Genomic DNA, 144,179 nt, shown 5'->3' with positions numbered 1-144,179 from the left:
ATAAAGACAAAAAAGGGTTTTGCGGAGGAAAATTTTGTACCTGCTCGCTCTCTAACTTTTTGTGCATTAGGGGATAGTGCGAAGGGATGAAAAAGACGAGGTGGTCATCTGTGAAAATTTATAATCATTTATTACGCGGCAGGCGGCGAGGCGAAGTAAGTAAAAGCGTGAAGGCGGACATCCATAAAAAGGGACGTGAAGCCCCTAAATGAAAAGCAAAGTGAGTTTCTGTATCTTGTCGTAGGTAATGAGGAGCAAGGGCCTTTCTTCTCGGAGGAGTACAGTGCGTTCAGCGTGGCACACACATTTGAGAGGGATTTATCGTTGTTTGACACAGGATGGTGCAGCCATGAGTGACCTCAACAAAAATATTTCACTTCCTTTTTAGGGGGGAAATGCATTTTTGTGTTGTGTTGTAGACTCCATCTCTATCTTCCTAACACTATTCTTTGCTCAAAGTCAAGTGTGCTAAAATAATTTAAAAAAGAGGAAGATGTTTGCTTGTTTGCTTGCTATATATTATATATTACCCAATATTTATTTAAACTAATATTTAAATGTATAAAAATGTAAGTATTATTATTATTGTTATTATTATTAGTAATACTATTAAATATGTATTAGCATAAATATGATTCGATATTTGTATAAATAAATGTCTTTGACTACTTTACAGTCAGAAATAATAGTAATGGTATTAATAATGGTTATTACAATTTTTTTTCAACAAATGTAGTTATTATAAAATGTGTAAGCAGATATTTATTTGAATTTATACAAATGTAAATGTATTATTACTGCTATTATTATTATAAAATATGTATTAGCATGAATATCAATAAATATTTGTTTAATTAAATACATATATTTCCTTGACTACTTTACCGTATAATAATAATAATAATAATATTAATAATAATAGTTATTATAATTGTTTTATTTAGTTATTTATAAAAAATATTTAGTTTATTCTTATTATTATTAAATATGTACTAGCATAAATATTAATATATATTTTTTTAAATAAATACATGTAAAATTGTTTTAATAAAAATTTTCCTCGACTACAGGAATAATAATAATAATGTTATTATTATTATTATTAGTAGTAGTAGTAGTGGTAGTAGTAGTTGTTGTTGTATTAAATATTAATAATAAATATTTGTTGAAAAATGTAATAAATTAAATACATGAATTCCAGCTCTAGAACTTTATTTTTATTTGCCATTTTGATTTCTATAGATAACAATATTTCTGTATCTGCAGAAGACTTCATGCATTAAGGAAGTGTTAGAACGAGCATGTCCTGATTGTTGGAATGAAATCACACTTGCGAATGCATCTTGATCTCTGGGGTGCCGCGTGTTTTTAGAACACAACACTTGCTGGTTCCGAATGCATTCTGTTTTTAAACAACAGAATTGTTTCCTAATTAGTTTCGTTAGCAGATAATTTATGCTTTTTGTTTGATGTAAAGCAGTACAATCCCTTTGCATACATTTTCACCATTTTAAAGCTGAGTTCAAAAGAAATGTTTTATTTTTTTCCCCCGAAACCCAAAAAACACAATGCATTTAAATGTGCTCCATTTTTCCGTGTTTGTTTTTAGCTCGTCATTAATGAATTAACTTTTTAAACAACTCATCATTATTGTTTTGGTGCCATTTTATTTTTAACTCAATTATATTCTAATTGATCATTTTTCATAATATGTGAGGGATGTTTTTCCCACTTTGTTCAGAACACAATGAAAGCTTATAACACAATAAGGCCCATGATCAAAAACATGATAATTCATTTGCAATACTAAATAGGAAATTGACAGTTTAATGCAAAACAATAAGATGCATACTGCATTGTCTTTTACCCCCCTCTATCACTGGGTATTGCTTCCTTAGAAGAGTCCTGGCTACTGTAGCACAGCGTCAAATTCATTTAAAACAGGATTTCTGTTCACATTTCACAAAATATAATTGACCAGTTCCACATTTTTGTATGTATATGTTTATTTACAACAACAATTATATGTTTATTATGGGATATTCCACCCCAAAATGAAAATGTAGTCATTAATCTCTTACCCCCATGTCGTTCCAAACCTGTAAAAGCTTAATTCATCTATGGAACATAATTTAAGGTATTTTGGATGAAAACCTGGAGGCTTGTGACTGTCCCATAGACCGCCAAATAAAACACACTGTCAAAGTTCAGAAAAGTATGAAAAGCATCATCAGAATAGTCCATCTGCCATCAGTGGTTCAACCGTAACGTTATGAAGCTATGCGTATGCTCTTCTGTGTCAGCTGCACAACAAGGATGTGCTGTTTTCTTTCTTTTAAATCGAAGCTGAATACACGTAGAAACAGCGCATCCTTGTGGCGTGGCTGACACAGAAGAGCATACGCAGCATACGGATATGGAGAGACATAGAGGAGAAGTGATTAATGACAAAATGTTCATTTTAGGTTGGAGTATCCCTTTAAGTACTTACGTAAACATATGAATATTCATTTACCTAATATTAATAATAATAATATGGTTATAATACAATATTAAATAGCATTATTAATTATTTAAATAAATATTAATTTAAAGGGGAATATTTAATTATTTATTTTTAACTTATTATTATTATTCAAATATTTATGTAAATCACTGTTCATTTATTCATTTTAACATTTTATATATTCATTGGTAATGCTGATGATGATTATTGTTATTATATTATTATGTATTCATATTTTTATTTAAAAAATATTTGTCTGTTTATTCAAACATACAAATATAAATTTAAATAATAATAATAATACATATTCATTTCAAGAATATTTGTGTTTCTATTTAAACAATATTACAGATATTTAACAATAATAAAATAAATATTTAATTACTTATGTAAACACGAATATTTATTTAAATAATTATAATGTACTTTTATAATACAATTTTATATAACAATTATGAATTATTTAAACAAATATTTGTATCATGAACATTGTTTTATTAATTTGATTATTGAAACATTTTATTATTATTGGTTTTATTACTTAAATATTTATGTAAATCAATGTTAATTTATTAATTTTAACATTTGTTGGTGTTACTGTTATGAATATATTATTATGTATTAATATTTTCATTTAGACAAATATTTGTCTAAGCATACAAATATATATTTTAACAACAACAACAATAATAATAATACATGATAATTTAAACAAATACTTATCACTCTATTTAAACATGCAGATATAATAATAATAATAATAATAATAACAATAATAATAATAATAATAATAATAATAATAATAATGCCATTTTATACTTATTCATAATAATAATATTAATTTTTAATATTACATAACAATTCAGAATTATTAGAAAGAGTATTAATTTATTTCAATATTTATTTAAACAAATATTTCTTTAAGTGATTATCTGATTATCTGTACATTTGAAAAAAATAAAAATAACCTGTGAGGCAATTAAATATGTATGTTCAAGATCATACTGTCTGAAGATCACAGTTTTCAAAACAATAAATCAGATTTTTAATATGCCAGTGTTGGCTCTAGATATTTACCATTGTGGTTTTCATAGACTAGTATACAAAAAAGAATTCCTCTTTATTTTCTCTAATTTCATGATAGATGTCACTGCTACTTTGACAGTAGCTGATAGCGTAGCATGGCCTCATGGGAGATCTGCGGCTCCCCAGCGCTGATGAAATGAAGAGGGCTGGCATCACAGGCAACACAGTGGACATCTGGAGCACACCTCCAAATCACGCTGTCAATGATGATGCATTGTGATCCAGCTGTGGCAAATTGGACGCTCCAAACTCCCGCCTGATTGATGTTACTCTATCACAGCTGTCAGACAGCATTGAGTAAAATAAGCCAATAAAAAAAAGATGCAATCCCAAGATTTTGACGTAAAAATTCCAACAGAAGGAATGTAGACCTTGCATTCGTAAACTCATTAAACTCCACCAGTGCTAAAAAGTATCGACTTTCTGTGTGTACAGTCGAGAACATTTCAGAATTCTAAAATTAAAGAAGCTGAAAAGTGTTGACCTTAAGTTAGTACAACTTTTAATTTCCTTGAAAAGCCCTAAAGATGTGCAACTTTCTATTCAATGGAAATAAAGGGAAAAAATGGCACCTTTTATTTTCCCACCATATGTGTCCTCTTTCTTCACTCAAGGGCAGTTCATTCACACACTTTCAGACCTGGCTCTAGAGTTGAAATGCTTTTCCTTTCATCCTCCTTTGAAGAAAGATATTAAGTGCAAAGAGCAAAATGTGTATAGAAATACATACAGATATGTGGAAAATCTGGCTCGCTTTGTTGATTTAACATGTCTTTGCTAATAAGACTAACTCTAATTGAATAATTCGACAAAAACGCCTTCATTTACTCACCTTCGTTTCATTCCAAAACTTTTTGTGTTCCTTTGAAGGGATTTAAATCTCAAGGAAGAGTAAATGACGATCTTTTTAACTAATTCCTTACCATTTTGCACTTCTGTATCGCAAAACCCAACCATCGTTTCACATTTTTTGAGAATTCTTTAAATGTTGGACAAACTTTAATTTGACCCTCACCATTTTTTCCTCAACTCGTCGTCTTTTCTTTGGCTCTCCAGACCTGCAGATGCACACCTCTTCTCCTGAATAGCCACAACTGTGGAAATAATGAAAAACTGCCATTTTTTTTGATCACCACATGTGCTCTCATTCTGTACATCCAAGGGCAGCCCATTCAAGCTCCCTTTGGTTTTTCTCTCCCTTTATTTATTGTGCTTTAAGTCTATCTATGCCACTGATTGTTCTCCGTTAGCCTCTTTCTTGCTTACTTTCGAGGGAGGAATATACTTCAGAAACCTTGGGCCAAAGTTCAGCGTATAGTGTTACACATATCAGCTTCAGAAATGCTTTTCATACAGTTCTTATTCATTTCAGAATCTCAGAAAGATTCCTAACAACTTTCTTTCTTTCTTTCTTTCTTTCGCAGGGCCTCTTCATCTTCCTGATATATGGAGTGTACAACACTGAGGTAAGTCCGCAGTGCATCTCAAGGCTGACTGAGTGAGAGAAATGACATGATGTTTCTGATGGGACCCCCGCCCCGCCAAAGGAGGGCGGATTGAAAGCGAGCCTTTTTTTCCTCCACATGAGCGTCCCACTGCCCTTCATGCTTGGGCTAACTTATATGCATCCAGGCCCACCATTAAACACTGACACCCGGAGTAAAGAGCCAGTCATCCCTCAAGCACATTGGCCAATATTTCACTGCCTCTTTAAGTTTTTAAACTCATGGTCTTCCATTTAACATTCTGACATTAGAGCTCAGCTGCAGCTCAGAGAAACGGATATGTATGCGGGACGCCGTGGTGGAAATGTACCTGCACTACGCCTATTAACATTTAGATGCTCTTCCAAAGAGAGAGAAACTATGGGGATGAATTGGGAAAGAGGTGATTGGGTACCATAATGCCGCCTTGAAATTCAAATCCAAATGTGAACAAGTCCACATATAGTCATCCAACCTAAGATCAGTGTTTAAGCTTGTTTCTTCTTTGTCTGCACTTATGTGTACGTTGATTTTCTTTCTCCATAAATAAGTACATTAATAATTGATCAATAATAACAAAACATATCTGTCTATCTATCTGTCTGTCTGTCTGTCTGTCTGTCTGTCTATCTATCTATCTATCTATCTATCTATCTATCTATCTATCGTATTATTATTCATATTAATGCATTTATAAATATGTAAGTTAATAAGTATGTTTAAAATGAATAAATAGATAAGTTATAATATATTGCATTATATAAAATTATACTGTTATTCATTATTATATTAACTTCTAAAAATCTGTTTAAAGATACTAATTTGTATATAGATAAATATTTGCATATAGGTAAATAGATAAGTATTTATTGTTATAATAATAACAATAATAATACATTTACTGTCTTTAATAATAATACTATAATTACAATAACAATAACAAATGTTAATAGCAATAACATTTAAATGAAATAAATACATGCTAATTTAAATATTGTTTTCAGCAGTAATAGTATTAATAGTTTAAATAACTATATAAATATTCATTTAGATAAATATTTATTGTACTAATTATTTAAATAATAATAATAAAAGTAATAAAAACAACAACAACAACTAATAATAATAATGGTTTACATAAATATAATTTAGATACATATTTGTACAAATTATTTCTATAATAATAATAATAATAATAATATGATTAGCAATAACAACAATACTGCATGTTAAAATAAACAAATAATATTTGTTTAAATAAATATGTATTATAAATATTAGTTTTAATAATAATAATAATAAAACATTTAGCAGTTCACAATTTTTTGAATGCCATAATGTGTTCTATTCAACTTGTTTTGTGCTCTCAGCTCTGCTGTTGTCTGTTGTAGCAGGTGGGCTGCACTGATAAAGGTGGTACATCAAGCTTGAATTGTTCTGATTGTAGAACAGTTCCTTTAAGAATGATTAATTATTTATTTATTACTTAACAAATTAATTCATTAAATATTAAATAGACAATAATATTCATTTAATGAATTAACATGATCTTAAGAATGATCATTTTAAATGTCAGAGTAGACCTCCGCTTCTTCATTTTCTCCTCTCCCTTCTTCATCTCCACCCCTGAGTACAGACGGAGCTCCTCTACCTTTTTTCTAACTCTTTAGTGTCTACAAAAGAGGTGTAAGGAGATGGCCCTGAGACCGAGCCCTGTATTGACACAGCAGAGACTCGCCGGTGACCCTCTCCGCATTGTAAAATAAATCATCGCCGCATTCTTGTTTAACAGGCTTTTTTAGTACGCTGGAATCTATTTTCCAACCCCCGGCTCTCCTTGACCTAGAGGTCTTCACAATTTGTGAGAAGCTCATGTCTGCTTGACACTTTTTTTTTTTCAAAAGGGGTTTTGTTAAATATCGTATGTAATCATCGTTTTGTGTGTGTGTGTGTGTGTGTGTTTTGTGAATCTAATTTGTTCTTTTTGTGTCTTCAGATTTCACCGTCTGACACCACAAATTCTCATTTAATAGAATAATTGAGGAGAATGATCAAAGTGTTAGCATACAAAGACAAAACAAGTCACAGAATATTTAAATTCTACCGGGACTATAAAATCAGTTTCGCTCATCTGTACAGTTGATTATCTCAAAGGAAACATGCAAGTGAGAATATATAAAACCAACCATTTGATTGAGAGAGAGAGAGAGAGAGAGAGAGAGAGATATCAGATTCATATAACATGCCATTTATTCCCAATATGCACCAGCCATTGGTACATTTTGCAGTCAAATACTTTAGATACCATGTAAATCTGTTTGTTAGCTTTATCTGATGCAAAATTATGGTATAGTTATTTATTGAACATGAAAATGCTTTTAATATTGAAATATGAATAATGCCTATATTGCAATCTCCTGCTTAGAGTAACAGATAATTGCAATTCACTTAATGATGATTTCCCTTTTTATATTTTTCTTTTATATACAGTAGATCATTTCACACCAAGAACATATTAAAACTGATCATTAAAATTTGTTTTTATATATAATTTAGTCTGTTTTTAGTTATTAATGGTCATCCCTGTTTTTATGACTATTTTTTTTCCTTTGGCAAAAGTGTCCATTTGCATTGCTTTCATATGAAAGTAATATCTAATGTGTTTTTATATTGAACATTTAAGGCTACATCACTTTAAAACCTTGAGAGGAAAACCGCTAAACTGCTTTTAAGAGCAGCGACTTCAAACCAGTTCCTTTCGATGCTGGAAATGCTTTTTTTTCGAGTAGCTTTCTGTGATTTTATACCTGGAATAAATTGATTTGATTTTCCGTTTCCATTCATTAAAGGTACAGCGCACTCAAAGTGTGGGAGAGGGAGAAAACTGTGTCTGTTTGCAAATCTGACATATTACCGTTGACTCCGAGCTGTCAGAGCTCTTCTGTTCTCTTCATTAACTCTGTCGTCATGCTGATGGGGTTTGTTCAGGACATGTTGGTGTGTGTGTATCTGCATGGCAGCAATAATTTATGACAACAGCAGAGCCTAATGAAGTCATAAGAGCTAATGCATATTCACCAGTGAAGGGCTGGAGCTTGTGCCGCGCTCGGGCTGGGAAATGCAGGCAGTTTTTTTTGTGGTTGCTCACAGCCAGGCTGGAAAATAATATCTAGCAGTCCAGGAAACAGCTGGATTGGATTGTATGATGTGGGAAATACTGGCATACAGAAAATATAGATATAAACACACACACACACACACACACACATATATTATTCATAGTTGCAAAAAAATAAAATGAAGTGTAATGTATATTTTAAGGTTTTACATGTAACATTTTTGTTAAAATAAATGTGAATTTGAATATATAATATTTGAAAAATGTAATAGTTCTTAATGTAGAAATGTATAATGTAGAAAGTTTTGTTATATTTTTATTAATGTAAAAAATGCAAAGTGTATGAATAATGTTTATATATATATATATATAGATATATAGCATTTTTTTTATTTGTAAATTAATATAAGTTTTAATGAATTTTTCTTTCATATATATATATATTTTTTTTGTCATAAAAAAATACATTTCAGGCATAGCAAATTGGCATTTCTGTGACATAAAAAACATACTGCTAGAAAAAAAGGCTTTAAATTTGATGCATATTTACGAGTTATTGGCTCACGCCACTAAAATAAAGCAGCATGAGTTTATAGTACTGTGTATGTCATTCAGCATGCATCACCTAACACCCCGTTTTTCTCACACAGTCTAAATGTAATTTGTTCTGCAAGGGTGGTCGTTTCCTTTATCGCTTTATTCCCGTGGCCCCCTGTACGGTGTGACAGATGAGAGGTTAAGACGCTCTCCTTACTTTGCCGACTCTACGTGTCACTTTCAGGACCCATTACGTGTGACAAACTGGAACATTTTGCTTGCCGGCACTCATTGACTTTTATGCAATGCCGGCTGTTTGCTTTCTCTGTTCCCAGTCCGGATTGAATTTCACCTTCCTGGGGCCAATACTCATGCGAGCGCAAAGTGTTTTGTATGAAGTATTTAGTACTGAGTCATGACATTTTAACCATCCACCCCCTCCTTGTTATCCACAGGTTCGAAACACAGTCAACAGAATCAAAGAAAGAAGAAAAGCCTTAAATTTCTCCGTAAGTTCTTGCATGTTTGCATGTTTTCTCGACTACTGGAGGCCTATACTCTTTATATAGTGCAAATTTCATAGCGCAGTGCATGTTTTGCCCCTGGTCCCATTTCACACACCCACTCAGGCCACCTCAATCCAGCCAATGTCAAGCAGCAGCCCTGGGTTACATGTTTCTAATCCTGTGGAAGCTCGTCCCTTCACATTAAACTGTCAGGCCAGTATTTATACGTGAGGCCTCTGTTGACGGAGATCACTTAGCTTCACCAAAGCGGTTTAAAAGTAGTTAATAGACACCCCACCCCCCTTCAGCAAAGCACCTCACCTCCAGCGGTTCCTCTATGAATGGCCACATTAACTCTCCTTCGGGCTTGTCACGGTTTATGGCCTACGGCAGTTTGTCCCGCTCGGCCCTTGCCGCGCGACCAGGTCATTGAGAACGGAATGAGACAATTTCTAAAGGCGGATTGATTTTAGAATATGGCCCCCTCCCTCTTCCCTTTGACCCCCCTGACAGGCCCGACACCGTTAAGACTAGGACTTGTAAAAAACGTCTGCGGCCCCAAACGCGAGTGCCAGGTAGCAGCTGATAAATTGTGGCGGGTCGTATTAGCAGTGGGACCCTTTAGTGCTCTCTGGGCAATTTTCCAATTTTCGAAGTCCACACGATGAGATTCGCTGGCCGCGTGTGGCGGATGGTTTTTTAGCTAATGCCATTTTGCGCCATAAATCTAGAGGTGATATACTGTATTTTGTCGAATAGCTTCAGTGCTGGACGGGGTCCAGAATGGGATAGGAAAATGTACTCTTCTTTATTGGATGAGAGCAGTGGTCAGGGAATGTACTGACTTCCAATATAGGGTTGATAATGTACAGCACGTGCTTTAGATGGATGGGTTTTTTGCCTGAGGGAACCCTAACGATTTTCTAACTCATCGTAGTGTAAACTGATGTTTATTTTTGTAGCTGTCTACATCTCAGAGACTTCCATAGCAACCACTTAGAATGCTCTAGCAGCTGCCCAGAGCACATTATCACTGGCCTAGCAACAACCTAGTAACAGCCTAGTTACTACTCTGAACACTCTAGCAACACTGTAAACAGGCAACCACCTACTGAGTTTTTCTGACTGTTTGCTTGTCAGTTGTCCTGTCTAGTTCCCGTTCTGTCTGTCTGCATGCCTGTCTTGTTCTGTCAAGTTGTCATTCTGTTTGTCATTTTGCTTGTCTTTTGGTCTTTCTGTGTTTTGTCTGTCTGTCTGTCTTCTTCTCTGTTGATTTTTCTGTCTATCTGATTGTCTGTTGTTCTGTCTGTTTGCCGTTCTGTCTGCTTGTCTGTTGTTCTGTCTGTTTGCCATTGTCTGCTTGTCTGTTATTTTGTCTGTCTATCTGCTTGTCTGTTGTTCTGTCTGTCTGTGTGCTTGTCTTTTGTCCTGTCTGTTTGCCGTTCTGTCTGTCTGCTTGTCTGTTGTTCTGTTTGTCTGTATGCTTGTCTTTTGTCCTGTCTGTTTGCCGTTCTGTCTGTCTGCTTGTCTGTTGTTCTGTCTGTTTACCATTCTATCTGCTTGTCTGTTGTTCTGTCTGTTTGCCGTTCTGTCTGCTTGTCTGTTGTTCTCTCTTTTTGCCATTCAGTCTGTCTGTTTGTCTGTTGTTCTGTCTATGTCTGCTTGTCTGTTGTTTTGTCTGTCCTATATGCTTGTCTGTTGTTTTGTCTGTTTATCATTGTGTCTGCTTGTCTGTTGTTCTGTCTGTCTGCTTGTCTGTTGTTCTGTCTGTTTACCATTCTATCTGCTTGTCTGTTGTTCTGTCTGTTTGCCGTTCTGTCTGCTTGTCTGTTGTTCTCTCTGTTTGCCATTCAGTCTGTCTGTTTGTCTGTTGTTCTGTCTATGTCTGCTTGTCTGTTGTTTTGTCTGTCCTATATGCTTGTCTGTTGTTTTGTCTGTTTATCATTGTGTCTGCTTGTCTGTTGTTCTGTCTGTCTGCTTGTCTGTTGTTCTGTCTGTTTGCCATTCTGTCTGTCTGCTTGTCTGTTATTCTGTCTATGTCTGCTTGTCTGTTGTTTGTCTGTCCTATATGCTTGTCTGTTGTTCTGTCTTTTATCATTCTGCCTACTTGTCTGTTGTTTTGTCTGTCTGTCTGTCTGCTTGTCTGTTGTTCTGTCTATCCTATATGCTTGTCTGTTGTTCTGTCTATGTCTGCTTGTCTGTTGTTTGTCTGTCCTATATGCTTGTCTGTTGTTCTGTCTTTTATCATTCTGCCTACTTGTCTGTTGTTTTGTCTGTCTGTCTGTCTGCTTGTCTGTTGTTCTGTCTATCCTATATGCTTGTCTGTTGTTCTGTCTGTCTGCTTGTCTGTTGTTCTGTCTGTTTGCCATTCTGTCTGTCTGCTTGTCTGTTATTCTGTCTATGTCTGCTTGTCTGTTGTTTGTCTGTCCTATATGCTTGTCTGTTGTTCTGTCTTTTATCATTCTGCCTACTTGTCTGTTGTTTTGTCTGTCTGTCTGTCTGCTTGTCTGTTGTTCTGTCTATCCTATATGCTTGTCTGTTGTTCTGTCTATGTCTGCTTGTCTGTTGTTTGTCTGTCCTATATGCTTGTCTGTTGTTCTGTCTTTTATCATTCTGCCTGCTTGTCTGTTGTTTTGTCTGTCTGTCTGCCTGCTTGTCTGTTGTTTTCTCTGTCTGTCTGCTTGTCTGTTGTTCTGTCTGTTTGCCGTTCTGTCTGTCTGCTTGTCTGTTATTCTGTCTATGTCTGCTTGTCTGTTGTTTTTTCTGTCTGTCTGTCTGCTTGTCTGTTGTTCTGTCTGTGTCTGCTTGTCTGTTGCTCTGTCTTTGCCATTCTGTCTGCCTATCTCAATTAATCTATCTCATGTAATCTGTCTATTGTTCGGTTTCGTCTGTCTGCCTATCTCAATTAATCAGTTTTTCTGTCTCGTCTGTCTTTTCTGTCTTGTTTCTCTCTGAATTAGTGGTAAGGATATTACACTTTAGTTTTAAATCAGGCATCTACTTTCTCTTTTATTCAGTGAATTTAAATGATGATGCATTGAGTCTAGTAATTATACTGATGATTTCTCAAGGATTTTTACTACTGCAGTCTTCATGAATGTAGTTACTGTAAATGGGAGATAATTAATATACAGCGTGATATTAAAGTCCAATTTGCTGAACAAATTTAAGCCTTATTAAACATCTCTCTCCTTGTCTCTATAGTTTTTGTTCTTGCCATTCTTGCTTATTCATGAGCTAGACCAGTGCTCCCAGGGCGCTTCATACCAACTGTCGCCTGACCCGTGTGACCTCACACTTGTACATACTGTGGCAGATTGCTTGAGAAAAATAAAGCTGTCAGTTGCACCGGCCGAATGAAAAACGAACGTGCTGCTATTCTAGCAGGGTCTAGATCACTGACAGCCCTGAAATATAGATATAAATTGGAAGCAGATTAGTTTTTTGATCCTAATTCAAGTTTTGACAAGATATAAGACTGAAAAGAGAGAGATGTATAAAACATATAATGTACATTTCCTGTTGTAAAATGTGCACTTTTATGATTTTAAATGTTGATATAGTGCTAGATTATGCATTTACTTCTTTCTGAGAAGAAATAAACGTCTTCAGACAAAATCTTAACCAGCGCTGCATGTCAAAGCCCTTTATATGTCATTCTATGATACGAGGGGTAAGGTTGTGGGTTTTCACGTCCGAACTATTTTACATTCCTGTGAGACTTCTGTGGATATTTATTTTGCGGTACCTCCATACATGTCTGTGTACTTTTTGTTCATGTATCATGTAATGCATATCTACTTGGATCTCAAACTTGATGTTTTTGACATTTAACATTCGTTTTTTTTTTTTTTCGTATCCCTACCAAATCTAATGCACATAAATATGCATTTTCCTTTTTTTGACAGAACTGTGCCCGTTCCAGGCCCTCCAGTTCAGTGGGCAGTTCTCGGCCGGCCAGCTCTCCAGTACCAGGTGTTTTGGACAGGCAAACAGTCACCTACTCCAGCAGCACATTGACCCACAGCAACAACATCACCCAGAGTTACGACAAAACAAGTGAGTCGTTGGTTTATTTATCAATCAACCCCAAAAAACCGAAGCATTTTTGTAAAGGTCGATTGGCCAGCTTAGGTGATGTACTTGTATATTTGGGTGTGTGCATATACGTGTGTGTATTTTCAAATGCCAATGTGTTTATATAAAGCAGAGCTTTAAAAATCTGTGCTAAATTATGCGGAGAGCAAAAGTAGTGATTGGCAAAGATGGTGAACTCTTAAGATGACAGGCCTGTTCTGGGGTTGTAACGTTCTCCAGACACCGAAAAATGACAGGATCCGATCGCCTTCTCTGACCCCAGCATTTCAAGACTGAATCGTAAGTAATCTCAAAGGGAGTTCATGCAAGTGAGAGATTTCGCAAAGAGAGAAGGGAGGGGATGAAGGAAGTTATTTTGTGAAAAATAAAAAACATGACATGGCCAATCAAAGAGCAAAATCAGACACGTGCACTAATTCATTTTGATTGGCAGCTGGTATTATCCAGCCCGTTACTCAAGGTGAATTTGCTCTGAGAGGAATGAAATGGCAGTTTTAGCAGGCGTCACACGCACAGACCATATGCATATGAAGAAGGGGCTGTCCCGTGCATATGAGCGATGCAACTAATCATCTTGACGAGTCTCGCCAGGAGTCTCGCCGTAATCGGTTGCGATGATTGAATATTTGTTTTTAATGCCGAGCAATTTTTTAAACCAGTCAGCCAGCCACACGACTAAGTGCTAAGAGGAAACATTATGTATAATGTAACCAAAAGGAAGAGAGCCTCTCATATGCATATGAGCCCAACTGTGAAAGGCCTTGTGTTGTAACAAATAGGGCTGAGCCCACAACAAATGCTGCTGTATGTCTTGATTGTATGTAACTGATTGTTGTGTCTCTTCAACCCAAGGTCAAGAAATTCTCAAGTGTGAGAAAAAGCGTTTACGTTCACTTTTGATCAATTCATGTCTTCTCATCCTTTGAGGCAATGGTTTCAATCCGCCAATTACGAAAACAAGAACATGCTATAAGCAAAAAGGAAAGCAGGAAAGGACAAGTGCTTAGTTTTGTCGTTTTCCTCTTTCACTACTTCATCGCTTTCATTCTGTTACGGTGTATCGTTAATACATTCACCCATAAAGCTGAAGGTCAAGGGGAATAGGACTATTTTGTATGCTTTATTTCCTATTTTTTCCTCTTCTCGTCCGTCCGTGAATAGGTGACCTCAAAGGAGTTACAAGTCAATCAAATGGCTGCAATTCTCAAAGGTCAACTTGAAAAGGTTGATGAAAGCAGAAAGTTCATTTCCACACTCTTGTCTACTTCTAAAACATACTATAAGACATACTGAAGGAAGTTGCGAGGCATAAAGTGACAAAACTTGAGGTCAGGTAGTAGACAAATAGGATAAGTGTTGGGTGATTCATTGTCACTTTTGAATGAATCAGATGAATCGATTAAAAAGGTAATGTTACCATATTTAGATGACTTTGTTCCTGAAATGAAGCATTATTTCTAATTAAAATGTGCTGTTCTTATAAATGTTCATTGATATGCATGTTTTGCAGAATTCAAAATGCTCATCAATTTGATTTTACTGTTATTACATTAATATATAATAATTAGTGCCCTGAATAGATTAAAAAATATCGAATTTCGAATTGTATAAATATCGAATTGTTTCTGAAAATAATCACAAATAATCCCACGTAATAATGTAGTTTATAAAAAATACTTTTACATTGCAATAATTTCACATTCAATCTTCAAATTCTTGTACAAACAACATAAAGACAGTTTATTTTGAATATTTGTGTAATGGCACCATTTATTTTACTGTAGGCCAATATCACAGGCTACAGCGCACACTGGAGCATTTCCACGCTCGTTTGTCTCATGCCTGGCGCTGAGGCGAAGTTGGAGCGTGCGTCTGAAATGTCTCAGGTTAGTTGTGGTCATAAAGACATTCTGCGTTTAAATAAAATAACGGTTCTTGTCAAAAAAAATAAGACCGAAACAGTAGTTGTGAGTGGGGTGGCCAACCCTAGCTCCTCCCCTGCGTTAATATTTTTAACACGTTAAACTGAAAAAATGTATTGCCTGCATTACCGCTCTGATTTTGACAGCACTGATAATAATATGTAAATGAAAATAGAAAAAAAAAACTAAAATAGATAAAATTACATAAAACATTTAATAAAATAAAACATAATAAAGGCTTGCTGTTATAACAGCGTTTTGGAGAAATCTAAATATTTTTTGGTATGTATATATATATATATATATATATACATATATATATAAATTCAAATAAATAAATGTAATTAATAAATTAATTTTAATTTAATTTAATTTTTTATATATATATATATATATATATATATATATATATATTAAATTTACTTTTCTCATTAAAGCTTTGTGTTATTACAATGTATGGCAGAAATCAATACATGCACATCTATCTATCTATCTATCTATCTATCTATCTATCTATCTATAGATGTGAATAATATATAAATGACAATTTAAGGGACAAAATATAATTTTTAACTATTCTTATGGTTTGTGTGCACCAAAAGCAAATCTAATTATTTGTGCGAGTAGAGTACATACAAAATGAATGCAAAAACATACGTAGACACAAATTCGGGTGACAAATTGGGTAATGCATTTGCAACGGACACACAATGTATGCCTCAATTGCGTTTTCTGTGCAAGTTGAAAAATTTGTATGACACGTTATTACGCAAGCCAATCACCGAAGATGTCTAGTTTGACATGTCCAGTTTAATCAGAAAATGGAAGAGAGCATTGCGCAGTGATTTTATTTTATGCGTGAGTGATACGAAAAAACACCCTGCGAGTAATCTAGAGCAATAACGTGAAGAGAATATTCACTTCGTGTTTTAGAGTGCGCAAACCATTGCAATCAATTTGACCAATTCTTTTTTTCAGACTAAATGACATATGACATGTGATATTGCTTCAAATGAAACTTTTAGATGACTAAAGTGATTAGTCAGCATATGGTTGTGTCAGTAATTTGTTGTTGCATTTCTACATTTTCAGCATTGGAGATGTAAGTTGGTGTCACTACTAATTGTAACGATTCGTTTATGTTGGATGTCACAACAAATGATTGCATATCAACCTCTATGGAGACGCAATCATTTGTTATTGCATACCAACATGCAACGTTACGCAGCAGGGTTTAATTCGTCCAGTGTTACAAGTGGATCTTTAGCAAAGTTGAATCCATCTGTTGTCATCCCCACCTCCCTCACTGACAAACTCTCAAAAAGATTGACAACACCTGACCTTGAAAACTGAGTAGTTTCACATTTTATATAAGATGTTGTTTGTTGTCCCAAATGAAGACCATGTCATTTGATTGAACAAGCTGAATACACAACTACATATTGTTCGTATAAATACCTAAATAAACAGATTACAAAAAAATATGGTAGTAGTTAGATAGCTGTTTACATTCCTTTCTCTGAGGAAATAAAAAATCCTCTTCTCATTTCCCTCATTTTTAACTCTTTAACTCCACCGATAAAGCTACTTATGATTGTGCGTGATTGATAATAATGATTTACTTTAAATCTGCTTTAAATCTGTTCATAATTCAACCCGGTGTGTGAGGGTCTTTGTGTATCTGTGTGTGTGTTGGGTGATGGAAATCAGCGATAACAAATTGTAAGGAAAAGTTGAATTTGTATCTGCTGCCTTATACATATGGCTCCAGGTTTCGTGGTAATAGGATCTTTGATGGATGGCAGCCCTCTTCGGTCTCCCATTTTTTAGGAGATATTTATTTATTAATCTGTCTCTTTATTCAGTCAGATCATCCCCAGCGGGGTCACTGTCACACAACCACCAGCATCAGTTTTTTCCCGCTTTTTTCATCCTTTCTTTTATAGTTCATATCCAAAGTCACTTATGTGCATGTCGGTCAGCCGAATGTCACCCTTCTGCCCGCAGGTTAATGAAGGGTAAGTTGTCCGACTCATCTTGGAGCTCTTGTGGGCCAAGGCCTTCCTCCATCTCTCCACCCTTTTCTTAATTCTCGACACATGTCAGATGGACGCATGCCCTGTAGGCCTTTTCATGTGTATGGAGTTCTGACATCAATTGCCCCATATTTATATCGCTAGCCAAATGCTCCTGGACTTATAAGGAGACGTGTGTCTGTCTATTCATTTATGATTTTAAATACAGATTTATTCTATGTCCCATTCCCAGTTGCTCCAATTGAATAACTTTTCTCCTTTGTAGGCTAAATCTCTGTTACAGAATCCAGCTAGGCACAATCTGTGTTGGGTAGTAACTAGTTACATCAGGGTATATACAGGAATCATGGAGTTCAATTTAATACCTTTTAAGACCTTTTTAAGACTCGTTCCATATCTTTTAAGACCTCGTCGCCATTCCAAGTTTGAACTGGTTACATCGGTGACACTTTAACTTATATTTACTAGGCTACATATTGATTGTAAGACAGCACAATTAAACAGACTTAACTTTGTGATAACTCCTCATAAATACAACATAATTCAGAAGGGTGGGAATGAAGCACAAGATAATCAATTGAGTGGCTAACCAATACACCCAAGAAAGTGTCAGTAACACTGCACCTGATCGTGTCTGAATGACCATGGAAGGTAAAATAATGATCACAACTATATCATCATTTTAATTGTGCATCTCAAGCCAATGCCAGTAAAAAATAAAAATAAAAAATAAAACGTCCAAAGTTGCGCAATGATCATGTCCCAAATATAAAAATGTAATGTCCATCCCTAAAATACATATTCTACAGTCCCTGTTATGCACATATATCATAAACAGAACTCAAATGCTTCCTACTAGTGTGGCCCAAAACATTTAGCACAGTTTTATTACAGGTAGAATGCAAAATGTTTCAGTTCAAGCATTTCAACCAAATGTAATTTATTCAATATCTCAAACCTTTAACCCACTGGGGAAAATCAACCCATGGCAACAGTTTAAAAGCAGACTAATTTCGTGGACTTACAACAACAACCCTGCATCCAACACGAGCTGCAGAAGTCAGATTTGACTTATCCCGGGTCAAAAGTAAGGAGAGATGACTGACAAGATGTTGGAGGATTTACTCATCAACAGATCCCGTGCTCATTGACAGAATTTCTTTGTTTGTAAGATGTGCACCCTTGGCGGGAGCGAGCACGTAATCGTGAAAGTGAACTGCGACTGCGAGTGCGCATTCAAACAGTAACCCCTCACAGCAAAACACGAGGGATTTAAATACCCAACATAATGATAGCGGCACCCTGATGTGCTAATATTATATACAATTATTAGAGTGTTTCTCGGAAGCGGACACAAAAATTACGGGAGCGAATTCCATAAATAAACCAGACATAACCCCACTGTTCGGAAAAATATACATAATGAAAAGATGATGCAAAAAATTTAATACCTTGAAAAATGGCATTTAAGACTTTTAAGGGCCTTAATTTCCTCTAAATTAATTTATCAACATGTAATACTTTTTAAGACCCCTTGGACACCCTGTACATAATTTAATTACACAAGAAATGTGTACTTATATAACAGTTACTCATGAAAATGTTAAATGTTAAAATGTTTTATTTCTTATTTGGGTTTATGCATAGTATTTTATTTTTTAATATTGCAAAGATTTGTTTGAAAATGATTAACAGTTGAAAGCATTAGAAATTTGGAAAATTAATCAAAATGCCCAAATGTAATCAGTTACATTACTTTAATAAAGTAAATGAAATGTTACACTACTAATTACATTTTAAATAGGGTAACTTGTAATCTGTAACCAGTTACATTTCCAAAGTAAGCTTCCCGTCACTGGTGACATAATGTTGTTCAAAAAAGTTATATGTTTTAGGAATCTAAAGGCCAAGTCCATATTTTATGTGCCAAATGAGAAGTAAATTGTATATTTTTAAATATAACGTTGATTTTGTATGAATACAAATGAGGCAAAATCATTTGTATTGCATGCAATTTTTGTGAAAATTTATTTTATACAAATAATAATTGTTGTGGTTATAAAACAGTGATGTGTTTATAAAACAGTGATAACTACAGTTTTATATAATTAATATTTTATTATAAAAATTATTTACAATTTAAAATACACCAATTTAATAATAAATTATAATTGACCCAATAATTTATGCTATTATTAGTACTTTTTAGTGTAGCTACAGTATTAATATACAGTATATAGTCATTGGTTTAACAGCATGCTAACATTATGTTCTTTTTTGAACTGTGATTGTTACTCGGTGCTGAACACTTTTTTTGAGTTTTACACAAATGTAAATGTCACCCTCAAAATTAGTTTTGAAACAGTTTGCTTCTATTATGAGTTTCTATCATGCTGAGAAATGAGCTCACTAGCTTTTGGTACGGAGCTAACAGAGCTTATGTTTAATTAGTATTCAATTAAGTTTCACTCCAATGTCACAATCTCTCAATACTCAATCAATTGTCCACACCATTGTGCAATCTGCCAACTCAGGTAAACACCCGCCAGGTGTCACTTAATCCCGCTTATGATGCCAACCGGACCTTGTCCCTTTAGGGGTGACCTCCTCGAGGCCATTGTGTCACACCCCTGTCCCTAAGAGAGCTCCCCAACAAGAATCACGGAGGGGGGTGTTTTAAAGGGTTGGTGAGGGGGTTGTAAAGGTAGTATGAGTTTGAGCGTCAGGGTGGGGGTGACAGCGCTGGAAACCAATGGTGCATCAAGACACTTCTACCCCGCCACGGTGGCCATAGATCAGGGCAGGACTGCTGGCGGACCGGGTGAGGGTGACAGGGGAATAACATCCCTTTCTCCTCAATCGACAGGGCCCATAACTCCTGCCTCCCCAGGGACAGATTGAGAAAGGCAATAGCCAGGGGCTGTGAAGCAGAGATGCTTGGGAGAATTGAAAGTTAAAGAAGCAGGAGTGGAATGTGGGCCCGCTCTTGCAATCTTCTATCATCTTTTTTTTACCACTCCCTACCACTGAGGGAAATCATTTTTCCCAGTTTTTCTAGTGCAAGTCCACTGCGTACTATAACATTATGTGTCTTGCGCAATTTAAATGCATGCCCGAGGACACAAGGAAAGCGTTGGGAAGTGTACTTCCGCGGAATCCCTTGTTTGTATGCCAGCATGTAGACTGTGAAGGCATGCAGGGATAGTGCTGTATCAGGACCGAAGCCGAGCGCCAGCCTCCTGCGCCAGATTTTATAGCCTGATCAATTTCCCAGTGGCTTATTGAATGTCTTTTAAATGGCTTTTTTATTTTCAATTATAACCTACAGTGTCTCGTCTGCCACAATGGGCCAACATTTGCACTGCCGGATAATTTAAGACCCTACTTTAGGAAATTATGCATTTTATATCGCCTACATTTACTATCCCCCACCCAGCGACAATAAAAGGCAAAGTAACCGAATGGATTTTTGCGTTGTCGTTAATGATTGCGCTGGTAAGTATTTGTTTGCGGCTAACTGGCACATCCACATATTGACGAATGAGCTACGTGAACCGTCCACCTTTATGGAGATTTATATGCTTATTAAATCGAACTTGCTTTCAGATGCCGTTATCAAGTTGATGGAAGCAATAGCAGATTGAAGTACCTCTGGCGAACGACCCAAAGTTAGACAGGTGCATCGAAGTGCCCTCGCCCGCGTCCCAACCAGCCCTCCTTATCCCAGGCACGCCAAGCAACCTGAAGGTGAAAGAAGTGCTCACCGGAGCTCATTGGAAAGTAGAAATGACAGTAAATTTTTCAGCCTCCCTCTCCCTCGCTCTTCCATGAGATGGGAGATCTTGTTATAGCAGTCAGGATGAGAGGGGGTCAGGGCAGCAAGCCGGCGTGCGCCTGTTGATGATTGAGGAAAAGAGGAGTAAATTCATTCTGCTCTCGGCACTTTGTCAAGTGCCAGTAGCTTACCGTTGAGAGCCAGTCACCCATCACCATGTTACGACCTCAGAGGTCAGCGGCGGGCTATAAATCAGCGAGGAGAGAGGTTGCGGTGATGCTGCAGAGTCGAAGAAAGCTGATGCGACTATTGCCTTCACCGTACCCCCCCCCCCAACTTCCACCCGTATTAAGCCACGGAACCAAGGCCTGCATAAAAATGATGCCCAGCCCTTCACCACGTGTTGCTACAAAAAAAAACCCTGGACTGCATGGAATAAAGTATTCCGCACCTTTACTTGATTAGATTGTTTATTGCGATGTGGGCTACTTTCTAAGTGCCCTCATTCTGCTCATGCAAACTATTGATTTTTGTTCTCTATAATGAAGGATTCCATAAGTGACAATGTTTTTGATTACTCATGACAAACCTCCTTAGAGTATTAATTAAAACGGCAGCAGATGTGCAGGTGTGGGAAATCATTAGAAAGAGGCCCCAGTCTGTGGACAAGTCCCTCTCCCAGCATGCAACGGCTCTGCATGGCAAATAGGATGCCTGAGAGGGAACACGCATCTCGCAAGTTCATCTTGAGAACAAGTACCAAAAAAAATCCAAGCATGTACGCAACATGAATGTATTTATCTGGAAGACTTCTTGGATGGTTTATCGTCTCCTGTTCGTTTTTTTCAAGCTGAAACTCTGGATTGGTACACGTGAATTGTTTCGCTTAAACAAGGATGTCAGAATTTCGACAGAGCTGTGTTTCTAACGCCATTCGACTGGACGATTCCAATGCAAACAATGGACAAACGTCAATACGATGGTTTCCTCCACTCTTCATGTTAATTGATATATCATGGAATGATCGATTTCTTACGCACCCATGTGCTAGTGTTTTTCTCGGGCGCACTGGGAGAGAGAGCCAGGAAAGGGGATCTGGTTGGTCAGCTCCTGCTTTCAATATTTGCTCCTATTAAACTGCGATTATCCTGCAGTGCCTGGCTTCTCTCAAATTTGGAGAAAGAGAGAGCAGGCTAAGACTTCTTTTTTTTTTCAAGAAAGTAAAAACTTCCTGACAGCTCTGAAGGTTTACCAGGTCTTCTGAAATTATTGAATACCTCATGTCAGCTCATTTTTGAGCTATATATATATTGACGTTTGCAGATGTAGAATCTAAAATCATCTTGAGGAAAAGGACATTTTAGGAAACTTTTTTTTTTCTTCGATTACATATTTCCCAATAGTCCCTTGTACTATGAGACTTCACAGGACAGATATGTAGTTAACTTTTAACATATGTACTTACATTTTTATGAGGTGTTGTGTATATTATTTGTTGATGTTTCACACTATAGCTGTTGCTATAGTTTCTTAAGTGCAACAGATGGCCAAAGTATCCTTGGTCTAATACATGTGATAGCATGCATTTTCTCTGACATTTCTGAATTATTCCTCACAAAGTTGAGTTTATATATCCCACACTTCTGACTGTTTCACACAATTCCAAGTTAATATCTTGCATTTCTCTTTTTTCACCACTTAATAAAAACAAGGTAATTGCGAATTTTATTTTATTTTTTTGCAGTTGTGAGTTTGTTGCACAATTCTGACTATACTTTACAATTCTGACTTTTCCTCTCAGAATTGAGAGTTCTCGCAATTCTGAATTTATATTTCACAATTCTGACAAAATGTTGGAATTTTGAGATGGGCCACAATTACGTTTTACTTTATTTTTGTTCTGTGGCGGAAACTGCTTCCATCATTTCTGTCCAGTTATGAGCTATGAAAATGTCTTTGCACTCTAGAGTTGCGCATATTTCTTATATATATATTTTTACAGGTAAAAATCCAAGTATAATTTGGGCTTGGAATACTTTAACTAATCAGTATCCAAGATCTGTTTATAACATTTTGGTCACAAAAAGAATTCTACTTCTCAATCATCCAGTAGTAAAACCTTAAAATCATTGCCGCAAGAGCCACATTGTGATCTCACAGAAGACCACACTATAACAATAATAGCAGATAAGAAACCACGCAAAACTGAGTGTTTATTATCGGTTGAGCTCACGCAGGTATTTCTCAGTTTCTGCAGTCTTCAGATATCTGCCAGTATGCCTGCCTGATCACAATGAATTGAACAGATGGTCCAGAACTAAATCCGCCTCTGGGTTTTACACTCTGTTTACCTTTAGCTGTTTACCTCAGCTGGTACTGTTTTGTCAAGAATACTTTGAGATCCGGGCCAGTGTTGAAACCTTGAATTTTCTTAAGCGCTGATGACAGACAATAAACCATGTGTAGAGAAAGTAACAGAGCAATGGCAAGTGAGGGAGCATTTTAGAAACCTGTTTGGAAACAATCACAATTTCTTCTGTTGCGTTCGTCACTGTCGCAAGATTAATTTTTTACAGCCTACGTTGTCTCAAGTTTTTTTTGCTTTTTGGTTTTATTTTCTCCCATCGGATTGTCTCTTCATAGAGATACTGTATATCTCAGAACAGCCTGGAGAAGCTGAAGCTTGTGTTGCTGAACGCACACTGACACTTCCACAAACTCAGTTAATAGACGTTTTGACACATCAGATTGATGGACTCCTTGAATACGCTGACCTCTCTCCTCCGGACGCCCCTTTCACCCCCCCTCTCTCCTTTCAACCCTTCATCCCTCCATTTCCACCCATGTAGATGAGACTGAGATAGATGAAGATATTTCTGATGGGCAGCCATTTCATAGCAACAGACCAAATGAGTTCTGGCTGTCCCGGCCCAGCCTCTTTTGCAGTAGATTAATCCTGTCGCAGGACGCTCGCCGACCGTGACAGCCGTGTGTGTTGAAGAGGCTATTATTTGGAGACAGAATTGAGTTTATTTACTGAAGCTAAGTCTGATCAAACCTCCCTTTGGGAACATACTTATAATATTGGGAACATACTTATAATATTGGGAACATACTTATAATAATGAATTTTAATTGTGATTAATCGCATTATTGTCTGTGATTAATAGCATTGTTATGCACAAAACGAATAATGCATTCAGAAGTATTGTATTGTGCACTTTTTCATTTAAAAGTTGGCCTACTGCTGTATGAACAAAAGGGTAATCTTGGTTTGCAAACATTTTCAACAAATAATGTGCTTTTTATTGCAACAGGGTTTCCCACACATTGATTTATTTGTGGCGGGCCACAAATATATTTTCCAAAAGGCTTTGTGTCTTTATTGAGTAAACATGAGCACTGCACTCATGTCCCCCCCTTCCGTCCCCAATCTGTCAGAGTTGAGTTGGTCCACGCGCAAATGTGTCATTTTTTTAACGGCTACAGAATTTGAATCAAAATGGACAAACGTCAATCGAGTGGTTTTGCAAAAAGAAAGTTAAAGAAAGACAAGGACGCTAGATGTTTAGACGCTTTTGAGGTGTACGCCTTTTGACTGTCTGTCGCTTTTGAGGTGTACGCCTTTTGACTGTCTTTATACGGCCATGCACGGGACAACATTTGATGTGCGGGAAGAGACTAGTGTGTGCGGGACGCAGGAGAATAATCAGGGTGTGCTCACACTTGGCACTCTTAACCGTGCCGGAGCACGTTTGACCCCCAAAGCCTGGTTCGTTTGACTAGTTTGATTGTTCCATTTAGCAGTCCATTTAGTATAATCTATTATAACCTGTTATAATCTATTTGATGTTTTCTCTGTGACTTGCTCTTTCAGAACTTCTTTCCAATCTTCCTGTCAATGCGTTTTTTCTCCATCACGCAGTGGCACAATTGTAAGTTTGCACATACAAAGAGATCTATTAATTTTTGGACTGTAAAGTGGAAATATGACAAAGCGAGTTGAGTCTTCTCCACTTACGTAAATGGAAGTCAGTGATTGTTCATTGTGAGGAACACCATTCTTATCTGACTACTCACTTCAGTAGTAAGTGACTCTTGAATGAAGCAGTAGCACTGATGCACAAAGACCAGTATATATTCAGGACATGCCGCTCACAGGCCTAATGTCTTAGACTCGATGCGTATTACAAAATGCCCCAGATTTATAGGCCCTCAGAGACCCCACCAATTGGGGACTGAGCCCTCTGGGATGGGAGGCAAAGATTGCGCTCATCCCCACCATACTATCATAGCATCTAAACACAAGTCGGCCATAAATTTGAGGAATTTATGCCACAGTGGTGTTGTTTGTCTTTTTTTTCTGCCGGCGTTTGATAAAGGTTTTAAAAATATAGCTTGTACTGTATTGATGTGCAGTGATGGATTGTTTTGTTTCTTTTGGCTGGACCCAGTTTGATAAGCATTTTCCAAGTTGCAATTGGTGTTTATTTGTATCGTCTTGCAAATTGTATCCACAAATCTTTTTGTTTGCCTCCTTTCTTGTCATGTGACTTCACAGGGCGTCTGTCCCTCCCCTGTGTCCACGACAACTTAAATGAAGAGCTGCGATGTCCTGACACTGGTGTCCACCTCTCTGGACAGGTAAGGCCTCACTGTGCCCATCTATCAATAAGGATCCAAGGTTATTTGACATCTGAAAGAAAATCAATGTGCTTCCTGCATACAGTGACACGAAAATCATACCAAACCCTTTACTTCAGCTCAGAAATGTGTGCGAGTGTCAGTAGGTCACTTATGGGTCTTATTTTTGGTTATTATCAAGCAGTTATGATTAAGCTTGTAGCAGTGTTTTTTTTTAATGAACAAATCTTTCAGTAGTTTCTCCTTTTTTGTTTTTTAAGAGTCATATTTAATACCAAAAAAACCATTTGATAAATTGGCTTAGTGGATGATTAAGTGACTCGCTCATAAATAAACAACAAACAAATCATTCTAATATTCCTCCCTTTTTTAAAAATCTGCTATTTTAATACGAATTTTTTTTTGACAAATTAGTTTAGTGATTGATTCAGTGGCTCACACATAAATAAACAAACAAATAAATAAATAAATACATAACTGATATTTTAAATGAACGAATTGTTCTTAAGTTCCTCCCTTTAAAAAAAAAAATACAAATATTAATACAAAAAGAACAATATAATGAATTGGTTTAGTGAATGATTTAGTGATTTGCTCAGAACTAAATTACAAACATATCTTGTGAATGAATCATTTTAAAGTTCCTCTCTTTTTAAAAATGTTTTCATACCATATATATATATATATATATATATATATATATATATATATATATATATATATATATATATATATATATATATATATATATATATATATATATATATATATAAAACGATTTGGTTTAGTGAATTATTTATTTACGTGTTCATACTTAAAAAACAAATATTTTTTAAGTAAATTTGTCCTTTTTTTAAAAAATGTTCCAATTATAATACCAAGTTCTAAAGTTTCTCCGCTTTTTAAAAATTAATAATTTGCTCATGATGTACACAACAGGCATGACGTGCTTTAAATTAGCAGAAAGAGTCAATGAATCAAGGAACAAATCTGAATAAATCAAAACAGTAACTAAGTTGAATCAAAATCCACACTACTTGTACACTGTTACTATCAAAAACTTTTTTTTAAATCAAATATTTCATATAAAATCCATCATCATATTACAGCATGTAAAACAAACAGTATTTTCTAGTTCAAAAGAAGGATTTTAGTTATTCTTCAACAATGTTGGCGACCTGTTATTGATCTGAAGTGTTTTAAAATCACTTATATATTTATTTATTTATTTATTCATAATGAAGAAATTGAGAATTAAGAGAAGACTTAAAAACATGGTCCACTGAGAGAAAGCAGAGTTATGATCAAGGACATCAGCCCTCTGGTGGCCAACAAAAGAATGATGTCCCTATCTGTTGTGTCAGAAGGCTAGTTTTGTTATTATACTTTAAACTTCTGATTGCATTTCATAAAATGACTTCCCTCTCATTATGTGATACTTCAGCTTCACATATTTTGTGTTACTTTGGGTGGTCTCTGTCTGATCTGAGAGATATTGTGTTCTGATCAGTGCTTTTCCCTTCTGTGCTAACTGTAAACAGAAATCTAATTCTAGAATATCTATAATTTTATTCACACTTGAGTCTTCACATGGAAATTTCCAGATTCCCCGTGGTGTGAATCAGTTTGAAGTGTACACAGTGCATGAGGCACCCCGTCACGGTCAAGGTCACAGGCCTGGGCGTGCACACGCCGTTTCCTGCTGGAGAAGTGAGGAGAGGGGGCGGGGCTTACTGATAATTGGCAGTTTGGTGTGAACCGGCACTGTGTCATCGTGTGACACATCCCATGATGCAAGAGTCATGATCACTCTCAGCTGTGAGACGGCAGTCTGTTCACACTCCTGTCCGGCTCTGAGACCTCCACATCTTGATTGCATCTGACTCTCAAAACCTCTTCGCTGTTTCAACACGTCACCTTTTTAGTTTTGCTCTGTTTTATTGTTTTATTGATTGTTTTTTTTCTTCCAATCAGGTTTTTTGTTTATTTGTGCGATTGGTTTTATTTTACTTTTTCAACATAAGTTGTTTTGCATTGCTTGAAAAATAGATAAATTATTTTTATTTATTATTGATTTTGGTTTTGTTGTATTGATTTGTTTTGCATTTTTGTTTTTCATATTCATTTTCACTTTTAATTTTTTAAACACTTCACCCTTTAGCTAATATTGGTAACAGATTGCTCAAAATTAGAGAAAATATTTTATTAATTTTCTTTCTTTCTTTCTTTCTTTCTTTCCTAAAAAATAACAAACTGACAAACAAACAGGTTTTTCAGACAAATGGTTTTGGGATGCTGAGAAATTATTTTATTTTGTTTTATCTTTTATTTTACTTTGTTTGTGTTTTCTTTTTTATTGTATTTGTTTGTTTATTTTATTTTTCTTCAAGCATGTTTCACCCCTTTGCTAATGGTGCTGTTTCGGGATGCTCAAAATTTTATTTCATTTTATTTGCCCCTCTCTTTTTTGCATTTTTATTTATCTATTTACTTTTTCCCCACAAACACTGTTTTTCACACTTAAGTCACTGCTTTTTGGGGTTTTTCTTTTTTGACAATATTTATTACTTTCATTAAAGTATATAACTTATTTATGACTTTTGGAAGTATTCATCATGGCATTATTTGAGCCAGAGGAGGACAGGCGGACAGGCGGGTATGCTCTTAAATGTAAGGGGAGCTCTCTCGTCCTCAGTGCTCTGTAGCAGGTGGCCCAGTCACAGCCCCTGAACACGGACTGCAGCGCTTCTCCAACCTTTATGAACTTCCGCCAGTGTGTCAATCACTAAGAGAGTGGCAGGGCTTCCTGTTTTGGCCGTGTGAGGTTACACATCCTGGCAGGGGAGCTGCTGTCAGCCACAGGACCTCATGCTGTTCGTGTCTCCCACACACACACACACTCCAGCCCCACAGGGATCTCCTGACTTGCGGGCTCTCCACACACCAGCGGAGGTGCTGCACTGATTCCTGTTTTACTTCACACCTGCACAGTGCTGTCAGGACTTCTTTCCCAGCCACACGAGAGGTCAATCACGCTTCGGTCAAAACTAATTCAACATTTTTTTGTGCCAAAAGAAAGAAAACAAATCCCTGGTAGAGAGGAAAAAACTGCAGAATGACAAAAATGAAGCGTTTGTCAGTAAACACCTGAATAACTGTTAGTCTCGAAAATATTTGTAAATTAAAATTTCGGCCTTGTTTGTTGTTTTTCCTTCACATATGTGACCCTGGAGCACAAAACCAGTCTTAAGTCGCTGGGGTATGTTTGTAGCAATAGCCAAAAAAGCATTGTATGGGTCAAAATTATAGATTTTTCTTTCATGCCAAAAATCATTAGGATATTAAGTAAAGATCATGTTCCATTCATTGAATTGTTTTAATATCTACTGTTGGTGAATATCTAGATTAATTGACTATATGCTCTCCAGTTTTTAAAGTCCTTCTTTGGAAAAGTTTCTTTGCACAAAATGTTCTAATTTACTGAACATTGCAAGCTACGACAGTGTTTATGACGTTGTCTATCATTTCTTTCAAATAACAAACAGTCAGTCTTAAATGTCCTGGACATCCTGAGACTGGAAAAACAAGTCAAGTGATCAGCAGTGTGATCATAGTCTAGTATATGACTGCTTGACTCTCAATCCAGATGCTGTGTAGCAGAACTGACCAATGAGTCTGTTTAAACCAGCCTTCGATTGGATCAGTGAGGCCTAGCTCCTCAAAGACCTGCTTCAAGAGTTTCTTTCCTCTAAAGATCGGATTACTGCTGTTGCTGATGAGTGATCGTAGTCAACATGGATCGGTTCTGCCTCTTCTTTTTTCCAAATCTTTCTTCCTTGAACTTTATTCATATTTGTTATGTCTGAATGAATATTCTAAGGAATGTCCCGTGGCTCAAGTGGTAGAGCATTGCACTAGCAGCGCAAGGTTGTGGGTTCAATTCCCCGGCCTTATATATATATAATTTTTATATATACTGTATCATTATTATTTAAAAAATCACATATATTCAACTTTTCACACATTTTAGCACAGGGAAAAGCTTTGAACGTGTTGAACCTTCAATCCCACTGACAATAGACCAAAATAAAGAGGCATTAAGCTGAAAAACAATGCCAAGTATTTGAAAGCTCGGAGTGCAGATGGACTCCCCTCTCCCACACTCAGTCAAGACCATTGTTTCACCTGAAACAATCCAAATTGAATCATGGCCGTGTTGTCTTTTTATTCTGGCTGTCCGTCGGGGCCTGTGTGTTAATATGCCATCAGCACAGCTCACATCCTCGTTAGACACAGCAACCGATGAGGGTTCCTGTGGCTTGGGGGCATCGCCAGCAGGACACTTGCTCCTACCAATCAATCAGCGTAGAGAGGAAGAGGGGCGCAGGGCTGTTATGTTACTCTGGAACGGCCACCTGAGCTCCTGTGACTAACTCTGCAGGAAGAAAGAAGCCAGACTGCAAACATCGGCCGCTTTAGATCAGCGCTTCTAGAGAGAGACTACTGCACAGAAATGGTTTGTTGTGGAGACTGTTCTCCTTTCATAACCAATCCGCTGTCTTGGAAAGTGAAAGTTCACCCAATAATGGCGATGCATGTTTATTTTTTTCCCCTTATAAGGCATGTGTTTTTGTAAATGGAAGAGATAAAGAGAAAAATGGAAACGGCCATCCTGGTGTCATCGGTGCGGAGACGTGATGTTCATTACTCGTGACTCTGGGGATCTGAAGTCTGCTCATCTGCTCCTCTTTACCCTGGTGCTGAATGCTCTGTGTGGTGGGGCGTGTGATGGACATTTCCCCTTGTGATGTGGGTGGATTGGAGAGTGACGCCTACTTCCACCCCAATTGGAGAGGAAGTTCCTATCAGAACACAACAGGAAAAGGAAAAAGGAAAACAAGCTGACATCTTTTCACTGATGAAGTCACTTCCTACAGGCCCCGTCGTGACCCCAGTCCACAGAGTTTGGGTTATGTAGAACATTTAAGCAGGTACATCTACATGTGTTTCTGCATGTGTGATCTTTGTTGACTTTTGAAGCAAATAGTACCTTTGTAAATGCAACCTTGTAACCCAAAGGTCTTGCGTTCAGATGCTGGATGGAGTGACTAGAAAGACGCTGACCTCCTTTGATTTCATTGTGTCCTTGCAACATGGTACTTGACCCCAGGTCACTCAAGGATGACCGTCATGTTGTAATACGACCGTAAGCAACTTTAGAGAGAAAGTTACTTTTCAAAGATAGCTTTTTTTTTTTAAGAATGTAAATAAATAGGCAGTTAATTGTAATCATATAAAATAATATGTGATATTGTTACATGAAAATATAATTAGACAGTTAATTATAATAATACATGTGTAATACATCATAATATTGATATTGTGATGTTTAAAAAAATATTGTATTTTTACAAATAGTTTTTAACTGTTCAATCATTTTAAATAATAAAAATTGTTTTATATATATATATAAATTATGTAATTGTTTATTTCTACAGCTATATATAATATTTTGAATATATAATAAAATATATGTAATATTATATTCCCTTTTCATACAAATAAAATGTATGTGGTATATGATGTATACATGATTTAATATGTATTAAATGTTTATGTAATTTTACAATTACATATACTATTCATTAAGAAATATTAATTACTAATTAACTTTTTTATTTAATGTTTTTTAGTGCTAATATAGTTTTTTCTTTTTTAATATAAACCTCAATCATTGGCTGTAATAATACCAAATTTATATTCAATGTCAGGGTTACCATAAAACATAATAATAAAACCATGAATCATAAAGCAAAACCAGCGTTTTACAAATTTGTCACAATTGAATGTTTTTCTGTTTAGAATTTATTTATTGCAATTTGTACATTCATATAATGTACAATATACTTTATGATATATGTATAATATATGTACTTTTAATATAAATAAATGTATACAATATAAGGTATACATTATCTAATTATATAATAAAAAGTATAAAAGTTTATCATTAAAGTATATTATTTTGTAAGAAATATCAATTAATTTATTAATTAATTTTAATTACTATTATACCCCCCCCCCCTTTTTATATTTACTTCAGTTAACCTTGGCTGTAATAATAAAAAATACATTTATATAAATTTTCAGGTTACCATAAAACATAATCATTTTGCATTAACTAATTAATAATTAATTTCCACACTGTTTATCTTGACTTTCCAGGTTCCAAGTAAAATAAAAAAAAGAATGTTTCATCATTTTTCCTGGAATTTCGGATGCAAAGGTATTTTAATCCTGGCACTGCCAATCTCCCAAATGGAGTTAACTCAAGGTCACAGCAGTTGCAAAAAAAATTAATAAAATAGAAACATTCAAATTTGTGACAAAAAGTACAACGCAGTTTCACTCCAGTCTTGGCAAGCGCCGTCTCAACAGCTCAGATGTTTCTCAATTATCACTTTTGTTTGTGAAATGGATCTGTTAGCGCTGTGTGAAGTTCTTGCCAACAAACAGCTGGGACAAAGAGAGGGGAAAAAACGATGCTTCCGTTCATGTTGAGAGTATTTTCCTGTTTACACTGAAATGCAGGTCAGCAGTGTGAGATAACGGGACCACGCTCTCATTTCGACCTGAAACATTTAACATCCCTCTCAGAAGTCCTACAGACGTCTGGCTCAATAGCTGCAGATTAGACTAATGCTTAATTAAACAGCTGGCGGTCCCATAGAGCGCTGCTGTTGTTAGCGGTGGGCTCGTGGTGGGCTCTGGGTGAAGTCATTAGAGCTGCGTACCAGACCCTAGATGAGGGCTACCGCTGCTCTCTCCTGGCTCATTGAAGATGCTCCCCCACCACATGCATTCATTATTTATGAACGCCAAATTTGAGTCTGACGTGTATATCAAAGACGGCGTTGGGTTTCTGATCTCCCCATGTGTGTCCAGCTCTGGCCAAAAGAAATTCTTAAAAATGTCTCTCATTTCAAATAATATGATCTAATTTGCGTTTATTATCACTCACTTGAGAAATAGCTTCATTTTTAGATTAGTTACTTAAAAAAAACCTTGTTTGTAGCATCTAGTCAAACTGACATATTTAAATAAACTAAAGCATTTACAGCAAATTAAATGTAAATGTGCATATTTAAATATATATTTCTACTTACAAATCTAGAGCTCTCGCATAGTGTAGTAAGCTCCCTTTTAAGGTAGCATGTTACTGTAGCCTAAAGAGTTACTTAAAGGGATAATTCACCCCAAAATGAAAATTACCCCATGATTTACTCACCCTCAACCCTATTCTAGGTGTTACTTTCTTAATAAGGTTGCTAAACAGAAAAGCGCTCTTCTGTAACTGGCATTTAATTCCGATAGAGTTTAGCTTTAGCATGTTGCTAAGATAAAGCCTCTAATCAGCGTAAATGTTGGTACAATTATTAGATATTTTTTACTTAAATTTCCAATTGCATTAAACATACCTATTTTGTCTTCACCAGTCTATTCATGTTTCTTGCAGTGCATTCTGGGATGGTTATTTGCAATGTTGCCTTAGCATTTGGCTAAAACAATGTACATCGTGTGTAATGATATAAAATGTCTTATAAAAAGGCCAATTTACACAACATGTTTTTCAATGCAATGGATTCCATGAGAAATTCCAGCGTTCTAATGAATAAATCTTTTGTTCGTTATCTGGCTCGTCTTGGTGTTCATCTTCAGTTCTCTCTTTACAGCAGTTCAGTCAGTGCACTGTTTGAGTAAATGAATTACTCCGGGATATTGGTTTGTTTGAACTCAGGAGTGTCAGCCACATTAAACAAGTTAACAGTTTAAGTCATTTGTGGATTAATGCTTATTGGTATCGTATTTAAAACGATTCAGTTAGATTTGGTGAACTGGTTCAAGAAGATTCAGTTACATCGAATGATTTGTTCATGAACTGGATATCACAAACTGCTTTGTTTTGAACTCTCTCTCACAACAGACACGGAAGAGAAGACAATGCTGAATAAAGTCGTAGTTTTTGCTATTTTTGGACCAAAATGTATTTGCGATGCTTCAACAAATTCTAACTGACCCTCTGATGTCACATGAACTACTTTGATGATGTTTTTCTTACCTTTCTGGACATGGACAGTAGACCGTACACACAGCTTCAATGGAGGGACTGAGAGCTCTCGGACTAAATCTAAAATATCTTAAACTGTGTTCTGAAGATAAACAGAATACATTAATATTTGGGTGAACTAACCCTTTTAGATGACTGTTGGTTATTAACTATCGCTGTGAAAGCTGGAGCCATTGACTTGCAATTAGCATGTTTTCCCTGGTCGAATTAAACCAAGTTGCTCATGTGGTAAAACTGGATTTGAATCTGGCCCAAATCTACAAGAACACCCTGTAAACAGTCCTCAGGAGAGGTAGATCACATCTGCACATGATCTACAGCCTGTTGGTTTACACATCACATAATGTCAATCAGAATTCCTTCGGCTCTGATGTTAAGCAGATACAGTGTCTCCTTTCGCAAGTGCACATAAGCTAACTGTGGTGGTAGGCACCGACAATCTTGCCACAGGTCAATGACAGCTTGACAGGCTTCGCCTGGTTCTCTGTGCAGGTGACACAAAGCAGCCCTCCTCTCTGATGCATACTGAAACAGATGCACACAGCAGTGTTCCCCCCGCAGCTCCCTCCACGCTCTCTTTGATGGTCCCAGGCTCCGGCCCTCTGATGTGGCCTTCTTTCAGAGCGTGTCATGTTCGCTTGGCGAGCACAGGCTGTCTGAGATCAAGTAGCTGCTGCCAGGGAACCAGTGTTGTAGAGGAACTGAACGGTCTCCAAGGATCGACTGGCAGACTAAATAACTGACGATTTGCCATCAACTATCTGCTGTGTACGAACAGCTGTTTATCAGAAGAAGGTGAGGCGGACGGCCAGAGGTTCTTCAATGCTCTCTCTTCACCAAATTTTGAGAAAATGATCGCTTGACTTCTGTATCTTTGTATCTCTTGGCAAATATCCTGAAATGGTCTGTTTTGAATAAGATCAAAATGAAAGAGATCAGTTTAGTGCATTAGTGCCATTTCATTTAATTTCTGTTGAAGGTTCAATTTAAGTAGATTTATCAACCACGTCAGTGCATGCTGTTGATTACCACATTGGAAGTCCATGGGGAAAGACATTGGACCAAATAAATAAAGAAATAATACATATGTATATTTCATTTTATTTCATATATATGACTTTTACGTTGAAAATGTAAAATGTTATATAAAATTTCCACAGTCAACCATATTCATTCATGCACATTCCGGTGGTAAATTGTTAAAAATTGAAATGTAGTTATTTTTGTTTGTTAATTTAGCAAATTTTTACATTTATATAAATTGACATTATTTTTACAAACCACAAGGCCTTTGCTTTGCACATGAAAAACCTCTGAAAATCGCTGACTTGTGTACCTGCTTCATATGGTGAAGACAAACGTTCATTGTTTAGCAACATCAGTTGTTTGTGATGGCTCAACAGAATCCTGTGATTGTAAGCAGTGCTAATTATGCAAAAAATAAGAAAATGCATTCATTTCCTATTCTAAAACATGCGTCCCAATTTGTTTGCCACCTTTGAGCGGCCTGTGGCCTGGCGGATGGATTCCAGAGCTGTAGTTTTGATGTGTGTACATGTGCTTCGCAGCGGTTGTGTTATTGTGTTTAATGTGCTTGTACCTTCCCAGTCTGCTGTTTCCTGAGCGCTCCATCAGTGGGTCACAATTCAAGGTTGAACAGTAAAGTCCAACACCTGCAAAGTTCAGCTTTTTCCAGGCTGTTCTGAATGATTTTATGCTCTTTGTGTAGCGGTAAATGTATGTTATGCAGCATACACATGGTATTGTAGATCTAGCCGTGTCTACAAAGAGCATGTTTGATTTCATTATGTTTGTCTGCTTGAACTCCTGTCACGCTCATATGACCTTGGGTGACATTTCCAAGCACACGTATTGAAAATTCTGACACTTCCTATTGTCAGACCACAAAGAAACACTTGAGCATTGAGTCTCGCACCTCATTGGAGGATTCACAATCAGGAAGTGACCTTGGATACACCCTCCCCTTATATTAAAAGAGGTGAATCCATGAAGACCTTTGAAACAGAATATATTTTGTGTGTCTTCGCCAACAACAGTATCCACAAAAACCACCGATCCCAAATGCAGCTCACAAAGAACACGGCACATTTTAGCCTTGATTTATTGTTTTATTTAATAATGGTATTAGTTTAAAAAAAAAAATAAGCAGATATTTGAACTTCTGAGGATTTGGGTTGGTTTCGTGATACAGCGGCCAAATATCTGGTTACAGTATAAGCGCATGTTTGTTAGCATGCCATTTACAAAGTATTGTTCTTGGATCCACTGGCACATCGTTAAGTGTTTTAGGCAACTCAGATCTCATTAACAAAGCTTCACTCTTACTCTGGCCTTTGTTCCAACCAGTAGCACTTAACTGCACCACTTAGAAAATTATTATAGGTTGCAGATTTTGCAGTAATACTCCAATAATTTAAAAGAACGGTAGTTATCTTTGTGAAAGTGTTTTGGTGAAAGTCTGCTTAGAGAAGTATGTAACTATAGGGTTCTGTTCTACTTACTAGCCTCAAATATTTAACCATATTTACTTATTTCTAAATGACAGTACGGTATGTTTTATAAGTAATTTGGTTGTAATCAAATAACTCTTATTTTAAAATGAAATCTTATTCCAGTTCAAAGCCCAGATACTTTTCAAATCTGTATGACAGAAAAATTTCATTTTTTTGCATAAAACACAAAAGCAGATGTTTAGCAGAATGTTCACGCTGCTCTTTCTCATACAATAAAATACAGCAGGAGATGTATATCTTAGAAATGGACAAATAAATAAATGACAAAAGTAAGTGGAGAGACATAAAAAGCACTATGAAAGTGGCCAATATGTATCATGAACAATATTTTAAGTCATATGAAATAATCACAAGAAATATACCAAAATGTAATTTGTTATTTACTGTCGTTCACCAGAATTTTAGTATTATTTTTTTATTTAGTATATAATTACTGTACTGTATATATGTTTTTATTCATATTTTTAATTAGCTTTTATTTTTATATTTTCATGTTTCATTTTAATTTGTTTAATGTTGTTATGTGTTTATTTAACCGATTAGGATTTATTTTATTTATAATTTTTAGTCATTTATTTAAAATTTGTGTTTTAGTGTTGCTAACAATTTCTAATTATTGTTTAGCTTAAGTTTATTTGATCTAATATTATATTTTGTTTTATATCAGCTTTATTTCAATTAACGAAAGTGTTTTAGTTTTTTAACGATTTATTTTCGGTGTTTTTGCTTATACATTATGATAGGACAGATCAGATCTGACAGGAAGCGAAGTTCAAACTCGGGGGGTGAAAATGTTTAATACTTGACTTATAGGGATAGTTCACTCAAAAATGCAAATGATTAAAAAATATTTTTTCATGAATTACTTAGCCTCAAGTCATTCCAAACCCGTAAAAAATGTCAGTTGAAGGAGAAAGCATGTGCATGTGTAGTGATACTTTCTAAAATTGCGTAAGCTTTGCAAAGTTTAACGTAAACCACGGATATCACACGGACTGTTTTACCAATGTCTTTACTACATTTATGGACCTAGGAATATTACAGTTGCATAACTTTCGTTGCTGTATATAGGAGGGCCAGAGAGCTCCCAGATTTCATCAGAATATCTTAATCTGTTTTCCAAAAAAGAACAAAGGTCTTACGGATTTGGAACAACATGAGGCTAATTAATGGCAGAATTTTCATTTTGGGGTGAACTAACCCTTTATTAATAACCCTGGTGCAAATTAAAACCTGATCCCAGGTTTGATGATTCTTCGAAATGATATTTTTCTTAACTGAAACAGAGCATCGGTGACATTCTTCAAAACATCTCCTTTTGTGTTCCACAGAAGAAAAGCAAGTCAAAAGGGGGACTAATAGAGGGTGAGTAAATTATAACAAAATTAAAACTAATAAAGAAACTAATTTCATCATTTGAGCTTTTTAGTCTCCGTACACTCCACCGAACTCGCATTACTCACAAAACACATTTATTTTATTTTTTTATTTATATATCTGGGCTTGGTTCCACTGGCCGTTCCAGCGAACTGCGAGCCGAGGTATTGTTACAAATTACTCTTGGCAAAACAGCCTATCATTTGTGACAATAAGAGGTCATTTTTCATGTCTGACCTTCTGTTTGGGCTGCATTTCTGATCCTGTGTAATTATGTCTTTGTGCTTCAGAATGCGGAAATTTAATCGCTTTTACAAAGAGGCCCGGCAAACGGCAGCGGCGGAGAAAGAGTTTTAGAGGAACTACGCGAGCGTTTTAACAGGACAACATGTTTGAATTAGATGTTCTAGCACTGGCTCTAAATGGATTTCTGAAGTGGTTGTTTGTGAGGATTTTCAATCGGACGTAACCTTGAGTCTTTTTTTATGGGAGGTCCGTCAGATTTAAGTGCTGGTATAGCATGAAGAGCCTGAATACATGCGTTTCTCTCTCTCTCTCTCTCTCTCTCTATCTATCTCGTTCCCTCTCTCTTCTCTCTCTCTGTCTGTCTGCCTCTTTTTCTTTCTGAAATTGAAAAATCTGCCTCTGAAGTTGTTGCCATTGTCTGGGTAATTAATGGAATGCTGAGAGCGAGGTCCAGGTGCTTAAAGAGTTTTTTCTTTCTCCTCATGACTAATAAGGATAGAAAATACACATTAGTGCTTTTGTGGTCCTTCTTTTTTATATCTAAACTTATGTATAATACATGCATTTAAATGAAAGGACGGTGACCTTCGCTGTGTTCCGTTTCAAACCCACCGCATTTGTTTTGCATGTTGAGGTGAGGTTTAGCATAACAATCCAACTGCTCCTGTTTAATATGCATCTATTAATTCGTCCATTTGAGTCGTTGGGAAGTTTGGGTCAAGGGCTCTGAGCAGTATTTTAAGCTGAGCTAAAAGTTTTGAGCTACAGATAACCGTGGCCTGATGTCGACTGATGTGCGCTGATTATTAAAAGACAGTTAATGTTTGTGTAGAAGACGCAGGGCTGATTTTATTGAATAATATGTACATGGAGTTAGCTGGACTGCATAATTAATTATATGGTAATGAATATTAGAATTATGGTTTGTAGGTGACAAAGTTAAGTGGATAAAACACCCAGAAATTCTTAGGAAATCATGAAGTGTGTGTGTGATATAAAGCACTGTCAGTGCTCCATATGTCTCATGCACAATATTTTAAATCCATATGAAATCCTATGATTGGAAATAGACCAAATATTTCCATATTATTTATATATTTAGTATATAATATAAGTTTGTATTAATATTTTTAATTAGCTTTTATTTTTGTTTTTATTATAATTATAATTATAATATATATTTTTTTTTTTGTAATTTTGTAATATGCTTATTTTACAGTTTAGGATTAACTATTTTATGTAGCATTTTTAGTTATTTCTTTATAATTTTAGTGTTTAATGGAAACATTTCTAATGATCGTTCAGCTTATGTTTTTCATTTTATATTTATATATTTTTTTATTTCAGCTTTATTTCAATTAACGAAAAAGTTTTGAATACTTCTTGAACACCTGAAAGGATAATTACATATATATATATATATATATATATATATATATATATATATATATATATATATATATATATATATATATATATATATATATACATACAGATTGTGCTAAATTGCAGCTTCATTGTTACAAATGTGTAATTGTAAATATATTTAAATACACAAGATAAGTTTGATTATTAAGAAATAATTTTTTAGAAATAATACGTTTGTAAAACATTAAATTCAGTTCACATTCTGAATATTCTTTTAAAGTAGTGTTTCTGTTCTAAGGTCCCTTTAAGTAACTATGAATACATTCCATTGGCATTTCACTTCTAGGTTATATTTCCTCATGGTTGTGGTGAAATAATCCAATCTAGATCTCTTGTTGTTTTTGTGTTGTTTTTGACTGACTGCTGTATTGATGGATTGGAGCGGTCTGAATGAATCTGTCACTGCTGCAGTCGGTTCTCACAGTCGCTCAGCAGGACGCCTCTCAAAATGAAGGGCTTCAGTAAATCGTGCGGTTGTGTTGGTTTAGGGCTCTTGCCCAAGAATATGCTTTCTATTTTAGATTTAAAACAGCTCAAATATGTGCTCGTGAAGAATTTGGTATGCAGCTCAATCAATTTTGCAATAATTTGAAAATATGGTTTTGTGCTTGTGTGATTTAGTATAATGCAGTTTTGGTTTATAAATATCTCTATATCACTGTGGAAATCATAATGTTGATATTCGATGAAATGTTAGTATACGCTTTGCCACATTTAGGAATTGTTTACAGGCCAAAGGTCTGTTCTGATATGCAAAAGAACACTTTTATAATCAAACAATTGCATTTCTTATAAATTGAAACTTAAAAAATTGCAAATAAAATGCACTTAAGTGTGCATTTTGAATATTATTTTAAAGACTATTATTTTTGTGAAAGTATGCTAAATTGCAATTTTTTGGGGGTGAAAATTATGCTAGAATGTGTTGTTTTCTCTGTATTATTTCTTATTTCTCATTCTTTCAGGAGGACTTGAGAAAACCTAAAGACAGCTTCCAAACGAATACAGTCTGAACGTACCCATGGAGGCCGAACTGACATCCCAATATTCACCTCCTCACTCCTCGAACACGGACATGTGTCTTCATTGAAGCAATTCTTCACGTCTTGTGTTTTGGCAAAGTGCAGAAAGTGTGTAAATGATATCCTTAAAGTGATAGTTCACCCAAAACTTTTTCTGCCTTTATTTAATCCTGCTTTTCTTTGCTTTTGTTTTGTTTGTTTTCCCTTCTGTTCCTCTGCTTTTGTTTTGCTCCACTTTGATTTTTGTTTGATATTTTATTTTGTTTTGCTTTAATTAGCTTTTTGTTTTCCTTTCCTCTGCTTTTGTTTTGCTTCCATTAGCCTGTTTGAGTTTCTTTCTTCTGTTGAGCACAAAATAAGATCATTTGAACGATGTTGGTAACCAAATAGTTGACGGTAGCCATCGACTTCCATAGTCTGGACAATAATGCTATGGAAGTCAATGGCTACCATCAACTGTTTGATCACCAACACTCTTCAGAATGTCTTTTTGGTCTTAACTTGAAAGTAAATGATGACAGGGAGAGCTATCCCTTTAATAAGTCTACATATTTTGTCATTTGTCTTGACTAAAAACTACAATATGTTCATTTGTGACAAACAGTCTTACTACTTTGAATGTTTTATTGAAGATTTACTCTATTTTGTACAGGTTTCATCTCGAATAGGCTATAATTAATCTTTGCTGTAAATAATATGCAGTTTATGAGTGTAACAGCATCAGGTACGTGCTCTTGAAATAATTTTCCTATTCTTGAATTTGAATCAAGTGTTCATGTTTGTTTGATTATTAGGGTGAAACGTGTTCGATGATCATCAATACCAGAAATATAAATAAAACAACAATTTATGGCATAATAGTAATTTATTAAAATATGACGGAAAGAGCTTGTATGGAAACTCTTTATGGCAAGAGGTGACATCCGAGATGTGGGTCTGAATGCGGCTTCCAGCGCACAAATGAGAGAATCCCAACCCAAACATTCAGGCAGGTAAGCAGACATCCAAAGCAGCTGCAGGACTTCCGGTGATGGGGAACAAAATGAGAAACGAGGGGCACTGGATTTCTTAAGATTGTCGGTCTGATCAACACACAACACAGCAGAGTCACAAAACGAAGCAACTACAAACCAAATTCCCTAGAATCCATAAAGAAGTGGCCTTATGTACAAATGAGGGCGTAGATGCCATGCAGCAAATGTTGATTAAAGCAGTTGTGCTCATACAAAATACTTTCTACAGTATCTTTGACTGAAATCATTTACATTGATAAGGTGTGTAACATCATGTTTGTTAAAAAAATGGTCTGATGATTGGGATAAGTCACCATGGTGGCCATTTTCATTGCTTTTTAAATCAACACATTTCATTTCAGGTGTGATACAACGGTCACCTTAACATGTTTTTGTTTTTTTACTGCGTGGACCATACTTTTTGACCTTTTACAGTCAACATGAAATGACATTTGAGACCCGATTTACTTCCCTATTTTGACATATTTCCACATAAAGCAGGTAATTTCATCTGAAAAATTGTGGCAATACTTTTGGTGAATACTGGCCGTCACATGTCAAAATAGAGCTGAATGTGAGTTTGCAAAGGGTTTCGGGAAATTCTCTTCTGAAACACAAGCACTTACTTTTGAGATTTTTCACAGGAAAATAAAGGCTGAAGGCCAAGTTTGTCGTCAAAAGAGCATCTTAATGTCTGACGATTCTAGGATTCTAAAAAAAATATTATCATCATTTGCAATTAATAACCATACCATTTAGAATATTAATCTTAAGTTTTAATTAATTAACTGCTTGTTTTTCTGTGTTCTGCTTAACCTTTATTTGTTTTGTTTGGCTTCATTTTGCTTTTTGTACTCTGTTTTCATTTCCTGTTTTATTTAGTTTTTCTTACATGAGCTTGTTTTGTTTTTGCTTTAACTTTTTTTGCTTTCATTTAGTTTTGCTTCTCTTTGGTTTTGTGTTTGTTTTTAATTTCTGTTCTGCTGCTTTTGTTTTGTTTGATTTTTGTTGTTTGTTTACCTGTTCCGCTGCTTTTGTTTTGTTTGCTTTGCTTTGTTTTATTTTTTGTTCCTCTGCTTTTGTTTTGTTTGTTTATCTGTTCCACTGCTTTTGTTTTGTTTCACAACTAATTGCATTTTTATATTTTCAAGCCTTTGTTTGTATAGCGTTGCTTTTGGTTTCCTTTCCTCTGCATTTTGTTTTGTTTTGCTTTCTTTTCCTTCTTTTCTTTTGTTTTGCTTTCTTTTCCTTCTTTTTTGTTTTGCTTTCATTTCCTCTGCTTTTGCTTTGTTTTGCTTTCTTTTCCTTCTTTTTTGTTTTGCTTTCATTTCCTCTGCTTTTGCTTTGTTTCGCTTTCATTTTGTCTGCTTTTGTTTTGTTTTGCTTTCTTTTACTTCTTTTATTTTGCTTTGCTTTTGTTTTGTTTTTTCCCTTCTCCTTTTGTTTTGCTTTCTTTTCCTCTGCTTTTGCTTCGCTTCACTTTGCTTTTTTAGTTTTGCTTTCATTTCCTTCTTTTGCTTTGCTTTACTTTGCCTTTTGTTTTGTTTTGCTCTCATTTCCTCAATTATTTTATTTTTAACGTAATAATATTGGCCATTTTCTGCCCTAGGTGACACCAACTGATAGATATGGAAGTAAATTGGATCCATTTTGATTTCATGTTGACGTGAAAGCCAATTTTATAAAATACAGTCAAATGAAGCGTTCAGGAAAAACAACGGCAGTCCCCAATTATCAAAGCTCTCATCCGTTCATTGTGAAGCAAACAGGTAAGTACAGGTGAAGGACAGACGCTGTCTTTGGTATAGAACACAGACGCTATCATGAAAACATTCAGTGAAACCTCACGATAGGAAAGATGCACCAGTCAGTCACACCGGATCCCTTCAGTACAGCTCTTGATATATTACAGTGGCAGGACTGATGCTTATTTAATGTGAATCACTCAATCACCATTTAGCTCCGTAACTGCATCTCGTATCTACATGTTTAAAAACGTGCTACAGTAAACAAATACATTTAGTCATGACCCCACCCCACTGTGCAGGAACACATGGATGAAACCAGATCAATAAATTAAGCTTAACCAGTGACGTACATTTCAAACGTAGAACGTATAAAACAGATGTCCACAGAAAAAGCACAATAAAAAAAAAAACACATTTCGAAACTCAGAATTAAGTGAGATTTCTCTCTGATTTAGTGTCTCACGACATAATTAAGTACTGGTTAAGAAAGATGAAAACTGTACACACCTAAGAAAGCAAACGAGGAATAATCTTTTCTGAACATTGTTTCGTTTTTATATGAAATCATTGCTTTGCAATTGAACGCATCACAGTTATCTCCCACATGACCACATGAATGTAAACACCTCATTTCTTTTCAATTGTAGAACATTAATACGTTATATATATATGTACTTTTTATTTTACATATCGTAATTCACATCAGCACGGTTAGCTAGCATGGAAATGAAATAAGGCAAGACTCACATGACTGTGACATCACAAATTATTAATACTGATAGTTACGGTTGTTTTTTTTCTTTCTCTTTTTTTGTTCTCTGCAGGCTTTGGTCTTGTGTTGACTGAGGCTGTATTTCTTTATACTGGCTTTGCGCTATATTCGTATTCACATTTGTTAATGAACAAACTGCAAAATGTTCCGATCGAGCTGAAAAATCTACACTAATAAATAGAAAAAAATGTGTGTTGTGAGTTATCGAGGGAGAATCTTAGTAAATACATTTCCAGGTCACAATGCATCCCACAAATCAAAAAATAAGAAATTATTTTTATTAAGGTTTTATAGTTGCGTTCTTTTGTTAATTGTTAATTTATATTTCCATGACAGTTAGGCATTTGTAGTACTAAACTTTAGTTTATTATCAATTATCTATTAAATGTTTATGTCTGGTCAATTTAGCACATTTACCTAAAAAATATATTTTTAATATGAACTATTTTCATTAAAATAATTATAAACGATTAACGATTATTAATTGTTACTTTTATAACAATTTAGAATTGTATTCCCAAAATTCAGTTTAATTGTGAATTGTTATATTTTTGTTAATTGTCATGACAATTTAGCACATTTATCTCCAAAATATTTTTTTTTGTCTGATTTTTAAAAAAAATAAATTAATAAAATGTCTAATAATTATTAATTCTTATTTTCATGACTGCATTTAGCACATTTACCTACAAAATTACCTTTTATTCAGTATTCAGAATAATTTACTATATATTTTTTTGAGCCTTTGGACCAAATATTACACAACAATCATTTCTCATTTCTTTCTTATGATTTTGAGATTGAATATGACCCGGACATGTTCTTGACAGATTTTGTGATATTCATCCTTTTCCATTTTTGGTGAGAAAATATTGGTTAAAGCAGCCTCACAGTGACAAAGAAGAAGAAATGGCTGCCCATTTGAAAAGAGGTTTTTTCTTTTTGGTGAGGGGTTGGAATAAAGTCTTAGTAGGGGCAGATGCAGGCAATGTCTGGTTGTCCATCTTACCTCCACCTACCGGCTCTGGCCCAGCTTGTGTGCCTTAAAACAGACAAAGGAAGGCCACATGGCCAGGTCCTAATGGAAACTTTGGGTCAATGCTGGCAAACCAGTCTTGAAAGAGCGCCCAGTCCTTTCCCAGTCATCTTAAACCCGCCACCTCAAGTCTGAGTGTAAGGTGGAGGATTCGATCAGCTGCACACACAACAAATAACGACTGACAGTCATGGTTTGACAATACTACGACAAATCCGCAGCCTAGAGGTCATTAAAACTCTGGATTCATTCATGTCTTTACCAGAAATGCATCTGCCCTTCGCCAAACCCTCGCTATGGGGTTCTCAGATCCAAAGAGTCTGGCCCAAACCCATGCAGTGAGTGTGCATCGGTCGAAGGCTGGTGTTGTCTGGTGATGATGCTGGTGTGGAGACGGTCCTCAGGCACGTTTGGCGTGCAGCATCTCTATGAGTAGATTGTTACAGGGCACGTCACCGTTCAGGTGTTTGTAGTACAGATACTCCTCGGCCTGCAGGCTGATGGCCCGGATCTCCGGCAGCCGCAGCAGGAGCTGGCCAAACTTGTCCGTCTGCTGAGGATAGTTGCACATGACGTAGTCCAGCAGCGCCGCGTTGACCTGTTCCTGGACACTCTCCACCAGGTGGAAGTTCTCCAGGTTCTTGACGTCTGAAGAAAGATGAGATAAAGACAATTTTGGTATTACTAAAATGTGGGTTGAGGTTATATACACTTTTTTTTTTCGTCTTGAAGACTCATATGCTCACCAAGGCTGTGCTTATTTAAAGCCAAAATGCAGTAATACTGTGAAATACTGCAATTTAAAATAGCTGTTTTCTATTTGAATATACTGTAAAATGTAGTTTTCCTTCAGAAATCATTGTAATATGCAGATTTGTGCTCAATTATTATTGGAGTTCAGTTATTAATAATGGTTCTTCTTATTATTATCAGTGATGAAAACAGATGCTGCTGCTTCATATTTTTTTTAGAAACCAGTAACCAGGATTTCAGGATTCTTTGATTTAAAAAAAGGCAGCATTTAAAATGTCTGTTTAATGCATCCTAGCTGAATAAAAGTATTCATTCGATTGAATTTTTTGATACTGTAATATATAATTTTTTTCCACAAAAATATTAAGCAGCACTGATTAAAACTAATGTTTCTTAAAGCTCCAAGTCAGAATATTAGAATGAATTCTGTTTTGCATTACAGGAATACATTACATTTTTACATGTTATTTTAAATGGTAATAATATTGCCCATTATATTGCACTGCATTGTGGTATTATTGATCAAATAAATGCAGCCTTTATCAGCATTAAATCCTTCTTTCAAAAACATAAAAAACTGTAATTATTCCAAACTTCTGAATGGTAGGTCCATTTATATTTTTTATTCCATGCTTAAAATCTCTGGAGATTTTGATGAGAAAGCTCATTAATTTGGGGGAAACAGATCACTAGGGATCGAGATCTTAAATGCCTCTTAGTTTTTCATCAGATTTTTCCTTGTCATGTCTATAATTTATGGCATGTTAATGTGTTGCGGTGAGCTGCATGTGTTCCTGTGTTTCAGATGCTTCAGTGGCGGCAGGAGCTGCTAATAAATCCCTGGCGTGTGGCTCTATTTAATCAGGTTTTGAGGGGCCACCTCGTGCGATCTTTTATTTATCCCTTTGACCCGGGGTTGAACAGGAGCGTGGCCATCCCGCTGTAGTCTCTCCTAATGGAGACTGCTGGGGTCCGAACGATTGTGAAAGCACTCGGACCCACCCAGCCATATCTAATGAGCCAGCTGACACTTCTCTGCCTGCTCTCTTTTCCCCTAAAAATAATCAAGACTGCCTCGGCCGACAAAAAAAAAAAAGAAGGGGTGTAGGGGAAGTGACTCCATCAGCAATGTAATGAGGTCTGTAGAACAAGCTGCAAGTCCTTCATGGTGCTGGTGAGGATGTTTGACCCCTGGGTGACACCAGCAGGCACAATCAGGACAAGGAAGGGGGAGGGCTTAACCAGAAGATGACCAATTACAATTCTTCAGCTCCAGACGGGTTATTTTAGCCCATGGAAAAGCGGTAAACAAACACAGACCTGTCAGTCAAGCTGTTTTTGAGGGTGAGATGTTAAGGAAGCCTCTCAAGTGCAGCGCAAGAGTGATGGAAAAACTTGAACAGTCGGTCCGGCTGTCTATCAGTCGTTCTGTCTACTGTTCTTTCTGTCTGTCTGTCATTTTATGTATTTTGTATATCTATTTGTGTCTATCTAACTATCTGTCTGAGTCTGTCTATCTATATCTGTCTGTCTGAGTCTGTCTAACTATATCTGTCTGTCTGTCTGAGTCTATCTATATCTATCTGTCTATCTGAGTCTGTCTATCTATATCTGTCTGTCTGTCTGTCTGAGTCTCTCTATCTATATATGTCTTCTGTCTGAGTCTGTCTATCTGTGTCTGTCTATCTATATCTGTCTGTCTGTCTGAATCTGTCTGTCCGTCTGAGTCTGTCTATCTATATCTGTCTGTCTGTCTGAGTCTGTCTATCTATATCTGTCTGTCTGAGTCTGTCTATCTATGTCTGTCTCTCTGAGTCTGTCTATCTATATCTGTCTGTCTGAGTCTGTCTATCTATGTCTGTCTGTCTGAGTCTGTCTATCTATATCTGTCTGTCTGTCTGAGTCTGTCTATCTATATCTGTCTGTCTGTCTGAGTCTGTCTATCTATATCTGTCTGTCTGTTTGAATCTGTCTATCTATATCTGTCTGTCTGTCTGAGTCTGTCTATCTATATCTGTCTGTCTGTTTGAATCTGTCTATCTATATCTGTCTGTCTGTTTGAATCTGTCTATCTATATCTGTCTGTCTGTCTGAGTCTGTTTATCTATATCTGTCTTTTGTTTGAATCTGTCTATCTATATCTGTCTGTCTGAGTCTGTCTATCTATATCTGTCTGTCTGAGTCTGTCTATCTATATCTGTCTGTCTGTTTGAATCTATCTATATCTGTCTGTCTGTCTGAGTCTGTCTATCTATATCTGTCTTCTGTTTGAATCTGTCTATCTATATCTGTCTGTCCGTCTGAGTCTGTCTATCTATGTCTGTCTGTCTGAGTCTGTCTATCTATATCTGTCTGTCTGTCTGAGTCTGTCTATCTATATCTGTCTGTCTGTCTGAGTCTGTCTATCTATATCTGTCTGTCTGTTTGAATCTGTCTATCTATATCTGTCTGTCTGTCTGAGTCTGTCTATCTATATCTGTCTTTTGTTTGAATCTGTCTATCTATATCTGTCTGTCTGAGTCTGTCTATCTATATCTGTCTGTCTGAGTCTGTCTATCTATATCTGTCTGTCTGTTTGAATCTATCTATATCTGTCTGTCTGTCTGAGTCTGTCTATCTATATCTGTCTTCTGTTTGAATCTGTCTATCTATATCTGTCTGTCCGTCTGAGTCTGTCTATCTATGTCTGTCTGTCTGAGTCTGTCTATCTATATCTGTCTGTCCGTCTGAGTCTGTCTATCTATGTCTGTCTGTCTGAGTCTGTCTATCTATATCTGTCTGTCTGTCTGAGTCTGTCTATCTATATCTGTCTGTCTGAGTCTGTCTATCTATATCTGTCTGTCTGTTTGAATCTGTCTATCTATATCTGTCTGTCTGTCTGAGTCTGTCTATCTATATCTGTCTTCTGTTTGAATCTGTCTATCTATCTATATCTGTCTGTCTGTCTGAGTCTGTCTATCTATATCTGTCTGTCTGTCTGAGTCTCTCTATCTATATCTGTCTTCTGTCTGAGTCTGTCTATCTGTGTCTGTTTATCTATATCTGTCTGAGTCTGTCTATCTATATCTGTCTGTCTGAGTCTGTCTATCTATATCTGTCTGTCTGTCTGTCTGAGTCTGTCTATCTATATCTGTCTGTCTGTCTGAGTCTGTCTATCTATATCTGTCTGTCTGTCTGAGTCTGTTTATCTATATCTGTCTGTCTGTCTGAGTCTGTTTATCTATATCTGTCTGTCTGTCTGTCTGAGTCTGTTTATCTATATCTGTCTGTCTGTCTGAGTCTGTCTATCTATATCTGTCTGTCTGTCTGAGTCTGTTTATCTATATCTGTCTGTCTGTCTGTCTGAATCTGTCTGTCTGTCTGAGTCTGTCTATCTATATCTGTCTGTCTGTCTGAGTCTGTCTATCTATATCTGTCTGTCTGTCTGAATCTGTCTGTCTGTCTTAGTCTGTCTATCTATATCTGTCTGAGTCTGTCTATCTATATCTGTCTGTCTGTCTGTCTGAATCTGTCTATCTATATCTGTCTGTCTGTCTGAGTCTGTCTATCTATATATGTCTGTCTGTCTGTCTGAGTCTGTTTATCTATATCTGTCTGTCTGTCTGAGTCTGTCTATCTATAGCCCCTTTCAGACTGCACGTTGGTCCCGGAAAATTGCCGGAACATTGGCGGATTGCCTTCTGTGTGAACGCAAACTCGTCCCGGGATTGATTCCGGCATTGAACCCGGGTCGGGGACCTAGTAACATTGCAGGGTTCAGTCCCGGGACGTGCTCTGTGTGAATAAAAGCCAAATCTAATGCCGTGTCGTAGTGATGATGCACGTTATCGCACAACTCTTTTACTGGCTGTTTTGAAGGAAGATCAACGTTCGCGACTAAAATATATGTGCAAACTGTAATGAAGCAGAGATAAGTTAGTTCCTCACTATCCACGCTAAAGCTGAGATCATTCACCATTTTAAGTGAAAGTTAATGTGCCTAACGTTTTCGACTCGTACATTACACATCACGTCACGTGTCTTTACGGGACCTTTACGGGTTGTGTCTGAAAGCACCCACATATTCCGGGTTATCACTGGCAGTGTGAAAGGGGCAAAATCAAGGGAACAATTGCTGGGACACATTTCCTGTGTATTTTACAAAATCGCAGTGTGAAAGGGAATTATATCTGTCTATCTGTCTGTCTATCTATCTGTCTATCTATCTATCTATCTATCTATCTATCTATCTATCTATCTATCTATCTATCTATCTATCTATCTATCTGTCTGTCTGTCTGTCTGTCTGTCTGTCTGTCTGTCTGTCTGTCTGTCTGTATCTGCCCAAAAAAGTCCAATTAGTCTAAAAAAAAGTCTAATTATTGTGGGGCTGCGTTTGAACATGAAAAACCAAAGCGCAGGGAGGGGTTAATAGAGTCAACTGATCGATGACAATGGCTTGATCTCTTCCGGCACAAGCAAGAGATACAGGTTGTGAGGAGAGAATTAACGTGTTTGCTTAATTTATCCACAACAAGAAACGCTTAATCATGCCCTGCTGACAGATACCAAAAAAAAACAACAAAAATGTACAAGCAGCAGTTATCCATTCAGGTTCAAGCATCGCATGGTAAGCACTCTTATTTTCTATCTCAACATTTAGCCACTGTGGGACTAATTATCAACTTTTTCTCTTCTTTTTTTTTTTTCATGAAACAGCCTTAGTGTGCACTAGGGCTGGGATGTAGCCTGCCTCTAAACCCTTAGGTCCTGAGGAATACATTGTCCATTTGACTAGCGCTCATGCTAGACGACCCCACAAATACACTCGCAGACACCCCCAGCACCACCCCTCGCCTTGTGATATGCTGGGATGCTTTTTAATTAGAAAGGATTTTTTAAGTGAAAAAAAGACCATTCCACGAGAAATTCATGCTGGCAACCCCCCAAAGCCCTTGTGAGGTTCATTTGTACACAGACATGGATGCACAAATATAGCAAGACCGCATTCGCCATACATAAACTTGTACATCAACTCACTACATTAATGGCATATTGATTACAATTTGTTAGAATGCATATTGCATATAAAGATATACAAGGATATGGAATTTCACCACTAATAGTTTAGTCAATGTGCAATTAAATCATAATACCACATTTGAAAGGCAAATGATGAAACCATTGACATTTCTAGAAGGCTGATGTCAGTATAATGAATGACTTCCTGTTGGAAGCTAATCAGAAACAAATATTGTTTAAAAGCAGGGCAATTCCAGACAGTATTGTGTATTTGCTAAAGTTTATGACCATGTACAAAGAGTTTCAGATAGCAAAACATCTCCCTACCTTTGACTTTACAGCGTGCTATAATCATATAGTCAGTCAAACATGGCAAAATTTCATCTTTATTCATCATTAACTTCTTCCAGGTTTGCACCAATCAGGAAGTGGGGTGGTGCATGAACTCCGCTGACCTCCAAACACCCGTTTTTCATCTAATCCGGCCCCTGAAGCTCTGCTTGTGGCCAATGTCCACCTAGTCACTGGTGATAATATTTACTCAGTGCGTTTTACTTCTGTTTAGGTGGTTTGGAGAAATTCTGAGAGCTTTTGGCTGAAAAAAATCAGTCGCAACGGTGATCCATCTAAACTTTATTCTCTTTAACATTGCATATCAATGAGCTCATCGCTTGTTTCTTCTTCCTGACTAAGCCACGTAAAGCCAGGAGGGACGTGGAGGGCTCAATCTGCTCATCCCTGGTCACCTCTGACTGCTATGAAAGGGAATTAAACAGGACTGGTACAGTTGGGGATATATTAAGTCAAATGTAGGCCCGTCATAGCGGCGCTGAGCAGGTAGAAGAGACGTCCCGGTCGCCCAAGGATGGTTTAGATGCTGCGCACTTGACGCGGGGAGGGAGGGTATAAAACGCCTTAGGTGTGATGAAATAAACACGAGAAGCTGGGGCAAACGTTTCTTGTTACAAATGCTAGCTGAAAGGCACTCTGCCTGCTCTTAAGGTAAGGGAAAATATATTTACATCTGCTTATCTTTTGGCGCAATCACTGTCAGGAGCTCGCAGGTTCAGGGTGTGGGCTGAACCCACGATAATGATCATGATAAAACTCTCTGTGTTTGGATGCTAATAAATGAAACTCTTTATCAAGAGTTAGCTGAGTCTATCTATCTATCTATCTATCTATCTATCTATCTATCTATCTATCTATCTATCTATCTATCTATCTGTCTGTCTGTCTACATATCTATGCATCTCATTTTTGTAAAAAAAGTGTCTGGAAAAGCATAATTTTGAGAGGCAGGTCATTTCTGAACAGCCAAACGGGTTTCTAAGACTCCTTCCTGTCCATGTTTATCTTATCACGATCGTCTCTGAGCATCTTTATATTTGCATTCAACACGTTTTCGTGCCAGCTGATTGCATGTGCAGAAATGGGGAGGCGCGTTGAGCTCTTCTTGTTTATCATAAAGTGACAGAAAATCATTCAAGGGTCAAGTATCCCCCCCCAAAAACTCCACCTGCAGTCCAGATCCTGCCCTTAGTGGAAACCACACACCTAATGAGGTCATTAAAGCCAAGCCTCTATCAATATCTCTCTCCTTTCCCCTTCTAAGCCCCCCCACCACCCCCCACCTTCTTTTTTGGACAAATTTGAATTAATAATTCAACACAGTGCCTGGGGATGTATATTTCCTGAGTGAAGGACAGTTAACCCATAGCATGAATTTTCCTCCTTTTATATGACCACTTTTTCCCATTTTTTATATTCATGTTTGACCATCACAGTGTTTGCTTTAGATAAATAAGTAGCCATCTAATCTTGCATGTGTTGACCCAAACGATGGTGTTTTTTCTCAGTTATGGTCTTTCTCTCACATGCATGCTAAAGCTGCTTCTGTGTTTTGACAGATGTGAGTGTAAATTCTGGTTTAATTCATTGCACTTAGAAGATGCAGTCTCCTTTACCTCGAGGGTAATGTTACATGATGTGTTTGTAAGCTTCCTGTCAAAGCAAGGTAATTTGTGGAGCTTTAGCTTAACTGCTAGCAAGAAGGATGAAAGTAATAAAATATCACAAGACGTGAAGCACTCAGAGATTAAATACATAAAATCAAGCACATTTTAAGTTCCCATATTGCTCAGACAACTGCTTGATGATGAATGATTTCGTTCTCATAAAAGAAAAAAGATTTTATCACACCAAAATATTTGCAGAATATATGCTGCATGTATGTTGTAGACATAGGAAATATTTAATATGGTCCTGCAAATGCCAAAATACACTACAAAATTGAAGCAAGAAAAATACATTTCTAATCTTGTAATGCATTTTATATATATAAAAAATATTAAGAAATAATAATAATGGCTATTTTTTAAAATCCATATATATATATATATATATATATATAGTGATTTTGTTTTGCAAATATGTAAAATATTATAAAATAAAATATATATAATTTTTTATATATGTGTTGCAGTCTCAGCAATGCTTTAAGCAGCACAATAGCAAGTTTTTGCACAAACTACTTATTTTACTGTCTCTTTTTCTTTTAGGCCAACTAAAGCCATGGTAGAGCATAAATCTGAAGCTGAACGTGAAGAGTAACAAATCTAGATGAATGGCACAAACATATGAAGGTAACTCCATCACCCTAAACATGCTCTAACTTGTTAAGCCCCTCCTCCTCTCCATCATTTCCTGTCCTCAATCACATTGTCCATACTGTCATAAGAATAGCAACCAGACACATAATAGTCGGACAAGACGGTCTCCAAGCATGGAAAACACCAGGAATAGACAACTCCCCATTCGGCCACACTTCCCAGCATTCCCACTGTTGACGGACAACACATGGCCCTTGCCCACATCTCTTAGTGACCTCACGTCTCTCCTGCAGTTCTTGTTAAACCTTCGCCCCCAAGTGAGACAATGTTTAGATGAATTCTCAATTCTATAATTGTCCCTGTAGTGTGACACCCGTCCAGCTCCATGCTATCTGCACAGGTTTATGTTACAGGAAGACTGATGATGGGGCATTTTTTCCAAGAAGGCGGTGCAGACATTCCTCGGCTTTGTTGCTTTAAATACAATGATGGGGGGAGGAAGGAGAGGTGGATGAAAAGGGGAACAAGAGACATGGTCGCAGCACCTGTCGGCTCATTTGTGCCATCACGTTTAACAGCAGACTCGGGTTACAGGGGACGGTTTTAGGGCTTAGCTGCTCTCTCGAAGTATCGGTGAGAAAGATTTTATAATTAGAATACTTTTTTAAATATAAAAGTAAGTTTATTTGGTGTACTTAGCTTGTACATGTAATGAAGTACTGCTTTATAATGAAGTATATTTATTATAATACTCAACGATTCTCTAATTACATTGTTATAATTGGTCAGTTGTGGCATTCTGTTGTTTAATATATAAATAAATCAATATTTTATATATATATATATATATATATATATATATATATATATATATGTGTGTGTGTGTGTGTGTGTGTGTGTGTGTGTGTGTGTGTGTGTGTGTGTGTGTGTGTGAAAACACTGTCAAAAATAAATATGTGAAATAACAGGAAAAGAACTGGCAGCTCATTAAACACGACACACACACACGTATATATATATAGGTATAAGACAGCAGTATATATATTTACACACAATTCAAATGTATACTACATAACTATAATTTTTAATTTAAAAAGAATGTACAGTCAGCTAGGCATTATTATTATTATTACTTTTTTGTATTTTTTTTATATTATGCATTATAAATTATGTATTACAATTTGAGATAAAATATTTTTATACATTATTTATACATTGGCATTATATATTTTTATTTATTGATATATTGATTAATTGAACTTGAATATATATATATACATACGCTGATGGTAAAATTAGTTAAGTTCTTTTTTCTTTTCACACTTGAATGATTCAGATCATCAAACTAATTTTAATACTAAACAAAGATAACCTGAGTAAGTACAAAATGCAGGGGGAAGAAAACTCCAAACCTGCCTGGCCCTCTGTGATAAAGTAATTGCCCCCTAAATCTAATAACTGGTTGTGGCACACTTTTCAGCATCAACTGCATTCAAGCAGTCTTTCACATCGCTATGTAGGAGATTTGGCCCACTCTTCTTTGCAGAATTGTTTTAATTCAGCCAGATTGGAGGGGTTTTACGAGCATGAATGGACTTTAAGGTCATGCCACAGCATCTCAATCGGATGTCCAGACTTTGACTTGGCCACTACAGAACCTTCATTTAGTTTTTCTTCAGCCATTCAGAGGTGGACTTTCTGGTGTGTTTGGGATCACTGTCCTGCTGCAGGACCCATGTGTGCTTCAGCTAGAGGTCACAAACTGATGGCCGGACATTCCTAGGATTTTCCGATAGAGCGCAGAATTCATGTTTTCATCAATTATAGCAAGTCGTCCAGGTCCTGAAGCTGCAAATCAGACCCAGACCATCACACAACCACCACCATGTTTGACTGTTGCTATGATGGTCTTTTTATGAAATGCTGTGTTGGTTTTATGCCACATGTAATGGGACACACATTACAAAAAGTTCAACTTTTGTTGCATCAGTCCACAGAATATTTGCCCAAAAGTTTTGGGCATAATCAAGATATTTTTGGGCCAAATGTGAGACGAGCCTTTGTGTTCTTGTTTTTGCGCAGTCTCTTTCTTACTCTTTTCAAAACATGAAGGGGGCAAAAACCTTTTTAAGGTACAATATAATTCAATGTATATTGTACAGTATTATTAATGTTTATTATTGATATTTTTCATTATAAATATACATATTTAATTGTTTTATATATATTTAATATAAATATATATTTGCCTTTTTATAATTGTATGCCATTGACAATACCTACAATATGAGATCTGAAAACTGAAAATGATAGAATTATAAAAAAAAAAAACACATAAATATAAAATATTTATTTGTACACAAACAGCTTACAAATCATTCAGACAGTACTGTCTTCAAGGGGCAGGTCTGCTCAGCTGTGTGGAGTATGTTTGACCCGAGTACTGTTGGGGGCTGAGTGTTTTTCTTCTGCTGTGACTGGGTCACTTTTAAAGATGTCCATTGCACAGAACTCTTTCTATGAAATCGATTGAAAAATGACAGGGGGAGTTTATGTTAGAGCTTGTGTAATGCCCTTATCAGTGTTTGTGTGCAATGTTTAAATAAGACCTGGCGGCTCCCTGATCAATAGATCCATCCTATCACATCCACGGCAGCTCGCGTCTCCCCCGCTGGACTGAAGGTCCTGGGCTAGCGGGCTCTCTTCGCAGGCTAAGAAAAATTGCAGAATTTAATTGGCATGGAATGAGGTAGCGCTGCACCCGTAGACCAGCTAGTGAGACCTCAAGTCACGTAAGAAAGAAGAAACGGGAGAAAAACCTCAGATATGCACATGCAACAACAACAAGGCCCCTTTACAATGCACAAAAACGCAAAGCACGGTGAGAGTGAATAATGAACTTCAGCCCATTGATCGGAAAAACAAAGCCTGTATATGTTTGTCCCGGCAGGACCACAGGTCTCATAAATCTTTAAGGGTGATCTGTTTTTGCCACGCCGTTCCTTTTCAAATGCATCCCTTTCGATTCAAGTGATAGACAGAAGCAGCGAGCTATTATTATTTTATAGCGCACAAGCTCATTATACTTGGAAATGAATATGTGTATTACTAGTTAAAGCTGCGAATGATCGCTAAAGGTGCGGCTACCGAATCGAATGCAGAAGTCCGGAACATTACGGATATTGATAGTTGCTGTTAGCGGTGAATCTTGTAGCATCGCAGGCCAGGTATCATAGAAATGGCACCCAAGCGCTCAGTTCTGGGGCAAGTATCTGCACAAACAGGCAGAAAGGAGATGGAGCTCGTATGATTGATATTTCCAGTGCAGATATCACTTAAGAAACACCTGACATGAGCAGGGCATGTTTCGGGACCGGTTTGCCTGCTAAGTACCGGGGCGTGAGCCAGCTAGCGTGTTATGCAGCCGGTAATAAAAGTTGGTCATTGATTTTCTGTAGTTGCTTGTAACAGTTAATGTTGATACATCAATAGCTAAAGGAAAGCAGAGGCTTTAATAGGAGGCTGAAAATGTGGAAATATGGGAGGCTTGGGCGTTAAATCACAGAATCTATCCCCCAGATCGATAAGACAGTTACAGCAAGTGTCCCTCTGCTTTCCTAATGTTTTACAATAAACTGACAGCTTGTAATAAGGCTCTGGCAGAGGTAGAGGAAGAGAGGAATCCGACGGGACAGAGGCAAGAGTTGTGAGATGGAGAAGGAAAACAAGTAGCTATAGCTCAGTGTATTCTCAATCACTTCATCCACAGCTTTTGTCGAAGGCAACTCCAGCCGGTCTGTGCTTTTTGAACGTGGGGGAAAACTTTTACAAACAGTTCACGGATGCGTGGTTCACCTGAGATGGGTTTTTTTTAGTGCCAGATTCGACTGTGCAATCCATAAAGCGGAAACTGTGGATTATAAAGTCTTGGTCTGATAATATTTCATTGCCAGTGATTTGGGTCAAAATTAGACTACACAATTGAGCTTCAAGTATATTGCTAAAATCACAAAACAAAACCTCTATCTGTCAAGGGTAATACACCGAGTTCGTCTCGCCTTATCAAGAGTAATTCCATAGATGTAGAATCTTGCCTGCGTTACTTATCTAAAGCATTTGTAGACATTCAGATAACGCCGCTAATGGCTAACGATCGCCAATCACACTTAAAGTTGTTTGCAATTTAAAGTTAATCATAAAGTAATGTGTAGTAAAAGATAAAGAACAAAGAGCAAAGATATAAAAGCTAATTGCTGCCACGACACATTGAAGCGGAATGGCTGGAATTTCGGCAAACTGACTTGAATGCATGACAAAAGCTAGTGGGGCTAAAGGTAAAGTGCCATCCTTTCACTCCCCTTTAAAAGCATGAACCTGCTGCTGCATTGCGCCGTGTCCACAGATATCAGCGGCTTTTAAAACCTGATAAAGTCTGAAAGCCTCTTAAGGCTCCTAATGAGGTTGCCGTTTCAAGTGCCAGAAGTGAGGCTTTTGATTTCTGTCTCGTGGAATGAAAGGACAGCGGGCAAAAGAAATAACCCTTAAATATTAGGGTCATTGCACGGGCCCACTTCCTCCTCTCCACAAGATTTGTAAAATATCAGAGCACTCAGGGCTGATTGGAAGGTTTTGCACTTTTGAGCGAAATCTAAATGAGCGTGTTTGGTGACAACAAGAAGCGAGCGCGTTGAGCGAGCGGGGAAGAGCTGCCGCGCATTGTCACAAATCACGGCAAATAAATTCCTACATGTGCATCGCCACATCAATGTGTTTTCAAAGGGTGTCCGCACACACATGCGCTTGCTTTATATGTGTATTGATTAGAGCTGGGCCTCACATCTTCCACATGACTTACAACCCGTCAGTGCCAAACTGCTTGGCTCACAAGAAAAACCTGCCCCTATTATCTTGCATTTAATTAAGACATAGCTGCAGTTTTATGCACCATTATTTGGCCCGGGCTGGGGGTCTCCAAGGCGTAAATATTGAACCGTCCCAGCCCTCGAATGTTAATCAATCCCAACCGACTTCCAAATTATTTGGTCTGTTTCAGGAAATGAATATTTGCACCTGTTATGAGCCTTTGCGCATGCATTACTGATCTCCCCTCTCTTCGCACAAGGGTAGACATATCGATTCAGATCAAGGAAACAAGATGGGCCGGCTTAATTAGAGCTTACCTATGTGGGAACTGCTTTTTTTGCTCCTTTAAAGCGAGAGTAAAGGGGAAACTGCTGTGTGCCGTGACTATATGCAGTGTTGTTCAGAGGTGTTTGGAAGAGACCCCACAGCCAAGCCTCGGGGACTTGAGATGCATCCAGTCTCATAGTCAAGTGTTGATGCCATGAGCAGAACATTTTTTATACCAGTGTCCTCTACATTTTGATGATAACGAGGAGGTGTAGAAATGCGAATTATGTAGATAATTTTAATTTAAAAATAGCTGATTAAAAATCGACAAGGATGGTTTGCATATTTTGGTTACATTTGTTTAATATATAACGTTAATGGCATTTAAGGCACACATGGTTAAAAAAAGGTCCATTGTCAATAGTGTCGAAATGGACAAAGCACAGAAGTCACTTTCAAAATTAGCGAAATCAGAATTTGAGAAATCTTTTATCCTTATGTTCAATTTCTGATTGCGTGGATTCCTATTGAAATTAATGGATTTTGTCCAAAAATGTTGGACAAAAATTGCTATGCAGTGGTACTTGTTGACTGTCTACATTTTATTATACGAAGTTAGTAAAAGTTAGTTTAAGTTAAACTACTTTATATACTACTTTATATAAGTTATTTTAAAAAGTCTGAATCAATAGAACTGGTAAAAGATTAATACTGTTCGTCCACCCAAAATCTTATTCATATTCTCACTTTCTTCCAACGTGACTTTCTTTCTTTTGTGACCACAAAACACTATATTTTGAGGAACGTTTTAATCATCCATACAATAAAAGTGAATGGCGTCCAAAACATCAACCTGGGACCCTACTGGCTTTCATTTTGTGCAATATCCTCTTTTGTGTTCTGCAGAATAAAGAAAGTCAAAAAAGTTTCGAACAACGTGAAGGCAAGTAAAGAATGACAGAAATTTCTCTCTTGTTTTGGTAACCCTTCTCTCTTTTTGACCTAAATCTGTCCTATGACCTTGGTTGACTGCTAGAGTTCATCAGTCTGTTTCAATCAATGTCTAACCATTTTTCAGGGGCTACCACCATTTTAGCATGGCATTTCTAGTCAAAAACAGTTAGTAAAACGTGTCTCAAGACGTTCTTGAGGTGTCTATGGAGGGTCGAGACAATCACAGAGGCGGCTCCAACTGAAATTTTGGCATCTTCTCAGAAATGTCCACTTTAATCGTTTCTACCCCCTTTAAACTCCACAAGAACATTGTTCACCCTTCAGCGCCTTCCTTGCTGTTGAGGAAATCAATGTCTTGGTCGTAATTATTTAACCATTGATAAAGCCTTCAGCTCCTGCTAGAGCCAAAGCACTTATTCAACACACTGAGACTGACAACGGGAAAGATAGAGACGCTTCGGCTGGTGGAAAAGCGTGAGAAGTGATCAGCTGACTGCCATCGGTCCTCTCGACAAGCCGGAGGCATCGAGGAGACAAGTGACTGCTCCCAGGTCAAGTCATGTCTCTCCTCCTCTTTATCGACACTTAGCTTTACAAAGAGCCCCCTTGGGCTCCCCTGACAGTGACAAATTGCGATGGTTTGGCTGTGTTGAGAGCGAACAGACACTAACTTAAAACGGTGGGGAGTGGAACAGCGTGGGTAAATGTGATTTTGATTTCCGTTAACAGGCTTCATTTGTAAATGCAATACGGAGACACTGCATTTAACGAGTGTAAGAGGGCTGATGCACTGGATTTGATGTTTTAATGTCCAGTTGGCCTCCAAATGTTGACCTTGTGTTTGTGTGGCCTTGGGTTTACCAGCACATTTACCTGATAACTGATTCTGTTTTAGGATTCATTCAGAAAAGACAGACGTCATAAATAATGTTTGGTATGAAATTGTAGTATCATGACAACGGCTGTTACACTGGTCCTAACACAACATTTTATGTACATTTTTGCTAAGTTTTTGTTTTGACTCTTTAATCATAAAACGTGTAGTTTAATGGCGCAAACATTTGCTGTAATGCAGGAACGCACCTTAATTATGAATGCACTTGCGAGAAGTTTAATAAGGACCGGTGTAGCTAAAGTTGCCCATTCAAAAATGGTTGAAGAACAAGCAGCAGGTCGAGACAAGACAGAAGATAAGTTTCCATAATTCAAATAGTTTTCATAAAGCACCATGGGATTTTCATGCTTCATTTAATTAACCTCTGACTGGCTTCTCAATAGCAACTGGCAGTGTTTGAAAGTGTTTTTCGCATCCGTGCACTTGTATGTACACAGAGCCCCCCGCCGCCCTTCACTCACAGGATACTATTAATCGGAGCCACCTTTGATCTCCAAGCTTAGTTCTCTTAGTCTCTTGGTCTCTCTGGGACTGGCACACAGCATGGATGGGGCAAGCTTCTAGAACGGGTCAGTGCCTGGGGCGCTACACTCCCCTCAGGTGAGAGTTTTATTATGGATGATGTTTCCGCCAAATTATTTACATCAGATTCCCCCCAAACTTCAACCAAAAAACCTACGCTACTCAAAGGCGTTCAACATAAACACAGCAAGGTTGAGAGGTCTGGAGTTTTTCGAAACTGGTCTTTGGTCTAAGGAAGATGTGAGGAACCTTCTCAAGGTGCGACAGGGGAGCTGGACATAAAGGCTTATGTCCTGCTTCGTAGTTTCAGTTAGTTCAGGGACGCAGCAAACGGAATGGATGGGATCAAAGCACCTACACCCTACACACATCATATTCTCTTTTCCGGAACCACAGGACGGAACAATCATGTGATGATGCAGAAGCGGATGGTCGGCATTAATATTCCATGATCTTATGGGGCCAAACAGACGGCCAGTCCTGTTTTTTGATGCTGTTTCTTTAATGGTGGAGACCTGCAGCTTTTGTGAATCGGCTACAAGAGCTACCTTGACCTGTAAGCAATGGAACCTCCGATCGTTACTGATAGCTAAAAGCAAAACTGAATGCACTCGGCACCCAAATCTCTAGGAGCAAATGACCTCCTGATTTTCTTAACTCCAATAGAGAAAAAAAATGCAACCTTGGTTTTGTAAGTTTCCAAGTTGGAAGTATAGCTAGAACTTGTGTAGCTTAAGTAGCACTTAAATGCACTAATCTAATGTTTTCTGTTTAAAATTCATTTTTTTGTATTTACATTTATTTTATTAAATAAATAATAATAATAATAATAATGAATTCAACCAAAAATAAAAAAATCTGTCATGATTCAAACATGGCAGGTCAAGACCACTAGCTTCGGATGTCATTGATTAGTGTATGTCTTGTAAACAGTCATTAACTAAGTTTTCATTCACATATTTTATGCTAATTTTATGACATCGCATTAAATTTGCTAGATGAAACATAAAAAATTGGAACCATATATTCATATGACTGAGTAATTCACTCAGAAACGCAGAGAATAGAACATGGCAGGTTGACGTGCACATCAGAACTTTGAATTTTGGAAATTTGAATTGAATTAAGGAAATTCCAAATATCTGGAAACAGTTTTTGGCTGCACTCTTTAAACCACAACTTTAAAAAAGTAACAGTGGCGTCTACTTCCATTTCTATTTGGAAGAAAATTTCCCAAGGAAATATGATTTGGTCTTTTGATAACACTGAAATGGCACTTTGTTCATAGACTGTTCCTGAAATATGCATATTGATTTAGTGAGGTACTGTATGAAGACTGACGAAGAGTAAATGAGATCTTGGAGCTACATGATTTTCTGAGAATGACAGCTTTGTCTGAACTATTCTGGCATTACCAGTAAAGGAGAGACGGTGGCATTCATAATGATGGTCTTATCGTACAGGGGGAAGTGAATGCGGTCTTGTGGCTTATCTCAAGGTCCAGCAGGAACCTTGGGAGCGAGCAAGTGAGATTTGGATGATGCCCGCTTCTCTCCACCCCTCCACCCCTTTCTCTGTACTCACCCAAGCTGAACAGCACCAGGAACTTGAGGCAGACAAACTCCCTCTGGTCCAGCTGGAGGGATCGTAGTTTGCTCACCAGCTCCTGCGCGTGACTCAGGAGGTTGTTGAGTGTGGCACCGGCTTGGGAGGCAATTAGGGCGTAATCCACCTGAAGAGAAAGGGCGAGAGAGTTTACACACACAGACAATAAAAGTATTACCACAAGCAACATGCCAGATCTCTGAAGGTTTGAGATCTCATGTATAAAGAGGTACAAGGAGCAGGACTGCAAAAGAAATTGGAGGTCTGAAAGAACACTCTTCCCATATTCCACTGGTTGATCAAGCGCATGCCATTGTTTAAACCAATCTGGGGCAATTATTGACTTGCGTATTCACTTTTGGAACTGAAACACTACGATTATTCTGAGATGATGTGCTCATATTTGCTTTGGAACAACAAGAGTTGAAAGGAATGTTTTAGGAAAGTTTAGGCCTTGTTTCTTATTCACTGGAAATTCTACAGTATTTTTTGAATCGGAGTCCTTTCAGTTTAAATGTTCAATCAGACAGACGGCACTTGGCACCACCTTTCGAGTTTTTCCACTCCGTCTGAAATAAGCATGTAACCAGCTCTGGCAGCTCTATGTTTTATATGCCTCGCTCCCTTTCTCTTTTTCCCAGGCTCCTCTCTGCACAGCAGGGACAGTGCGCTGGGCCGAGGTCTGAATGATAATCAGCATCAAACTGAGCGGCGAAGAGCTGCACGTTTCTCCATCCCTGGTGCCCAGACCCTCGGACCCCAGCGCCCCGCGCCAGACGAGGGTGGTGGGGGTTGTAGAGGCGCGAGTGAGCGGGGGCCCCTGGAGGTCCCCCAGGCTACCGGGCCGAACCCTGCGCGGGACCCCCGTGGCCCTCTCCTCCCCTTTCAGGGGCACTTAATATCTGCAGCAGCAGCAAATTTGTCTTGGAGGCAAGTCCTTAGCTGCCACTCACTGAAAGCAGGCCATATTAAATTTTTATATTTATTGACAATTCATTACCATAATTGACTGCGCCAGGGTTTCTGGATAAGGTAGACTGCGGGCCTCCTAAGCGTAAGGAGAGCTCCCTCTGAGCTGGATTTGCAATTAAAAACGCGGGCAGATTGGAATTTATTTATTGTGTAAATATGATGAGTGGAATTTTTTAAAGTCCTGGTTGGAGAATTGCACATTTCTCACCGGCTGTATTCGTGGGTCTCTTCGAAGCCCATATGAAGCTGCTGAAGTTGTCAATTAACTGGGATTTGACCAACTGGCCATGTGCTTCGAGCATTAGTAACCACTTAAAGTAAAAGTAGTGGGATTACACTTAAAAAAAAATACAAATAATAATGCAAAATACTGACAATATTTAACAAACATTAATACTAATCTAAACATTTTTTTTAATGTTGCCTATTTATATTAATATAAGTATTTAAAAAAATACTATATTCCAGTGAACAAACCCACAAAATAAAAAAATACATAAAAATATAAAAAATGTCTGTCAAATGTTATTTGTGACATTTTTGTTCCATAATGATGACTTAGCAGCACTTGTAGCGAACTGTTTGTAGCAATATCCCCCAATTCATTCTAACATTGTGAATATCTTGTGGATTAATATGAATGAATGAATATTGTGAGTGCTTGATCGTGACAAAATACGGAGACCTGTATGAATATCATTATGATGATTTGGATTCTTCTAAAGGCCTGGGACCTTCAGTGTGAGAGGCAGACATACAGATACAGCAAAAGACGGGGTGGAGGGGGAGATGTACTGTAGGTCTGTGACAAATTGAAAAGCCGCCCATGTAGTGTCATGTGTCGCAGCACTTCAGGACTGAACCCCACAGTGCTTTGCTGCCATACCAACACTGGGGAGAAACAATGACACGTCCTCAAACAAGATGAGAGATGGTGGGGCAGTTCAGCTGACAGTCACGGACAGTGTTGTGGAGTAACTACTTATATATATATATATATATATATATATATATATTATATGCACACACACACACACACACACACACACACAAACACATGCACTATACAGCAGCCTGAAGTTAAACTACTCTGATTTACTGAATCACAATATTGCTTTAATAACTGGCAGTTTGTTTGTTATGCATAAGTCCATGTTCATGCGCGAGTGTGTTGTGTGGCCGGGCTGTCAGTAGTCTGCTCTGGAATAATAGGACGTAATGAACTGTTTGAGTCTTTGCTTTCTCTCTCCCCAAAGGCTTTTTTTTTTCAGCACCAGCTGTTCATTAGGCAAAATATGCAAACAAGGTCTGGCCCTCCTCCACCCCTCCCCCACCCCTCCGCCAGACCTCGCTAATCAAACATAGAGGCGCGCTACGCAGAGCACTCACAATCCAGACGAATCAAAGATAGCGAGCGCTGTGAGCTCTCACAGATCTCCAGATGTGATATCTAACGAACTTTCTCAGATTTTTATTGCTCAGAGGTTGCTCTTTCATGGCTCAGGAGGCTAGAAACCACTTTCACACTAACCAAACAAATACATTTCTGACCTCAAATAGACTCGACAACAAAAGCTGTTAAAGTGGATTTTTTACTGTCTCAAATGATGAAAGGAAAAAGTAAAGAGCTGTAAAGTATATAATTCAGATATAATTTAGAAATGCTTTTGAGGCATCAAATATGCTTAATTTGTCTTTTCTCTGTCCTTTAGTTGACTTGGTGGAAATCACACCAGGAGCCAGATTCGAACCCACATTGATGGCGGTATAACTTTCCAGAGCATACGAGTTTATTCATCATTTTATCTCATTATTGTCTTGAAGAAACAACTGAAAGGTTTTTGAGACATTGAAGATATTTAGTTTGGGTTTTCTTTTTCCTTTAGTTGACTTGATGGAAATTGTGTCAGGAGCCGGATTCGAACTCGTGTTGATGGCTGTATAATTTACCAGAGCATGAGAGTTTGTTCATCATTTAATATCATAACGGTCTAGAAACCATGTTTTTGAGACAATAAAGATGTCTACTGTAATCTGGGTTTTCTCTGTCCTTTAGTTGCCTTGGTTGGAAATCACGTCAGGAGCTGGATTCGAACTCACATCGCTCGCTGTATTATTTACCAGAGCACGTGTGTTAACCGCTAGGCCATGGCCACAAAAAACTTATATCATATAATTTATCACCTGTAATTCACTTCTGTTTTGATACATAATCCTATGATAAGCTGTGAACTCTTTGGAAAAGTTCTCCTGCCCACGAGTCCCTGTGTTTGAGCTGTCACTACAGTTAGAGATCACTTTGTTGAGGAGAGAGGATGGAGGGAAAAACATAGAATTAAAAATTTAAACCAAGCCTTACTGACAGGCGGACAGAAGCATATTTATTTATAAGCAGTTTAAACATCTTCTGGAAGTGTGTGTGCATGTGCTGGAGCAGAAGACAGAATTAAAGGTCCTCGTGTGCAGAAAACTTCAGCTGAGCCTGAGGCGTCCGTCCAACGACGTTCCTCAGAGACGACTGAGGTAAATCATACATATCTTCTGCTTTCCCTCCCTGTCCGTCTCTCTGTGTCTCTCATCCCTTCTTCACCGCGATGACTCGTGCATGCTTAACCAAGCATTTTATTTATTCGTTCACCACGCACTTGATAAGAAGTCTACAATTGATTATTCTGGCCACATTAGTTTATACCTAAGCGTAATCTATTTTTAATGGAGTGGCCGGGGCAGTCGATAGCACTTTAAAGGATGTTGATCCACACTGGCAAAAAAGCCTGATGAGATCTACGGGGAGGCATGGAGGAGACTGCAGCGGACGCTCACCTGTTGCCCCGTGACCAGGAGGATGGAGCTCTCTTTGGCGTGCATCACCTGCCGGAAAACGTGGTCCAGGATGAGGAGTTCACTCCAACAGTTCTGGAGAAGCTTCATTTGGTCGTCAACCTGAGGAGAGACCAACATGTGTAAGTGTAATGTGTAAGAAGTAGTTATTTGGGTAGATTATAACTTTTTCCAAGTACAGTAGGTGGGCGTGTTCAGAATGGTTCAGGTTTAGATTTAGCCTTGATTAACTGGATAATCTTTGAAAATGTTTAAAGGGATAGTTCACCCAAAGATGAAAATTCTGTCATTGATTTTTAAACCCATAAGACCTTCATTTATCTTCAGAACACAAATTACGATGTTTTTGATGAAATCATAGAGCATGCATCGTGGTACATAGTGATAGAGGAGACTGTCCTCACTGAATAGTGTCGTTATTTTAGTTTTCTTTGTGCAAAAAAATGCACATTTAATTACGGTAGAACCACCGATGTCATATTGATGATTTTAACGATGTCATTACTACATTTCGGGGCCTTGAACATGATCGATGCATGATGAAGCTTTTGGATTTAATCAAAAATATCTTAATTTATGTTCCGAAGGTCTTACATGTTTGGTACGACAAGAAGATGAGTAATTAATGAGACAATTTTCATTTTTGTTTTTGTTTTTTCATTAAATTTTTTAGTGATTTCAAACCTTTTTGGTTAAATTGTATTGTCCTGTAGCAACTGTCCTAATGTGAATCAATCTTTTTTTTTTTTTTAGCATATTTAGAGTTATAATAACGTTATTTTAAATTGTAATAACATTTCACAAAATTTACAGTTTTTACTGTATTTTAATCATATAATCAAAGCCTTGGTATGCATAAGAGACTTCGTTCAAGAACAAAAAAAAATAAATTCCACCAGTAGTGTAGAAACAACATTTCACAGTCGATCAATCTCAGATGGATAAAATCAATTTAACATCAAGCTCTGTTGTTCATTTAATATGTCAAATATGCCACTTTATGGAATCAAAATGGCTTACAAATGGCATTTATTTTTTAGATGTTTCAGTCCCAAAAGTTGGTGTTCAATCATTTGTCATTCGAGTGTAATTTCAACCTTCGACACTTGTGTCTGTGTGTTAGTAGTCCGGACAGCCAGTAGGAATCAATATTGGTCTTTGGGTCGCAAGAGGTCGTTCTCGTGTGAACTTCACCAAATGTGACTGTTTTTCACCCGCTGTTAATTAATCTGTTTGTCGAGCGATACAGCTTCATTTATCCCTTGTGATTAAGTAGCGTGTTTAGCGTTGCGCAGTTAGGTGCACTCACGTTGAAACTCTCTCACACAGGAGTTAAACGGCTTCAACAACGCATTCATTGTCACCCTTCTTGGGTTCTCATGGCTCCCTTGGTCAATTATTAAACGCAAGAGGTGAAAAGGGCTCTTTGAGTCCAATGTCGGCAAGAATGAGGAAAATTTGTGAAAACGAGTCCCCGTCTGACTATTTGGCTACATGTTGATCCCCAGTTCACCCATGAGAAAAGTTTACAAAAGGGTGATGAAAATACAGAAATGTAATGATTATGAAGTCTCATGAGAACAGCGAGTCGTGAAAATAATACTTGTGGTTTCTCAAGGCAAAGATAACGTAAATGTACTGCCTCTTACTATCTTGGGAGGCTCCATCGATATCTGGTTCGGATTGTTTTGACTGCCTGTGATTCGTGTTTGTGCTGCTCTCACAGTCATAACAAATGCTACAAAATCAATTGGAAGAATGGATTTCCAAATCCGGCAAAGCAAAAGCCTCAGAAAACCAATCAAATCTCTTCTTGTTTGGTATCATTGCATCACTTATATCAACTCTTTTACTGTACAATCGATACTGTATGGCCTAATTTCATAAAATCTCCTGGTTTGAAATACTAGGGCTGCAAGAATCAAATATATGCATTTGGCATTGTTCACACGTCTCATGTTTCAAATCATGCAAGCCAGAAATGCCCGTTCTACAAAGAAACCTGTCATTTAATTTGTTTTTTGACAGAATGCCCCACATGAGCCTCTGATGCCTGGCACTTTTAGGTCATCAAACAGGGATGAGGGTGCCATGAGTCAAAGCAGGGGAAGATACTGTATACCGGGGCTGCTGCCAGAAACACGTCAGATGGGCAGAGAAGGCATCTCTGACCTTTTAAAGTGCGTCTGACATCGCTGTTTCCATGTCAGCTCACTTCCCTTTGCACTGTCACAGCTATTAGTAACTCGGCTCTGAAGTGCTCTTACGACAGGCAAGCAATGTCCTCTAATACTGGAGGTAGTGACTTGTGATCAGCATTCGCGCTTTCTATTTGTAGAAAATGTTTAGTTATTACATATTTTTCTAAATTTTAACATGGAATTGAATGCAAAAATGTAGCAATGCTTTTTTTTCAAACAATCTCAAATACCTACAAAGATTTCTGTGTAAATTTCTGTGTTCATTTTATTTATTTTTAAAACTAAATGTGAATGCAACAATTTACGACACAAAGTTTTTATAATTTACACAGAAAGTATGATTTACACAACTGACACTCAAATATTTAAGTTTAAATTTTTTTTGCCATCATTATCCAAACATGAGCATAATGAATTGTGTTAATTGATTGTAAAACTACTTTTGCTATTTTTAAATACTGTTTACTAAAAAAAAAATTACAATTTACTGAAGAAAAAAAAAAGTTTTTGAAAAAAAGTTTTGAACTATTTACTAAAGTGCCTTTATTGTTAAAATACACAATGGGTATCTAATATGACATTTTTTGTTTATGTTTTTTTTTGTGTGAAATGAGTAGAATTCATTTGTTTTGTAAAATTACTTTTGCTATTTTTAAGTATTATTGAATTTGACAATTTATGAAGGAATGATTTTATAAACAATTTGCAAAGAAAATATCATCACTGTTTAAAAATACAGTATCTATCATTTACATTATAAAAACATTTTGACAACTTTTGGTTTATCATTCAGGATTGGGTTTATCATTTTGATAATTCTGGGTTCATCATTTTGACAATTTCAGGCTTATTTCGACAATCGATGGTTTATCATTTTGATTATTCTGAGTGTATCATTTGAACACTTTTGTGTTTATCATTCATGAAACACAAGATCAAAGTTTTATTTTGTTTTTTTTTACAAACAGTTTACACACAAATACATTGTGCTAATGTGTATTTAAATTATAATATGTATATATCACCCCAGCAACCCTGGAAAAATATGCTATATTTGAATATTTTACACTGTCATACAGTTGATGTGATTAGTGTTTTTTTTCCTGCATGGATAACAGGAATAAACTCAACAGATTGTAAATTCTCCTGAGCTTTTGTTTGACCGAATAGCAAGCGATTAAACATCAAATCTGTTGTCCTACACTGAAATCTCACAATACACAAACTCCTCTCGCATCCCTCGGAAATATAAGAAACTCCGAATTTTGCATTTATTCATGTGCTGTGCTTCCAAATTTTTCAAAATCAGAGCTTTTACTTTTTCTCTTATGATAAAAAATGCATATCCTCCAAGAAACCAATTTAATTTTTTACGGTCATTCAGGCATTGCTAGATCAATGCAGCGATCAATTGCTGAGCCCCCGTCCTGCTCCTAAAGAAAGACCCTAAGACCCTGTCTGCCTCAACGGCACGTTGAACGGTATTAAGGATATTGCCAAATGAGTATACCATGATTATTTGCACATCTTTATTTTTTTCATTTTTAATCTAAATGATGAGCAAATGTCTCGTTGCATATCCAAAATAAATACTTATTCATCACTGCCTGATAGGGCTGATTGGTGATAATAGAATACACTCCAAATCGCCAAATACAAGCGTTATTTTTTTCTTTATCCCACACGGTTTTGGTAGACTGCCAGGAGCATTGTTCAGGCGCGAGTAACGAGCTTACGCAGCTGGAACTGCTTTTAATAAGTATTTCTTGTTGTTTTTGAAGTGCCCTAATGAACAGATTAATAGAATCTCCTTGAGTGCCCATTAATGAACAGAATGAGATGAATGATTTATTTACAACTAAAGGAAGGCCGTGAGTGTGCGGTCCACAATCACATTAGCATAAACACGAGGAAGCGAGAGAAAAAAAAAGATACGAGGGGTAGAAAGAAAATAAATCCCATCCGAAATCTTTTGACCTGTTGGATGTGGATGAACGGTGCTGGTCGGTGAAACTACAGGTGAGGTTTGAAGTGCACTTCAATGGTGCCGTCAGGCGGCGAGCTTTGAGTTGTCTTCTGTGGACATCTGTTCGCGCGCTGCTACATGCACTTCCTTTCTGCCAGGCTGACAAATAGCATTTGATGTTGGATGCTTCCCTTCTGTTGGTGATTTTATTTTACTTTTTACAGCAGTTTATATAAGAAAAATAGAGCAAAATAGATCATTACGTGAAGAGGTTTTTAAGGTGCTGCTAAGGTGTTTTGGGTGGTTGTTTACTGGCCCAATCCAAACAAGACTTTTTTCATGGTTAGGTCCCTGTTTTATTCTTATAATAATCTTTAGGTATCACTAACATCCGTAGCAAAAATGGTAATGGTATAAGTTGAGTGCCTCATCTCTTTATCAACACTAATAGTTTTTGGAAACCTATAAATGTACAGTTACACTCATGGGAGATAATGGAAGTGTCCTCGAATCCCCAGAGGAAGTGCTAACTATTTATGCTGAGGTGTCACATTCTGGCTTCCTCTTTTGCCGTCCCGTGGGAGCTGATTTGACATGCTTTGGATGCTCGAGACTGAAGGGCCTGGTTTATTTGGCCTCGCTTTTCCCTGATCTTGTGGAAATCTCCCGGCTTGTTTGTCATTGCAGGGCCTGTGTTTGCTCTCTTGCTCTCTTGCTGCCGGGGGTCTGATAAGCACGCTGGGACTGAGCAGGTGGCCACCAGCCGCTGCGGCCGCATTGCTTCATATTCGTGCTCCTCTGAGGGAGCTGCCTGGCATCTCACTCTCTCTCCGGACTTATTTTAGAGTCCGATGTTGCTTCATAGGGGATAGAGCCTAGTGCAGGAGTTTTAATTTGTACTAATGTGTATTAATGATCTATAACCGGGACACATTGCTGACCATATTCCAGTAACTGCTGTGTTTTAAACATACAGTTAACCTATGATTTAAAACTGTATCACTCTGTTCCAAACCTGTATGACTGTCTTTCTTTTGCCGAACACAAAAGAAGATGTTTTTAAGAGGAGCTTTTTATACAATGAAAGAATCCAAGAAGGAAATGTAAAGTGCTTTAATAGTCCTAAAGTTTCCTAATAAACTCCACAACTACCGTTGTTTATTTTAATTTGTGGTGGAGGGCAATATTTTTAGTAAATCACAATTTATTTTCAGTGTGTTTCCCACAATGGAGAACGGCCCAAAAACTCTTTCATGGTGGGATATCGCAGCTAAGATTCTTCAGAATGTCTAATTTTGAAGAAAGAAAATCACATTGGCATGGAACGACATGAGGGAGAGTAAATGAAATATTTAAAGTGCCCCTATGGGTTATGAAAGGTTCATATTTTGGTTTTGGGAGTCCACAACAACAGGTTGACACTTTAATTGTATCTTATCATATGCATCTATTTTAGATTATTTTAGATTATTTGCTTAAAGACTCCCAAACGATTTGCTCAGCGATTCATTTTCCGAAAACCATCCTTTGCATGACACAAATCTGCCTGATAAAGCAGCGTTTGTGAGCGCAGTGCTGCTTTGTCTACAGCGTTACCAGGGAAACAGACATTTTTGCCGCTCCAAAAGCGGCACCTAGTGGCAAAGAATAGATTAGAATTTTCATTCAGACCGACTTGAAAATCAAGTTTTCCGAGGTCTGAGCAGGCAATATGCTAATGTTTTATGTTAACGTCAAGATAAAACGGCTTGGGATTCGTTTTAAAAACAAGTTTCAATGATTCAGAGTCAAGTCTTTCTTTTGAGAGACAATAACTTTATACACTGTACACTGTGCAGAACTGTGCAGAATGTTTTCATTCACTTAGAACTGTGTTGCTGCATGAAAGGTCATTTTCAAAAATGCATATGGGGCACTTTAAATACGAAAAGCTATTATATGACTTTAAAAGATTTGTAATATAGAGCAATAGCCATATGCACCACATTTATGGCGAATGGCCAAAAAATTATTTTATTATGGAAAATCGCAGCTAAAGGCCCATTCACACCAAGAACGATAACTATAAAGATAACGATATTAGCGTCCACACCAGCGAACGATGTCTGTGTATTCTAAGCGGACGTGCCTCCGCGTGTCTGCTGCTTTAAATTCTCGAGCTCATTACAGCAGGATTGAGTCTGATTTGTTGGCAACGTTTTTATCGTTCATCAGCAAAAAAAAAAAAAAAAAAAAAAAAAAAAAAAGTTCTGAAAGTGATTCCAACGATATCGTTTCTCTTTGCCTTTATCGTTATAGTTGTGGTGTGGACTCCGCTATTCTTTAATATTGAGAATGATTTTTAGAACTATATCTTTATCGTTATCTTTATAGTTATCGTGCTTGGTGTGAACGGGCCTTAAGATTCTACAGAATGTCTCATTTTGTGTTCAATGGAAGAAAGAAAATCACAAGGGCTTGGAATGATTTGAGGGAGAGTAAATTAAATACTTAAATCTGAAATGTGTATTTTCAAAACTGTGTACATTTGTAGGTGCAACATTATTCAAATGTGCTCAAAATGTTTAGATGTGTTGCGCGTGGTGTGTTGCAGCAGTCTAAGAAAGGCTGGATGCAGAAACAGACTCTCAGCAATGCGAACTATCCATGTTGTAATCTTGTCCTAGTGATGTTGTGTCCATGGCACACATAGATTATGTAGGCTTTCACTGTGTGCCTGACAGCGATGTAAATTGAGATGTCATAAAATATCTTTGGGAAAACATTTGCATTCCTTGCAGTAGCTAAATCTGTGAAGACCTCATGGTATTCTTTCTCAGAGGGTCTCTGTGAGGGGGGGGGGGGGGGGGGGTAAACAGATGCACATAATTCATGTGTTAGTGTGCAGGTGAGCAGGTTCGGGACTTGTCCAAGGCTAGCAAGTGGACACCGAGCAACTGTGTGATGCAGGGGCTGGAGGAGGGGTGTTCAATCGATTGAGACGGGGAACAGAGATTGATCAGTTCCCACGGTGAACGCATTAACACTCTCCCAAGTGTGACTCTTGACCTGTGAAACACCCAGAGTTTGATTGGAGGCCCTCAGCAGCCCCTCATCATGTCAGCCCACAATAAAAACAACACACGTCGGCATTCAGCAGAGTTTAGTGGGACATGTCAAACATCTCCGGACATCACAGAGATGAATGAGACTATAAATGCTGCTTGTAATTAGTGCTCAACCCATATGGGTTTTCAATGGCTGATCACATGCTTTATATATATGTGTGTGTGTGTGTGTGTGTGTGTGTGTGTGTGTGAGTATTAGTGATGTCAAATGATTAATCGTTATCAATTGCATCCAAAATAAAAGTTTTTGTTTACATAATATATGTATGTGTACTGTGTTTATTTATTGTGTATATATAAATACACACACATTCAGTATATATTTGAAAAAATATTAACATGTATATACAATTCTATAGTTATATTATATATAAATATAACATATTTGCCTTAAATATATACATGCATGTGTTTGTATTTATATATACCAATAAATATACACAGTTAATATATATATATATATATATATATATATATATATATATATGTATAAGAAAACTTTTATTTTGGATGCGATTAATCGCGATTAATCGTTTGACAGCATATGTATATATAAATCAGGATTCCAGTAACCTACTGTATGTGTTTTAATGATTTTGTTCAGAACACAAAAGAATGCGTTTTGAAGAGTAGCTCTTTTCTATACAGTGAAAGAATATTGACACCAAGGCCATAGAGTTCCAAGAAGGGCATAAAAGTGCTTTAATACGCCTCAAACTTTCTAATAAAAGCCACAATCCCGTGTTTCTCTTAAGTTGAGGTTGAGGGCAAGATTTTTAGTGAATCAAAATTTATTTTTTTATGTGTTTCCCACAAGAAAAGCTATTATATGACTTCAAAAGAGTAATAATATAGAGCAATAGCCATATGGACCATATAAAAAAAGCTTTCATTATGTAAAATCGCAGCTAGGATTCTTCAAAATGTCTCATTTTGTGTTCAACAGAAGAAAGAAAATCGCGAGGGCATGAGGGAGAGTAAATTAAATAAATATATAAATCCAACATTTCTCAAAAAAGAAGAAATCCACACCTGCTGTGCCGTGTTCAGCTGCCAGCAGTTATATTTCTACTTCAAGGACACTTACTGTGTATCTCTTCAGAGTGAAACTGAATCAGGTTCTTACAGTCTGTTCTCCATCAATATAACGCCATATTGCCACAGACTTGGCTAGAAAACTATAGTAATTAATAAAGCACTGCAAAGTGCGTATATCGTATATGTACTTTCCTGAAGGGTTTTCGGTTGCTTCTAGATGCTATGATGAAAGACTAATTAATTTAATTCATTCATGAGCAGTAAAGTGGCAGCCTTTCATTAATGGAGTGATATTCAATAAAACCACAACCTTTTTTTTCGCTCGGCATGCTTTGCAAAACTCTAATAAGTCTCTTGAGCAACGGCACAATCCAGAGAGAACGGGAAAGATGAAATTAGGTTATGAGAACCAAACAAAACAAAACTTATCCAAACCGTAGGCCATTTACCGAGTCCATCTTAGTAGCTGTTTCAAACAATCGACATAAAAAATAAGGTCTCTTCCAATGGTTCGGAGGGCTTAAAGCTAAGAAGCTATCAACTAATTATCAAAAAAACACAGCAGCCCTGATCAATTATTCAGCTGAACATTAGACTCCTAATACACATGCAGTCTGTGGAGGGAAGGCTCTCTGAAGTACCACACACTACGCTACTTTACCCCAACCCCCCTTTCCACGACTCGGTGAGAAAATAATGCTCTCCAAATCCACAATGAGCTGTGCGCGCCACGTCAAACCCCAATCGATCGCGCTTCTCCATCTGTACGCCGCGCACACACACATATTCAAGCGCGGCGTCTCGTGTTTAGAATGATCGCTGTATTTTTATTTGATTTTACTTCCCCTCCCTTGCTGTATTTCCCCCTCAATTCTGCGATTTATGGGCGTCTTTATTGGCGACGGCTGTCGATATTTATGGCTTTTGTGTGACACGCTGACAGACAACAGGAAATGACTCTTGATTGGCTCTGTTGGGAAATGGGTCTTGGTGAGCCGGGGCTTCTGTATTATTTAGCTGGGACATGCAGTCGCCTTCCAGAGTGGCTTCATGCGTCTGTCTGTTCTCGTCTGTAAGAGTACTAACGCAACGCATTAGTAACGGCATCATTTGCTCTTATTGAGGCCCAAAGGAACAGCTGATCTCTCAATGTATATTTACATTCAGGCATTTCATTCATTTTAAACCCTATTTAGAGTAGCTTTTCTAAATATTTATGTATCAATGATAGATTTAATTGGCATCAAAGAGCAGCCTTCTTTGCATGCATTTGGATTAGGTGATATATATATATATACACTATATACAACTGAATAATTTCCATCTGAAAGCATGTGATGGAGATTTACCACTACTATTAATCACAGAACCGAGATGCGCATGACTATCACATGTGATTTATCATGCAGCCCTATGTTTGTTTGTTGATCACAGAGTACAAAGTAGATGAGGAAAACTAGGATGCCGGTGTATTCACAGCGCCGCCATTACTGTCTGGAGTGCATGGAATGGTGCGCTGTGATTGGTTGAGGGGATACATCATATTCTGCAGAAAAGGGAATAAGGGAATGGATAAAAAAGAGAGAAAACATGATCTAAAATGTTTTCAGTACCGACCAGATATAATTATGTTTTTTTTTTTGTGCCATTTATCGCATTTAGGAAACAAACTCATACATATATATATATATATATATTTATATATATAGGTGCATGCAAAAAATATATATATATAAGTATTATGTTATAAAAAATTTTTTTAGATTCAACTTTTGTATAATTTACACACATTCACCAGACTAACAGGACGATTTTAGGATGATCAATGTGAGTATAATATATCAGAATAGCATAATAGAGGTCATTTTACTGTTTCAAAATTATTATTATTTTTATTTATCTGCAAGTATAATATGGATTAGAAACAATTAATGAACTGAATTTATAATACAGAATATATTTCACACAATGCACACACCTTTTCTAGTTTTTGTAATTTTAAATGTAATTATATTTGTAATTTATGTTTGTAGAATTACAAACACACACACAAACACACACACTCACACTCACACTCATAAAATGATTATAATATACATTTTTGAAACTAAATGCAATATACTTTGCCATAATATAATAATGCAAAGAAAAAGTATGTATTAGTACAAACATCTGTGTGTATGTTTGTATTTTATATAATACATTTGAACTTTAAAATGTATTTATTATTATAAATTACTATAACAATAATTATTAATTAACTATAATAATGCACACATTGTTTATTATTTACTTATTTATAATTATTTGTAATTTGTTCATTATTTTATAGCTATATACGGAATTTAGTTTTCTTTATATTTCATATATATTTGAACAATTAGACAAAACAATTATATATATATATATATATATATATATATATATATATATATATATATATATATATATATATATATATATATATATATATATAATATATTGAAAAAAATAATTAAAAATTATCGTTTGTTTGTTTGTAATGCTTCCATTTTTATATTATGGCTACATTCAGTATTTAGGTTTTTCTTCAATATCTTATATATATTTTTATACATTATTTTTATACATTATATATACGCATATCATCTGGCATTTCGTCAATTCCATAGAGTATACATTCTTTTTTCCTAATCAAACAATTATTATGACTTGATTTTGAGCCAAGACTGTTGTAATGAGTGACACTGGTATAAAGCCTAACACAAAGTGAACTCTCGTGCCAAAATGTCAGACGCCTGCAGCTGCAGACCACCCTCCTTCACTGAGCCTTGCAAACAGGTACAGAGAGAATTCAAAGGCCTGCTGACACAATCTGAGAGAAACATTACTGTCTTAGCTATTATGTCCCTATAGTGCCGTTTCTGGCATCGCACCATTGTAACGCAACGCTCGCTAGTTTTAACACCGCTGTCAACACCTCAGTTACTTGAGTGTTGGCCCGGTGTGAATCTGAAATATTTTCCTCTCCCGTAGTTCAGAAACGGTGAAAGCTTCCTTTCATCTTCGTCAGGGGGTCAGGATAAAGAAAGAACGCAATTACCAAAACTATTCTGAAAGTTACGCTCATTGATGTAATGTGCTTGGAAACGTTTTAAAGCGCCAAGATGATGCCAAACGAACCTAAACCGTGAGGCAGAAATAAAAGACATAAGTCGCTTTAATGAACAGGTGGCTTTGTCTTTTTCTGACGCCTCGGTGACGTCTAACGTTCTCCAGCTGAATCGCACATGCCGTTCATCTGGAGCAAATCCATTCACACAGTCCAGTTAAATATAAGTGTAAGCCTAGCCTGCACGCTCCCTGTCTTTCTGGCCTTATCTATTGTCTTTGGGACCTTTCAGCGCGGCCGGAATAGACAGCTGTATATGAGAAGCAAAAATAGACGTCGTAGGACAACTGCTGATAGAGCGAGGTGGAAAGCGGACACTAGAAACCTCATGCCTGCGCTGATTACTACAAGTTAATTAAACCCTGAAGGACAGACAACAGCAGATCCGGACAAATTAAACAAATGCTCTTTTGTAATGTGCCCGTAAAAAGTTTGACACTTTCAGTTGGCGCTGGCGTTCGGTGGATTGGTTTCAAACCCATTACGTAAAACAGGTGCGAGGCCACAGCTGCTGTGCAAATTGAATTTACAAGTGTGAGGTATACGAGGATGAAGAGAATAATTATAGAGGGGAAAAGGCTAAAGTCCGAGTCACATTTGGGGAGCTTGACATCATGGACTTTAGTTTAATGTGGCAAAGTTACGTGTACCTACAAACACTTTTATGCCAGTGTAATGTACAAACATTTAATAACAAAAATATTCTAAATATTTGCTGAAATATTTATGTGTCAATGCACTAATATTTTTGCATGCATTTGGATTAAGTAGCTACAACTATATATATATATATATATATATATATATATATATATATATATGTGTGTGTGTGTGTGTGTGTGTGTGTGTGTGTATACAAACATTTAATATATTGTAAAATATTCGAAATAATTTCTAAATATAATAAAAGTACCAGATAATAATATGTATTATAAAAAATGCCGCTGTATGAGATTTTATCCTGTATTTATATGATACGATAAGCAATATCACACGAGCAGTATCTCATGAGTAAATCTGTGTTATTTTCTAAACACAATATGATGTTTTTTGCTCAGTTCTGCAGAGAACACATTACCTTTAAAGCCACAGCAGAACTGTTACGCGTCTCCGAGCAATACAGCGGTGTTTAGTTTCTGAACGAATCTGCGTTTTGAACGAATCATGTGAATCAGTGATTTAAAGACCATCCACAAAGAGAGGCATTTACTTAATTCCTGAATGAATAAACCATTTGAACGAATCATAAAGGCATTTACTGTCGCCCTCTGCAGATTTAGTTCCTTATTTACAGTATCATTTCATAAAAATAAAAAAATAAAAAAACATTAAAGGGATAGTTCACACACACACACACAAAAAATGGAATTCTGTCGTAATTCACTCACCCTCATGTCGTTTCAAACCTTTCTTTTGTGGAACATAAAGGAAGGTTTTTTGAAGACTGTTGGTAACAAAGCTGTTTCGGTTACCAATGACCTTCAGTGTATGAACAAAAAATACTGAGATCATTATTAAATTATCTTCTATTATCTTCCATACTTTGTTAGGCCATTGTAGCCTAAATATGTGTAATACATACATATATATATATATATATTTATTAATTTATGATCACATCATATATACTAAAATATTTGAAATATTTGGGTATCAATGCATTTCATTATATATATATATATATATATATATATATATATATATATATATATATATATATATATATATATACTGTATGTGTATGTATATTTACACACACTATTTATATTTTAAGTGTTAGTCCATATTTGTCTGTGAATATATAATTAAGTAATTTAAGATTAATATAACAGTGTCATATATTAAAATAAACAATATTATAATTTTTATAACAATATTAATTTAATCATTTAATACAACTATTTCAGATATTTAAATATCATATGATTACATATATATTTTGTAAAATAAACTTATTTTTTTATGGTGATTTCTAGCAATTCCATCTACTAAATCAACGCATTTTGTTCTAAAGCGCCATCTCATGAATGCTGATACCGTGCCGTTTAAATGCAAGGCTGATATTACGGCTCTCGTACGAGACGCTGCTTTGGTATAAAGCAACCATTTACTGTTATGAGGGCAAATGTGCAGCCGTTTTGACTTTTCGACTAGTACATAAGGGGTGAGAATGCTGATTGAGTTGATTTGTTAGCTTAAATCAGCCTCTTCGGAGCAGTTTGTCTGCCGTCGGCTCAGTCTGATTGGGGTGTTTTGGGGCTTCACTCTACATCCTGGTTTTAACAAGCATCCAGTGCGGCCAATAAAAAAGGCTTTTACCTTAATCGCCACCAGATAATATCAAACATTTGTCCCTTTCCCGAGTGCAAAGTGCTTACAAATGCCAAAGATAAAGAAAAGTAAACATATTTCTGTATTTCTCTGTCCTTTTAATCCCGATTTGTGAGGAATGGCAGCAGCGGTACGAGTCCATCAGCTCCTGGGCAGGACCTAGAAGTTCATGACAGGCTTTTATCCCTCATCAAAGCAACAAGTGGATGAACAGACTCTTCTCCGTCCGCTCCAAACCCCTCCCTGGAGTCGGACTCTAAATCTCTCCTTTTAACAAGTGGACGCACTTCCTTCCTTCGCCCGGTCAGGCCTTGAGGGTGCAGGACACATTTTTCAGGGAGAAAGAAAGAGCGAAGCTGCCATATAGGAAGCCCTGTATGCAATGCCCCGTGAAAGAGAGCTGTTTTAAGAGCTGCGATCTGATTGGATGATTTATAAGCAGCTTTAGGGAGTCAGCATGAGTACATATCAGTCATGTTTACAAGGTACCGGACTGCTACTATGAGCACTTTTGGAGAAGAAGATTTGCGAAACATCATAAAATCTTGGCATGGCATAAATATTTTTGTTTTAAATGATTTTTAAGTCAGTATACTTTATAAAAAGGTTCAATAATTTTGAAATAAGTGTCATTTGTGATTTGAAATACAATAAAAACAGTAATATTGTGAAATATTTTTGGCAATTCAAAGAACAGTTTAAATTGGTTCATTCTTGAATTTTGAGCCTCATCGCTCCAGGCGTCAGTGTCACAGGATCCTTCAGAAATCATTCCAATATGTTAATTTCTTCATATTATCATCATAATTTATAATTATTTATCAGTGTTGGAATCAATAGTGCTGCTTCAATGACTTTCATTCAATGCATTAAAGAGAACGTTCAAAATAACAGGATTTGTTAGAATTAGATTTTTTATTACATTAATAATGTCACTGTTGTCACTTTTTTTTAATCAATTTAATTCATCCTAACTGAAAAGAAGAATGCCCCCCCCCCCCAAAAAAAAACTAAACAAACAAAAAACAAAAACAAAACACACACGACAACTTACTGAACTAAAACAACTTTTAAACAATAGTCTATCTTTGAATAAAACAGTATTTTTGGCTCTTTTTCTGAGATTTTTGAGAAATATCTACAAATTCTGTATGATATTTTCTTTACTTTTAGGTTTTTTGTTTAAAGTAATAAACATAAATGCATCTTTTCATTCATAAATTACCCTTGCTATTTAAAAATGAATTTCTCTCTCTCTCTCTCTCTCCCTCTCTCTAAAGAAATTAATATGAAATAAAATTACATAAATAATACATTAAATAAATTAACTACATCATAATAAATATACAAATAAACTGTAATAAATAGTAAATTAACTGTGTAAATAATAAATAAATAATAATTTTTTTTTGTTACTTTTAGGTTTGTTTTAGCTTAGTAAAGGCAACTTTTCATTTAGAATGTATCATTACTGAATAAAAATACGAATTTCTTTCAAAATAAATAAATATATATATATATATATATATATATATATATATATATATATATATATATATATATATATATATATATATAATTTTTTTTGCATATTTGAGTGAAACAGTAATTAACATTAAGTTAGGATAAATAATACAAATAAAATAAATAATAAACAAATTACATCATAATAAATACACTAATAAATTCTAATAAAAATAAATTAATTAACTACATAAAAAATGTAAATAATCGGCCTCTCTGAATGCAATTGTTGCTAATTTGAAGTCTGTTTTTGCATCCAAGTAATAAATAGAAAATGTTTCAAATACAATTCCCCTCTATATTCTTGAACTCTGAGGCAGAAATGGGCTTCATCAGTGATTGGCCTCTTCAGACGTCAGACAGACTCTTCCTGTCTAAGCAGACGCTTCTTGTCCAGAATCTGCTGCTGAAGTAAACCACACGAACGCGATGACTACTGACAGACGGACTCAAATAAAGAGCTTGTAACTATAACCACAGTAATCATTTAACATGTAAAAATGAATAAATGTTTACATTCGTCTCTTCACGTCCGCCTTGAACGTCGGCGTTATTATTAATTTTCCTGGCTCCTTCCGGGGGCAAGAACCTGAACTTCAGCGCTGCAATATTTATGAAGTGCCAAAACACCGCATTCTTCCAGAATTCATGACAAGACATGGAGTTTTTGTCCAATTGTGCATTATTTATGAATGAAAAGAGGCCTTTGTGGATGTTCTCCAGCTGCCCATCTCTTCTTATCAAACAGACATTGTTACCACTGCTATAGCGGGAAGAAAAGAGCGACGGGAGAATAGCCAGAGAGAAAATATGTACAGGAGCAGGCCTTACGCAAACTCACACGCTATCTCCGCTCCAGCCAGTGGATATCATCTATCAGTGGACAAATGCAGGGCTGAGAATGCTGCGTCTCAAATTAAATAATATATCTTTGAAAGCCTATGCCTGCACCAGGCCCAAAGCCCATATATCAAGTCTGAGGGGCTGGTGGATGCGGTCCAGGGGCCATTAACCTCCCACCTGTTTCCCCCCCGTCCTTCACCATGCACCCCTGCCCTTGGTGCCGCTTCTGGGGCTCGTTCGGCCCCCCTTTCCCCTCACCCCTCGCGACAATAACCCCCCCACGCCACACGCCGATGTAAAGTGACGCCAGGCCCGGGCCGGAATAATTCAAATTCGGCGGACCAGGGACACGGTTACAAATCTGGGCTCCCTTGCGAGCGAGGCTGTTTGTCAGGAGGAGCGCTGGCTTGACCTCAGGCCGTCTGCGAGTCACGGGGAGGACAGGAGACGCCGCGGCCCGGCTGGGTGGTATCTGTGGAGATGAAGCTGGGTGGAGGGGGGTGGTATAAATCGTGCGCAGGTTCACAGATCACGCCCGCAACGCCTTATTAATTTCTGCAGATGAGACGGCCACGGAAATGACAGTCTCTGACCTGAACCTCTGAAATTGGACCGGCGGATCCGGGATGAGAAAAAGTGTTGCAGAGCATAAAAATATTAATGGAGGGTGAAAATATTCAATCTGAAATGAATACAGCAACGGTATTTGGACACATGGGCTACATGTTTTTAAAAGAAGGCTCCATTCATTTAATCAGAAATACTACAAAGCAGTTAAAAATAATAATAATCATAATATTAATTTTGTGAAATATTTTTAGAATTTAAAATAAGTGATTTCTATTTTAATATATATTATTAAATATATAGCTGAATTTTCATCATCATTACTCCAGTCTTCAGTGTCACATGATCCTACAGAAATCATTCTGATATACTGATCTGATTCACAAAAGATGCATGACTTATTATTATTATCAATGTTGAAAACAGTTTTGCTGCTTATTTTTGTGGAAACTGATGATGATATTTTTTTGGATACTAGGAAACAACAACATTTGTTTGAAGTAGTTTTTTTGTAATATTTTAAATATATATATATATATATATATATATATATATATATATATATATATATATATATTATATTTTAATGCATGCTTGTGGAATAAAAGTAGTAATTTCTTTAAAAAAAAAATTAATTAAATGCAAAGCAAATCATGTTTTTTTTGTTTTTTAAGTGTGATTTAATTGTTCATGCTTTTCAAGGCCACTGCTAAATAATAATAATAGTTAAATTATTAATTATATTAATAAAGAGTCTCCATCTCCTACTTTTTGGCAAAATATAGAATTTTCTAAACACAGTATGGGAATTTTCAGAAATCATGAAAGGAAAAAAGGAAAAAGAATTATATTTGAATAGGTTTTGCTATGAAGATCAGAGTTGACAAAAAAATAAAATAAATTAATATAAAAATAAATCCCCTATCTCCTGTCCTCTCTCTCCTCACAGCTGCTTTTTCAATAAGCACGAGTCTCACGGCTGGGTGCAGGTTGGAGAACAAGGCCCTAATACAGTGCTTACTTAATGGCATGCCTGGTATTGTCATTCAATTCACTGTTGAGAGAGAGAGAGAGAGAGAGAGAGAGAAACGAGGGAGAGAGTGAAGAAAAAAAAGTGGCTAACAGTCCCAGAGCAGCCGTGAAAGAATAAAAATAAATATTGGCGCCACATGTCAGGGTATTGTAAGTTTTGCACGGTTGACTTTTATCAGCTCGGAGGACTAAATTTAAGACACAATATCAGCGGTGATTAAGTTTACCCGAGCACATTGTGTCGGGGACAGAAAAGCTGCAGGAATCCTCACTAGAACGATTAAGCCTGTGGTGAATCTGTGTGTTTTAATGCCATTGTGTGCTGAGGAAAAGCCAAGTGCACGCATCCTATCCGTTAAACAATAGCCCGCCGTCCACAATGAGAGGGTGATCTCTCTATGGATGTGAATCACTCTCCACGTTATGGGCCGGGCAGCTAACGACAGAGCCAGGGGAGGACAAGCACGCACACAGGTCTCATACCAGCTCATGTAGTCAGTGCAAACACTGGGAAGCCTGCATCTGTTTCCCCCCCCACCCGCTAACATGACTCCCACCCTTAGCATGACAAACCAGCCAGACGACGGGGATGCTGCTGGCACGCACCTTCAAACACACACACACACACACACGCTATGATGCATACGGCAAGCATTTTAGAGTTTATACAACAAGCAATGAATAACTAGCCAGCTTATGTACAGCTCTCACAGTTTTCATTTCCGGGATACAGATGATTTCATACATTAACCCTACAAAGCCTACTGTATCATATTTAGGTTTCTAAATTATCAACTTTGTTAATTCATAAGGAATTTAGCTTCTATTCAATATTGTTTTTATAAGTTAGCTATCTGGGTGGCTAGCAATTTTGATGCAGTTTTACCAAGCCTTTTTATTTATTAACCCTATAAAGTCTACAGTATCGTATTTGATACACAAATGTATCATAGTACATCATCACTGCATTGCTTTTATTTCCTACATTGCATTGTTTTATCTTTAAATAAAAAACTACAGCTTTGATAATGAATCAAAGCATTTAAAAATCATCTTACTGAGACATATTACTGACAGATAATATACATAATGATACTGATATGTAAGTAGTATGTTATATTGGTTTAAAAATCTACATTACAAGCTAACAAAATTTATACTATTTTTTCATAAAGTTCTATATCATACTGTATGAGCCATAAAAGCCTGATGTATTAAATGAATATTTTTAGAGGTTTTAAATATTTTGTCTGAAGGTCCAATAAACAGTTTTAATTTAAATGGTTAAAAGAGTAATCAGGGTTGAAATCATTTGTTTTTTTGCTATAAAATATGTCATGTCTGGGGTTGATTGGTAGCTAAGCTAATTTTTTCACGTCTTCCTCTTTTCCCAAACTTTACAGCTTCACTGTCGCCCAAGTGTGAGAAATGGCCATCGGAATGTTCCCCTCGTCTTTTTTTCATGTGTCTGAACACAATAGTTTGCTCTCTTCAGAGATCCCATCATGACCAAATATTTATGAGAGCTGTAACCGAAGTCGAACTTATGGAAACTAAATCTTTAAACATTTGGCAGACGCTTCACACCCGGCTCTATTACGAGAGAAATGCTTTTGTTCTTACGAGGCTAATAATAGCGCTGTAAATGTAGATATATTTATAGCTGACTCACCACCCTCCCAGACAAGCCTTATATTCACTTGTGTTTCCTGTGTTTATTATATGCTACCCACTGCTTTGTCATTAGCTCGTTCGCAGAATATTCGCAAATTATATTTTTCACATTGATCTAGTGGATAAAGCATTAATTGATGTCTAAGGTGGTTTTGGGTTACATACTATACATCTATGAGCTCTATACGAGGAGGTGTGTATGCTAGCATATGCTATCAGTGGTTGTTTACGCAGGTGCCACCATAGATATATATAACGTAGATGGCTCATTAGCGACTTTTTCAATGAGCTGCTATACGCCCTCCGCCATATTGTTACGATCAACTTAACGTCATTCACCATAATAATCACTGATTATTTAAAACATGCCACAACCCTTCACAGAAAGACTCAAAGCTTCGTGAAAACCTACGGTATGGTGAATGACGTAAAGTTGACCCTTCCAAGATGGCAGCCGCATCTTTGTGCCTGGAGCCGTCGAATGGGGCATCTATACATATGTGTGCCGCTATACAAACGAACTAAACTGCTAGCGTAGCACTGCTACTGAAACTGTTGATTTCAATTATTAGCATGTTAGTCCATAGCACCTTTTGAGAAATTTACGACTCACTAAATTCTCTGAATATGTGTGAGGAGAGGCCTTTCACGGCAATATCGGCAGCATTCACTGCAATTCTGTGCCATTAAACCTGAATATATAGCTCTTGTCTTGAGCTCTCGATAGATGAAGCTTGTTAAAACCACAATGTTAGGTGGGATAAACGTCCATCAGCATCACAAAGCTCCGTGGGTAACAACAGCCATACGAGTGTTCGATAATTAGAGCCAGGAGTGGGTTCAGACTTTCTAGTGCTACTTTTTTTGTTTGTGGTTTTTCCGCGGTTTGCGCTTCGAATGTACGATTTAGCGAGGGCACATGAGAGCTGCACTAATTACAACTTCAACGCAACGCTACGACTGCTAATGTCAAATTCGACAGCTACACCCTTGTCTCTTTTAACAACTATTGTGTAAAACAATTAGCCGGGGCGAGAAAGTAGTCGTAACATCAAGGGGGAAACTACTTCACCGCGGCGAAAGGTGAAGTGCAAACACAATTAAAGGTAAATGATACAGACAGCAATTAGCTAACACAAATGCTAATCCACGCGAAAGTGGGAATACAATGCTTGAGCTAAAGAGAGCGAGAACAGATAATAAAGCTCTATGAGTAAGAGCACTGGGGAAAGCGTGACATTCAGTTTTATAACAAAGACATGAAAACTGAATTATAATTCATTTCTGACCAGCAAAATATGTTGGAAAAAAATGTATGTGCATATCCAGATATCAAAATAGAGATATACACTGAAATAAATACAGCATCCAGATAAAACTGTATGTCAATATCAGTATAAATGAATTCTAGTACAGCTCATGAGCTATTGAACGTGATATGAGGAAAACAATAAGGTGCCTGTAGCTCTAAAAGCACAAAATTAATGATTTGAATTGGGTGCTGTCAGATCTCCCAGTGGCATATCAAAACATGTCATGGACGGGTAAAATACAGCATGCTCACGACCAAAATCTTTCACGGAGGCAGACATGCACGAGTTACTAAAACCCTCACAATCCCATCAATATTTCTGTCAGACAGATGTGTATTGTGAAAAAAAAAAGAAAAAGTTAAAACAAGCGAAAAAATAAAAAATGAACGACATCTGACTGGCCTCTTCGGCTGGTGTAGTAAACCGTCAATTATAGATCACTGTGTCAATACATCATTTGAAATACTCACACAAATACATAATGTATTTTTCAGGCTGTCTCGAAAAAAAAAAAAGTCTTCGCATACAGCCTTGAAAACTGTGAACTGATTAACTGTCAGGTCAAATGGCAACATCTGTCTCTTTCATATTAATGGTGTACTGTTGTGTTAAGTATGCTGGGAAACATTATTAGTGGGATTCATCAAAACATCACGTTATTCTGTTATTCTAAGTGTACTTGATGCATAAAAGCCTGTTCACACCTATTTAAGCTACTATGGTTTTAATAATTGTTCTATGAGAATAGCAAAGTCCACAGTATAACTATAATTATGACGAAACAGAAGAACTACATCGTTGGAATATTTTTTTTTATTTTTGTTATTGGGATCCAATCAGGATCCACCTGTTGTTAAAGCATAGGAATGTACTCCCCCTCAGGCCATCCGAGATCTTAGATATGTTTGTTTCTTCATCGGTTCAGATTTTGAGAAATGTAGCATTACTTCACTTGCCCAACAATGGAATTCTCTGCTTCTTACAAATGTGCAGCTTTTTGCTTCCCAAGATGTTAAATGATGGACCGGAGTCGTGTGAGTCAGCTGTTTGGACTCTCATTCTGACGGCACCCATTCATTGCAGTGCATCTATTGGTGAGCAAGTGATGTAATGCTGAAATTCTCCAAACCTGTTCTGATGAATAAAATGCAGAAACAAACCCATCTACATCATGGACGGGCTGAGGGTCAGTATATTTTCAGTACTATTCGTAAAAAACTTAATTCGCAGTTTTACTAGAATTATACTGAATTTTACGCCAACAGACATCCCAACTGATTCCCAACTCAACGAAAAAACCTGTTGTATCACTTGAAGTCTTTTACCGCCCAACACCAAACCAACGAAAGCATCACGTACCTTCAGCTCCCGGAAGAAGATGCTGCTCCTGGCCCATTCTACAATGGAGAACAGTGTCTGGTCGGCCATCTTGCACATGAGGCCAAAAGTGTTGAGTTTCTCGTGCTTGCCCCGGCTGGCCTGCTCCTGCTGGAGGTACGCTAGGATCTTCGCTTGCACCTGAGGCTCGTCCGGCTCGCACTTGAGCAGCTCCATCACAAGGTGAGGGAAGGTGGCTGGCGATCCGCCCGGATAGGCTTCCACGTACGGGTAGCCCATGAGGGACTCCGGTGAGCTTGTGTAGGGGTCGGGATACTCTGACTTGATGGTGCGGCTCTGGAAGTGGCCATACGCCTGGTAGCCCTGCAGTCCTCCGGCGTGCGGCGGCATGGCCATGCTGACCGGCGAGGTGACGAAGGGACTGCGGTCAAAGTCTGCAGGGGGCAGGCCTGCGCTGGAGGAGCTGTGGTGGTGGTGATGGTGGTGATGATGGTGGTGGCTCAGTGGAAGCCCCTTGGAGGCTGAATGGATGTTCTGAATGGCAGAGGTAATGGTGAGGTCCGCTGGGACAGTTTGCATGACTTGCGTCATGGCCTCCAGCTTGAGTCCATTGGCCCGGATCAGCGCTTTTTTCTGTTGCTTGAGCGCCCGGTCTCGTTTGTACATGGGGCCGAACTTGTTGCGACCTCCTCTCATTCGATCGGCCCTCACAGCTTATAAAAAGGCAAAACACAAAATGAATCGGGTATCAGTTCATGAAAGCTTAAATAATAGCTAAAGTGTGTAATTTCTGTGACACTAGTTTCACCAAACCGATTTGGAGAAGTTAGGACTTTTCCCTGCAGGTTGTGGGTTATTCAGAACAGAATTGAGAATAGGATTTAAAAACACATTATATTACTTTATTTCGGTTGAGTTTGAATTTAGATAGTGAACAGGATGCAGAACTGGAATTCCAATTTATCAAGAGAAATTCTCTTCTCAAGAAAGGCCTGAACGTACAGTAGGCATTTTGGCCAGAGAGATGGATTTCATGTGTGAATTTTTTATTAAGTGGTGTTAGTTTGTGTTGCTACCCATGTGACCTGTTATTTTCAAAAGCAGACCTGGAGCAAACTCCCCATAATCGAGCCAGAGGATACAATTTAGAGAGAAACTGTGCTAATGATTCAATATTAAACTGCAGCGAGACAAAGTCAAGCGGACGAGATCATCATTATGGCAAATAAATGAAGAGAGCGCCATTGCCCGGAAGCGACTCTGATCCCCGCCACAGGGCCGTAGACTCCACTTTCGTCTGCTGGGTCCCATGTTAATTATTTATGCTTAATTATTTCTCTTTTATGCTCCACATTGTCGGCAGGTGGATGGCTGGAGGTTCCAGCAGCGTGTTAAACACACAGCAGCATATGCATAAAGCATGTGTTGGTAAACGCGTTCGCCACTTGACCGCCGCTCGTTAGGCCCTAATATCTCACCGATGGTAGATCTTAAAAAAATTAAAAAAATTAAAAGAAAACCCTCGGTCCAACAGCTGCCTTGGGAGCGATTTTAATGGTCCTAGTCACAGCGGTGAGTGTTTGTGTGTGTGTGTGGTTGTCACTATGTGTGTGATCTGATTGATCCAGCGAGAGAGGGAGGTAAAGTGTTACCACTGCGATCCTGCTGACAGCTCTCGTAACGTTCAAAAATGATTCCCGAGCATCTTAGTGGGAGATTTTTTTTTTTTCTGTGTGTGTGAGTGAGTGATTTGGCCCTTAAAGTGGTTGTTAAAAATGTATCCAATCAGAAAAACTGTGGTAAGTTTAACTATTAATGATTCCTGAGCAACAGGGTAATTAATGAGCTGGAAACTAATAGTCGGCCCTTATGGGAAATCACAATTAGACCTGCAACTCAGATCATGAATGCATGCCCCCATCCGTGCGCACGCACGCTTACACACTCTGTCTGACACCATCCCCCTCTTCCTTTTTGTCTTCTGATTAGATTTTTTTTTTCTCACAGCGTCTAATTAAAAAGGTTATTTACATGCATATCATACAGATTTTTGGGCATGAAATTAGGGGTTTCGTGTGAGCATTTCTGGCTGTGTTAGTAGTAGTACTATTGTTTTAGTACATACCAGATGTAGTATACAGTATGCATACTTAGGCATGCAATTTGTCTATATGCACTGAACCACCTACTGCATTTGCCTTGTGTGTGTATTTCTAGGTGTATTCAGAATCTCAGACTATCAAACTTGTCCTAATATTGCTGAAGTATATAGTATGCATACCATGTACAGTATGCAAATTTTTCAGGATTACTCCTGTTGTTGCAGTATATAGAATGCACAATATGCACATTTCTGTCTGTGCATAACCTTGTGCACTTAAGGCCGTTTGATGTAGCATATTACTACTAATGCAGTATATAGTATGCATGCGTATACCATGCACAGTATGCACATTTCATGTATGCATGAAATAACATTATGTGCATTTATGGCTTTGTTTGAAATGGTATACTACCAATCCTACACTTATTACTGCTGCAGTATATACTGTAGTATGCATACTATGCACATTTTCTATATACAACGAATTCCCTTCGGTGCATTTCTGGCTATGTTTCAAATAGCATGCCACCATACTACTTCCACTACTTTGCAATATGCACAGTTTACATCTTGACCTCAACCTGACTCTCGATTCCTAGTGTGTCAAATAAGCTTGAAATAATATCAATAACAAACTTTAATTTACATTACTAAACATGATTTTGGAAATGTTTATTTTGGAATAATGCATACTGTTTCACTAGTTCACTAGCTAGTATACTGTATTTATTGTCTAGTCTTCAGTATGTAGTAGGCTAGTATTCTATTCTGAACACAGCCATGTTTTTTCCCCATGTAAACTGTATCTGTTCTGTATGTGTTTGTAGCCTGGGTCTGTGTGTACATGACTTATAAAACCAATTTGTGAGTTACTCAAATGGCTTGCGGAAAGCAATCGCCTCGGTAATAAAAGCAGTTGCCTGATCTAATTTACTTGAATTGGCCGTCCATGGATGTTGTTTGTTTGTGCGTGTTCTGCGCCTGTGTAGACGGGGCCCATCTGGGCAGATTCGAGCGCTGCTTATTGTCTGATTTATGTGTGTTTAATATACAGGAATATTAAGTGTTGCTTGGGTGAGAATCCCTGTCCTATCACAGGCATATGAATGCCTCCCCTGGCCGGCTCCTGACACACAGTTTGTCATGTCCTCCGGAGCTCTACTCTGAAGGCGCGCCGTTCCATGCGCACACATGAATAGCTATGATACCTATGCATAAGTAATGGGACAGCTTTCTGCCGCTGCCGCCACCACCAGAGGCCGGGAGACGGCAAACGCGCATCAGCCCCCAAAAATGACAAAGTGTGCAATGCAAAGCGTTGAGCATGTTTTGAATATCCACGGAAGATCTGTGTCAGATTCATCAAGGTCCTTAATATGGATAACAGACGTTTGATGAAATCTAAACTATTTTACGCTCCGCTGTGCACAACATTGGACTCGAATGGAATGAATAAACGCACGGGGCCGGTCTATGTAATGTAGCTTCCTTTTCACTTCCTCAACTCCAACTGATTATACAGAGGTAAAAAAAGACTGTATTCTTTTTGGGAATCTGTAACTGAGCTACTAATATACTGTATGAAAGAAGATAATCACAGGCTTCCTCTGAAAGAGTTCTGCTTTTTCCAGAACTTTAAAACAGCAGGCTTTCCTTATCTGTATTGATAATAGAGCTTCCACGGAGACATGGAAGGCCACTTGTCTGTGTCACACTGATATGGATGTTTTGTTTTGCTGCTTGTTCAGTTATGGTGAGTGTTGAGCTCAAATCTGTTTGCTGAAAGCTTCTGATAATACTCACAAAAAAAGATTGAAACTGACGCATTTATTTCCGATAGATCTATCACTACAGTTCATGGGGCCTGGGACCCCAAACCAGTAGTTAACATTATATATTATTATAAAAAAAAAAAAAAAAAAAAAAAAAAAAAAATTATATATATATATATATATATATATATATATAAATATATAAAAATCCCATAAATTCAAATTATTTGCACACCTTTTATGATAAAATTAAGCCACTGATTTTATGATAAAATTAAATCTGCAATCCATCAATAATGCAAGTCCTTTAATATTATAATTTAATGTAATGTTTTTTTTTTTAGCTTTTTTTTTTTACTTCAAATTCTTCACATTATCCTTAACTCTGTGATGGGTTGCATGTTCATCATTAAAATTCATGGGGCCTGGAACTTTAGCCTAATACATTATCTATATTATTAATATTATAATATATTTTTTTACTAAAATTGCCACCAAAGTAGACAAAATTGTCATAAGTAATGGATTGCAGATTCATCATCACAATTTATGGGACCCTGGAGCCCTGTCTAATAAGTAAGCTATACAGTAATTATTATTTTTATTTATTTTTATAAGTTGCCATCAATGTAATGCCAAAATAAGTGATGGATTGCAGGCACTAAAATCCATGGGGTTCGGGACCACTGAATAATAAGCCAGCAACAACATCAAATTCTTGCGATTAGTTTTATGACAAAATTACACACTTATGTTTCATACAAATAATTCTAATTTCTTTAGCAGTAATTCTGTTTTCAAGCAATATGCATGAAACTTACTGCTGTGGTTTGTATTCAAAACACCATTTTGGTGAACATTTTCCATCTCTGCAGCTTTCCTCGGCAATACGAACTATCAGAATAAGCCTGTGGGGAGTATTAGCGAGCGCTCATCTCTTTGGACGGGTCTGACAGGGCGCTGGAGGGCCTCATATCCTGTTGGTAGCATGCGGCAGCAAATCAAAGCCAGCTAGCTTTAAAACGACACCGCTAGAATTTCTGCCCTCCAGCAGTTAAACAATTAACAGTCGTAGATCTACATACTAAGAGCAAAGAATCATGTAGCAAGCGTGTAAAATTCTTAGATGGTATCCGGAGGGATAGTTCACTCAAAAATGTTGTTTTTGTGTTGTTTTACGTATTTTCAGTGGAACCTAAAAAGAGATGTTTTGAGGAATGTTGACGCTGCGCGTTTCCATACAATAGCAACAAAAGCTGTCAAGGTCTAAAAAAGTAAATAATGACTTATATTTCCATCATTTTCTAACATTTTCTTCTTTTTATTTTGACAGATGTGGTTCACTTTTATTGCATGGAAAAGAGCAGCTTGAACATTCTTCAAAACGTCTCCTTTTGTGTTCTACAGAGGAATGAATGTCCTACGGGTTTGGAGCGATATTCAGGTGAGTAAACAATAACAGAAATGCTCTTTAAAGAGCGAAAGCAGTGTTCGGTAACAAGAAGAAATGCACAGATGAACTAAAAAGACTTCTTACCCTCCAGTTTCATGCCGACAGTGAGGCACTTCTGGAAGCGACAGTAGGGGCAGCGTTTCCGCTGGGTCTTGTCTATTTGACAGCTCTGGTTCTCTATACATGTGTAGCGCTTGTTGTTCTGCACCGTGCGCTTGAAGAAGCCCTGCAGAGTGAGGTGAATGAAGATGTCAAACTTTTGACCTCCGGTGTTTGTTAATGTGCTATTCAGCCACAGACAACCCACACACACATACAAGAAAAAAAAAAATAAACACTTGTATCCATACACACAGAAAAAAAAAGAGGTGTTACACACACTGCCACACAAGTAGACACATATAAAAGTAGAGCCACGGGCAGAGAAACGCTCCCTCAGCAGTCGACGCTCACTTGGATAAACACAAACACACACACCCACACAAAAAACTGACATGTGCACCCACACGCACACTTGACATGAACAAACAGAAACGCAGGCTGGAGAGAAACAGATTGAGAAATGGGAGAAGCTGACTAGAGAGTGGACGAAATAACCACCCGATCACTTTAGGTGACCCGCTTGATATCCTCGCTAATATAAAGATCCGCTTTTAGCGTTGTGACATACTATTACGACATGTTTAACGTGTTTCTGTGAGCCCCTCTAAAAGCAGTTATGACCAGAGGCATTTGGACTGAAAGTTGGAGTTTACTTTTAACAAATTGTGTTCCGTTTTTTAATTGAACATCCAAACAGGGGTGTACGGATATTAAAATTTCTTCTAAAAAAATCCCGTTGAACTTCTCGGATCCTATTATTCATACAGCAGAGGCCAAAAAAAAGCACCTGAAAAAAAAAAAAAATCCAATAAATTATATCCATAATTTACAGCCGTAGGATTACAAGATTCCACCTGCAACTGTTCAGAATTAATTTTCAGGGCAGGAGAGAATCAAACGAGGAACGGTATTAACTTATTCTTGATCAACACCGTAGGGAGACCGGCCCATTTAAAACTAAAAGGATCAATACTGGCCAGAACTCAAATAACACACAGACACACACTCACACACTTACACACAACCGTAACACGGAGTTCATAAAGTGCTTAACCTTGAATGTAGACTATATCATTAAAACAAGTCCAAACTGAAATGAAATATATATACGAAACAGCAAATGCTGGTTGCCTGTAGCACATTCAAATTCTTAAGCAGAATGTTAAAAGACATTTAAAGTGTAACATTGATATTTAAATATCGTCAAAACTCAAAACGGAGGTTTTAAACGGCAAATCATTTTCTCCTCATGTTGTGTTACAGAGATCTGTTAACAATTCGAGAAGAAAATCACCACCATATACACCCTTTGGGGGGAAAAACAATGAGAGTCAGTGTGTGTGTGTGTGTGTGTGAGAGAGAGAGAGAGAGAGAGAGAGAGAGAGACAAAGACACTGGATTTTCGAAACTGTCCATTTGGTTTACGAACTATCATGTGTGACTAAACTCCAAAACCTCTGACGGTTTCCAGAAATAAACACACCGTAGATTCCAGTTGTACATTGACAAAAACAGTCATTTCTTCATTTACTAACACAAAGTAAGGAGAACACAAACAACTCCACGAGTGCACATGAATTTGATTTGATAAAAGAAAAAAAAAATTAAGTGGAGCATATTAGATTTGATGTTCTTAAACGGTTTTGGATGTCAAGTGTTAACCCAGGACCTTACCTTACAATATAATATAATATAATATATATATATATATGGCCTTAAAATCTGATTATTATATGTTTTTCAAGAATGCCATCATGCAACCTATACATTTTGCCAATTGGTGGATTAATTTTCTCCAAAATACCACTTGAGTGGATGCACAGCCTATGAGGTCAACAACAATCTACATTCTTTTAAAAACAGATCATGCTATTTATTTTCTACTCTAACAGGCCATAATTATATAGTTAGTGGCATTTTGGGCTAATCATCAGGACAGACCTGAGACCCAATTTTAGGTCACGACCCACCAGTTGAGAGGTTAAAAACAGCTGATGTTACGCACCTTACAGCTCTCACAGGTCAGCAACCCGTAGTGATATCCGGACACCTTGTCTCCGCACACTGGACACATTTCGTCTAAGTCTTCGTCGTAGGAGTAGTCCATCATTTTAAACTGTGGGGCTGAAAATCACAATCAAAATATGAGTAACAATTTACATTACATTGTTTAAGATTAAAAAAAAATGGTTTGACAGTGTGATGTTATATGAGAATATTTTTTATGTGACACTCAACTGAAGAACACCAAGACCTGTTTAAATCTCTGAACAACCATACAGAAAAGCTCAAAACCAAACCAAACCAAAGGGTTCCTGAACGATTCTTTGAGTAACAATTCAACAATCTTTATTTTTAAGCGTGTACGTTTATGTTAACTGTCTCTTCAATGCCTTATACGTGTAGCCTGCACGCCCTGCAGTTTTGCAAACAAGCCTATAACAAAAGTCGAGGAATCACCAGTTGGGAGCTTTACAAAATCCTAGCCTTAAGAGTGGATTCTCTGGAAGTATATGCAGGTCTGGGTCTCTGGGAAGTCGGGTGCGGAGGATGGTCGCAGACAGGGCAAAACTTCAGTTTCGATCTGGTTAATATTCATGATGGCTCGTAAATTGGTGTGGGAGCGCGAGAGAGGCTGCTGTCTCGCGCTGGAGTGGAACGTTTAGCCACGAGGCGATTGTAAGCCAAATATGTAAATTCACGAGTATTGCGCGCTAGCAAAACAAATCATACACCGTGGCATGTGTCTTCTGTAGCCTATATTTGAGACAAATCTTTTCTCTGTAAATTATGTTTTTTTTTTTTTTTCATTCATCTTCGTCTTTTAATTAGCATTAACACTGATGAAGTGATGCCGTTTGAGAGTTCTAATTAGAACCATCGAATTTCGAGAAAAAAAGGATTTGTGTTCCATAGGAAAAAAGAAACAGATAAATCTATTGTGAAACAAAACGTTAAGCTAAAAAAATATAACATGCTCGGATTTTCGTTTATTATTAGCCTACTCATTATTCTAATGTTCACATAGTTAGGTTATTATTTGTGCAAAATGTAGCCTCTCTCTCTCTCTCTCTCTTTTTTTTTAACAGAACGCAACAAGTGTTTTAAAAATGCTCACTTTTTTTTGTATCATTGTAATATAATAATTCAAAGAGCATTATTTCTGAAGGTTTCTCAGTTCGTCGATAATTCTGTTATATACATGTTAAATTTGACTAAAAAATGCTGTTGCTTGATTTGAAACAAATAATCGTTATTTATAACGGCTTGTAATTCTTTTATGACGTGTGCTCGAGCAGCGCAAAATAGATAGAATACATGTAAATTTAAATATTAAAATTTAAAAAGACATTCTGAGTTTTATTTTTATTTATTTTTATCTAAAAAAAAAGCTCGAACCGAACTATTCAAGATTCCACGAGCTGAAGTTCTCTTACATAGAATTTTTTCTCGTGTATGATTTGGAATCTATCTATGCTTCTCCCTTCAATATAAATATAGTCTTCGATTATAATAAATGCTCGCAATGCGTGGAGATTGCGTAGAATTTGATTTCTACGACATTAATGTACGTTCTTTTAAAAATAAACATTTTTTTTTTTTTTTTACAAAAAATCACAAAACATCGTATTTTTATCAGTAGCCTAACCATTTGTCATGGAGCTGCTCTATGCTTCCTCTGATATTAAAAAGTTACATCCTATTTTGAGTCGGTTCTTCAGATTTTATCCAGCACACATATGGTTTTCTAAATCAGTTTTGTACTGGCTGGAACCTTTATTTAAAAGTGTGCAGCTCATGTCGGCTTAACTATTTTCTGGACCAGCAGATTTATCCTATGTTTGGCGTAAAGCTGCGCTCTGTCATAGTCATTATTGTGGTTTCGTTTCCCCCTTCTGTTGTATATACTAAGACCAAATTCACTGGCAGGTGTTGCAGATCATGTTGAGTTTATAAGAGTTCACTCAGCTCAAAATAATTCACGCTCTGCTATTGCACTTCGTTTAATAATGTATCTTCACGCGGCCACCCCATTGCATGTTGAAGCGCGAGTCAGTAATAGTAAAAGTAGACGCAAATATTTAGTTTGCAATCCTAAACTTCTGTTTAACGTTAGGTCCTTTTGAGGGAAATTATTTTCTCATTCTTCAAATGTCAGTGACAGAACGAGTGTAAGTTATATCTGTGGCATGCGGTGCTCATAAAAGGTGACTGAGTGTTAAAAATCTGACAATGAGAGGTTTGATATTGCGTGCATGAATGAAAGCGAGCGGTAAGTTACTCCGACACGTATGACGCTTACCTTGCATGTTTCTATGCATATGCCCCTGTTCCCCATGCGATCGAGCGAGTCCTAGAGATTCTGAATCGACTTTAGGCAGCATGACAGCTCAGCTGAGCCGAAGATGAGCTCGCGCCGCTCCGCCTGCGCGCGAGGAACACCAGAGACTCTCAAAAACACCGTCCAAATGTCCGAAACAAATCCCGTGTGTTTGTGCACCTACAAGACGCCTGCCCTTCGTTTAGGAGTTGTTCACACGCGGTGTACGTTCATTAGGGTGGTCTTTGCATCGAGTAGGAGATGCTGCTCTTTAAACCGTAGTGCGCGAGCTGTCAGGAACTTCGCGCGAGCCCCTCCTTCGCGCGCTCTGCGTCTCTCTATCTGTGAAGTTCAAGCGGGTCCTCGCTGCTTTGTTTACGCCGCGCTGATACCGCGTCAGCCAATCAGCGCTGCGTTCGCTGCGTCAGCGTCACGCGTTTGTCCAATCAGAATCGAGTCAGAGAATCAGCGCCTTCGCTCGCGCTGGCAAATGCCGACAAACTAAACTAATTGAACATTACGAGACACGCAGCGCCGTTAACGGGAGCACCGGGAGGTATGTGGTGATATACCGGAGGGTAAAGTGTTTGTGTGGATTAGAAAAATATATCTGAGTAGGGAGGGTGAAAATGACACAAGACTTACTCTAAAATTGATGTTTGAAATTTATTTGTGATTTAATTGCTAATTTGTGGCATCAACATGCTCTTCAAATGCTCTATGGGGTTTTAGAGTTGAATTAATAGAAAAAGAGAGCAAAAAAAAAAAAGGAATGAAATTAGGAATTGCCTTGTGTTGTGTGTTAAAGGTGCACAGTGGAAATTTGTTTTAGGCTATTCTATATATATTATAAATCAAATAATTTTGAACATACCAAAATATTTTGTCACTTTATATTTTTAATGTTAATTATATTTAAATGTAAAATTATTTCTAGCCTACAAAAATCCTACTGTGGGTAGAGAAAAAAAAGATGTGGGCTAAGGAATCTCTCGATGAAATGCTCTTTAATGCACATTGCCTAAATGTGAGTTGTGCTTGATGATATGATGGTAGTAATAAAGTGTAATGAAATCATAAAAACCCGTTAGACAAAACCTGTAAATGTGACAACAAACGTCGGCAACAAATAACGAAAACAGCTGGCACATATAGACGCAATATTTTCATCCATATGGAAGAAAATCACTCCGAATCCACACACATTGTTACAGGATTAAAAACACGTTTATTAGTTTCCTTCCCTTAACCTGGACATTATTACCTTTATATTTCAAACATTTCATGAAAATCTAAATATATTTATGTAGGCTAATGTTAAATATTTTCCATTTATGTTATGTAGTTAATATTAAAGGATTTCTATAATAATAGGCTACGAATAATAATTTTCAAATTGTTACAAATTACCATTAGCCTAATACAATCCGCTACTTTTCCGCTCCTCAGCCAGTTTATCAGTAACAAAACAGCGCAATAAAAGCCTAAAATACTGTTTTATGTCATTCCACTTGATATAAAACGCACTGCATTCTGGTTTAAAAACAAAATAAAGTTTTAATAGCCCATGAAGGCGATAAAGCCAGTAATAAACACGTTCAGAATAGACAAAAAAAAAAAAAAAAATCAATCATCAATCGTCAACGGGCCAGCGCTCCACATCTGGCCATAATCTTTCTCTACAATATATAAACAACTAGACGCACACTGCTCATATTCTGTTCAAGTCTGTTGAATATTACAACGAGGACTAAAGAATAATGCAGTTTTTAATCAGAGCAAACAGGTGGAAGGTAAACCACTTACCCAAGTCTTTACTGGAGTCACGTTGTCCCAGTTCTCTCTCAAAACTCGTGGACACTGTAGAACCAAAACCCCAGGTGATCCACCAGAGCAACTACATCCCACACATTCCCATTCTTTCAAACTTTTGAAGCTTCCTCAGTAAGCATGAAGAAAAGTGAGGTGTTTTTGAGGAAAGCGGGTGCCTGACATCTCTCCCTTGACTTTCACACACACACACCACTCACCCCTCATGCCCCCCCCCCCATGACCTGCACTAAACCTGCAGTCATATCTCAGCTACTCAACGATATTCAAAACTTCTGAGGTTGATAGGTTTGCCTAGATCACGTGGAGTTAGGCCGATTGATAACAGCCAGTTATAAAGTGACACACAGATAGATAAGCCAAAGCGGACAGATAGTACTGAAGGAATGATTAACCGGTGGACAAGAGAGTTCGAAGCGCCGTCCACGGCAATGACTGAATGGAAATAAAGACAGGTGGTAAAACACCAGATCAAAAGAACACAACAGGTAGATACCGGGCCGCAAACTTTGAACTGTTTCTACCAAACACTAGCACACGGAGTGAGATGGTTTTATGGGACGTGTGAGCATCAGGATGGACATGCGTGCTCAGAGGAATAAGACATTTTGATTTACCTGGAGATGTTCCAGGGAGCACTGACACACAGGACGTCATCTACAGATGCATATCAATGCAAATGCAAAAAAAAATCCAAATACATATGGTTTATACTATAGGTGTGTTTGTACAGAGTCCTGAATGTATTTCATTTATTTATTGCAATTTACAAATTTGGGCCTACGGGCAAACAATATTATATTATATTATATTATATTATATTATATTATATTATATTATATTATATTATATTATATTATATTATATTATATTATATTATATGCAAATAATAGGTTAGTATAAAATAATTAATAATATAAACATTTATAAAAATCTATCTATCTATCTATCTATCTATCTATCTATCTATCTATCTATCTATCTATCTATCTATCTATCCTATAGATGATTGTACAAAGGCTTATAATTAATTTTATATATATTGTGTGTATGTATATATATATATATATAGAGAGAGAGAGAGAGAGAGAGAGAGAGAGAGAAAGAGAGAGAGGAGAGAGATCTTTTTAGACAGATTGAAATGTTCAATTATTTAATTATTCTGTCTTTCTGTTCCTCTCTCTTTCACTTGATCTACAGCGCTCCACACAAAAGAGCAATTTCATGCAAGGTGAGGGGCAACAATGCCATCTAAATTTGGCGACGAAAGATAAAGAGTCTCGGGACAAGTGGCTTGGCAAACACAGGGTTGTTGACTGAAGCGCGGGGACCTAATGACCCTCGTGTCACTGGCCCACAGCAGCTACAAGGGAGAAGACAACAGAGTGAGGCCATCTTGACTACCATAAGTGGACGTGCGCTGATAACACAAGGGGTACCTGAGAGCTCTTTGCTTACCAGAGAGATTAGCGGCCCGCCGAGGGCTCAAAGCCGAGGGGATTTGTCAACTTAACCCCTGTCCCCGCTCCTTCTTTTCCTCCTTCAGTCATGTTTTACGATGCTGGATGGACCCCTGCACTAAACAGAGGTCTTTACTGCAGAATAAAACATGGTTAAATGTAGCAGGCTGGGGTCAAGGTTTCAATCGTGGAGGAGAGAGGGCTTCAGGAGCTAATGAAAGCGCGATCCTGAGCTCTGACTGCCAGCCACGCTCAGTAATCTATTCAACTCGTGTACACGCCAAGAGACATGTTTATATCTACTAAAATTATTGTGGTGGCTTGCAAAAATTGTAATTCCTCTTTGTAATCTATTAGCTAGTTAGCTAGATAGCTAGATAGATAGATAGATAGATGGATATATAGATGGATGGATGAATGGATAGTTCAATCAACACAATCTACACAGAAAAGTGTAGATTTCCACAAAAAATTGGGACAAATGTCATTCAAAACATTCAACAACTGTATCTTGTTTTCAGCAACCAAGAGTTGTTTTACACACTTCGACCTGTTTAAGTCAAAATCCAAAAAATCACTTCCTGAAATCAGAACGGAAATGTGCGAATCTAGCATGATTGTGGTTTAATTAATCTATTGTACTTTTAGGTCCGAATTTGACATGCTTGCTTGTGAAAACTATTTCCTTTTGGCTTCCTCTGTAAGTGACAACAAAGCTTGGCAACTGATGGATCATTGCTTGATGTGCCGCTCTATCCAAACCCCTTTTCAATACGTAATTCTCAAAATAATCTGTGCGCGATTATCTGAAAACCTTGTGTGTAATATAATGTTGACATCTGAGGCATAACAAGCTGTTCTCAGGCCACCTTTTCAAATGCACCTACATGGGTATGACGGGAAAAAAGCCAAAGGGCGTGGGACGCTCAGATCCAGTGGATATTTCCTGGCTGTGACAGCGCTAACTCTTTGTTTCGTGTAGTATAAGATGAGTGAGACGAGCTTGGGGAATCTGGGCTGTGCGAAAACCATGTTTTGTTGACCTTCACTGGCCGTCATCAATGAATAGTAAGAAAAAGGGGACGACCGAGATGAGAGAGAGTGTTGTCGGGCATTGTTGGGAGAGTAAACAGTGCCCGGAGCCTGGGAAAGGGCTGGGATTTGTGCCACGGCATTTCTGAGTCATACGGTCAGCTTATCGTGTTTGTTTCGTGTTTCTACCTGATGTGTTTGCATTAGCATTCCTGCACTGAAGCGGCCACAGCTTGCGTGTTCCCAGCTCCCATCCGATCGGATCCATCCTGTGCACGTTTAATTAAACGCCATATGTTTTCTTGGGTTTCTCCTTGTCTTTTCTGGCGGAGGATGAGAAAAAAAGAGAAAACAAGCTGCTAGATCCATTAGCGGGTCAAGCAACAGTCATTGTTCATTGCTTCCTATATGCTTCTAATTTCAAGTGCTTTGTGAAACAATAGCGTTCGCGGTTCTGTCAGGTGTTTGCGGTCGCCACGAAAACCAAAACAAAGCACATGTGGGGCTGGAAACAAAACACGGTTGGACACTTTCTAAACCACAACATCGGGTTTGATCCTGATTTTTGAGGAGAATCAGAACTGACAGATGTCTTAAATGTGCAACACTGTGGTTTGCGAAATATGAAAACACATGTTTGGAAAGTCGAAAGCAGATGATGAGGATTGTATGACGCTGAGCAGATGAGAAAATGGATGAGGTTAAGCGTGGAAGTGGAAATTATAACAAATGTTTTGAGTAGTTACATATTTGGAGGCATTTTGAGCTGACGCATTGAGTTTTGGTGCTCATGTGGGAAATCCGGGTTCGAATCAGTTCTGAGGAGGCGCTCATACAGTTCAGACAGTTCAGGGATTGCAGTGCATCAGAGATAAAAAAAAACGATATAAATAATGTTCAGTTTCTTGCTCAGACCGATCGTACATCAGTGTATTGTCACAGGCCGCATGGTTTAATTTGGTTTTGTTTGTATATGTTTTTTTATTTTATTTATTTTATTGTATGTTTTAGCCGTGATTCCCAATTACTTACATTATAAGAGTGATAGACTGCAACGGTTTGAGTTAAAAATCTCAGTTTGCGTTCTACTTAAGAAGCAAAGTCACCTACGTCTCGGATGTCCTGGGGGTAAGCAGATAAACATCAAATTTTCATTTTTGGGTGAACTATCCCTTTACTTTTTAGTTTGTGGTGTATGTTTGACATGGCAATTATTTTAATAATTTTCACATTTGAAATCTTCTTGAGCTGACACATTGTGCTTTTGTGCTCTTATGGAAAATCCAGATTTGAATCGGGCTAATGTTTTTGTTAATATTTTGTTTTCACAATTGTAATACTTTTTGCTAGCAAAAAAAAAAAAAAAAATGTGTTACTGACCCAGTCAGCTTATTTTTTCATATTCATTTAGGTACAATTCTTGTTTTGTTTGTGGTTTAACTTTGACGTGGCAAATATCTGAATAATTTTTACATTCGAAAGGATTTTGAATAGAAACATTGAGCTTTGGTGCTCATATGGACAATTCAGGTTCGAATCAGGCTCACATTTCCAGTCATGTTCCCCATCCTGTAATTTTCTGTCCTCTCTCTATTTTCCAATTCAAAAAGCCAAAAATAAAATAAACATTTATGCAAAAAAGCATTTATATAAAGTATAATAATATAATATACAAAAACATTTACTTTAAATATATTTTAATAAAAAAATAAAGCTTTTAAATGTCATTTATTCATAAGCCCTCAAACTCAACAGGCCAAATCCTTTTCAATTTGCTGAACACCAGCATGTTTGTTTTAAATCATAGCTGAACGAGCTCCACTGACAGGCCGCCCAGTCGCCTCTACCTGACCCCTGCGGGGGGCAATAGCCCTCCGTACACCCACCCCTCGCCGAGCAGAGCAGAACGGAAAACCCGAACCAATGGTGCACAAAAGCCTCATCTCACACCCTCACAATAGCCCGATCCAGCACTCTGCTAATGACTCAGAACTGATAGGAAGCTAGTAGAAGCCTCTTAAGTCTGCTGCATTCACATCAGGGAAACATTAAGACATTCCTTTTTTGTTGCTTCCCAAGGACTTGCGCAGCCCTGGAAGGGCAATTATCACCATGCCAATATTGTAAATCCATTCTGTCATTTTCAATGATATCTGCTTGTGTCAACTGTAAGGTCTAATAAAAGCTAATTGCACATAACAACCCTGGATCAATATATCAGGCAGGGAAGGTGGCAAGACGTGCCCTCTTATGAGGCTTTAGGAGTTGGACGCAACATCCATTTGTGCATTATTTGGTTCCTTGTTAGCACTTCATGTTGATTGTATTGCAAATCTATTAAGGCACATATAAACTGCTTTTGAAAAGAGTTTATAAAATGGATAGCTCCGGTCCTGGATGTAAGTGAAATTTTCCAGTGTGAGGAAGCAACTGGCACTTCACAAATTCATTTTCGTGTAAGTTAATATATTTTTATACTATAATTATATAATATAATATCAGTTCTTATATTTATTAATATTTAATATCAAGTTAATATATTTATTTATTAGATTATTTTATTTAAAACCAATCAGAAGTTAAGTTCTGTGCTAAAAAAAATATTTTCATTTAATTGACTCCTATTGATGTTTTTTTTTTATGGTTAACCTGTTTTAAAATTTACTTTTGACTTAAAAAAGAAAAAATCTGAGTTGGAGTGTGCACAACGAAAGTGAATTTTATTTTAATTTTTAAAGTTAAGTATATTGCATTCAAAAGACGCAAATTCACGCTGGGCGACGCGATTTGCTACGAACCAGCATTATTTGCCTCAATTGCGTCTTTCATGAAAAATTTTAAATAAAAAAAGTTGAAAAAACTCAGCAGGAAATTTGCATGATGTAATGTCATGCAAGCCAACCAGCGAAGAGCTTATTCCGGTTGTAGGCCTATCAGAAAATGGAGGACAGCATGTGTGATGTTTTCATTTGCCTGAGTAATGCAAAAAACATCCCGCGAGTAATCTAGAGCAAGTAAAGCAATTTCAAAGTGAAGCGACTACAAGCAAAAACAATGCTTCAAATGCTGAAGACAGAATTGAGGCATATATTGTGCTTTTGTGTCACCCAATTCGTGTCACCCAATGCAAATTTGCATATATTTACCTCTTTGCATTGACTTCGTATGAAATCTACTCATGTGAATAATTCAATTCAGATGCTAATTAAATAGTGCCAATTTATAAATGGTACTCACGGGTTCAATAGTATAGCTACAAGACGTAAATATAGAGCGTTAACCTGATATTAGTGTGAAAAAATTACTTATGATAAATTACTAATAAATTTAGTAAACTTTATCGCAATGACAGCATAACACTGCAAACTATAGAGCAACTGTAAAAATGATTTATTATTAATAATAATACAATTATTTTACTTTAATAAAATTATAAGCTTTATGTTACAGCTTTTAAATTTAAAATAAAATAAAAAACTGGCCCAATAGACTTCCATTGTATGGAGCAATGAATGCCATTTCATTTGGTTGATTTAATTGTATTAGCGACTCCATTCAACAATGAACACAGTATTTATTATATTGTTATAATTTGGTCATCGCGTCACAAAAAAAAAAAAAAAGTAAATCGATTTTCTTGCATGCTCCAGTCCAGGTTTTGTTTGATCCATTTAAGCCTTCATTTAGCTAAATATCCTCAAAAGTTCCCATAGTTAATGACAGACCATTGTAGATGCATCACATTTGTCTAGAGCGAAATCAAATTACGTTTAGTACATAATTGTATATATATTAGAGTACATCTTGTACCGTATTAGTAACTTTAAACAAAATTAAGCCGTAATCTCAATCTTGCCATCAAGGAATGATTGGTGTCTAACCTGCTGAAATGTTTGCTGACCTTTTCCTGAGGGACAAGAATTTGTGTAGCACTCAGACCCATTTAGTCATCCTCTTTTTGTCTGCTTCCTCTATCATCAAGGGTTGCTATTGTGTCGGCTCAGGTACCGACTAATGCAGAGCAAATACTTCTACCTAACCATTAACACTGGGCCTCTGTTTGAACAGCGCGACAGACTGGAATGGCATTTATGGTGTTGGGCCATTTTGATAGGCAAGAATCTTCATCAATTAGCCCTCTACACTCTTCCCAGGGTAAATTGAGTGTGTGTGTGTGTTAGACAGAAAGAGATACAGTTTGCACTGCGTTTAATGGCACTCTAACTTGAGAGCCGATCATTAACCCATTAGAATAACATGTCTCTGGCTGGGAGGTTTTTTGGGACGGGAGAGTCCTGGGAGATTTGCATCACAGCGCTTACTGTAAACCTGTGAGACGCAGGGGAGATGTTGAGAGACATCATAATGTCTGGTGTTTGTCTCGGGGTAGAACCTTTTGCTCATTACGAGAGGTGTTAACAGCTGTAAGTTATGAATGGAAGTGTTTGTGCACTGTAGGGAAGTACAACATTTTGTTTCCTAATGGTTTCAAAAACAGTTCAAGGACTATTCCGTGTTCAGGTTGACAGCATTTGTGGCATAATGTTGATTACGACAAAAAAAGAAAAAAAAAAGAAATCCACTTTGTACAATGGAAGTGAATGAGACCAATTTTTGGAGACCCTACAAACATGAATGTGAAGATTATGATTTTAGCAAAGCATTTACATCTAAACATTGTTCAAATTTCACTGTAATGGCAGCACAGTTGTTATATTGTATAATGTCACACAGGAAAGGTTAGTAAATAATTGTCATGCTAAAATCAGGTAAGCATGCTATTGTTTATGTCTTGTGGCTACTGAAAAAGTACTTTTAAAGTTTACAAAAAGGCTCTATTCAAATGTAATAAATTTTTTTTTAAATAAAATGGTGCAATGCAATAAATGCTATGTGTTACTGATGGATGTATATATCTACATTTTAGGATAAATGTTAGCATTTATTTGAATTGTTATATTTGTTGTTAGCATGCTAACAAGCAAATTAATAAACGCGCTATTACAGTAAGTCTATTTTCAATTGTGGCTTTATTTCCTATAATTGTGACTTTATTTCACTTTTATCTTATAATTTCAACAATATTTAATGTAATTGTAAATTTACCTTGTCTTTTGATTGCGACTATGATTATAATTGTGACTTTATTTCTTGTAATTGTGACATACTTCCAATTAAATTAAATTCACTTCCACTGTAAATGTCTCCCTGTAACGTGGATTGTATTCAAAAAAAAAATTTTTGTAAGAAAAGGAGACATGTACAAGAAAGTACACATTTGAGAGTACACAAGAGTGCACTTTTTGAGAAGTACTGCCACAGTGACATTTTTTTTTTTTGAGAGTCTAATCACATACATTACCAGCAGATTAAACGATCTCAATCTCTTTTCAAACATAACGTGCTGCGGAATATGTACTTGTAAACAAAAAATAGTCATTTTCCCATCGGCTCCGACAGAAACCTCAAATGCTTATTTAAAGTAAAGCGTATCATGTTCTCAAGTCTTCATTTTGAAGAGGCGCTGCCACACTATTGACATCATGTCATTAAGGTCCATGAGATTGTATTTGTTTTGGCTCAAGAAGGCAAAGCATTGCATCGAAGATTGCTCTTATTTCTTCCTTCTCTCTACAGCCTCATCTTCCTGTTTGGCAGCCGACCCATTCGTCTAGATCTGGAAGGGTTCCTGAATCAAACATGCGTCTTCAATTTGGGCCTGTGAAGAAAACAATCACACTTTCCCCTCTTTCAGATTCAGTTCCTGACAGCAGATTGAGATGTGGTCTCCACGAAGAAGTCTGGGTTTGACGGAAGTTTGGACTGAGTGTTTCAGGGGTCCTGAATGTTAATTGGGCTTAAAGGGAGATGCTTGGCAGACTCTGGTAACCTGGTCCAAAACGTTGTATATTTTAGGCTGGTGGGAACAGATTGAGGTAACGTGAGGTGGACCACCCATGTCCTTTCTCTCCAAGAGAGCTGCACTACCATTAATTAGAGCCATTCTCTGAGGTGGATTCTGTGGCCGGGACACCTGTGATCTCAGAAGTGGGCTTTCGCACACACAAAACGGCCCCTGATTCATGTTTAGTGCACCAGTGCCCAATAAAAATCACTTCCAGCTCCTGCAGACACCCAGAAATCCACCACATATGTTTCTCCACGTCAGAAAAACTGTGCTGTTGACACGTTATGGAGGCGTGAATATTTTAAAGGGAAAGTTTCTCGCAAAAGTGAAAACTTGCTGAAATTTTTACGCACCCTCCGGTCATCCAAGAGTTTCTACAGCTGAACAGATTTGGAGAAATTCAGCATTACATCACTCGCTCGCAAATGGATGAAGTGAATGGGTGCCGTGAGCATGAGAGTCTGAACAGCTGATACATGTTTGTAAAAACAAATGCAGAATTGTTCAAAACCGTTGCTTCAGACTAGAATAAAAGTCCTTTATCCATAATACTTCTTTCTCCAGTGAAAAACTTGTATCGTCTGAATCAGGAGAGAAATATGCAAAACAAGTGAAACAGTCCAAAACAGTTAAAAACAAATATGTGGTGTACTTTGAGGTGAGAGGACAATGGGAGATGGACTTTTTTAACCAGAGGAAGTGTTATTTTGGATTATGGACTAAAAAATAAGACTAAAAAATGTCTTAAAATAATGATTTCTTACAAACATGCAGCTTTTCACTTCACAAGACGCTAATTGATGGACTGGAGTGGTGTGGATGACTTGTGTATTATTGTGATGTTTTTATCAGCTGTTTAGACTCATTCTGACGGCACCCGTTCACTGCAGATCATCCAAATCTGTACTGATGAGGAAACAAACTCATCTACATCTTTGATGGCCTGAGTGTGAGTACATTTCCAGCAAATTAAATGGTTTTCCTTTAATTGTCTTTTTAAATGTGTTAGTCGCTGTACTGTGTTGAAATAAATGTTTTTTCACGAAATCCAGGTTTCCAGGTCTTCGGGGGTAACACTGGTGAAACATGAAATATTTTACTGGAATCCAACTGGATATAAATGGGGCTTCAATCTCTCTCTGCCGTGGTCTGGGGCCTTTACAGGGACTTTGAGGCGTTTTGCCTCATGTGGATACCGATAAATCTGTCACCCGCAGAGATTCGTCTCCCTCCCTCTGTGGGGAACAAATTGTGGCGTTCGGGGAGGGCTGGGGGGGAGAAGTGACCTGTCAGAGTGCTCCATTTATCACAGGGACAAAACGCTCCCGATTCTTTCTGCTGACCGCCAGGAACCTCCTGCTAAGCACATTCAGGAGATGCATGCTTCTGAATATTTTCACTGAATCAATACACCAATTTGCAAGTGACGTCAGGACCTGAGGGTAGAGGGAAGTAGGGGAATGAGACTATTACATTTCAGATGTATTTTTCAGATTTAATTAATCATAATGAGAAGTTATAGGGCTTAGTTTTAAAAACCCAACAAATTCATTGTAACGTTAATTATATAACCAGAAGATTTAAAACAAATATTCATAAATTTGTACAAGTATGTATGTATGATACGATGTGTTCTTTCAGGAAAAACAGCAATGTTAAACTTTTGCTGTTTTGAAACAAAACTTGAATAATTAGAACTTATTTCTTTTTTAATAATTTATCTATTTTTCTTCCGTGTAAAAAAAAAATATAGCTCAAAAAATCTTAGTTCAAAATAGCTTTTCTTTGGATTGAGGTATGCGAGTGATTAAAAATGTTGTGTGAAATCCTTTTTTTTTTATATATATACTGTGCAAAAGTTTGAGGTGATTTTTTTATTATTATTTTAAAAGAAATCTCTTTCGTTCACCAAGGTTGCATTTGTTTAAAAATACTGTAAAACTGGAAATATTTTGAAATATTATTATTATAATCTAACTTAAATGGTTTCTTTTTTAATATATTTTAAAATGTAATTTACAGGTGCATCTCAATGAATTAGAATGTCGAGGAAAAGTTCATTTACTTCAGTAATTCAACTCAAATTGTGAAACTCGTGTATTAAAAAATGCTATGCACACAGACTGGAGTAGTGTAGTTTAAATATTTGGTTCTTTTAATTGTGATGATTTTGGCTCACATTTAACAAAAACATCTCAACAAATTAGAATACTTCATAAGACCAATAAAAAAAAATTGTGAATTGATGGCCTTCTGGAAAGTATGTTCATTTACTGTGCAGGTACTCAATACATGGTAGGGGCTCCTTTTTCTTTAATTACTGCCTCAATTCAGGGTGGCATGGACGTGATCAGTTTGTGGCACTGCTGAGGTGGTGTGAAAGCCCAGGTTTCTTTGACAGTGGCCTTCAGCTCATATGCATTGTTTTGGTCTCTTGTTTCTCTTTTTCCTCTTGATAATACCCCACCAATTCTCTAAGGGCTTCAGGTCTGGTGAGTTTGCTGGAGTGTCAAGCACACCAACACCATGTTCATTTAACCAACTTTTGGTGCTTTTGGCAGTGTGGGCAGGTGCCAAATCCTGCTGGAAGATGAAATCAGCATCTTCAAAAAGCTGGTCAGCAGAAGGAAACATGAAGTTCTCCAAGATTTCTTGGTAAATGGGTGCAGTGACTTCAAAATACCACAACGGACCAATACCAGCAGATGACATTGCACCCCAAATCATCACAGACTTAACACTGGACTTCCAGCAACTTGGGCTATGAGCTTCTCCAGCCTTCCTCCAGACTCTAGGACCTTGATTTCCAAATGAAATACAAAACTTGCTCTCATCTGAAAAGATGACTTTGGACCACTGGGCAACAGTCAAGTTCTTCTTCTCTTTAACCCAGGTAAGACGCATCTGACGTTGTCTTTGGTTCAGGAGTGGCTTTACAAGAGGAATATGACAACTGTAGCCGATTTCCTCGACAGGTCTGTATGCCTTGACCCCAGCCTCAGTTCATTCCTTGTGAAGTTCACTCAAATTCTTGAATCGATTTTCCTTGACAATCCTCATAAGACTGTGGTTCTCTTGGTTGGTTGTGCATCTTTTTCTTCCACACTTTTTCCTTCCACTCAACTTTCTGTTAACATGCTTGGATACAGCACTCTTTGAGCAGTCAGCTTATTTGGCAATTAATGTTTGTGGCTTACCCTCCTTGTGAAGGATGTTATTGATTGTCTTCTGGACAACTGTCAGATCAGCAGTCTTCCCCATGATTGTGTAGTCTAGTGAACCAAACTGAGAGACCATTTTGAAGGCTCAGGAAACCTTTACAGGTGTTTTGAGTTGATTAGCTGATTGGCATGTCACCATATTCTAATTTGTTGAGATCGTGAATTAGTGGGTATTTGTTAAATGTGAGCCAAAATGTCGTAACTGTCAAACCTTATCAATAAAATAAACACAAATACAGTACTGGCTTCAGACTTTTGAATGATACTATATATGTAAAAATGATTAAGTTGCAATTCCCCCTCCCCCCCCCAAAAAAGGAAGTTGCAAATATGACATAATTTCAAAAGAAATAACGTTTTACTGAAATGGAAACAGACTTAATAACTTGCTAATTCCGTATTAGCGCACCAACATTACACATTTTACCCTAGTAATGAATGTAGGTACTTCAGTCAGCAATAACTCATCCGTTTTCTCGTCTTTAAATGTATAAGGGCTATATTATGAAAAAAGCAGTAATGCAAAGTAGTTTATCACTCATATATTTATACAGAATGATTCACTGAAATATGTTGAAACTTGCCAATCGCAAAGACAACCTACTGATATATAGAGCGTAGGATGTCCCAAAAGCCACACAGCATATTTGTGCACTATTGACTCGCATTCAAATCAGCCGTTCTGACACATAAGTATTGACCTGTTGGTTTGGGTCAGCATATTATACCTGATGAGATATTCAATCCCATTATTCACGGTCCTGTCAGACATACCTTATTATGCATTCAGCTGAATAACAAAGTGGTAAAATGTGCATCAATGACAAATAAAGACACTAAAACCAGACTAAACAGAAACACGGTCTCATTGGCATGTGCACTGGCCAGTTGCACGCCTTGCAAGATTTGATTGACTGGCCATCCACCAATGGCAGGCCTATAAACAAAATAAGAAAAAACTTGTTCTCAGTGGCAGGAATCTAGGAAGATAGATCACGGTAATGGCCAATAATAAATGGATCATGCTTCTATGTTTTTAAAACCACTGGCAGATGTATTGAATGGGAAACCTTGTGTGGGAGAAAATAGACCTTTATTGATCAGAAACAAGCAGAGCGGGGAAAAAAAGACATGAAAGGAAAGCAATCAGACGAAAGCTGCCAAGGCTTCCTCATGCAAGATGTATGCGGTGACGTCAACAATCTTTTTATCTGATGTAACCAACACATTGATTTAAATTTGATATGAAAAGACCTTACACAATCCACTGATATCAATGTCGGAATAATGCCGTGATTTTAAGCATTAACGTTCTTCTTCAATTCCCAAATAATCCCATTTGCTTTCCCTGAGAAGGGCTGCACGCAAACCCCGACCGATCTCGACCAAACCTTCTGGTTCTGGCCCAAACGAAACATCCAGAACTGGCTCGCGATGGTGTGGTCTCAAAATACTTTGTCTGTGGCCAGACAATTAAGGAGTTAGGTGTGGCAGAAGGGAAGAATGTGGAAATCGGATCTTTACAGAGAGCACGGCCCCACACCCTGTAGTCTTGGCTTCCTGCGAATGCCACATGCACTTGTACGGACCGTAGTGTAGACACGAGAGTTGTCCTCTATTGTGTTCGGCTCCCTGCTGAGAGATCTAAGGAGACCGGGGCTGGCTCTTCCCCCTCCGTAACCCACGGGACACCAATGGGAACCTATCCATCAAAGCTGGTGACATTGGAAACTTGTTTTGGGAAGAGCTGCTGCTGCTGCTGCTGCTGCTGCTTCTGCTTTCGGTGGCTCGTGTAGTTTGGGATATTGTACGCTGTGGAATGCTGTAATTTGGTTTGTGTGCTAAGTTTGTAAGAATGTAGTAAAACGACGCAGACACGGCCGATAACACTGGGCAAGATGAATGGCTCCAAACAGGAAGAGGTACAGTCTGTTCGGCTGTACATGGCCCCCGAGGGTCACACCGATATCCTCCCCTTAAAATCTTTGAGTGCATACACAAAGCTCCTGTGATCACACGATATGGCAGTGTTACAGATGCTTGGTGCCGAGCTTTGGGGATTTAAAAACTGTAAAACAAAGAAGAACGTCACAAATCTGATGTTCAGTTATCATCCTGATATTTCTTTATTTATTTGTAAAAAAAAAAAAAAAATTCAGTTAAACTTTTCACACCAATTTTTATTTTGTCAATAATTATATCTAAAATAATTAAAAAATATTATAAATATCAAATGAAAAATGCTAATTCAAAGCATTTTCACTGGTGGTCTCAGATTTTTGGACCTCATGGTATGTTTTAATTCTGAGAATATCATAATAAAATATGTCAATAATTCATATATATATATATATATATATATATATATATATATATATATATATAAAATTGAAAAAAAATAAATCAAATTTCTATAAATATTAAATTCAAAAAGCATATTCGAAATGTTTTCTCTGGTGGTGTCAGACTTTTGGACCCCGTGTATTTCTTAAAATAAATAAACAAACAAAAAAATGTATACAGTGCAATATTTAATTAATATACAAGTTTAGATTAATATGTATGTGTGCTTATAATATAAATGTATACAATTAATAAAAAAAAAAAATTGACAGGATAATTAATATAATTTAAGAATGTACATATACACTAACACAAAGAAAAAGAGAGAATAAAATAGATTAAATAAATGTAATTAATATATTTAAATAATATATTAAAAAATCAAATTCAGTGCATGTCTATTTGTGATTCAAGATCTTCCGTCCCTTGCTATGTTTTATTTCTTAGAGTAACTAAAATATGTAAAAAAATGCATTTTATAATATGAGAAATAAAATATATTAAATTAAATATTAATATAGGATAATGTTTAAGCATTTAAGTTTAAAATTTAAGTTTAGATACACACATATTGCAATGAATTTTTATTTTTTTTTTTTAATTAATATTAAATTCAAGTGAAAATTTATAGCATTTACATTGGTAGTCCCAGATTTTTGGATCCCCTATGTGGTTAGAATATAAATGAATACACTAAGTAAAATAAATACAAAATTAACAGTAAAATTTAAATAACACTTAATAATAACACTTGTGTGTGTGTGTGTGTGTGTGTGTTTTACAAAAAGAAAGAAAGAAAGAAAGAAAGAGAAAATGAAATAAATGTAATAAATGTATTTAATTCATACAATCTAAATATTACAGAAATGTTTTGTTGGATCCAAGTAACTTTTTGTGCAGCCAAATCTCACTCGAAATCAGGGCAGAAATTGGGAAAATAGATCTAGTGGGCAGAAATTGAATCATCCTTCAAAGGCTATGATATCAACTGACGTCCAAGAAATAGGCAGCGCAGTAATGGGCCCTTTACCTTGACTCTAGCAGACTCCTGAAGCACAGGTACACCGCTTAAAGTGCTTTGTTTCAGGTTCTCTCGGCCCCATCAAGGCTCTATAGTCTCTGGTCAGACCTCTTTTGATTGATGGGGACTATATAGCAGCATCCTGCTCTGAACCAGAATCTGTCCCCTTTGATCTAATATGCAGAGCTATATTAGAGCTCAAATTTCCTTGACTTCATTACAAAATGTTAAGGAATTATTTTTATTCAATTTGATGAGAATTTGTTTTTAAAGGATGACATATTTTCCTCTTTTGATTTGAATAAGGATTTTTGTTTCCGAAGTCACCTGGCTGCGACACGCTGGTTTTTCCAAGCGAGACAAACCCAGACAGACTATAATGGCCTACGTTAATGGAAACTGGAGCGGAAACTAAGGAGGTGGTGGGTCATGGGATTTCCTGACATGACTGTATCAATACGTTTAACATGTTCCTCTTCCATGTTTTACAATCAGACCGCAGGCCCCCTCCGGCCTGCCAAGCCCTTCCCACATAAAACAAGTCAGCATGTCTGCTCTCTGGAGCTTGGAAAGACATTGAAGAATCTTCTGAGAATAAGATGCCATCGCAGTCTGGTCTCCACCCCTTAAAAACCTCCTCTTATCCCCCTTACTTCTGACATCCTGGGACTTATGCCAACTTAAATTGTTTGCATGATAACTGGACATTTTCATTCAATATGTATTTGACAGATTGTTCATTTGAATCAACATTAAAAGTCATATTCTTTGTTCTTTGTTTTCATTTCTTACAATAAATTACTATTATTGTTATTATAATAATTATTACAATAATATTTTTATTTGTAATAATAATAGTGTGTAATGGCAAATTGTTTTAAATATAAATTAAAATTGTAACAACATCCACTATGATAACAACAACATCAACAACAACAACAACAATAATAATAATAATAATAATAATAATAATAATAGTAATAATAATTTGTAGTAGTACAATAAATGTAAAATATAATAGAAATATATATATATATATATATATATATATATATATATATATATATATATATATATATATATATATATATATATTAAATTAAGACAAAATAAAGAAATATTAATTTTAATGTTGATTCTATTATTATTATTATTATTATTACACTATTTTGTTTTTACACTATATGAAATAGAATATGTGGAATAATAATATTATAAATAATAATAATAATACTAATAATAATAATAATAATAATAATAATAATAATAATAATAATAAAAATAATAATGTGTAAAAGCACAATAATATCAAATATAATATAAATGAAAATAGAAATAATTAAAGAAATATTACCTTCAATGTTGATATTATTATTATTATTATTATTATTATTATTATTATTATTATTATTAATACATATTTTTTGACAAATAATAAAGAATTTGTTTTTATTTTAATGTTGATTATATTATTATTATTATTATGATGATGATGATGATGATGATGATTAATGATAATAATTTTTTTTTAATAATAATAATAATAATAATAGTTGTAATATTATTGTTATTATATTTCCACTATGTAGATTTTTACATTATATGTAAATTAATTACAAATCTAACATGTGGAATAATAATAATAAGAAGAAGAAGAAGAATGCATTTTTTCTTTTTTAACAATTAATAAAAAAAAAAAAAAAAAAAAAAAATTAACAAAAAAAAAAAAAAAGGGACAATGCACACTCAGCTGGTCATTATATTTAAATATACTTTAAATCAAACGGTAAATCAAGTATACCAAATCCAGACTGCAATTTTTTAATACCAACCTGAAATGCAGAGATACTTGTAAAATATAAGCCTTTCATTATATATTTGAACTGAAGTGTATTAATGTTGTAAATGAATACATCCTCTTTAAAGTGCCATAATATTTTTACATCACACACCGCTGCATTTCTAACTGCTTCTGTACTGTGATACTAAAATTCAGCGTGAGATTTTTTATTGTCAGCTCAAGTTGAGTTTTACGGGAAAAGGAGTTTGGAGTGAATTAAAAGCGGTCTGTTTTCCTCAGGAAATATCTGCAGAGCAAACCAACAAGCCCAACAACTCTGTTCACCAGAGATATTTGAGCTTCCTCAGAGGAGATGTGCACCTTATAAAAAAAGGCTAACGTCGTGCAAACGTTTGAAAGTATATTTCTCCTTCGAAGTCGTTTAAATGCAAATCCTAAGTTTAGATAATAACAATGAATCAGATGGATGATCAAGAACCTTCACGGATAATTTGCTTGGGAAAACACTGCCACTCACAATAACAAAGACGTGTATATTTTGCATGGTTTCGTCTATAGTTAGTTTATTACCCTCTCCTTCTGCAAAAATACAGAAGTGGAAATTAATCTGCACCGGTCGAGCTGTGGCTTGGGAAAAAGTGCATATGGCACAGTTTGCAGAACCTGCATGGCTCCGCTCCATGCCTCCCCTCGTTTCCAAGAGGCTTCGTCAAAAAAGGCTGATGAGAAAGTCCAGATTCGGTCGTGTTGCCCACACAGGGATTTGGGGATTACGTCTTGATTACCATGTTTCAAACATCATCTTGCGGTGGAGAGCGACATTAATCAGAAGCGAGGACTAACACGTTTAGAGACAACAAGTCAGACTTGGCAGGAGCCGGATTCAAAATAAAGGCTTGAAATGGCAAAGGAGGCCCACATGGACTTATTTAACGTGGAGTGCTGAGGCAGATATTATTGTATGGTATATTAAGGGTGTCGTGTTTCCCTCAAGCAAAGTATACAGTATAGAAGAGTATAGAAGTCGTCGCCTCAACAGGTGAAACGGCGGGTAAAAATCATACGAGGCCAAAAGCCGACTGGTTCTTCGTTTCTGTCAGCCGCAGGAAGAGATAGGAAGCCCAGGAACAGGCTTGATCGATGTCGTGGAGCGCAGAGAGGAAGAAACAACATGGACGGGTGCAGAGGGCTCGGCTATTTTTGCACCGCTGTACGGAAATGAGCCATAGTCCAGAGAGAGGAAGCAGATAGGCCAGAAAGTGTCGCGTAGCAACCAGAAGCAGGAAAGAAGCGTGTGTTTGTGTACATCTGTCGGCGTTACACTTGCGTGCAGAGCTCGATCACGACACATGCAAATACAGCGAAACAGATCAAGTCCAGCCTCCACTGCTTCAGGAAGGCTATTTGATTCATATATATTTTAATGACGTTTAAATATTAGCGCTGTTAAACGATTAATCGCGATTAATCGCATCCAAAATAAAAGATTTTGTTTACCTTATAAATGCATGTGCACTGTGTAATATATATATATATATAAACATTACATATATTTTTTAAATATATATATGTATATGTGTCTATTTATATATAAATAATAAATATACACAGTACACAGACATATATTATGCAAACAAATACTTTCTATTTTGGATGCGATTAATCGCGATTAATAAAATATTATTACATTTAAATTACCAATTTAATTACTTAGTTTTTTTTGTAATATTTAATATTAATTTATTAATTGGTAAAAAAAAAAAAAAAAAAGTATTCCCACAATGTCCCAGAATTACTGTATTTTCTGAATACATTTCAATGATAAAATCTAACTTGTTATAATATGGACCCACTTTATATTAAGTGGCCTTAACTACTGTGTACTTACATTTTAATTAATAATTTAGTACAATGCACTTATTGTGTACATACATGTTTTTACATTGTACTTATATTTAAAAAAAAAACTACATGTAATTATATGTGTACTTAATTTCTGTAATTACATTTATAATTACACTGTTGACCCATACTTTACACCTTAACCCACCCTTAAACTTACCCTCTCCCTAACCTTAGCCCTATCCCTAAAGCCCTAAAGTGTTTTACAATACAATATGAACACAATAAGTACATTGTACTTATTTTTTTATGTAAGAACATAGTAGTTAAGGCCACCTATTATAAAGTGGGACCATAATAATAATAATTAATCAATATTTATAGTTACATTAACTTTACATTAAAAATCAATATCAGATTATTTAAATTTATAGTGAATTTGAAATAATAAAAAATTAAAACATCTTTAAAAAAGACTGTCACACTTCAAGAAGCCCATAGAGATCATTTGACCTTTTGACCTTTCTAAAGAACATTATAAGGAATATATGTTATATATAAAGTAATGTGAACATTTTGAATTTATAATTCATTTTAATAATAATAATAATAATAATATTAAACGATCATGTTCTTTTACACTTGCATGCAAAACAAACATTGAGAATCGCTATACTGTAGTTAAAAACAAAAATCAAAGTCAAGCCACTGATCTCTCATATAATTTTTGGGTACAAGAGAATCACTATATTCGACATGCACGGGAGTCATGATTAATATGGCGTCGCCAAAAACTCTCCCTTTCCATAATTGGCTACAAATGATATATATCAGAATCATTTTCTACATAGGTGGCACTTAAATGTGCTTTACAACGATGAAGTAAATCTTTTGGCCTAAAAATACTGCCCTTTTTCATCTCTGCATCGCGAAGCCTGGTCCGAGAGCCGCCCGTGTGGTCCCAGCTTAATCGTTTTCAGTTAATATCTCAGCTGGACGGCAGAGAAACCCCTAAACCCACGTCAATAAAGACAGAAAGCCATTGCCTCTGACTGGCCAAGTTTACGGGTCAGACTTGGGATGGTTTCAACAACAACAGTGGCGCGTTAGTCGTCTTATCGAAAGGGCTTTTTGTGAACCCAGAGCCACCTCGAGTGTTCCCCGCGGCCTCCTTTATTTTCTGCCTGCAGCGTAAGTGGCGGCTGACCACAGTGTTTTGACGGGGCAGTCGGCTGCCCATCCTGTTCCCACATTTCCTAGACCACGGCGAGGAAGGCGCTTGTTCAACATGTTTCCCGCCTCAATACCTCCCACGTGTCGAGCGCTTTCAACGGCAGATGACATCACATGATTTAAGTGACTTGAGCTGCTGATTGCAAACAGACGCTGAAATGTCTCTTCTAAGGAAAGCCTATCCTTACGGTGGCTTGTAAAGCTATTTTAAATGTATAATAAACAGCTGACTCTATTATAAGTTCTTGAAGTCAGGACGGAATGAAAACTGATCCTACATGTGTGTGCTTAAAGCTCGTTACTGTTCTAATGTGAAAGACTGATCAGTTTATGTTAGTCCGAACAATAAAAATAAGGCTGACTCGGTAATTATTAATCAAATGTAGGCTGTACAGGAAATTATTATTCTATTCATTATATTATTATTTCATGCATGTTATTCCAGATAATAATAATAAAAGAAAATGCTTCCAATCTGTATCTCTATATATAGTTAAAATGTTATTATAGTTAGAATAATAATGTGAGTGTGTTTATGTATTGTTATATAATTTATATTATGTCTTAATTCAGGTAATTATATAAATCATATTTTATTATCAAAATTCTATATACTATGAATATCTATTATTTTTATTATAATTATATTAATATATATGTATTATAACTATTATACAAAAATATGTGATTTTATATATTATTATTATTATATTTATTTATTATAAATGTATAACAATTATATACATTTAACAATTGTAATACATTAATTATTATTAATAATAATTACAGTAATAATTATACAATTATATTATTACAAAATTAATTGCATTCCATATAATACTAAATATGCCTGTATATATATATATATATAGAGAGAGAGAGAGAGAGAGAGAGAGAGAGAGAGAGAAAGTATATAAGTATCTGTATATATATATATATATATATATATATATATATATATATATATATGTAGTAATTGCTTTCTCCCTGAAGCAACTTTTTATAATGATTTTAATATACATTATAATTATGTAATTTTTATTATTATAATTTAAATAATTTATTTATTGAAATGTACAAATTTGGGCCTCTCCATCTATATAAGAAAGTAGGTATACGATGTTATATGCAATATTCATCATTTCTCTTCAGTATCCCCTCCAAAGGGCAGCATTAGAGTGGTTTGTGGTGATGAATGAGGGCCGTGTGTAGTGGGGGTTGATTGGATTGTTGCTGTGGAGCTGTAGAGATTAAACAGACACGAGCTGCAGTCCCACAATGAGACCTGACCTTCAGCGCATCACAATACATCTGTCTTGCCGCATCATTCACGATCCAGCTGTGCACTGAGGACTCTCACAGCACGCATGCGTGGGCCGCTTCATGCCGACAGGCTCGTTAAGTGCGCTGCAGCGCGGGATAATGCAGTCCAATTGATTCGCTCGTCCATTTCTGCTTTTCTTCTGCAGCTAACATTATATCATTTGATTTCAATAAAGCTATTCATTACACTGACCTCTACGACCCGGTTCAGACAAGTTTGATTTATTTGGAGTGGGGAATCAAATAGTTCATAAATACTTTAGCACATTTACTGTAAGACAAATATGGTTATTGATTAGGCACCATTATTACAGTCCAAACCCCAGATGAGGCCGTAACAAACCGAAGCTGTTCAGAGGAAGAGATCATCTCAACTGAATATGTTGAACAACACGAATGAAGCACATAAGAAAGATAATTAAACAGAAATGAAACAAAGTTTATGTGAATTAACATATGGTTCATGGACTCCCTTATGAAAATCAACTATGGTGTTAATATGATAAATGTGTGGTAACCATGTTTTTTGGCATATTGATTACCATTTTTATAACCACAGTTTTATTACAAATACCAACTTTATTAACCATGTTTTGAATTTATTTATAGTAAAACCATGGTTAATCTTCCTATGGGCTTTTTGTAAAAATGGCTTAATTTACTTAAGAAAGTAACTTTTAAGGTATTATATTATATATCGTAAACATGGCTCATATCATCCCAGTTTCAACTGAAATGCTTAGTTCATAAATAAATAAATAAATAAACTATTTTATATATAAATAACATAACCCTTTTATATTATATCATATATTAGCATATATTGTAAATATTGATCATATCATGCCAGTTGCAACAAAACCAAGTTACAATAAAACATTACAAAACATCCTAATGTCAATCAACACATGCAGCCAACGTTCAAGGAATATTTGCTGAAAAAATTTCTTAATGCATTTTACTAGGCCTATATTCATTTATATTATTTTGTAATCATGGATCATATCATGCAAGTTTCAGCTGAAATGCTAAATAAATAAATAACCCTAATTATATTATATTATATTATATTATATTATATTATATTATATTATATTATATTATATTATATTATATTATATTATATTATATTATATTATATTATATTATATTATATTATATTGTTATGTCATGAGGGGGTCCATGGAAAGTGCCACAACCTGAACCCTGTCACAACACTGTTGCGCTGCAAATCTTGACAAGCAACCGCATTTTAGACAAATGCTATGCAAAGGGGGATCATTGGGGGATTGGTGCGAAGGCAAAGGCATTCACTATCCAGTGGACCAACTTCTGCTTGGAGACAGCATTCCCTTTCTGATGACCTCCATAGCAGACAAAGAGCTGCCCAGAGCTTCTGAAGCTCCAGGTGCGGTCCATGTATATGCGGTGCTTGCAGGTTCACCACCTGATCGTGAAAGGGCATGGTGGGAAACTTGGGAACATATCCAGACCGGGGTCTCAGGACTACATGAGAGTAGGCTGGCCCAAACACAATGCCCTCTTCGCTCACCGAAAATGCTTGAAGGTCCCGACCCTCTTGATGGAAATAAGTGTGTTTAGGAGCACTGTCTTAGCAGAAAGGAACTTCATCTCAACTGAATCCAGCAGCTCAAAAGGATTCCTCTGAAGGCCAGCCAAGACAGTAGAGAGATTCCAGGAGTGCACCAGGAGCCTAGGAGGACTGCACCCCTCAAGAACCTAACATGAGATTGTGCTTTTGCAGGGACCGGCCGGCCACTGCATCATGATGTGATCTGCTTTATCAGGTACATACACTTTCAAGGTGGAGGGTGTCAGCCTACACTTCAACCTTTCTTGCAGGAAAGAAACTTTGCCATAAGAACTGTAGAACTGCCATAAGGCAAGATGCACTGCCAGCAGCTCTAGGCTGCTGATGTGCCAAAGCAGTCGAGGTCCCGTCCAGAGCATGGAGGCTGCCTTCCTGATGTATGTGGCGCCCCAGCCCATACTGGAGGCATCCATCGTGACCCGGCCCATAGACGCAAGGTCTGTTCAGGGGCTGAATGAGTGGCGACATTTCGGCATAATGGTCATGAGAAGTGCCATGCCCATCTCGGCACCTCATATGAAACAGTCCTAGCGCCGTGACTGCGGTTGTGGATGCCATATGCCCCAGGAGCCTCTAAAAGTATTTCAGAGATACCACGTTCCTGCCTCTGAAGGAACTCAGGCAGTTCAGAACTTACTGGGCATGCTCGCTGGTGAGCCACACCATCATACTTACTGAGTCTAACTCCACACTGAGAAAAGAAATCGCTGCCGCTCCGTTCCCCATGAGGAGGGAGAGGTGAGATCACAGCAAAGCCATACTCATATGCTAGCAATTAATGCATAAGTCATCCATGAACGCAGATTCAGCATGTTGGATGCCCAGACACTGAAGATAATGGTCATGTCCGTCAACAGAGGACAAGTAATGACTGCAACCAAGAAAAGATGGAAGACATCTTTAAAAAAATGCAAACCAACTGTGATTTGCTCTTTTAGAGTAACTGCTCTTTCAGCTGAAGTGCCAAGAGGAATCCCTGATGACAGGGACAACGCTGTTTACACCGTAAGACCAACCAAGAATATCTTCTTCCAGTCAGATGAGTAAAGGGTTTTGTGGAGATCAAGCAACATCATTCAGTCAGCACCGAAGCAAAAATCTGAAGAGTGGATGCACCTGTCGCCTATTTATACCAGTATGCACGGGGAGTGGCTCAGGTATACAAAATCTACTAACCAAATTTCATTGGCGTTTTCTCCTGATGTCAGAGAGTATTGAGGCTCCCAAGTGAACCCCCTACTGTATGTCATCACGACATAACTCGTAGTGACCGACAGATAGGGAACCATGGTTGTACTATGGTAAAAGTGTAGTAACCAATGTCTTTTTGTTGTGTTAATTACCATAACCACAATTTTTTACAAATATCGTGGTTAAACTATGGTTAGTTTAGCGAAACCATGGTTAATTCATGGTTTAACTATAGTAACCAAGTTTTTTTTTGTTTTGTTTTTTTTTGTAGTAAAACCAGGGTTAATTTTCATAAAAGATGCTAGTTTTAAACTAATAAAGTTTAACAATAAAACATTACATCTAAATGATCTGAACAGACATGGTCATGTAGGCCTTCGGAACAAATGTCTAAAACTTGTCCTAACTAATGATTTTAATCTTAAAAAATAAGTTTTCTTGTCTTGCATCTCTACTTCCACACAATGCGTCCCTGAAACAAAAGCAGGTTTGGATCCCCATGTCTCAGGCTCGACCCAGGATGGATTTTGGTGAAACAGCAGAAAAGAGTGACCTCATTTTTTGCACTGCTTAGATAGGCAGTCCTCCGGTGACCTAGACAGCCCTCTCAGGTCCACTCTGGAGAAGTCAGCACTTCAGACGAAAAAAAAAGTAATTGTGGATTAACCACCAAAAAAATCTTTTTTTCCCCCATCTTGTGGAGATACCTGAGAAACTTTATATGGCTGAGCGACCAAGTCTGACCAGAACACCAACTTCGAAACTGAAAATTAATGCAAAATTTATTGAATCTATAACTCCAAGACTTCTCAGGGTGGTCACCATTAACTGGAAGTATTTTCCAACCAGGGTTTATGAGTAAGAGTGGCAACTACCCAGGAAAGTCAAGCCTTTTTAGATGTGGCGAGACAGACAAGCCAAACCTTCTCTCTCTTTGATTCCTGATGCAATGACATTTACCCTTTGTGAGGAAGTTCACTTATAGCTAGCATACTTTTAAAAAGAGTACTCATTATGGAAATAACATACTTTTATACTTATACTTATGAAGAATATACTTGTAATGTAATGCTTTTGGAAACAATTGCATGTTATTTACAATTAAATTTTAAAAATACTATAGTTTAAATTGATATAAAATGCAGTTTGTTGAGTGTAAGAGTTTTTATTTATTTATTATTATTATTTATTATTATATTAAAATTTCTTGGAATTTCTATAGGACACTTTTTTAAATGGTTTAGGACACCAGCTCATCTCATATATGTGATATCATACAATGAGCACACTAAGAAAGCGCACTTGTTTTTCACAAGAGCTTCTCATCAAAATCGCAGGGATATTTTCACTTCTCATCTTCCTGCAGGCAGAGGGTTGAGGTTTATGTGTTTCTCTGCAAACGCATTTGTCCTATTCAGGGCCCCCAGAGCAATCAGTCCGTCACTGGGGGCAGGCGCAGGCTAATTTCCCTCCTCCTCCAGAGACGAATGCTTTGGGTATTAAGGATAATCAATACACTTTCTTGCTCTCTGCAGTCTCCTGCCGTTATTAGCAATTTGTCATTAGGCATCAGCTTTTCTTATCAGACATTAGCATCTTGTTTACAAGGCCCCGTCCACGCCCCGTCAAGATTACCCACGGGCCCCGCTTCAGACACACACGCTCCCCGAGGTGATGAAGAGATACATCTACACCCTGACAGCTTCCACACGCGCACTCTTGACGTGATTTACCCCGAGAAAATTAATGAAGCACTGACAAGAGGAACAACATGACGGCGAGAGAGAAAGAGTTTTCTTGCCCTTGATTTCTCAAGAGTCTCATACAAATGACACCGTTTCCTAATTAATTAATTGATGGCAGGGGAAAACGGCTGTTTGGAGGCTCTGAAGTCTGAATGCACAGCAAACTTTTTATTTAAGTCTGGTTTCCTCATTGGCTGAAGAAAGGCAGACCTTTGACATGCACAGCTGTGAGGGACACCAACTGGATCAAGATTCCTAATCAGCCAAGTTTTTCACACTTTAAACAGTGTTACTTGTATCTGGGGTCTAAAATGAATGCTCTCATAGTGGCAAATGTGAGCGAAAATTGTCTTCGGGGAGTAAATGAAGCCAGTTGCTTGCTCACTTTATTGGGAACTGCAGTATAATACAGGGCTCAAGTTGCTTGAGCAATGAGAGCAGAATCAAGTCACTGACATACAACTGTAACAACTTTTGGCTCAGTGGAAGATAATCTGAAATTAAACTTTACATTTTGGAGATGATGACTAAGCAGATATATGAAAATATATATAAAATAATTGCTATTTTTTATATTTAAATTGTATAAATTTCATTATATTACATTTATATAACTAAATATTCAAATATAAAAATATATATTAAATATATATATATATATATATATATATATATATATATTAGGGGTGTAACGGTTCACAAAATTCACGGTTCGGTTCGATACGATACACTGATGTCACGGTTCGGTTCGGTTCGGTTCGATACGTTTTAGATACAGCAAAATGTAAAAACATCTCAACTTTTCAGAATGCCGCAAGCGCACCGCGGGTCATGTGACAAGAACCAACCAATCAGCTTCATCCTTTCCCGTAACAAGGTTGAGAGCTCAGCCAAGATGAAGGAACAGCTGATCATAGTTGTATATGGATTGCAATTTTGAAATAAATTTAGTAGCAGAGCTACTGCAAGCGATTTTTAGAGCAGGAAATCCATTTATCCTTCGCTGAAATTTCCGCGTCTCATGGAGAGAGCACGTCATTGTTGCTTAGCAAAGACAGACGCCTCATGAGCGAGCCCGAGCGCTTCTGCCCGAGCGCTCTCTTGCCATCACCATTATAGCTTAAAGGGAATCCAAAGTGCACCCAAACACCAGACCTGTTGGTTATTGGAGGATCTTCTAATTTCTAGTCTGTTAAACGCATTGGCTATTTTGCAACGAGCCTTCAGCGCGTACTGAGTGAGCGAGCGCCTGCTGAGTAGCCTAACATAAACATATAAGATGGTGTTTTTTTCTTCTTCGGGAGTGTCAGGGGCGTTGCCTGTTACGTTGTTTGGGTTATTGGGCTACCTTGTTGAACGCATATCATTATATTTCTATCTCTCTCTCTCTTTTTTTTTTTCCAAATATAATTAATTACTCCAACGAACCGTTCGGTATACATAATGCGTACCGCGTACCGAACCGAAAGCGTCGTACCGAACGGTTCAATACGAATACGCGTATCGTTACACCCCTAATATATATATATATATATATATATATATATATATATATATATATATATATACAATACTCCTAAAATAAGTCAAAGTGTTTATTCATTTACCAGGCAAAAATGTCATTCTGTTCCCTATCTGTCGGTCACTACGAGTTATGTCGACCGACAAATGGGGTCTCACTTGGGAGGCCAATCATCTCTGATTTTAAGAGAAAACGCCAATGAAATTGGCAAGTGGATTAACACACCTGAGCCACTCCCCGTGCCAGCGGGTATAAATAGGGCGACAGGTGCATCCACTCATTAGATTTTTGCTTCGGAGCCGAGTAGTCGATGAAGAAGATCACTACAAAGCCATTCATCTTTGTTTTTGGTAGAGCTGTTCCTGGTCGGTGTGACGGCGCGTTACAGTGGTGTCCCTGCGAGCGGCGATTCCCCTGGGCGCTTCGACTAAAAGAGACAGTTCTCTAAAAGAGCAAATCACGGACGATTCGCGTCTTTTTCAAGATGCCGTTTCGTCCGTGTCCTTCTGGATGCGGTCGTTTCCTGTCTTCGGTTGACGGTCACGAGCGTTGTCTGCAGTGTCTGGGCGTCCAACACGCTGAGGCTGCGCTCGTGGATGATTCATGCGTCTACTGTGGGCGTATGAACATGGCAGCGCTGCGATCGCGTCTCTCACTCCTCAAGGGGAGTGCAGCAGACCCCTCTGTCGCCACCCGTCCCGGTCTCTCTGGCTCGAGCAGAGGGCCGCCGGCTGGCGCTCTGGGAGATCTGAGGATCACAGTGAGAGCTTCTCCGCCGGGCCACGCCCCACGGACCTCTCACTCCTCACGCAGCGACTGTCCCGTGCAGCTGCCGATTGATTCTGCTGGGCCGTCTCACAGCGGTCCCAGCGTGTCTTTCGGTGCGCCGCCCGAGGACCAGATGTCGATTGCTGCATCGGGGGATGGGTTATCGACCTCTGAGGATGAAGGTTCGGCGGGGCTGCCCCCCTCGGGTGTTGTCGCTACTGCCGAATCGGACTTGGAGTTGTCGGCCATGCTTGCCCGGGCAGCCGTGAGTATCGGACTGGAGGTGACTACACCGCCCAGTCCCGAGCCCTCACGGCTGGATGATTGGTTTCTCGGCGCGGGACGCGGCTCACAACCTCGTTCTGCTCCGGTGCCTTTCTTCCCGGAGGTGCATGAAGAGGTGACGAAGTCGTGGACGGCCCCTTTCACGGCCAGAAGCCGCTCTTCTCCCTCTTCCATCCTCACCACCCTCGATGGCGGGGCAGCCAGGGGGTACGTAGAGGTTCCCCAGGTGGAGAGGGCGGTTGCGGTGCACTTGTGCCCACAAAACGCCGCCACTTGGAGGAATCGTCCGCGCCTCCCGTCCAAGGCCTGTAAGCTGACGGCCGCACTCGCTGCCAAGGCTTACAGTGCTGCGGGCCAAGCTGCCTCTGCCCTGCATGCCATGGCTATCCTGCAGGTACACCAAGCCAAGGCACTCAAAACCATGCACGAGGGTGGTACCGACCCGGGGTTGATGCAGGAGCTGCGCACGGCGACCGACTTCGCCTTACGGGCAACGAAGGTCACGGCGCGGTCCCTCGGGAAGGCGATGTCCACGCTGGTGGTCCAGGAGCGGCATCTCTGGCTGAACCTGGCTGAGATGAGGGACATGGACAAAGCGCGCTTTCTCGACGCCCCCATCTCCCAGGCAGGCCTGTTCGGCGACACTGTCGAGGACTTTGCCCAGCAGTTCTCGGCGGTACAGAAGCAGACTGAGGCCATCCAGCACATCCTGCCCCGACGTGTCTCTCCGGCTGCCACCGTTCCGTCGCGGGTAGCGCCTCAGCCTGCTCGTCGCCGTGGGCGCCCCCCTGCGTCCTCTACGCCAGCTCCGCCCCGTGCTGAGAGTTCTTCGAGGCCGGCGCGTCGAGCCCCGCGCAGGAGAGCGGCGCCCCCCGTGTCACTCCCGGCTGCGAAGTCCTCCAGGAAGTCGACCAAGCGGCCCTGACACGGGCAACTCGGAGATGCGGAGAACTGCTCTTCAGGAGATGGCGAAGACAGCGCCACTCCTTCCCCCGGAGGAGGGCCGGGCGGAGAATCTTCAGTTTCTGTTTTGTTCTGTTCCGCCACTGGCCGGACGGCCAGTGGTACCCACATTTTCAATAAAAGAGCAAATTCTCCTTCCTCCGAGTTGCAAGGCTCGTGGCTTGACAATGAGCGACGCACAGCTTCCTCACTCTCACCCACGACGCCCCCTTTCGCCAGCGGCCAAGAGGTCGCGGTTCGGAGACGCAACGCCTCTCCACGCGTCTCTGGCCAGTTCCTCCGGGAACACGAGGAGTGTGGTTGCGATGACCCAGGACGCTGTGCCTTCTGGGCCTTGCGGCACGACTCCCCATCGCTGCACCACTGCGGGTATGTCGACTGTCCCTTTGGTGCCACTTGTACGGTATCTGGGAGCGTGGCTTGCGCTGCCCAACCCGTCACGCTGGCTCATCCGGACGGTTCGACTCGGCTATGCGATTCAATTCGCCCGGCGACCCCCCAAGTTCAATGGCGTGCTCGAGACTTCGGTGGCAGTCCAGGACGCCCCTGTCTTGCGCGAGGAGATTGCTGTCCTCCTGGCGAAGGATGCAATCGAGCCGGTCCCTCCAGCCGAGATGAGGACGGGGTTTTACAGCCCTTACTTCATCGTGCCCAAGAAGAGCGGTGGCCTTCGACCTATCCTGGATCTGCGAGTCTTGAATCGGGCCCTACACAAGCTCCCGTTCAGGATGTTGACGCAGAAACGCATTATCAAATGCGTCCAGCCCCAGGACTGGTTTGCAGCGATCGACCTGAAAGACGCGTACTTTCATGTCTCTATCCTCCCTCGTCACAGACCGTTCCTGCGCTTTGCTTTCGAGGGTCAGGCATGGCAGTACAAGGTCCTCCCCTTCGGGCTCTCCCTGTCCCCCCGTGTCTTCACGAAGGTCGCGGAGGGCGCCCTTGCCCCACTTTGGGAAGTGGGCATCAGGATCCTCAACTATCTCGACGACTGGCTCATTATGGCCCGGTCCCGAGAAGAGTTGTGCGATCACAGGGACTTCGTGCTTCGGCACCTCAGTCAGTTGGGGCTTCAGGTCAACCGAGAGAAGAGCAAGCTCTCCCCTGTGCAGAGAATCTCTTATCTCGGTATGGAGTTAGACTCGGTGAGTATGACGGCACGTCTCACCAGCGAACGTGCCCACTCAGTGCTGAACTGCCTGAGTTCCTTCAGAGGCAGGACAGTGGTACCACTGAAACACTTTCAGAGGCTCCTGGGGCATATGGCATCCGCAGCCGCAGTCACGCCGCTCGGATTGCTTCATATGAGACCACTTCAGCACTGGTTACACTCCCGAGTCCCGAGATGGGCATGGCGCCGCGGTACACATCGTGTCACCATCACACTGATGTGTCGCCGCCTATTCAGTCCTTGGTCGGACCTTGCCTTTCTACGGGCCGGTGTGCCCTTGGAACAAGTGTCCCGGCACGTTGTTGTCACAACAGATGCCTCCAACTCGGGCTGGGGCGCGACATGCAACGGGCAGGCAGCCTCAGGGTCCTGGACAGGACCTCGACTGCTTTGGCACATCAACTGCCTGGAGTTGCTGGCAGTGCATCTAGCTTTGCGACGGTTTCGTCCGCTAGTGCTGGACAAGCACGTGTTGGTCCGCACGGACAACACTGCGGCTGTTTCGTACATCAACCGACAAGGCGGGTTACGATCACGCCGCATGTCTCAACTCGCCCGTCCTCTCCTCCTCTGGAGTCAGACGTGGCTCAAGTCGCTGCGCGCTGTCCACATCCCGGGGGAGCTCAATCGTGCAGCCGACGCGCTCTCACGACAGCTCACTTTCCCCGGGGAATGGCGACTCCATCCCCAGACGGTCCAGCTGATTTGGAGTCGATTCGGGGAAGCCCAGGTAGACCTGTTTGCTTCCCACGAGTCCTCCCACTGCCAGCTGTACTATTCCCTGTCCCAGGCCCCCCTGGGCACAGATGCACTGGCACACAGCTGGCCTCGGGCTTTACGCAAGTATGCGTTTCCCCCAGTGAGCCTGCTCGCACAGACACTGTGCAAGGTCAGGGAGGACGAGGAACAGGTCCTGTTGGTTGCGCCTTACTGGCCCACCCGGACCTGGTTTTCGGAACTCATGCTCCTCGTGACAGCCCCTCCCTGGCGCATCCCCCTGAGGAGAGACCTTCTCTCTCAGGGGCTTGGCACCATTTGGCACCCGCGTCCAGATCTCTGGAACCTCCACGTGTGGCTTCTAGACGGGACGCGGCAGACCTAAGTGATCTGCCCCCAGCAGTGGTAGACACTATCACTCAGGCTAGAGCCCCTTCTACGAGGCAGGCCTATGCTCTGAAGTGGAGTCTGTTCACGAATTGGTGTTCTTCTCACCGAGAAGACCCCCGGAGATGCCCGGTCAGAGTCGTGCTTTCTTTCCTGCAAGGTAGGCTGGAGCGTGGGCTGTCACCCTCCACCCTGAAGGTGTATGTGGCTGCCATTGCAGCACATCACGATGCAGTGGACGGCCGGTCCCTGGGGAGGCATGACCTGATCGTTAGGTTCCTGAGGGGTGCCAGAAGGTTACATCCTCCTAGGACACCCCTGATTCCCTCCTGGGACCTCTCTATTGTCCTGGCGGGACTTCAGAGGGGTCCCTTTGAGCCGCTGGATTCGGTTGAGCTGAAGTTCCTGTCTCTCAAGACAGCGCTCCTGATCGCGCTCACTTCCATCAAGAGGGTCGGGGACCTCCAAGCATTTTCGGTAAGTGAAGAGTGCCTTGTGTTCGGGCCGGCCTACTCTCACGTTGTCCTGAGACCCCGGCCTGGATACGTGCCCAAGGTTCCCACCACTCCCTTCCGAGACCAGGTGGTGAACCTGCAAGCGCTGCCCCTGGAGGAGGCAGATCCAGCCTTGTCGTTGCTGTGTCCCGTAAGAGCGCTCCGCATATACGTGGACCGCACCCAGAGCTTCAGAAGCTCTGAGCAGCTCCTGGTCTGCTTTGGAGGTCAGCAGAAGGGGAAGGCTGTCTCTAAGCAGAGGTTGGCCCACTGGATAGTGGACGCCATCGCCTGGGCTTACCGTTCCCAAGGCGAGCCGTGCCCCCTGGGGGTGAGGGCCCACTCCACACGGAGTGTGGCCTCCTCCTATGCGTTGGCGCACGGCGCCTCTCTGGCAGACGTTTGTCGAGCTGCGGGCTGGGCGACACCTAACACCTTTGCGAGGTTTTACAACCTCCGTGTAGAGCCAGTTTCCTCCCGTGTGTTGGGTAACAGGTAATTGGCGGGAAGGGCTGGCTGGGTGTCTCGCTTGCTGCGCCATTCCCCCTAACACGGGGATGTGAGCGCCTTCTTCTCCCAGTAGAGTTCCCCGGTTGGCGTACCCTGGTCGAGCATCCTCCAGCACCCTCGGCGTCAGACTTGGCGGAGCAGTCTGTCGCCAGGCCCAGTACTGGCGTTAGCATGCCCGGAGCCGGTCAGCCCCCGTACTGGGCTAGGTGTCCATATGGCTGGGTTCCCTGCGGGTAATCCCATATGTGTATTCTTCCACGGTAAGGTTTCCCTCTTGGCAAACCCGTGTCTTCCCTTGACAGATCGCTCTGTCGGTCTCTTCTGGCAGCCGTCCCATCCCTACTCCAAGGTAGGACCTGCCTCAGAGACCCCTTCCATATGTAGTACTGCCCCCTGGGTCAGTCCATATCAGTATATCCACATGTCACCTCCCTACGGGTAGGATGTGGTCTCCGTAGCGACCCTTCCTAAAGGCTCGCTTCCCCATTGTCTTGCCAGCTGAAAGAACAAATAGGGAAGATTTGAAGCAATCTTTCACTGAAGGTTGAAATCCCTTCCATTTACTTTATGTGGGCGGAACAGCAGCATGGCCTTCTCCAGCAGCGATGTACTCACCCTTTGGCCCCTTCGGTACCAAGGTCAGTGAATTTGCGCTGGGGCTTTGGGAAGGTTACGACCTTAAGCGTAGCTTTTGTGGCACGCCAAGGCTTGTCAACAATTGCAGCGCCTCAGGGTTGTGACAAGGTTCAGGTTATGGCGTTTTCCATAGGACCCCATTTGTCGGTCGACATAACTCGTAGTGACCGACAGATAGGGAACGTCTCGGTTACGTACGTAACCCTCGTTCCCTGATGGAGGGAACGGAGACGTTATGTCCCCATGCCACAACCTTGAACCATTCGCTGTTGCCGGGACACGTTCTCGGCTCCTCAGCGTAAAACCTAATGAGTGGATGCACCTGTCGCCCTATTTATACCCGCTGGCACGGGGAGTGGCTCAGGTGTGTTAATCCACTTGCCAATTTCATTGGCGTTTTCTCTTAAAATCAGAGATGATTGGCCTCCCAAGTGAGACCCCATTTGTCGGTCGACATAACGTCTCCGTTCCCTCCATCAGGGAACGAGGGTTACGTACGTAACCGAGACGTTCCCTAAAAAATCTAATAACATTTAATAATCAGAAAAATTAATAAAATTTAATAATCAAAAATTATTTTATAATTAAAAATATTTCCATATAAATTTTGTACATTTAGACATTTTAATATTCTTATTGAAATAACCCTAAAATAATGCCAGTTGTGTAATTAGTACAAGTGACAAAGAGTTAAAGTGTTTGAATGTCTGATGAAAAATAATCTAATAATTTAATTGCTGGACAAATCCCATTTCCTTGGCCAATTATATATATATACATTTATATTTATTCATTTAGCAGGCGTTTATATATAGATAGATATATAGATAGATAGATATAAAAAATTTATTTTAAAATACTTACATTACGGAGCCCCGCACTTGACATGCAGGAAAAAATATTAGGCTAAATCGTGCACACGATTACTATTGTGTTCCCTCGATTTACTATTTAGTTTACTCGATTTATAAATATTGTGCACAATTTACTAATTCGTTCCCTCGATTTGCTAAATCGTGCGCAATAGTAATTGTGTGCACGTTTTAGTACACTGAGGGAACGAATTAGTAAATCGTGTGCACAATTTATTTATTTTTTCTTTCATGTCATATGCGGGGCTCCGTATTACATAACCATTAACTAAATTTTTGTTCAAGTTAGTCATGACAAAACAGTTTTTTTCTCTCTAATAAAAGTAGCACCAAGACTTCCTCATATTACTCATTTGCTGTTTTGATGTGCTACATGGTTCAGTTATACACTGCTGCTCATCAGTCTAAGCAGGAAAACAGCGGAGGGCAGGAGTGATTTGAAGCACAGTAACTTATCAGGCCTTTCTTGCTTCACTTCATTTAACTGACAGGTAACAGGTGAACGCCTCTCGCTTTGATTTTTCTTTCTGGTCCCGTTGGGGGCATTGTTTGTCAGCAATGAAACAGTCCTAAATGATGTGGCTGCTTTGAATGACATCTAATTTATCATTTAGCCGTCTTGTGCTAATAATGGCTAATGACGGATGGGCTGTGACTGGAGCTAATCAGTGTTTACTGTTCACAAGTGTGTACGTGAGAGAACAACCCAATTCTGCTGCATATTTTTTTCCTGCCGGACAGTTGTAAAGAAATAAAGGCCGCTCATCCGGAAGCAAACATACGGTCGGTGATAAAACATAAACCCGGGCAACTGAAAAAAGCTCTCTGCCTTTGAAAGAGCCCTTCGATGAAAAAGTGTAATATAAATAAAGCCAGAGCCTTTGAAAAGAGAAGCCTTCCTTCCTGGAGCTGTCATCCGAAGGGAAAAGCGCACTCCAAGCTACTCTTAAATTCCCAAAGACCGTTCTGTCATCAGACTCCCAACTGCTCCCTCCAAACACGCCATGGCCAGCCTCCGTCCCGACCGAAGCCCCAACATGCCTTTCATCTTTCACCCCCCCACCAAAACATTGGCCATCTTCTGCTGGAATAGGCATAACACACTAATAAGAGCGGAAAGAAATGAATGAATGAGGATTTGATATGTTGATGGATGGCAAGTGATTGAAACTGGGATGTTGGATCTAAAGAATTAATGTTTTTCATGCAAAACAATCATATTTGATATACATGTATGTATGTACTGTGTGTGTGTGTGTATATATATATATATATATATATATATATATATATATATATTTTTTTTTTTCTTTTTGGGAGACTAGAGGAAAGTTAAGGGTTGCCGCTCAGCAGTGGGGGTCTTAAATGACATCCTTTTGTTTTGCTCTAGTAACACAGGCCACAGTCATTCCAGTTTTTTCTACAAATTGGCCATTTTAGCAGCTGCCTCTTCAGCAGATCTCTGCAGTGCATGGGTCAAGGGAACGGGCCTGTGGTCACACCGGTCAGGCTATGGGTGCCACGGGAGGCCTCAGATTAATGGCCCCTCTCTGGAGGTCCTGCTACTGATTGCCCTGCCCCTTTATAATTCTTTTCATACCCCTCCAAGGCTTTTCAGCAAAGTTCAGCAAAAAACACTTAGTGATGAAGGTTAGCATTCATCTTTTTGAATAAACAATGCATCTTGGATGCTAATGCGAGGGTATGTTTTATGTTGACATGATAGTTAGGATGCCGGACAGCTTATTAAAGTCAAAATGTTGTGTTGTTTTGCAGATTATTGGATTTACAAGCCATTCAATCTTTTGCAATTTTAGTGACTCTTCAGAGTAAAGCAGGATATAAATAATGTATTTCATCCTTCAGGAAATGATTGGATGTTTTATACTATATACTATAGACCCTTTTACAGTTGGTAAACTAGGTGACGTATTTGTGTGGGCGGGGCTTAGCTGGAGGCAGAAAGATTCCCCTCAACACTTGAACAAACGGTAGCTAGCGAGTTTTCTTAGCTTGTTTTTTAACAATGGCTGGAGAAAATCTGAATATATCTGCTTTATCTGAATATTTAAGGTCACTCACTGTCCGGGACCGCGATTATTATTTGAAAAAGTTAACTTTAACGGACGGAACCAGATTGGTCGACCCGTACACAATCACTCATTGGATGGACGATCTGACAAGACTAACCTCCGATTGAGTGGCCTGACATCTACACTTACCTGATAGAGAGACCGAGCGTGTATAGTAAAGAGAAACTGAGGTCCTATAAATCCTTAGATTAAATAAAGAATGACATTACAGTAAAATTATTATTAAGATGTAAATATTTTCTAGAAATAAAAATTCTGAAGACTGCAAATTAATTGGAAGCTTTCTGTGTTTATTCTTTCTTAACCATGTTCTTAAATTCCGGTCACAATTAATCACAACAATGTATATAAAATGTTCTCCGTCGATTCTGGCAACCAACAACACAACAAGACGACATTTTAAGCTCCTTGAGTAGCCGACCCTGTGTTGGTTTGTATTAGCCGCCTCCAGTTTTCCATTTGTTTTGCCTCCAGCTAGCGCCGTGACGTACCTGTGACGTCCGCGCAAAAGGGGTCTATTACAATTAATATTACACAATAGCCCACACATAGTAAGATTTGGAAAATAATTTTAAAATTATGTTTTATTATTGTATTATTATTTTCATTTTTTAAATAAATAGAATTTTAAATAAAAGAAAAATAAACATTCCTTAAAATTAATTATTATTATTTTGTTGTGAATTTTTTATTTTAATTAATATTTATGCATTGTTTTTACATTTTTTATAAATATTATTATCTAATTGTACTTTTTAATTGTCATTTTCTTTTTCTTTTTTATTATTCATTATTTTATTTCTAAATTATTCTTATATTAATTTATATTGTTATTTAATTATTTCTTTCATTATTTAGTTATTACATAAATAATTATTTCAATACTTTTTATATCTACTTGTACTTTTTATAATTGTTATTTATTTATTTACTGATTCTTAAATTATTGTTTTTGTATATTTATTTAATTATTAATTATAATTATTATTATTTTAAAATTTTACTTGTATTTTATTGTTATTTATGTATTTATAAAAAAATATATAAATCTTTTTTTAATTTTACTCTTTTATTATTATTTGTTATTGTTGTTCAGTTTAATTTTGTTTACTCAAAAATATCCCATAATATAAGGAATAACCATAATACATTTTTACATATTAATGCATGATATATATTTATGGTGATTTGTCAAACATCTAAAGCACAATATTCCGCTGGGAGCTACTTTATATTCCATACAAATAACAGCAGCAACTGAGGTGTTTTTATAGCTTCCTGACAGAAACTTTTAAACAGAAATTGTATTGTGTTTGGGGGTGAAAAGTGAGGGAAGCGAGCCGCAATCAAGTGCAAGAGAGTAAAAAAAAGATTCGTGAGAAACAGACGTAAATAATTGACAGGAAACAAAGATCAAAGAATCCGAGTGGGTCCGTTTGTTTTCAGTCTCACCCCTCCCTTTTGTCCCGCTCTCTAAAAACACACAAAAACCACTTCTGTGGCCCAAAGCTGGAGGAAGTGTTGAAAACGGTTACGTCCTATCCTGAGGGTCCTGTCCTGCCATCCCTGCATTGTGAGCGAATGTTACGATGGAAAGGAAAGGTGTTGCGTCGTACGCTGTTTGCCAGGAAGAGGCTTCAGAGGACTGTTGTGAGTTCAGAGAGAAGGACTGTGCCATCTTGTCTGGCAGATAAAAACTTGTTTATGAGACAATTCTTCTGCTGTTGTTGTTAAAGAATTCCAAAGGGATCTAAAGGACACTGTTATATAATTGAAGGCCTATTGAAGATTTTTTTTTTTTTTTTTTATGTTTACCCTTTTCTGTTTTATTATATCAGCCATTCTACAGGATTGGTCCAAAGTCAGAGTTGAAAACATCTCGAGAAAAAAATAAAAAAGTATTTTTCCAAATAATTTGTATGTATGAAAATTGTATAATATCAAAAGTACAAATTTAGTAATTGTGCTGTTAATTCTCATATTATATTTTCAGAATGTTTTGGAATATTTCCTTTTATTTCAATTCCAATTATGAGATTTGCTGTATTTTGAATACAATTTGTCTTTGTAAAAGGCAAAAAGTTCATAATACTGATTTCAAAGTTAAGGATTCATTAGTTTGAATATACATTCAACCAAAAACTATCAAAACATCTTAGTTGATAATTCAGTATACTTTATTTTTGACAAAACATCAGTAATATCTTTCAGTGTCAGTGATACTTTGGTAGCAACCACATCTAATTACCGAATTTTAACTTGCATAACATAACACCTACTAAAACATACTACTGTAAATACAGAAATTAGCTGTACTAAAACTGTTTATTTCACCCAAATATGAGGATTATGTTTTCCCTTTTGTCACAACAGAAACAATGATAACATGTTTCGGTCTTGACTGTTTTGGTAGTGACAATTCTATGGGATAACACCCCCCCCCCACACACACACAAACAACTGACAAAAAAACTAAACAAAGATGTCACTACCGAAACTCCACCAAATGTGTCGGTAATGACAATTTTAGATACTTATGAACCTAGCTCAAAGATGCTAATCAGCACATGGTTAGCTAGCACAGTGGTCTACATATAACAACTAAATGTTATGCAAAAAAAGTGTGCTTAATTGCAGAAAAAAGGTTTTCGGTAATGACGTTCCTTAAAGTTGCACACAGATTTTTCAGACTTTTGAACACATTTACCTCAAAATGTTGGGACCTATCTTCTCACACCTAGTAGATATGAGAGAGAGACACACACACATATTTACTGATCATAAATTTAGTCATGTAGTTAAAATCAGTTTCGGCCAATGGACTAAGACATACACTGTTTTGGTAGTGACGTTAAAATTCGGGACACATTTGTTTTACAAAAAGTTTCATAATTTAAAGAAAAAATATATATTTTTAACTTCCCTTTTTTTTTTTTTGTAAAGAATCATAAAGATACTTTTAAAAACAACAATGGAAAAAAATAACATATTTCAATATTATTTTAATAAAATTAAATTAAGGGGTTAGGGTTCAGGACATCCACCTCCCAATTGAAAGTCCCCAATAAATGATGCTATATATATATTAAGCTTACTAATACTTTGAATATTATTGTGGGTTTCAATAGATAATAGAAGGTTTTTAGTAAACATTCAAGATTTGAATACTTAAATATGTATTAAATGTGTGTTTTTGTTGTGGGACAGAAATTTGGACTAATTCTGTAGAGTGGCCCATATAGGATTCTCTTACTTTCCAGACATTATAAATACCATAATAAATATAATTGTTAATTGTATTTAGCATGATTCTTGTTTATGTTTTGTACCAACTCTTGAAATTCTGTCCTCAGATTATCCGTACAAGCCCTTTAACAAATTAATTTCTATTCTCTAACGGTCATAATCACATTCGGTCCCCTTAAAGCAGAGGTAATGGCTATTAGATGAAAGCATTATGGACACTTCAGTAAGGGAAATATCTGCTTGTTCCACCTCTTCATTTAGAGGAGGGTACATGGAGTCCTGCCCCATTAGCTCGGCTTCATCATGGCAGTAATGGGCCAGATTGAATTTCTAATTCTTGAACAGGCTTTCCCACTGATTAAATATGTATCTCTTTCTTAATAGGGAAGTCAAAGCTTGGTGCTCTATTCCTCTTTCCATCACATGAATAACATTTCTGGATGTTTTCCTGTCAAGGTTACTTTTAATTTATTACATTTGATTGATTTTAATTGGAGATTGCAGCTGTGGCTCAAGTGTCACCATAGATACTGTATTTAAAAAGTGATTTAAATGAAAAAAAAAGTATATATTAATATACTGTATCGTTTATAAATATTATATATTTAATTGTAACTATTTAAAATTTAAAATATGAGAATAGATAAATATGTTTAAATACCTTTTAAAAGTATAGTGTACACACATAATTTAAGCTATATATTAAACTATATACATATACTATTATATATTTATAATATTATTATAATATATTAGCATCTATTTTATATATTAACTAATTTGTTAATAATTACTCCATGGCCAGGCAACTCCCCAGATCTCAGTCCCGTAGAAAACCCATGGTCACCTCAAAAGACGAGTAGACAAGCAGAAGCCCACAAATTGTGATCAACTCTGAGGACTAATATGGCAAAAAAGGATTGCCATCATTTAGGATTTGATCCAGAAGCTAATATCCAGCATGCCTGAGCGAATTGCAGAGGTTATGAAGAAAAAGAGGCAACACTGTAAATATTGACTCATTACATATATTTTTGCCAATAAAAGCCTTTAAAACTTATGATGCTTATCATTGTTTTTCAGTTTACCATAGAAACGTGGGAAAAATCTACAAATACTGAAGCAGTATAAACACATTTTGTCACTGCCAAAAATTCTGGCCATGAATGTAACTGACAAGCTATGCAATATCGCGTTCATAATCACAGATCACCTTAGATTATGAATGTGATATTGCGTAGCTTGTCAGTGATCTACGACTCAGTGTATTAAATGCTGTTCCATCTGAGATGATAGAAAGGCACCTGTAACTCAAATATCCACTCATTACTAACCAAGGTATGCAAGGTACAGCAGCAGAAGACCACACCAGTAGCCGCTCCTGTCAGCTAAGAACAGGAAACGGAGGCTACAATTCACACAGGCTCACCAAAATTGGACAATAGTAAATTGGGAAAACGTTGCCTGGTCTGAGGAGTCTAGATTTCTGCTGCGATATTCAGATGGTAGGGTCAGAATTTGGCGTAAATAACATGAAAGCATGGATCCATCCTGCCTTGTCTCAACGGTTCAGGCTGGTGCTGGTAGTGTTATGGTGTGGGGGATATTAGTACCAATTGAACATCCTTTAAAAGCCACGGCCTACCTGAGTATTGTTGTTGACCATGACCGTCCCTTAATGACCACCATGTACCAATCTTCTGATGGCTACTTCTAGCAGGATAATGCACCATGTCAAAAAGATCAAATAATCTCAGACTGGTTTCATGAACATGACAATGAGTTCACTTTACTATAATGACCTCCACAGTCACCAGATCTCAATCCAACTTTGGGATGTGGTGGAAACGGTGATTCACATCATGGATGTGAAGCCGACGAATCTGCAGCAACTGTGTGATGCTATCATGTCAATATGGACCAAAATCTCCATGTGAGAACATGTGATTAATCACATAATGCCATTTGGAGGGATACAACTTTTTACTTTTGTAGCAATTTAAATTCAAGTGATTCATACAAGCCAGTCTGATGTCTGCATTACCTAAAAACACAGCAATATTCAAGAAAAATGGTCGTGATTAACTCCTATTGATTGCCAAAGACGTGATGAATTGTGATTGTTCCCTCACTATTGTATCACATTGCTTATGGTTATCAGTCTATTTAGACAGACCACATTTTCATCTATGCATGTATAAAGCAGACCGATGGCACTTGACATTACTCTAGAAGAAGAATTTGACCTCTGATCAATAAATGTGGACCCGTTCTAAACCAAAGCCCATTGCATTAATAGCCTTTTCTTATATTCAACAGATTAATTTTCCTAAACAGACAGGTTAGTGGACCTTGATCCCATTGAAAGGATGAAGAGGAACAATTAAGCTATTTCCCCACATGGCTGTTCAGAACATGTTTTCTGATAGCGAAGGATGCCAATCTACTCTCCATCGTCCTCTAGGGGTCAATCAATACGAGCTGATCATTGTACTACATGTCTTTTGAAGTGAAGAGCAATCTCAGATTAATTATTTTGCCATTGAGATGGGATGGAAATATAAAAATGTGTAAATGTTCGCCTCATTGAGCCGAGTTCATCTTCTTGGTCTTCACACACATTACTCTAGAGAAGAGTCTCTGGGATAAAGAGGCTGGAATGGATGCTAGTAGATGCATGTGTTTTATTTTGTTCAAAATAGCAATTATTGCGGTTTTTCTGTTATTAACCTGATTTGTAGTATTTGGTATTTGCAACCCATATTTTCCCACTGGCACATTTAGGTCTCATTAATGCTCTCAACAAAAAAAAAAAAAAAAAAAAACTCAAACTACAATGTTTAATAAATTAATAATTAAATATTTAGAGGATATATTGTGAACAATTTCTATAGTAAAAGATGTATATGAATATGGTATTAACTTATATATATATATATATATATATATATATATATATATATATATATATATATATATATATATATATATATTAACTTATATACATATATATAGATAGATAGAGAGAGAGAGATTAATACAAATTGTTTATATGTTTAATTCATATTTGAAGTTATTTTGCAGTCTATTTTATTAGGACTAATTATGTTATTTGGACTATCAACATTTATATGAAAAATTTGATCTAATTTTTACAAATGTAAAATACATTTTTAATATACATTTATATTTAGTGATAAAAATCTGCATAATAAAAATATAATAACTACAGTATAAAGTATATATAACTTTTTAACAATAATCTGTTCAAAATGTATACATGGAAAATGTGGTGTCTTCTGACCGGAAATAATTGTTTTACATTTTTTAAAACACTTATAAATATGTTTAAATATCTATGTATCTCTCTCTCTCTCTCTCTCTCATATGGTAAAATACTGTGCATAGTACAACTTTGTAATAATCATCCATTAAAATTTATTTTTTTGGTCACACTTTATTTTAGGGTCCAATTCACACTATTAACTAACCATTAACTATAACGTTTGCCTCAATTAACTCCTTATTTGATGCTTACTTATAGTTTATAAGGTAGTTGTTAAGTTTAGGGTATTGGGTAGGATTATGGATGTCATGCATTATATGTACTTTATAAGCACTAATAAACAGCCAATATGTTAATAATAGACATGCTAATAAGAAACTAGTTATCAGTGTGAATTGGACCCTATACTAAAGTGTTACCATTTTTTTTTTTAGTTTATGTCTAAAGATAATAAGTCAATAAAAACTAAAAGAATAAGATAATGCATGAAATTTCTAAATCATTTTTTTTCCTTGCAAAGTTTGTCACGTTCAGGGCCAGGCTTTTATCTGTGGTATTTCAGAAACATGGGCATTCCTCACCGGGAACGTGGCACATGCCTTGAAATGAATGTTTTTTTTTTTCCAGCTAATTTATTAGTTGAAACTCGATGTCTTTCATAGTTTATTCATTCTGTGACTTGAACATTTTTTTTTTTCTTTTACCATTTCAAGGCAAAATTTTATTTCACAACATGGTCTCATTTATTAGACTAATAACATGCTTTAAAATGAAGCTTTGTGGGTTAATTGGATCTTCCGGAATAGTAGTGTTGATGATTGAAACAGGAAACACTTTCACTAGCTGCATGAGTTCAGAGAATTCGGTTAGTAGTAAGCTGCACCCTTAATTAAGACTCATCAAAGATTCTTGGCCTCTACTGGAAAAAGAGAAGAACAGCCGGCCGAGTCGACTTCCTCTGATGAAAGGGTCAGTGGCACCTGTAAATCTACAGTCTCACGGTGCAGCTGTGAAGACTTCAGCGGCTTAGCACTGAGGGACCCTAAAGAACCTCCTCCACATCCCCCAAAACAGACACACGCACTGAAGAATGATGGGGGTGGATGAAGAGGAAAATCTCCGGGAATGGCTTCGGAAACGCCCACAGGGTCTGGCAGAAGTGCTCATGTGTTACTGTGAGGGTATGGATGTGGCACCGGAGCCACACATTTACATCAGCGTCTAGCTTCAGTCTTGTAATTGATGGGCAAAGCCAAGAGAACTGAACAAATTTTGGACTGAGCTCAAAACAGGAACTCATAAATGCTGTGTCATGTGCCAGCGAATGAGTAACATTGTCCTGAATTGGCTTTGCTTTTGTGATACTGTACCAAGAAGGTTAAGGGAATTATTAACATCTTATGTTTGATTGAACCCAAAAATATGATTGATTGTTTGTTTATTAATTTATTACAATATACACTAAAAGTATTGGGTCAGGAATTTCTTTCTTTCTTTCTTTTTTAAAAGAACATATTTTTTTTATTAGT

At 37.6% G+C, this 144,179-nt stretch overlaps 1 protein-coding gene, 1 long non-coding RNA gene and 1 pseudogene across 4 annotated transcripts; 2 read left to right on the top strand and 1 right to left on the bottom strand.

Moving 5' to 3' along the window:
- Window positions 1–27,643, top strand: part of LOC113040532 (adhesion G protein-coupled receptor L3-like) — a 56,805-nt pseudogene extending 29,162 nt beyond the window's left edge.
- Window positions 27,644–44,597: 16,954 nt separating this feature from the next.
- Window positions 44,598–100,171, bottom strand: LOC113040009 (nuclear receptor subfamily 5 group A member 2-like). 3 transcript variants are annotated; one of them, XM_026198187.1, is made up of 7 exons: window positions 98,121–98,139; window positions 95,823–95,941; window positions 93,800–93,941; window positions 88,408–89,099; window positions 66,284–66,403; window positions 62,468–62,615; window positions 44,598–45,664 (listed from the first exon to the last, which is right to left on the bottom strand). In XM_026198187.1, the coding sequence occupies exons 1-7, from the start codon at window positions 98,137–98,139 to the stop codon at window positions 45,417–45,419; spliced, it is 1,488 nt and encodes a 495-aa protein (XP_026053972.1). In that variant the 3' UTR covers window positions 44,598–45,416. The 3 variants fall into 3 exon arrangements, with proteins under 3 accessions (XP_026053972.1, XP_026053973.1, XP_026053974.1); XM_026198188.1 differs by lacking the exon at window positions 98,121–98,139 and adding an exon at window positions 99,945–100,171 and having other exon boundaries at window positions 45,417–45,664; XM_026198189.1 differs by lacking the exon at window positions 98,121–98,139 and adding an exon at window positions 96,278–96,379 and having other exon boundaries at window positions 45,417–45,664.
- On the top strand, window positions 50,087–63,745 carry LOC113040010 (uncharacterized). The gene is made up of 3 exons (XR_003275137.1): window positions 50,087–51,772; window positions 53,332–53,415; window positions 63,130–63,745. It is a non-coding gene; the product is annotated as an uncharacterized LOC113040010 (long non-coding RNA).
- Window positions 100,172–144,179: the final 44,008 nt, after the last annotated feature.

Source organism: Carassius auratus, chromosome 22 (genome assembly GCF_003368295.1).
Source record: "Carassius auratus strain Wakin chromosome 22, ASM336829v1, whole genome shotgun sequence".
NCBI classification, from domain to species: domain Eukaryota; kingdom Metazoa; phylum Chordata; class Actinopteri; order Cypriniformes; family Cyprinidae; genus Carassius; species Carassius auratus.
This window is presented reverse-complemented; position numbering and strand designations above follow the sequence as displayed.

Excerpts from the sequence above, each read along its gene's own strand:
- LOC113040009 (XM_026198187.1), bottom strand. Across the intron at positions 66,404-88,407 it reads TCTTCTTCCGGGAGCTGAAG|GTTGACGACCAAATGAAGCT; the intron begins GTACGTGATGCT and ends GTCTCTCCTCAG. Across the intron at positions 62,616-66,283 it reads TCCTGGTCACGGGGCAACAG|GTGGATTACGCCCTAATTGC; the intron begins GTGAGCGTCCGC and ends CTTTCTCTTCAG.